The 144,179-nt window shown below is 36.4% G+C and overlaps 5 protein-coding genes across 13 annotated transcripts; 4 read left to right on the forward strand and 1 right to left on the reverse strand.

Annotated features, from left to right (window-relative positions):
* Positions 1-524: 524 nt before the first annotated feature.
* Positions 525-21,582, forward strand: gne (glucosamine (UDP-N-acetyl)-2-epimerase/N-acetylmannosamine kinase). 4 transcript variants are annotated; one of them, XM_051890651.1, is made up of 13 exons: positions 530-708; positions 7,320-7,343; positions 8,796-9,004; positions 11,883-12,337; positions 12,470-12,622; positions 13,785-13,997; positions 14,262-14,349; positions 15,354-15,564; positions 18,250-18,379; positions 18,468-18,689; positions 19,456-19,638; positions 20,370-20,486; positions 20,576-21,582. In XM_051890651.1, exons 3-13 carry the CDS (start codon positions 8,835-8,837, stop codon positions 20,809-20,811), a joined length of 2,178 nt encoding a protein of 725 aa, XP_051746611.1. In that variant the 5' UTR covers positions 530-708; positions 7,320-7,343; positions 8,796-8,834; the 3' UTR covers positions 20,812-21,582. The 4 variants fall into 4 exon arrangements, with proteins under 4 accessions (XP_051746610.1, XP_051746611.1, XP_051746604.1 ...); XM_051890644.1 differs by lacking the exon at positions 530-708 and adding an exon at positions 3,995-4,175; XM_051890650.1 differs by lacking the exon at positions 7,320-7,343 and having other exon boundaries at positions 525-708.
* A 450-nt stretch (positions 21,583-22,032) lies between these two features.
* On the forward strand, positions 22,033-27,441 carry nansa (N-acetylneuraminic acid synthase a). The gene is made up of 6 exons (XM_051907476.1): positions 22,033-22,296; positions 22,932-23,147; positions 23,852-23,951; positions 24,144-24,298; positions 24,847-25,113; positions 26,986-27,441. The coding sequence occupies exons 1-6, from the start codon at positions 22,165-22,167 to the stop codon at positions 27,193-27,195; spliced, it is 1,080 nt and encodes a 359-aa protein (XP_051763436.1). The 5' UTR covers positions 22,033-22,164; the 3' UTR covers positions 27,196-27,441.
* A 512-nt stretch (positions 27,442-27,953) lies between these two features.
* Positions 27,954-37,621, forward strand: clta (clathrin, light chain A). 3 transcript variants are annotated; one of them, XM_051887504.1, is made up of 7 exons: positions 27,954-28,249; positions 30,522-30,547; positions 31,489-31,606; positions 31,697-31,808; positions 33,736-33,789; positions 35,702-35,737; positions 36,889-37,621. In XM_051887504.1, exons 1-7 carry the CDS (start codon positions 28,063-28,065, stop codon positions 37,058-37,060), a joined length of 705 nt encoding a protein of 234 aa, XP_051743464.1. In that variant the 5' UTR covers positions 27,954-28,062; the 3' UTR covers positions 37,061-37,621. The 3 variants fall into 3 exon arrangements, with proteins under 3 accessions (XP_051743464.1, XP_051744243.1, XP_051745041.1); XM_051888283.1 differs by lacking the exon at positions 35,702-35,737; XM_051889081.1 differs by lacking the exons at positions 33,736-33,789; positions 35,702-35,737 and having other exon boundaries at positions 27,956-28,249.
* On the reverse strand, positions 37,328-54,600 carry sclt1 (sodium channel and clathrin linker 1). Of its 4 annotated transcripts, none has more exons than XM_051871596.1 (22): positions 54,490-54,600; positions 53,882-53,924; positions 53,712-53,779; positions 53,175-53,224; positions 52,143-52,215; positions 51,825-51,880; positions 50,870-50,999; positions 49,281-49,403; positions 48,795-48,860; positions 47,803-47,873; positions 47,412-47,502; positions 47,229-47,320; positions 44,616-44,793; positions 44,402-44,500; positions 43,094-43,165; positions 42,929-43,003; positions 42,382-42,527; positions 42,099-42,291; positions 41,037-41,233; positions 40,683-40,761; positions 40,499-40,594; positions 37,328-38,876 (listed from the first exon to the last, which is right to left on the reverse strand). In XM_051871596.1, exons 2-22 carry the CDS (start codon positions 53,913-53,915, stop codon positions 38,814-38,816), a joined length of 2,052 nt encoding a protein of 683 aa, XP_051727556.1. In that variant the 5' UTR covers positions 53,916-53,924; positions 54,490-54,600; the 3' UTR covers positions 37,328-38,813. The 4 variants fall into 4 exon arrangements, with proteins under 4 accessions (XP_051727556.1, XP_051735677.1, XP_051742341.1 ...); XM_051879717.1 differs by having other exon boundaries at positions 54,470-54,511; XM_051886381.1 differs by lacking the exon at positions 54,490-54,600 and adding an exon at positions 54,436-54,458.
* c1h4orf33 (chromosome 1 C4orf33 homolog) lies at positions 54,596-58,305 on the forward strand. The gene is made up of 6 exons (XM_051890146.1): positions 54,596-54,740; positions 55,537-55,748; positions 56,176-56,236; positions 56,315-56,366; positions 57,537-57,736; positions 57,828-58,305. The coding sequence occupies exons 2-6, from the start codon at positions 55,568-55,570 to the stop codon at positions 57,925-57,927; spliced, it is 594 nt and encodes a 197-aa protein (XP_051746106.1). The 5' UTR covers positions 54,596-54,740; positions 55,537-55,567; the 3' UTR covers positions 57,928-58,305.
* The last annotated feature ends 85,874 nt before the right edge of the window (positions 58,306-144,179 follow it).

A 144,179-nucleotide genomic window follows, 5' to 3' on the forward strand; every position in this document is an offset into this window, starting at 1 on the left:
TGTCATCATTTACTCACCCTCAAGTTATTCCAAACCTGTATGAATTTCTTTCTTCTGCTGAACACAAAAGAAGTTATTTGCAAGAAAGTTTGTAGTCAGGATGCTTTGGGGCACCATTGACTTCCATAGTAGGAAAAAATACTATGGAAGTCAATGGTGCCCCAGAACTATTCAGTTTCCCCTAATCTTCAAAATATCTTCCTTTATGTTCATCAGAAGAAAGAAATGTATACAGGTTTGAAACAACTCGAGGGTTAGTAAATAATGACAGAATTTTCATTTTTGGGTGAACTATCCCTTTAATATCAGCCTATCAGAAAGAAAACCAAGGTCACAATGCTTAAAAGATTTGTTATTGATCGCACTAATGGAAATTTCAGCGAAATATATTTAAACTTTAGAGTTTAAAGAATAAATAAATAAAGAGAAATTGTAAATATCAATATTACTTTATAATGTACAATATTTTGCTTTGATAAAATGAATCGACAGTTAACAAAGACACCTGCCAGTGGGGGGCAACAGTGAGCTGTGACTCGTCCGCTCGTGCAATAGAAACAGAGAAAGAATACTCACCAGTGCTATCGTCGGTTAGCTGTTTAATCTACACTATTGATAATTGATCAAGTATATCAGCATTTGGTATATTCGATTCTATAAACGCTTGTTATCACGAAAGGGAATGTACTACAGATAATCGTGTTAAACGTAAGTAATGTGCACTGCTAACATAGCTTGCTAGCATTCCTTGTGTCAGCAGACGAAACTTTTCGCCACGTTACCTTTACTTTGAGTCGTCATGTGTCGTAGGATAGAAATATACAGTTCTTATGAATAATTATTGTAGAGTATTTGCGGATATCATATGTGGACTCCTTTAATTGAGTTTAACTTGAAATAAGTACCCAATTCAGTAGACTTTGTCTTCCCAGTGTTTTTCCTTACACAATGTTTTATATGCTATATTGTGAATGTAATATTGATAATATCATGTGGAAATAACATGGTGTATGGTAAGGTACTTCTATACATATATAATGTACGTTTAAAATGTTCTTTAGATAGACAAAATATCTAATATTTATATTATATATATATATATATATATATATATATATATATATAATATATTAAAAATCCATCACACAAGACGCACATAAAACATGGGTTAGTGTTATAAAGAAGGTAATAGTATAATTGTAAGTTCATGTAGTAAAACAGGACTGTAGCCTAAGTCTCTTTAAGCTCTTCTGTCAAACTTGAATGAATTCAGGCGAAACCTGAGCTTTTTCTGCTAGAGTTTATTGTAATCCAACTTCTGATGGTTACATAGTCATTTGGACACATACCCTGTTTGGTTAGATTGTATATCCCATGCTGATTGGTTAAAAGCTATAGATGCTTTCTGGTAGGAAATCAGGATTGCACATTACATACATAATGTGCATAATCATATTGCACATTATCACTGGTTCATCTAGTATTGTATGTTGCAGAGGTGCCCAATCCTGTTCCTGGAGATCAGCCCTATCTGCAGAGTTCGGATCCTGATTCAGCACACCTGTCTGTTATTATCAAGTGCTCCTGAAGATCTTAATTAGCTGGCTCAGTTGTGTTTGTGGGAAAGCTGAACTTTGCAGGAAGGTAGCTCTTCAGAAACAGGACTGGGCATCCCTAGTCTATTGTGATCAGGTGGTCCTTTGCTTGTCTCTTATTCTTCCAGTAGATGGCACCATTTCCCTTTGTTTTAACGTGCCTAGTCTCTTCTGACAAAAATGTGCCTCAGTTTCAGATGCTTGTCTGTATTATTCATAGTTTTCAATCACGTGACTGCCACGGAGACCTGGAGGGCAAAACATGCATAAAACTGAATTACAGACCTGTCAGTTTTCCATCTTAAAAGAAGAAAATCAAAACCATGTGAACAAAATGCAAGTTTTCAATATACAGCACTTGCTGCAGCATTTAAACTACTACAAACAGTGGGACGTTCTAAAACACTTAACATGAAAAACACTTAAAGTCCCTTAATGTGCTAAAACAGTGATATTAAAAGATCAAATTCAGTATAAACCTTATTGAAGATGCATACAGGTGAGCAGATGAGCCCAGAATATGAACGCAACACACTAAATGGTTGTGTTTTCTTTATAATGGTTTTCTTTGGAAAAATGCTTAACGAGAACCTGCGCGTCATGTTCTTATTCTGGGTTCATCTGTTTGCGCGTACATAGTATGCATCATCAATAAGGTGTATACTGAATTTGGTCTTTTAATATCACTGTCTTACCACAAACCTGGTAAAAATGACTGGTGGGCAATGGAGGAAAGCCTTGTTTTGCCCTCCAGGTGAGAATAAGATGTATATGGGAAGGTTTGAGTAGTAATGCCTTAAGATCTTTCTTATAGCTGATCATTTCTTCACACCTAAGGTGTTACTTCTTATTTGTGACATAGTTACTTCTCGATGCAGATCATAGATCACATATCACTGTCAATGCAATGCTTAAATTCTGCTTTAGGATGTAAATGTTGAAATGCAAACAAACAGATCCTTGTCCACCGCGCCAAAGTTTAATGCTCAGCACACAACACACCCTGACAGATGGAAAGAGATAATGCAGACACAGTCAGTTGCATACAGAAGCACGCTGTTCCTGCTTCGTCACTTTTACCGTGGAGGTCACAGGTTATGAGGACGTGGCTCTTTTACAGAGCACAATGAAAGAGTCACATCAAATATAGCTTGAGCTAAAGACAATTTTTGTTTGGTTGATGTTGGATTGTTTCACTGCAAAGTAAGAAAAATGTATGATAAACATAAATAAAGTGGCTATAATTTAAAATATGCAAAAAGTTTTTTGTAAATAACCTTTTATGTCATTACATATCGTCATAGTTTTGACAGCGAGGATAATAAATCATACAAAACATACTATACAATACATGCATTATGTTAAAAAACTATACATTAACATGATTATTATACTTAATAAATATTATAAAAAGTAAATTATATTAATTAATGTTATGTCTTGGATCAAAACAGTACCATTGGAAAAAATACTAATAAATTCCTGCCATTTATTGTCATTTGATTGATGTTGAATTGTTTATAAAGTAATTCAGTGAAAAGAATCATTTATGATAAACACATAAATCACAGTGGCTATAATTTAAAAATATGCAAAAAGTGTTTTTGTAAATGATCTTTTATGTCATTACATATCATCAAAGTTTTGTCAACGAGGATAATAAATCATACAAAACATACAATACAATACAAGCATTATATTAGTAAACTATACATTTATTAACATGCTTATTATAATTAATAAATATTACTGTATTAAAAAATTAATTATATTAAATAATGTGTAATGTCTTGGGTCAAAAGTACGATGTTGAATTGTTTATTGTAAAGTAATTCAATGAAAAAAAAATGATGATGAACAAATAAAATGGCTATAATTTAAAAATATGCAAAAATGTTTGTTTTCAATGATCTTTTATGTCATTGCATATCAGCATAGTCGAATATTACCTATTTTATTAAGAAATTATTATAATGAATAAATATAATAAATAAATATTATTATATAAATATATTATTTTCAGACCTGTCTTAGACCAAAACCACAGAAAAATATGAACAGAATCTAATTGATCATAATCATGAAGGCTGTTATTATTGAAGGGGTGTTGTGGAGTTACAGTAATGTGATGGAATGCACAAACGATATACACATACTTACGATTCATCTGCAAAAAGGAAATAAGATGGAAATTAAAACAAAGAGGGAGGAGTCTGTACAAATGCTTGGCAACTGTTGAGTGTATGTGTGTTTCCTTCTCTCCTCCCCGGCTTTGAATACTTGAAACTCCTTTCTGGACTGGAGAGGATGCAGGGGCGGAGACTCCCGTCTTGCCTCTCTCCCAAGCAGCCAATTGGTGTGCAAGAGCTGTTCTGACTCCGCCTCCTGGGTTGTTCCTTCCCGTGCTGCTTTGTGTGAAGCATGCAGGGGGCCGCTGTCCTCCTCCCTTTTGCTTTAATGTCTGTCAGTGACACTGGATAGAGGGAAAGCAGCTAGAAAGGGGTTCCGTTTGATTCAGAAAGCAGCGGGAAAGAAAACACTGCACACACTATGATGCCGGGACATGCTAGAAACCCACATGTGAGTCAGATGCCATTTTGTTATTTGCTTTTCCTCATTCCTTCTCCCTCGTCCATCCCTCCCTCCCCCGTTTGTAATGCAGCTAGAGTCTTGTGATGCCTTTTAGCAGGGATGATGTGTGTGTAAGCTGGAAACATGGTGGATTTCTCAGTGTCTTGATGTGGACACTGAGTCAGAATGGTATTAGCAACATGACTTCTGGTTTTTATTTTTATGTAGAGAATACAACAGAAACACAGAGGTTGGTTGGAAAGATGAGCAGTGCCCTATGTAGGACAACTGTGATGAAGTGTGTTGAAGTGATGAAGAAGGCCCAGCACTGCTTTAAACTATGCCATAATGCCGTTGTAACTTAATTTATGGTAGATGTGTGGGAGTTGGCCCTGAAGATGTTTTGTAGACAGCTCTTGGTAGAGCGCAGAAACTGTACTGTCTGAGAATGTGTTCATGTCATACCACAGCGTCGATTAAAATTAATCAAATTTCGAAATCAAAAACTTGATTAAATCTCTGTGACATATCAAATGTCACAGATGAACAGTAAATACATTTCTCAGTTGCACATGATATTGAAATATGAACGTAATACACAATATAACTAATTTTTCTTATAAAATTATCGTTTTGAGAGCACATAATTCTGCAAGCCATTTTAAATTGGATTTTTATCAATGTATTACTTAGATGCTTTTTTGCCATTTGTCACCGTGTTTTAAAATATTGCTATAGTTTTTTTCAAAGTTTAAATTAATTAATTTTTTTTTATTATGAACTAAACCTTCCCATGCACATGCAGTACATACAGACTGGTTTTCGGATACACCTCTTCCTTGATACATAAAAATTATTACAATTTAATTCTTTTTTTGTGGGATTATAAGTTAAAAATGTCAAGCGAGTGTAACCACCTAAGCTTCAAAAGATTTCGTTTTTAATAAAGTTTTTAAGAAATAGTAAGGAGTTTGTCATAATCTTTTATTTTATATTAATAGTAGCATTTAATAGTAATGAAGCTGTTGCGTTTTATTACTAATATTTAAAAACTCAAATTGAAAAGGGTATAAATGTTTTTCAAAAACATACGAAGCCAACAGGAATACAAATATTGCATTTGTACAATTGTAAGAACATTAAAACATCTTAGACATCTTTATTTTTCATTGAATCAGTTCCATTCCATTAAAGGAATCACCTAAAAATGAAAATTCTGTCATCGATTACTCACACTCAAGTTGTTCTAAACCTGTATGAGTTTCTTTCTTCTGCTGAACACAAAAGAAGATATTTTGAAGAAAATGGGTAACCATAGGTGAACTATCCCTTTAAGCATCCAGTTCTCTGGTGGAACTGGTTTGTCATGGCATTTAGTTGACAATTTGACGTTCTAACAAGATTTTCCAGTCATCTTTGGCTTTGTGACAGAAGAAGACGACTTAAACCACAAAATTTAACAAATTTGCATTGGCCCCAAGGCACACCCGTGTGGCATTCCTCTGTGTTTGGGATAGTTTTCTTTTGAGTATGAATGGTTGAAAGCCTCTACATATCTCTCTTCTAACAATGCTGTATGAAATCATATTATGACAATATGCTCATCTTAAATCAAATCAGATAAACAACTATTTGCTCTGGCATTAAAATTATATTCTCACTGGATGACATAATGTTTTTGTCTTCACTAAAAATTAAATTCCTTCGGTGATTCTCAAGGGTGTACAATACAATCTATTACACGATTTAGCCTTTAACCCTACAAAGCCTACTTTTTCATATTTGATAAATTAATTTCTAAGGCCTCTAAATTATCAACATGATCAAAACTTTGTTGAAAACCTTGTTGTACACAATCTACTACATGACTGTAGAGGCCTTTTAGTATAACTGTAAAAATGTCCATCTTCAGGTTGTGGTACATGTGTCTTTGCTGTTAAATCTTTTTTTATAAAGTAAAATAATGTTTATACCAATATAAACATTACTAAAAATAATAAGATGAATATTTACTGGCTGAAGCAACTCAGGTTTACTTGATCATATATACAAAAAATCATATTAAAATGTAAGTATCAAATATTATACAACAGAGTTTTGAGGAATGTTTATTTGTATCTCTCAATTATAATTGTTTGCATTGCATATATGTTTTGCCCCCCACAATAAAAACTACAGAGCTTTGATCATAAAACTAAGCATTTAAATATCATCATATCTTACTAAGATAAATTACTGAGAGATAAAGAGTGACAAATGAATAGAGTGACAGGTGCTGAACGTTTATTTCACATTTGAAGAATGTTCAACTTTGGGGAAAACGCATTGCTTATCACTGTCTGCAGCCGTCCAATCACAAATACCACGTCGACCAACCGGCTCCTGCTGGGACGCCAGCAACAGATGACAACAACGGAACAAAATCATTCAAAACAAGAGCCAGACCAAATACTTTACATTGTATCGACTTCTTTTATATTCAGAAACAAACTATCCGGGTAATTAGATACTAGTATCACTTCCGCGGATATTTCATATATAGCACATAGGCCTATAGCATCTCAACTGAAAGAAAAAAATCCTCGAGGATGTTTCATTTTCTCCTAAAAGCCTGATGTATCAGATATGACACAAAAACAAACAAACAAACAAAAAAAAACACACATTGGCAAACTTTTTTTTTTAGATTTTCTATTTTGTATAAAGGATCAATAAGCGGTTCCATTTAAAAAAAAAAAAAAAAAAAGATTTTTCTTATTATTTCAAGTGTAACTCTTTTGAGGGTTAAATATAGTTTGTAGACTTTGCCTGGTTTGGTAATTTCCTCATAATGCAGTTGGACTTTGACACTCAATGATAGACCCTATATCGCATGTACTTTGCTTCCTCTACTTTCCAGTTGTGTTGTTTGCTTTTTGCCTATAAAACAGATTTGAAGTGTTTAAATGGTCAATGTCCAAATATAGAAACAACCATTTGAAGGTGTCTGCTGGCATAGAAAGGGCGTTAGCAATGTCTGCTGAGGGGCAGTAAAGGATTATAGTCATTAGTCAGACAGGTCGCTTTAGTAACATATGCATAGTTTTATATTCCTCTATGAAGTGACGTAGCAAAATACCTCTTTTCTTTCCTTATTCTGTTTTCATGCCTCAGAGTGTTCAGTTCAGGAATACTCATGTAAGTATGATCCTTTTTGATTTGGCAACCCGGCATGAAAGGCTTGCTCTGATTTACTACAGTTCTGTTTTGATTATGTTTTCTCTTATTTAAACACACTGTCATTCAAAAGTTTATGGGGATTAGTATGTTTTTTTTTAATGTTTTTGAAAAAGTCTCATATTCACCAAGGCTGCATTTATTTGATAAAAATACAGTAAAAACAGTAATATTGTAAAATATTATTACAAATTAAAATAACAGTTTCCTATTTAAATATTTTTAAAAATGCAATGTATTCCTGTGATGGCAAAGCTGAATTTTCATCAGCCATTACTCCAGTCTTCAGTGTGACATGATCCTTCAGAAATCATTCTAATAAAACATTTCTTATCATTATCAATGACTGCTGCTTAATAGGCCTATAATTTTGGAAACCGTGATTTGTTTCAGTATTTGATGAATAGAATAAGAAAGTTCTTTAAAGAATAGCATTTATTAGAAATCTATCTGAAATCTTTTGTAATATTATAAATTAGAGATGCACCGATATATCGGCCAATAAAAGCAAATTTTCACACTGTCGGCTATCGACCGATAGTCAGGGCCGATATATCCTGTCAATCAAAAGAGGGCTGGAAAATGCACTGAATTTGTGATTTGTGTAAAGAAAATGTTAAGAAACCAGTTCGATGTGCAATATTAATAGTAATTATATGAATTAATAACATTCAGGAAGTTAAGAAATATAAAATTAATTTTCAGAATTTAGTTAATGTGTGTTAATATTAATTTGAGTAATGTGTTTGTTTATAACTGATACCAGTTACTCTGAAACAAGTGGATGAAATGGAGAGAATAAAGTTTTTATATGCATTTCTTTCAAAATATAATAATTAAAATATAATGATTAATTATTATAATGAAATTATCATTCATTTAAAAGAAGGTATAAAAGGCTGAACTCCCAAACTATCAGTATCGGCAGATATCACTCTGAATAATCGGCTATCGGTGGAGAAATTTAGTATCGGTGCATCTCTGTCTTTACTGTCACTTTTGATCAATTTATTGCAGCCTTGCTAAGCATTAATTCCTTAAAAAAATGTTACTGACCCTAAACCTTTGAACGGTAGTGCATAAAACAGATCCAGTTCCAATCTGGCATGCAGATTGGTCAATACAGGGTTCAAGCTATGCTGAAATACATCTATTATATCTATATAACTTTAGTTTACATGTCAGGGACTATATCTTCTAGTGGAAGGATGGTGCTTAATGAATTTGCTAAATAAACCATTGTATTTTTTTTGGTTTTTTTTAATGATTTTCTTGTGTTGTAACCATTGTGTAAAGCTATAAAGTTCTCCGCTACACGTCATGCATTTAGCCGTAACTATAAATTTGCATATTCATTCTTCTTTATGCTTTATCAGAATACCATATATATTTGTAATCATGTTCCTCATTTAGGAGCTTTACTATCTGAAGACCCAGCGAGCACAGGAGAAGATGGAGCGATCGGAGAAGGAGTTGAAGCAACGACTACGCGTGTGCGTGGCCACCTGTAACAGAGCGGACTACTCTAAACTCGCCCCCATCATGTTCGGCATCAAATCTCAGCCTGAAATCTTTGACCTGGAGGTGGTGGTGCTGGGTTCACATCTCATTGATGATTACGGGTAAGACTGCTGAACGTAATTTATTTTTTTAAGCCACATTATCTAATCTAAATTAAATTGTTGAAGGGAAAGTAGATATCAGAGGGGTTGTCAAACATAACTAAATTTGTAGTTATAAAACTAAACTTATAAATTGTTTTTGTCATTCCAAGCCTGAAATGCTTTTCTTTTTGGAACACAAAAGAAGATATTTATCCATGCATTTAAAGTCATGGAGTCCAACTGTTCTCGTTGCTTAAAGGAACAGTTCACCCAAAAATGAAAATGGCCGTACATGCGTTCACGAGAGAGTTACTTGGTTTACGCGAGAGGCATCTATTCTCACCTAAACTTATGCTACGCCTACATCGTACGTCAGATCAGAGGTCACCCTTCCACCAGAACTTAACTCTCTCGTGAATGCATGTACGGCAGCCAGTGATTATAGCTTATAAAATTTTAAATATGAATATGGATCCATTCCGTGCCGATCCGGGCCAGCCAGTACAGATATTGTTTCATTTTGCACCATGGGGCTGATAACGAAGCTCTTTGGAATGTAATACAAAAGCATCAGTCATTGCCTTGGTAATGTAAGAGTTTACCGATGGTATGAGATGTAAATAGTGACAGCGTTATGGAGGATGATCAGGTATTTCTTTATTATTAACTTGTGTTTACGTTGTTCAAATAGCACGCTTGGCCAGCTACAGAGAACTGGTAGCCAGGCAAACAGATAAATCCTGAGTGGTGACGTCACTACACACTTTCTACCAGCACAGTTCAGCCAACCGTGCTGAGAATTACGTGCCAAGAGCGTTTTGTAACCGTTCCATGCCGAACCAAGCTCAAGTGGAAATATAACTGGAACCATCCTTAGCGTTCTTAGAACCGTTCAGCCTGACAGTGGGAAAGAGGCTATTCTTCAAAATATCTTTTTTTGTGTGTTCCATGGAAGAATGTAAGTCATACAGGTTTGGAACGATGACATGAAGGTGAGTAAATGATGAAAATGAATTTATGAAATAATAAAATTTCATTTGTCGAAATGTCTCACAGCAGTAATATAAAACAAACAAGCCAAGTCATAGCTCCAGTAACTCTATCTTCATCTGGGCATGAGAGCCTCAAAACATGAATCAGCACTATTTCTCACTGTTGCCATGGAAATGTTGGAATGTAGCTCTTGACGGTGGGAGTTTGGCTCTCACAGTGGGCTGCTGATGGTGGCTAGAAGCCCTTGTCTTTTATTAATGAAGCCAAACCAGCCTTTACTCCTCCTTGGGTCAAATAAATTTGACATTACCTTTATTATTCTGTTTCAAAACAAATGGAAAACATACCGTCTCTTACCATTCACACTACCATTCTTTACTTAAAGAAATATAAGATTACATGTTGAAAGTGGACTTGCATTGTTAAAATGTTCACCATTCGAACATACACGTGCAGCAATGATGTCTTGTAATATTTGTATACTGAATCCCAATTGATCTTCTTTCTTGCCTTTATTTGCATACTGAATTATGATTGATCTTTTCTTTCTAACAGCTTTTAAAAACTATCGCTCTTTGATACAGATTAGAACTGCAACAACTAATCTGTTTAAAAAAAAATCGATAATGAAAAAATCGACAGCAAATTTTATCAATTAATTGCGTCTGCCACTATGTGCAGAAAACCTCCACCAGTCACACCGATTTACAGCAGTGAATAATGCATTTCTATGGACAAAACGCGTCTGTTTCTATCGACAAAACGCAATTGTTGAGTGTTTTCAAAATTGTTTTCCTCAGCACATAACTTGATTATTCTGAGAATGTCCTGTGAGGATTTAAAATTTGACAGCAAGTCTTTGTTAAACTTCACAGACTACATTGGGCAGGATGTGGAATAACAATTTTGTACATAATGGATTAAAATGTATTTATATGTTAATTAAAATGATTATTTGTTAATAATATAAAATTTTTCATCCTTAGAGAAAAGTACATTTTATAAATAATCATTATTTGCAGCATTTGCAAGTCATATTTAATTAGGGCCCAAGCCACTAAGGCGCAGGGCCCTATTGTTTTTCTAAGGAGAATTCTTTTTTTTCAAACATCCGGGGCTTTTTGGGGGTCTTAACATGCTCAAAAACTCTTGAAAATTGGCACACACATTTTGAATCTGTGGCCATTAGGACACTGCAAAGGATGGGACCCGGGCGTGGCAGGGGGGCTCCCTTGAACGGAGTCCGAAAACTTGGTCCGTATATCAAACACGCTTGCATGTATTCATATGAAACTCGGTACACATATAGACCTCATCGGGCCTAACAACTTTCGTGCTCTAAGTTATATGCCAGCTCAACAGGAAGTCAGTTAGTATGGGTTGTTTATTTATTAATTTTATAATTTTATTTTTTCATCCTATACCAGACATATTGAAATTAAATGAAAGCATGCTTTTGATGCATAAGATTGGTGCACAAACGATAGCTCAGGGAGGTCAAAAAACACTAAGAGAAGTGTTACGATAATACAACATCAGCAATCACAGACATTTACATTAAAACTGGATTACATTTCTGGTGTAATTTGCTCTGGAATTTTTATAGAGGTCTGAGAAAAACACATGGCAGATTAGGATGATATTCTGCACTCATTTGAAATTGACCTATCACATGCTAAGACATGAAATTCATTTAAATGATCTCATGGATGTGGCTTTTGTGGTTTGTGATCATATGGCCACCAACTGGTGCACCTAAATGCGGTGTAATCAAATGACTTTGACATGCCTATTGCCCGCCGTGCACAGTTGTCCTGAAGCCACCAGGTTGGTGGTGCCACTGGGCTTGGGCCCGTCATCGCTGCTTGTAGTTATATTAATTTTTTTTCTCTCTCTTTCCCAGAAACACGTTCCGCATGATTGAGCAGGATGAGTTTGACATCGGCTCCAAATTGCACACCATTGTTCGTGGTGAAGATGAAGCTGCCATGGTGGAGTCCGTGGGTCTCGCGCTCGTGAAGCTTCCCGACGTGCTCCAGCGTCTCGCCCCTGACATTCTGCTCGTTCACGGCGACCGTTTTGACGCGCTGGCCTTGGCGACTGCGGCGTCTCTAATGAACATTCGCATATTGCACCTTGAAGGTGGAGAAGTAAGCGGAACCATTGATGATTCAATTCGTCATGCCATCTCCAAACTGGCACACTACCACGCTGTCTGCACACTCTCAGCCGAGAGACACCTCATCTCCATGTGCGAAGACCACTCTCGTATCTTATTGGCTGGCTGCCCGTCGTACGACAAGCTGCTCACTGCCCACCAACGAGACGATTATGCTGATATCATCAAATCTTGGATTGGTATGCACAGTAAATGAATGGGATAAGATAACAGTAGAGATAAACAATGACGCCTGTGCAATCCACATAGTTAAAGTTTTGTTAAAATGACTAATACTATCATTTATGCATATGTGGTTCTTTCTTAAACAGGGAGTGATGTGAAAGAGCAGGACTATATTGTGGCCCTGCAGCATCCTGTTACCACAGACATCAAGAACTCCATTAAAATCTACGAGTTAATGCTGGACGCTCTCATCTCCTTCAACAAGAAAACTCTCATTCTCTTCCCGAATATTGACGCAGGTCAGCTGTTTCTCTCGTTTTCTGTTTTTCTTTCTTTTTGTGCCTCTGAAGATTATAAACAAATTTGCTTCCTGAGTACAGTTGCGGTTTCTGTCAGATTGAAAGGTTTAATGTGACCCTCAGTGGCTTTGTCAGCAGTCTAAGATAACTTGCAAGGGCTCTAGAAACAGACAAAACAGCCATGGTTTGTTTTGAGTTTGGTGTTAATGAAAGGTAGACACAACTGGAGGCGGCAGTCAAGCAGAGGTGCTTTTTCTTCCATTGAGATATAACTCCAGTCTGTTCACAGTCTAAACATTAAAATGGACCTGACACTAAGGGAAGGTGGCATGACCATAAGTTTTATATCATAGTACGAGTAATTTTACAGTAATGGTCAAAATATAGTTGTTTTTGCTGTAACTTCAAAAACAAACAAACAAACAAACAAACCAACAAAAAACAGGTAAATAATATAATATAATATAATAGTGTGAATTGAACATAATAGGATAGTGACAGGTGTGCCATTAGTTATTTTTCCTTTAATTTCAATGAAGAAATTCAGCAAAAACTGCAGACACGATATAATATAATGTGTTATTTTAGTATTAATTATATAATATTATAGTATTAATTAATCTTAAATTAGCCTTTATTTTTGTATTTTTAATTTTAATTAAAGTTTTTGCAATTCTTTTATGTGCATTTGTCATTTTTATTATTTTTGTCATTTTTTTAAACTTTATTTCAGTTTTAATCATTTAAGTACTTGAACATAATTTTATTTCAAATGTTTCAAATTTAGATTTTAATCTGATATTTATATTATATTTTATTTCAGCTTTATTTAAATTAAGTAATTAAGTAATTATTATTTTAATTTTAATAGTTTTAGTTAACAATAACACTGAATATAATATATAATAATGGTAGTCTGAATTGATTGTGATGACAAAAAAATACACCTTTCTTTGGAATTGTGACTCTTATGAGGCAGTAATTTTAATGAATTTTTAATTGAAAAAACTCCCAAACTCTTAAGACTTTATCAGTTTGTATCTTCCCCTGCATGCTGGAGAGAAATGACAATAAAAACCACTTGACTTGACGTGAAACAGAATAAATGAATTCTGTAGTAGAATTTTGCCCCAGTAACACCATTCTGCTCTGTCTCATGCAGGCAGTAAGGAGATGGTTCGTGTGATGAGACGGAAGGGAATCGAGCAGCATCCGAAATTTCGTGCAGTAAAGCATGTTCCGTTCGATCAGTTCATCCAGCTGGTCGCACACGCCGGCTGCATGATTGGGAACAGCAGCTGTGGAGTTCGTGAGGCCGGAGCGTTTGGAACACCTGTCATTAACCTGGGTACTCGCCAGACAGGTCGAGAAACAGGTAAGATTAGATACGAATATGACTTATTGACCTTTAGAGAGAAGTTAAGGCATTATGGCAGGATATGATCACCATTTTACGGTTCTGTTTGTAGTGTTTATTTCAGGATGTAGAGTATTTCATTTGGATTCTTAAAACCAGCATGGCATGTTTATTCTTCTAAACAAGCCTGCTTGACTGCAAGACTGCTTTTTGTGTAATTGAGTGTCTTTAATATTATCCTTGATGGACCAGTTTTACTAATTCATGTTATTTTGACAATAGGGGAAAATGTTCTACATGTGCGAGATGCAGACACACATAATAAAATCTACCATGCCTTGGAGCTGCAGTTTGGAAAACGCTACCCCTGGTAATGAGCTCTTTTTGTTACATTTTAGGCGTCTTATATTTGCAAACATCAGATATCATGATTGTAATGCAGTTCTTAAAAAAATAATCAAAAATATTTTCTAATTAGGAAATTTTGTTTGTTTTAGAAATTAGAATTGTCTTATTTAGTGTTAGTGTTATATACTATTATAGTATTTTTTAATATTTTGAATTAGTTTTTTTATTTTAATATTTTCATTTTAGTAATTTTGCTGTCCACTTTTGTTATTTTTATCAGTTTTTTATTTCAGTTTTAGTCATTTTAGTACTTGAACTTAAACTAATTTTATATCAGTTTGTTGCTAAGGCAAGTCAATTTTTTCATCTAATATTTATTTTAATATATATTTATTTTATATAAGCTTATTTATTTATTTCATCAATATTTAATATTATTCATTAACAATAACACTGGTCTACTGTAACACCATTCATAAACAAGCTGATTAAAATCATACTTGAATGTAGTTATAGACTGATATATCAGACAAGCTGATTTATCAACCAGTGTTTAGCATATTCGATTTTATGGGCATCATTAAATCACATTTCATCATTGAGTATCAGACATCTTGCTTACATTTTTTTTCAAGTCTCAACCTGCATCCCAATTTACATAGTTATGCACTATTATTTGCCTTTTGTAGTATAACAAGTGTGAGTAGTGTGTTCACAATGAAAATTGTGTCCACAAACAGAAAGTGCACTTTAATTATACCCGGAGGGTGCACATAATTAATCGAAGTGTGGAATGTTGAATACTTAATGCACTCAACTGTCACAGCTGTAATTATGTACGGGATTTGTAATCAGATTTTTGAATGACAAAATAAACTTATAAAGTTAATACACTACAAGGTTACATACATTGTGCATAAATACATAGAATGAATACATACATATAAGTGAATAGTGTATAGTGCATCACTGGGACACAACTTCAGACTCTCAACATGTCCTGTGTGTTCTGGCTCTGTCCACTAGCTCCAAGATCTATGGTGATGGAAATGCAGTCCAGCGCATCTTGAAGTTCTTGCAGTCCATTGACCTATCTGAGCCACTACAGAAGAAGTTCTGTTTCCCTCCCGTGAAGGAGTGTATCTCTCAAGATATTGACCACATTCTGGAGACACAGAGTGCGCTTGCTGTTGACCTGGGGGGGACCAACCTGCGTGTCGGCATCGTCAGTATGAAGGTATGCAGAGAGACCCTCTGGAGTCAGATCCAGTTCACCTTTAGGACATGTTATTAATATCAGAAAGTAAACTACAAGGTGCAGGACATGCTGTACATTGTGATTGCTTATGACAGGATGTGTGTGTTTGCCCAATTGTGACGTGTACACGCTTTTTTATGGAGCAGGATATGCAGCACTTACGTCAATATTTCATTCATATGACACAGAACTCAGACTGTAAAACAAACAGCGGCAGATTTGAGCAGAAGGGTTGTGTAATCAGCCCTTTATGTGTGTGTGTGAATGGCGCAGAACAAGTTTTCTGAGAGACATTCCTTTAAATATGTAATTAGTTGCTTTTAATATTTGGCCACGGGGAAGCATTTCTGAATTTAAATGCTGCATGTATTAACCTTTGTTAATGTTAGATAATAAAACATGCATGTTCATGTTAGTTCACAGTGCATTAACTAATGTTAACAGATACAACTTTTGTTCTTAATAATGCTGTAGTAAATGTAGAAATTAACATGAACTAAGATTAATAAATGCTGTGTAAGTATTGTTCATTCTTAGTTCATCTTAACTAATATAGTTAACTAATGTAACAAATGAAACCTTTTTGTAAAGTGTTACCTTTATTTTACAGTATTACTCAAAGTTGACTAAAAATACAGTCAAACCAAAAATTATTCAGACATTTTTTGATATTTTTTTTTACTAGTGGGTGCAGGACACTATAGTTCATTTATGTAAGTGAGGATAGCAAAATAAAGTAAATTGTGACACATTATACCCAAAAATTCTTCATACAGTGGACTACCAGTAAAATTGATAAAAATTTGGAACCAAAAATTATTCAGACACTTTGACCTGACCATGTTTTGCTTAAGTGTTATCTGACATAATTAAGATTCATTTTTTCTCTGAGATCTTGTCATATGTTATTACCATTTTTTTAAACTATAGTGAATAAACTGAATTAATGAATGAAATGTTCAAGGTGTCTGAATAAATTTTGGTTTGACTGTATTTTAAAACAGAAAATATCCACTATCCATTTATAATGCTGTTGCTGATATTAAAGTCGGCATGAAACAAAAGTTGCAATAACCTTTTCTTCCCTATTGTGACGTATATCTGAGTGAAACGGCTCCTTGAACAAGAAAAAATGTCGGGCGGGACTTGATTTTATCTGTGAGGAATTGATTGTTTGCTATTGCTGTGATGTCATTTGAATGACCGGTTGTCCCGCCCTCATGCCAAGTAAAATCTTTATCAGAGAAGAGAAGAGATGTTGCTGCAAGAGGGAGGGGAAATTATTTTGATTAAAGATTATAAGGGCACATGGCATAAATTAAAAAAAATAATGGTATTATGCATAGATAAATATTTATAATAAATACTGTAATATTCCATAAAAAAATAAGATTTCATGGTGACTTTGAAACCAATGTGACATCTCAAAATGGCCAAATATCATCCGATTAGTTGTATTGCCTGATATACAGTATATTGATCTGTTATTTCTTAACATAAATATAATCCGGATGCTAATGCAGTCTATAAAGTAAGTTCCATTTATATTCCTTGAATGCTTCAGTTTGACCAGGTGTTTTATTGGTTTAGGTGTCTAATAATCACAGGGTCCATACTTCCAGTCAGAGTGATGATGGAGAGGTACCAACTCACAAATGATCAAATCAACAATATAAAAGCAAAAATATGTCAATCTGTGGTAGCAAGAAGAGATTATTGAAATGCTATTTTTAATTTGCATGTATAAATTTACTGTTCAAAAGTTTGGGGTCTTTAAAATGTTTTAATGTTTTTGAAAGAAGTCACTTTTTTTACCAAGGCTGCATTTATTTAAAAATAATACAGAAAAAATTCTGTATTAATACAATTTAAAATAACTGTTTTATTTTTAAATATATTTTAAAATGTCATTTATTCCTGCGTTGCAAAGCTGAATTTTCAGCAGGTCAAGAAACATTTATTTTTTTGAAATATTTCTTCTTATTATCATTATTATTATCAGTTGTGCTGCTTAATATTTATGTGGAAACCATGATACCTTTTTTGTCAGGATCCTTTGATACAGTCAAAGCAAACCACCTTGAACATTTCATTCATTAATACAGTTTATTCACAATAGTTTTAAAAAATGGTAATAAAATATGACAAGATCTCAGAGCTAAACTGTGTCAGAAAAAATAATCTTAATTATGTCAGATAACACTTAAGAAAAACACGGTCAGGTCAAAGTGTCTGAATAATTTTTGGTTCCAAATTTATATCAGTTTTCATATATCACTGTATGAAGCATTTTTGGGTATAATATGTCAGTTTACTTTATTTTGCTATCCTCACTTACATAAATGAACTGTAGTGTCCTGCACCCACTAGTAAAAATAAATAAAAAATGTCTGAATAATTTTTGGTTTAACTGTACATTTCAAAAGTTTTTTCAGAAAGTTCAAAAGACTGTCACTTTTGATCAATTTCATGCATCTTTGCTGAATAAAAGTGTTAATTCTTTCAAAAAAAAGTCTTACTAATCCCAATTTTTTTAACAGTAGTGTATCTTACGGAAATTTATTGGGTTAAGAAATTAATGGTTAAGTGGTAATTGTTAGTCTGTTATTAAATTAGGTGTAATATATATATATATAATCTTGTGAATGTGTGCTTGTGTTTCAGGGTAAAGTGGTTAATAAGTATGTCCAGTTGAATCCTAAGACATTTGAGGAGAGGATAGAGCTGATTCTGACCATGTGCAAACAGGCCATGGCTGACGCCGTTCACCTCAACTGCAGAATCCTGGGAGTCGGTATGTCTGCATTTGTCCCATGTCTCCTCCTATCTATCCATACATTCACTCAGTCATTCACTGTCCATTTGTTTGGTATTTCTTTCAGGTGTGAGCACAGGGGGGCGTGTGAACCCGCAAGATGGGGTCGTCCTCCACTCCACCAAGCTAATAAACGAGTGGAGTTCGGTGGACATCCGTACACCTCTCTCTAGTGCCCTTCATCTGCCTGTGTGGGTTGATAATGATGGCAACTGTGCAGCTCTCGCTGAGAAGAAGTTTGGCCATGGCAAAGGCGTGGAGAACTTTGTCACCATTATCACTGGAACCGGTTTGTTCCCTTGCTTATGTCCCTTACTGCTGCCAGTTTCTAGGATGGTGGGTTTTTCTTTGATTTGACAATGCAGACAATGAGACCTGACGGAAAGTGGATTTAAAACCGTCAGACTGGTGACACTGGTTAATCAGGTTACCACAATCAAACGGTCTTTAACTTTGTCAAGCAACCTCCTACCCCTTTTCATACAAGGGTCATTCTCACAAAACAGTGCCATTTATGCTTGAAATGTTTAAAAAAAAAAATTCCATTTGAAAAGGTTACTGCTGAACGCTATTTATTTTGTTAATTTTTAATGAAGTATTATACTGTATATAATGATACGTTATTATTATTAATAATAATAGTAATATATAAATGTTTATATATTTTCATATGCTCTTTTATATACTTTAAGTACACTTCCATTCATTTTTTTTTTTTTAAAGAAATGAACACTTTTATTTGTGCATATTAAGTTATTAAGTAAAGACATTTAAAATGTTACATTTAAAAAAAAAAATTCTTTTGAAATTTCTACACCGAAGACTGCAGTAATGCCTACTAAAAATACAGCTTTGCCATCACAGGAATACATTAAATTTTATAAAATATTGAATTATATTACTATTTTTACTGTATTTTTGATTAAATAAATGCAGCCTTGGTGAGCATAAGAAACTTCTTTTAAGTTCGATCACATGTATTTAATGCAGTGTACCTGCAAAGTCTGATGCTGGTATAATTGTTCCTTATGTTTGCCTTGTGTTTATATGTACAGGAATTGGAGGTGGTATAATCCAGCATAATGAACTGATCCATGGTAACACATTTTGCGCGGCTGAACTGGGACACATCGTGGTCTCACTGGAAGGACCAGAGTGCATGTGTGGCAGCCACGGCTGCATAGAGGCCTACTCATCAGGTCTCGCCCTGCAGAGAGAAGCCAAGAGACTCCATGACGGTGAGACGACCAGACACACACACATCAAGAGTTGCGCTAAAGTATGCTTATCAGCCTCGCCCACACTTGTCGCAAATTGTTTGAGTTTCGCAATTTTTCCTCTTCAGTTTTTCCTTTAGTAAAACGTCACAGGTAACAGTAGTATAAACCCTTAGTATTGTTTTCCACATTCCACATCATTTTCACCATACCAAAGCTCAAAATCCAAACTCAAAAATGTTACTGATGTATTTCTGTTGTCACTCTTCTCTGCCAGCATTTATCTATTCATTCTTTTAAAACAAAAACTGACCTAGCCCTAGTTTTGAGAGAAGAATCACAATGTGGAGTAAAAGTTGCGACGTTATTCATGTTTTTTTCACAGTGTGACAGTAGTCTCAACAAAATATGAAAACTGTTGTTGGATGTCACTTCATTTGAATTTATGTTAACAACATTTTATAATATGGTCCAATTAATGCATTAACTATCTAACAATGAGCAATACATTTGTTAGAGTATTTATTAATCTTTTTAATGGTCGCAAAGTAAATTCAAATGTTGTACCTACTCAATACGCGATTTTGGACGCAGCGGTGGACTTGATTTTTATGGTCTCTATTCAAATCAATAATAATAACAGAAAAACATCTTAGGGTTGGGTTTGTAATAGTAGAGTTGTGCCTAACGAATGTGTTTCCAAGTAAAACGTGACTGTTGCAATTACATGTTTCTTTTACATTTGATGACAGAGGACTTGCTGTTTGTGGAGGGAATGACTGTGAATAACAAAGAACAGGTGAATGCTATTCATCTAATCGACGCTGCTCGCCTCGGCAACCCCAAAGCTGAGAGCGTACTTCACACGGGTAAGACGCACATTCAAATACATACTTTATTCTCAAGCAGGTCTGAGGTGAAGAAAAGCACTGATAGTCTCTCTTTTTCTTCCTAACAGCGGGTACTGCGCTGGGTTTGGGCATTGTGAACATCCTGCACATGATCAACCCGTCTCTGGTGATCCTGTCTGGTGTCCTGTCGAAGCATTACGAGGATCCAGTTCGTCAGGTCATCAGCCAGCGCGCTCTGCTCTCAGCGCAGGGGACCAACATCAAGGTGTCTGAGCTGGAGGATCCTGCCCTGCTGGGTGCCGCCAGCATGGTACTGGACTATACCACACGCCGTACCTACTGACAGAGCTCGAAAACCAGGAACCAATCAGTTACAGACTTAACGACCGAGGGCCAATCATGTGCTACGTCCTTGTTAGGATCATAGTGGCTTTTTAAGCCTGATGAGAAAAAGCTTTTATTTGTTTTTACTAGTTTTTTCTGTAGTCACAAATAGGTGCTATATTATGTGGGATCAAACACCTGATGAAAGGTAATTTTGAAGAATAATTTAAGTATATGAAGTAAGATTTTTATTTAATATTTGCACGGTGGAACTAAGGGGTATTTGTTACAGAGAGGCTGCTATGGTTTGATCACAATGCTCTATGTCTTGCTTTCTATTATTTGTGTTTTCTTCATGTTCTTCTTTGCGCCTTGTACTGATCTGTTGCCAATCCTTTTTTTGTCTTCAGCACCATATGTTTAGTTTTATTCATTTACCCTACCTGTATGAATGAGTGAAAAATGTTTGTCTATTATGTTTACTCTAATATTTTATTTTTGAATCACAGAACCTGTAAAATGATTTTTTATGTACATTAAAATCAACGAACAAAATTTCCTTTTATTGCCGTTGAATTGATTTATTATATTGGAGACCCACAATACATGAACTGTAAGATATCTGCAGAATATTGATATATTTATTTAAAATACAAATACTATTCTGTTTTTTTTGCTGCTTTGTTGCAAGTTAGTATTTTGTCCCCTCTCCCTTTTTTTCTTTTGTACATTTCTCTTGTTTTGACCTCCTCAAATAATTCTTCTTAAATAAACATTTGCATACAATTAATCATCTGAACTGATTACGTTATTACACTTGTCACCTATTTGTGTAACCTTTTGGGTTTCCTATGCTTGGTTGGTAGTAGATATACTGAGATAAGCCACCTAGAGGCAAATGTTGTGCTGTAAGCGATTTCTGTACCTCTGCAAAAACAAGATTTTTTTTTTTTTTCATTATTTAGCTAAGCAGACACTTAAAATATACAACACAATAAACGACTATACAAGAAACCATAAACAACACAGAATACAAAATGTGGCAAAATATGTTTTTATGCGTCAGTGGACTAAAATACGTATACGTATATTAAAATAGTTTTCAGTAGGTTAAACTTACTTTATATGTTTAAACCACCTATTTAACAAAACAACCCAAATAAAGATTAATAATAAAAAGTTAAGAAGTCTTATTGAAGCGAAAAGATAAGGACTTTTATTTTGAAAAACATGGGCGTGTGCACAAATAAACCCGGAAGTTCTACGTTCTCTTTCATCTAGACATTTGACGCGTGTAACCAAAGCAGTGAGACAAACTCACCCCTGTCATTTCTATAGCTTATTTGTCCTTGTTTGTGCACTTTGATTTAAAATGCCTCTTAAATTTGAGTTATGCCCCGGTCGCATGATCGGAGGAAACAACCCGTGTTTCATTATTGCAGAAATCGGACAGAATCATCAGGGAGACATTGAAATCGCCAAGAAAATGATCAAGATGGCAAAGGTAAGAGTTTATTTTGTTTTTATCAACATCGATATAGTACATTTATTAATGGCTGTAAGCCTGCAAGTTAAATAAATTGTTTCTGGAATTGTTTAGTTAGTGTTTGCGATAGTTTTTTGGACGTTTTTTTGCAGCAGTCAGTGGTACAGTGCACGACAGCTGTCCAGACTGCTTAATCTGATGCTGGACATAAAATACTTGGAAATTATCATTCAGAATGCTTCATCTCAAATCACTTCCTCATACTTTGGAAGTTTGTCATAAGTCATAACTCTACTTATAAAGACGTTTAATAAGACTACATACAATCATAAACATATCTTTTACACATTATAAGTAGATGCAAGTGCTATGAACATGGTTTAAATTAGTTCTGATACTGATTTCAGTTTCTTTTCCGATACTCCTTGAGTAAATATTGTAAATCCCATTTATAATGGAATTGTTGAATAAAAAAAAAGAGAGATGTTTTAATAATACACCATATCAACTTATATAGTACTTTTGAACTGGTCTTTCTTATTTTTGTATAAAACCATTTACTCATTTTTCCCCCTATCATCATTACATTTAAGGTCTCGTTAATTTACGTTTCTGATATTATTTAGTGTATATAACTATTCCTCCTCTACTAGGACTGCGGGGCAGACTGTGCGAAGTTTCAGAAGAGTGAGCTGGAGTATAAGTTCAATAAGAAAGCGCTGGAGCGGCCGTACACCTCCAAACACTCCTGGGGAAAAACATACGGAGAGCACAAGCGCCATCTAGAGTTCAGCCATGAGCAGTACAGAGAGCTGCAGCAGTACGCGAAAGAAGTGGGCATCTTCTTCACTGCGTCTGGAATGGACGAGGTGAGCGGGTTACTTACAGCCCCAGAACGCATGCGCAAATAATGCTAATATATTTAATGTTTTGGCTTCAGGCTCACTGTTAACTAGGAAAGAAGACATGAGCCTGCCAAACTCATTAAATAGTAATGTAATGAAATTCCAAAATGTCTTGTGGATTATTGTTATTGTTTTATCTATTGTTACATCACATTTGTCATGTTATGTTCACAGCTGCACCTAGTGCCATGATACTTCGATATATTCCACGGCACTACATTAAAACGAAAATAGTTCAGAACAAAGCAAAACAGTTGCATCTCCATAGAATTTAAATTTTTATATCTATATTCAAAAATTTACATTTAAAACACTAATTTCATAACATTATTCCCAAAATTGTAATTGCAGTGTAAATGCATCTCAATAATAATAGTAATTTCTGTCAGTAATGCACAACATTGATTTTGCTCATTTACCAATTAGAGCGTAATGCCAACAAAGAACATATTTATTTAAATAAAGACATATGTATGAAAGTAATTTAATGGTGTTCTACAATATGTACTAACTTTTGTGTGTTTTTATAGTAATTAAATAATTATTAGATGGGTTCCTTTGTCTGTGCATGGCCCTGCTTACCAAGAATACGATGGTACATGTCCAAAAACAAAAAAAAAAACAATTGTAATATATTAATTGTAGTGTTTCTGTCTTGTGTCTTTAAGATGGCTGTAGAATTCCTGCATGAGCTCAATGTGCCTTTTTTCAAAGTTGGATCTGGAGACACCAACAACTTCCCCTACCTCAAGAAAACTGCCCAAAAAGGTCTCCATAGTTTTTTCTTCATTATAAACTGATATTATCACAAACAATCAATAAGATATTGTAAAATTATAAAATTGCTACTATTTTACTACCACACACACATACTTTATTTTTTTAATTTTTAATATATATTAAATATGCTTAATACTTATTATGAAACAAATTTAACTTCTGATGCTTGTGTGTGTTCAGGACGTCCTATGGTTGTATCCAGTGGGATGCAGTCCATGGAGACCATGCGGCGTGTTTACGAGACCGTGAAGGAACACAACCAAAACTTCTGCATCCTGCAGTGCACAAGTGCATATCCGCTGGAACCTGAGGACGTCAACCTACGGGTTATCACGGTACAGAAACCAGCTCCTTGAACACTCAAAAATCCACTATATTCAAGTACAGCGCATGTGTATCAACATCAGAATCATTATCGTCTGCATTTCTACTGTTTCTTTACCTACTTGATAGTTTAAAACCTTACATTATAATTATATCATTAGCTAAATTAAACATCATATAATTATGATTAAAGGGTTAGTTCACCCAAAAATGAAAATTCTGTCATTTATTACTCACTCTCATGTCGTTCCACACCTGTAAGAGTTTTGCTCATCTTCTGAACAAAAATTAAGATATTTTTGATGAAATCCATAGACAGCAATATAGTCAACACTTTCAAGATCCAGAAAGGTACTAAAGACGTTGTTAAAACAGTTGACATGACTGCAGTGGTTCAACCTTAATTTTATGAAGCGACGAGAATACTTTTTTGTGTGCAAAAACGAAAAAAAATAACGTAGAGTAATTAATGACAGAATTTTCAATTTTGGGTGACCTAACCCTTTAAATAAATGAATCTTGCATAACCATAAAATACATGCTTTTTTCCAACCTACAGGAATATCAAAAAGAATTTCCTGACATTCCCATTGGTTACTCAGGCCACGAAAGCGGGATCAGCATCACTGTGGGGGCAGTTGCACTGGGAGCAAAGGTCGTGGAGCGGCATGTGACCTTGGACAAGACCTGGAAGGGCAGCGATCATGCGGCATCTCTGGTGCCAGAAGAGCTGGCGGAGCTGGTGCGATCCATCCGCACTGTGGAGAGAGCTTTGGGCACTGGGCTGAAACGCATGCTACCCTGTGAGGTGCCATGCCATGATAAGGTACAATAAGAACCAGTTCGAATACATTCTTTTTCATTTTGTTATGTCTACGTGGCAGTTAGTGCCGTTAAAGGGATAGTTCACCCAAAAAATGAAAATTATCCCATGATTTACTCACCCTCAAGCCATCCTAGGTGTATATGACTGTCTTCTTTCAGACGAACACAATCTCTGAGATATATTTAAAAATATCCTTAGTCCTTTTTAATGGTTTATAATGGTTGTGAATGGCTGCCCAGATTTTGAAAATGCATCCATCCATAAAAAAATGAATCCATACGACTCCAGGGGGTTAATAAAGGCCTTCTGAAGCGAATCGATGCATTTGTGTAAGACAAGTATCCTAACTTAAAACTATAAAGTTTAATAATGATTTTCTGGTGCGACAGCCAAAGCTCGGTATTTTACTTTATTAAGTTTTAAATTAGGATACTTGTCTTACACAAATGCATCGATTCGCTTCAGAAGGCCTTTATTAACCCCCTGGAGTCGTATGGATTCATTTTTTTATGGATGGATGCATTTTTTTTCATTTATTTTTATTTCAAGGTACACTATGTAACTTTTTTTTTGTTCAGAATGAACAACATTGAAATAATGAGTCAATACGTCATCAATAATTCATCTAAAATGTGTTTTTGCCTTACCCTGATTAACTATGGTAAGCCTGTTATATTTTAAGTGTTTATATTTTAGACCTGACGGGATGGTTTTTGCAGGAAGTTGCGAACAAATGCCTTTCGCCCGTGCGTCTCGTTATTAGAAAAGTTGCTCTGGCTACTTTGATGTGTGTATGATGTGGGAGTGGCATAGGTTAGTCGTCACAACAAGTGAGAAAGGTTGACATGGAGCAGCTAAATCTCGAACCTCCGGGGAATCACACCCGTTTCAAACAAACAGCGAACAGAGGAGAATCTGCTGGCAATAAAGAACGTGACAGCTCGTAATAAAACAAGAATCAACATTGGCTTGGCTTTTCAGAGATGGCGAGAACTGAGTGATTTGAAATGTCGTAAAAGTGACGCAGAGTTGGTTTTTATTACTGAGTAAGGTGTTTTATTGAACAGATAAATTGCCGTATGTAGCTCTCTAACAGAGAACATCTTCAGCTAGTCAGCTTGAGATCCTTTCCATCTAAACTGGTTATATCTTTTAAGTCTAGTAGAGAATGTTCTCTTTTTTTTTTCTTTTTTTTTCTTTTTTTTTTATGAGAAAGAACCATATTCAGCCACACAGTCACACAGAGCTGAAGCACAACCAAAACAATGTTCTTCCACAAAATGCATGCAGTTTTGTTTTTAACCACTAGAGTTACCTAGTGTACCTTTCAGTTTTATTTTCATTTAAGTTTTTCATCTAATATTTATCTTTTATTTCATCTCAGATTTATTTCAATTAATGAAAATATTTTTAAGTTTTAAAGTTTTTTTTCTTAGTTTTATTTTTTAGATAACAGTAACAACACTGTGCTACAGATATGATACTTCAAATCATGTGACTTGAGGAAAGGTGTGCTATAACACTCTCAGTTTATGGCAATGTTATTTAACATTCATCTTTACCCCCCTACTACAACTCCATCAGTTTTTTTACAGCTCCATTCTCTTTCCTTCTTATGTTGCATTCCTGTTCTTGCCCCATTTCCTCCCAAAACATCCTGTCTTAACTTTTCTTCCGTTTCTTCCACCATCAAATCTATCCGTTCACTACCCATATGCCTCCGTTCTATTCCTCTAAAATGTTTTCTTTACTTTTATTTTTAACATCTGTGGGATGTTATGTTTTGAACAGCACAACCACATTGTCTTCAAGTAATCTGCTCTGTCAGAACATTCCTGTAATTCTTCTTCTCCATCCTCCACTCCTCTCTAGCTCGGGAAGTCTGTGGTTGCAAAGACAGCCATCCCGAAAGGTACAGAACTAACCCTTGACATGCTAACTGTGAAAGTAGCTGAACCCAAGGGAGTAGCTCCGGAAGACATCTTCCAGCTGGTGGGGAAGAAAGTGACGATAGATTTCGAGGAGGATGAGAGCATCACTGAGGATGCAGTCGACAACTATGGGAAAAAAGCCAAAGCCTGAGGAAAACTGGCTCTGCATGTGATTCTTGATCAGACTGCAAATAAATGTATGCTTAAGCCAAAATAAAATGAATTATTCAAGAACCACAGTTAAAATGGCACTGTTTTATCTGTCAGCCAAAGACAGATGCAACAATACAACAAATTCTGTATATATCATCAGACCCATTTTTTTTTCTGTTTTTGTGGGTTATTATTTGCCAAATACTGTTACTGAATAAATAAAATAAAAATAAAAAAGAAACAATGGAAATCTGTCTCATTTTGAAGCTGATTTAAAGGTAATGATTTAAAATACTGAAATCAAAAAGATGAAGGGTTTTATTTCTATGCATAAACAGTTATTGTCTGACCAATTTTGTTTGGACATTTGCCTTGGTACTTCTACCATGATTCTTGGTACTTTTTAAATACCATGGTAGATGAATATGGTATTAATTTAGCAGGATAATATCATGTAATGACACATCTTGCTCTCAATTGACCTTAAAGATCCAGCATGAGTCTGTATGTGAAGGACACTACACTGTCAGTTTTTCATGATGAAGCCTGTTTATATTAATTATAGACTGATACGTATGCGATCCCATATTGCTACAACGCCCTATCAGGGCACGCTGTTGGTCACGGGACTCGCACAGCCACGGTTTAGTCATTTCATTGGTCGACGACTGAACTCCTCGTCATTTGTATGGGCAGTAGAACTGCCTATCACAAACACACAACTCTGATTGGCTGAGCCTCGTTTCTTTCGGGTCCGTTCACTCTTAAGCACTTCCCCCTGCTGACATTGGAGTCGTCGACGAGGAAGACAGTAGGGTGATTTGTGTTTTTCAGTTGTTCTCACTCTGAACACATTTAGCGAGCCATGGACGATTTTGATATGCTCAGTGCCCCCCAAGGAAGCGCAGGAAACGGTGTGGGGGCAGACGAGGACCCGGCGGCAGCATTTCTGGCCCAACAAGAGAGTGAGATCGCGGGCATCGAGAATGACGAGGGCTTCAGCATCCTGGACAGCGGAGATGTGCCTTCATCCCTGAGCCAAGACCAGGACGGTGTGTTAACACGACATCGGCGATAAAAATAAAAAGCTCTTATAATCTTTTAACCGAAAAAACAAAACAAAAAAAACATCTAAGCAAAGAACTGTTTTACTCGCTTGTTAGCCAGCTAGCCTTCATTCAAAGCTCTCTCTCTCTCTCTCTCTCTCTCTCTCTCTCTCTCTCTCTCTCTCTCTCTCTATATCTATATCTATATATATATATATATATATATATATATATATATATATATATATATATATATATATATATATATATATGAAGTAATGCAGTGTGTGTATAAATAATACGTACTGCGCTGTTTATATAGATTACACTGCCAAAGATGCATCCAAATATCCGTTTAAATGTCCTAATGGTTTACATACTGGTAGTTAAAGTAAAGAAGCAGGAAAATGGCGTTATCTGTTGTTAACTCAGCTCTTTATGAGACTCCCTGTAGTAGACCTCGGAACGGTTTAATCGTAATTTTATTTGGTTTTAAAATGTATAATTTCATTTTTGAGACGCATTTACTGCTTTTTGTCTAGATTGATTACTCTAGTACTGATTATATCAGCGAAATTCCTGTTCCTTTAACGCTTATGGGGTTTTTATTATACAATGACCTTTGGACTGAAGGCTGTGTGTGTGTTCAGTTCCTTTAGTCTTCATACTCAAGTGTCAAGGCATCGTTTAGATATGGTTATGACAGGACCACTGCTGTGTCTTGAAACCTTGTGAGAAGCCTATTTAGTAAGCATTTTGGGCGCCTTCGAACGTTAATGAATGTTGCTTGAATGTTCGAACGCATCGTGATACATGAAAACGAGTGATTCCAGCGCTCATATGTGCAGAAATGTTCGATTCAGCGATTCAAACGCGGCTATAAATGGCCAGGAATTAATAATGAATGATTCGAACGCGCCTGTCATGTTCATAATGAGTAATTATTTCGAACACACCTGTACCGTTAGACAATGCAGGTTCGAATATGCCTATAATGTTCAGAAATTATTGATTCGAACTCTCTTATGATGCCCAAAAAGATTTGTTTTGAAGATTCAGAAGTGTCTGTGATGCCCTAGAATGAGCTGATTCGAACTCAGAAGTGAAGGATAAAAATGAATGATTCGAATGCACGTATACTGTTCAAACGCACCTGTGATGCCCAAAATTACAAAGGCATTTTGTAGATGCCTTTATCCAATACGACTTGCATCAAGGTATACATTATTAGTTCATTGTATACTCTCGAATTAGTTCAAAATGATGTTAGTAAGGCAGCTCGTTAGGCTCCAGGACAGTCAGATTTCCATCTCAAGCATCTTACAGCTGAATGAATCTCTGCAGGTACCTAAGCTATAATACCTTTTCTAATTAATTTGAAACCAGACAATGACTGAAATTAGTATATTTTGGAGGCCTTTGTTTCCTTTTTTATAGTTAAAAAAATCAGTATGCGTTCTAAAATTAAATATGCAGTTGTGGTCTTCATGTATTTTAATTACAATGAGGAGAATATTACCAGTCAGCAGAAGTGTCTGGTATGTTTTTACTGACCGTTGGCTTGAATGTTTTTGTGGTCGAAAGGTTTAAATAAATGATGATGGGGATGTTGTTTCACAGGCACAAAGGCACAGTCTGACTTGGGTCTAGGATGACTGAAGACAACAGTCTTGGAAGTACAGTGTGCAGAAAATCAGTCAGGCCTGCATATAGTCTGTTCATCATATGGGTTAAAAATTGATTTGCATGTGTTGAAAACATTTTGTCTCTTATTACTGCTTGTGTGCTAAGTATGTATTGCTTAATGAAAATGTTCAAGTGATCGAATCACTTCTAGTGAAGGAATGTTACATAATGTTTGTCACTGATTCAGGAAGAAAGGAAAAGAAGTCAGCAAAACCAGAGACTTAGGCAGGAGGAAAGACCGTATATCCTGTCAATGAATTCAACACTAAATTAAAGCTATGTTATGGACAACACTTTATTTCAAATTAACTACTGTTCCTTGAATACTTTAATACTTTTATTTGGCAGGTTCTTTTATCCAAAGTATCTTGCATTGCATTCATTCCTTGGGAATTGAACCATGGTGTTTGTTAGTGCTATGCTCTGCTGTTTGAGCTACAGGAAGGCTAAACAGCCTTGCAATGCATTTTTCACTCAACGACTACACTGAGGATGATTCATACGGATGAACTGTATGAGATGCATGAAAAATTGACTGCACAATGACTATTTTTAACACATCCCTGTTTTTCTCTTTCTTTTATCTTGGCAGGAGCATTGAATGGAGATCTGCATGGGGTAAGACCTTGAAGGCTTCTTGCCTGTATTCCATTAAACTCACAATCTGTTAATATTGTGGCATAGTAGTTGTATGCTTTTGATTTAGTGTTGTTTCTTGCATGTATATAGCTGCATTTTCACTGCAAAGACCGTGTTGGGTTGTCTTTTGTAAAACACAACAAAAGACTAAATCTAGACTTGCTTTGAACTTTTGATTCCTTTCAAGCACTGGTATATAACTGGTATGAAAGCTGTGTATATTTAGCCAATACTCAATGGATTTATTACCCCTATAAAGCATATTTTCATATTTGATGCATGAATTAAATATCAACAACCAAATTGCTCTGTTTTGGCCTCTGAATAAAATTTAAATGTGATCTCCATATTCTTCTATGTCATTATATAAGCCATAAAAGCCTGATGTGTCAAATATTATACAATACATAAAACACATGTGCAATTTAAATGGCAGAATTTAATTAGTCTGACTTATTTAATGTCAGGCTTTACTGGGTTAACTTTGCCTGTGAGCTGGATAGTGAAGGCCCATTTTACCAGTCACTCATATTTTAAAGAGTTAATTCACCCAAAATTGAAATTTGTCAAGTGCTCATGTCATTCCAAACCTGTAAGACTTTCGTTCATCTTTGGAACACAAATTAAGACATTTTTGATGAAATCAGAGAGCTCTTTGACTCCTCCATAGACAGCAACTTAATTACCACTATCAAGGCCCAGAAAGGTAGTAAAGTCATTTTTAAAATAGTCCATGTGACTACAGTGGTTCACGTAGAAGCGCCGCAATATGTCTTCAACGTAAACAGTGTAGCAGAAATAATTGACGAATCACTGATCCAAACTAAAGGAGTTGATGCACTAAAGAAGTGTATCAACTAAATGTTGTACTGCGATTTGTATGGTTTGGACTCCTAATCTTTGCTGTGTGTGTTCTGTAGGAGAGTAACGGTCCTTCAGATGTGTATGCGGCCATCTCCAGTGTCGATCGGTTGCAGGCTGAGCCGGAGAGCTTGAGGAAGTGGCGAGAGGAGCAGCGCGAGAGGCTGGAACAGCTTGGTAACTTGAGCAAAGATGTAGATGTTCTTTTAAGATGTATTGAAACATTTAATTTATGGCTGACTGATATTCTTCTCTACTGTTTTTCAGATGCTAACTCACGTAAGCAGGAGGTAGAGTGGAAGGAGAAGGCAAAGCTGGAGCTGGAAGAGTGGCACACCAGACAGAACGAGCAGCTGGAGAAGACCAAAGTGAACAACAGGTACACACTGTTTGAGCAGCTGAAATCTAGAAGTGAGGCCTTTCTGTCTTTTGCTGTCTGGTTACAAAAGCAGTAGAAAGTGCACGGCTCCTCCATCATGCTCGGCAAGGTATATGCTCGGTCACGGTATATTCCAAGGGCAAAAATGAAAATGTGCTTGTTCTTGCTTTCTTTTTTTATGTATAGAAAACAGCGCTTCAAACATTCAAAATATCTCAAATAGAGATTTGGAATAATGAGAGTGAATAAATGATTCATGATCATTTGTGAGTGAACTATTATTAACTAGCATAACTATTCATGACGCTAATGATATGAGAACAGTGTAGATGCAGATTTGAGAGTCTGACCTTGTTGAATGATCATGTGATCGTGCCCTCGGACACTTCTGCTGTGTTTTGGTCACATGATCATGTCTGGTCCAATCCAAAAAGTTGCTATATATATGATTGGCTCTAGGGGTGTGATGAGACAGTTAGCTCATGAGACGAGATTAGATTTTTGCACAGTATTTTTAAGAAATCTTCAATGATGAAATACATGACTAGAAAAAGTCTGCAAGTGCGTTTGAAATGTTTTAACTAATCACTTGTAATGAATGTCATTTCAGTTCTACTTTGAGTATGAATTATCATATGCAGTAAAAAACAATACTCGAGCACTGTAAAAGGTTTTGCCACAAACTCAACTGACTGGCTTCTCTCCTGTATGATTTCATATGAGTCTCTTCAGACCATAGAAGTTAGAATAATTATGAGCTTCTACAACTTTTAATCTCCTAACTGAACTCCTTTCCACAAATTGATCAAATAGACCAATTTTTTCTTCAAGCATGATACAGAGCTAAGAGGTATGGTTACAACTACACAGCCCAGCCTAAGATAGCTTTTATATTGGGGGATATTTGCATGCATCAGGGAGCCGCTTTCAAAATGTGGGGTATTGAAATATTGCTTTTTGAATGCACACTCGCGTTTTACTTTCACGATCGCACGTACTCTGTAAATAGGGATCGGCGGTGCTGAGCGCGCATTCTACAAGATATAAGACATTTGTCAGACACTTAGGCTCTGTTGTGGAACGAATCCCTCCACCATGGTCTTGTCAGTCATCTCGTCACTTACTCTCATCACGTGATCAGTGAACTCTGATTCCTGATGCACTACGTACAACTCTGCTGCTTGTGTTTGATGAGCTGGATGGGATTGAAGTGACTGTTATCCAACTGAATTAAATGTTTTTTATTTCTATAAAAAGCAAAACGACAGTGGAGGCATAATGTAAATGTAGTGGTGGCATATTCTATCCTAATTTCAACCTTACACTTAGTCATGGCAATATTGCAAGACAGCTTTTCACCTCGACAAGAAATCTCGTCACATTTTAATCTCGCAGGATCTCATCACACCCCTAATTAGCACCAGATGTTATATTCAGTTATTAGAATAGAAAAAGGAGTTCTGTGCAAAGCTCTTTCCGCTTCAGGGAAGCATCTGAATGAACTTTACAGTTACATGTGCTTAATAGGATTCAATCCGTTTTTGTATTTAAAAAAAAACACGAGTGATATTGGGTCAAAAGTAAAATTTTCTAGTGCATGTTTTGTGCTTTCGCATTGAGTCCCGGTGAAAGTTTCAAGTATGTTTTGTTACAAATAAAAATGACGTCTCCTTAAACCTCTTTCTGTATATCGGTCCTCATTCCTCTGAGTGTGAAATCGTTGTTTGAATTCCTTGTTTATTTGTCCTGTTTGTCTCTGTCTTTCTCTCTCGTGTGCGGTGTTGTCCACTTTTATGTAGTTGGCCTGGTGTTAACACTGGTATGGTAACACTGCAGTGTGTTTTGGCTCTGTATGAGTGTTATTTTTCTCCTTTTTACCACTCTCTCTGTTCTCTCCTGCTTCGCTGCTCTCCTCTGGGACTCCCAGGGTGCTGGATGAGGATTTCTACAAACAACCCTTCGCTGATCTGATTGGTTATGTGTATGTTGCTAAACTAACATCCTTTCTTTTCACATGCATTTCTCATTAACTCATTTTCCTGCATCTCATCTTTTTTCATAACCTGTTACTCTTAGACATTTCTAACCAAATACTTGGTTAACTTCATTTAAAACCAGGGTGATCGTTTTTGTTGAAGACTAATTGGACAAAAAAGTCTGCACACTATGCATGTTGTCCATTTCCCCCACTTATGTTTAAGTTACATAAGCAGATTTTATATCTGTCTTGCCCATTCTGTCATTTTTCATTTGTCTCATTTATTTTTTTTGTTGTTAATATTTTTTTCATGGTCATTTTTAAAGTTTATGAAAACCCTTTTTTTGTCATATGTGTGTTGTGCATTTGTCACAATGTCTGCATTTTGTTTACATTCAAGATATGATGTCTAAACATTTGTATAAATTGTGAGATTATTTAATGTTATTTATTGTCTAACATTATTATTATTATTATTGAGATTATTGATTATACTAGTGCAATTTAGTGCAGTAGTAGTGTATCTGTAATGCAGCGGTAGTGACTTTCTAAGCAACTACGTCTCTGGATCATATCAAAGCCAACCGAGTAAACCAGCCAGTAGTACTATTAAAAGTAGTATTAAAAAAGTGTACTTATCTATATAAAGACAAATTGCTGATTTTTTTTTTTTTTTTTTTTTTTTTTTTTGCCGTATTTTCTCAAAGATTTTAAATCAAAATCTTTTGGCAAGGCTTTCAACTGATTTACTTACTGACATTTGACCAATTCTGATAATCTTCCTTTTGTTGGCTAGTGTCAGTCTGAAAATGGCCAAATATTTAATAATTTGTATATTAGGGCTGTCAAGCGATTAAAATTAATGACACAATTTGCCGATTAATTAATCGCACATAAAATTTGGCTGAGAAATTAGTGTGTAAATTAGAATAAGTCATTATTGTGTTAAATGGCAAAAACATCAAATAGACATTTTCTCTAGAAAAATTGAGCAAAAAAAACCCCACCACAATATTGTTTCTAAAATATGACAATATTAACTAATTTTTTGAACTGTTGTATAAAATCAATATCACATTTGCATTTGTGCTATTCGGGACAAAAACAGCACTCGTGTGATATTGCGTTTTTGTGAAATTGCTTAACTATATCATGATATAAATATGAGATGACAACTCATACAGGGGCATTTTTGCCCTGATATCTTGAATTTTAGGAACATATAACTGAGTTCTATTGGCTCCATTACGCAGTGAGTTGCTGCCCTGCTTCATGTTCCTCGCCAGTCAGCTTTATGAAATGTAAGATGAACTACGTACGTAGGTCTGGGATGGGGCAGGTGTGTTAAATGCATTAAATTTGAATGCGTTATTTTTTTCCCGGTAACTAATTAAGTTAACATGTTAAATTGACAGCCCTAAAATATATATATATAATTATTTTTTTTAAACCAAGACTTGGTGCACCTCTATCCCATGGCTGGCACTTTGGCCGGACACCTAGTTGCTTGTGTTAGATGGAGTATTGTAGAGTACGGTGTGCCTAGGTTGAGCAAAGCTGTCCCAGGCTAGAACTGTAACTGTCCTCTTAGTTCTGCAGCCCTCATGTTCATCATGGACCTCTTACTGCTTCTGCCTATTCTGCAGAACTATTGTAAACATTAGCTGCTTTTCTTTTGCTTGGTAAATGTCTCTCAACTGAAGCGCCAGTTGAGATCGCCGAACGCCGCAAGCGGCGCATACGTCAATGACGGCTGCAAGCTAAGCGCACATAGAAGCACTCCTAAGATGACTTGGGTTTTGAACAGTGCATGCCTGCTTTGGTCATCTGCATAAATCTCATTTCTTTTGGTTTTCTATATATCTGACTTGTGATCTGTTTCTCCTTGTTTTTCTTTTCTCTATGCACCTTTAAGCACTCACATTAACCATCCTTGCTACCGCCTAGACCAGTTAAGTAAAAAAAAAAAAAAAAGAAAAAAAAAAAAAGAAAAATAAAGACAAGAAAACCAAATATGCTCAGGGAAAAACACCACTTATTACAAAGTTATACACCAATGAATTGCTGTCTTTATTATCAACATGTTTCTGCTAAAGTTAAGATTCTGGATGTCCTTTTGTGGTGATGTGTTGGTGCACTAGTCCTGTACGTTGATGTAGTTGATTGTGACCGTGATTTACCTCATTGGCTTTTCATACCCATTTTGCTGTGTATACTGTGTGATAGTGGAGAGGCTAATGCAACTCTACTGGACTGAGTCCACGGCAGCGGAAAGGGTTGGTAATGGGCCGGGAGGAAGCGGGAATAGTCGAATATGGTCTCAAAAAGCTCTCCGAATATTTTTATGTTAAGAGCTCTTTAGCGTTTGGCTTGCCAGAAACTTGGTTTAGTTCCCCCATGCTCAGCAGAAGGCCCCGCTTGTGGTCACTGCCAACGCATGGCACGTTCAGCCTTTGCACAAAGATTTAGTGGTTAAAATAAGCTAATTGGCCTGTCAATCGCTGCGTTGAAGGCTTATTAGCGTACACGATTCCTTGACATTCCTCTGACCGCCAAGAGATGAGGAATGTCCCACAATACAAGGACTTTCAAAGTACAACAAATTGTTTTAACCAACTAAATCGCTGCAAAATTTGACTGTGGCTGTTCTGGAACCTTTTCCTGCCTTCAAGATCAAGACTAGTTCTGGTAATGGTGGGTTGGGGGCATGATGCTCAAACTACCATCTGTTTTGGATGTGGTCACCTGAAGAATGTCTCTTTATGAATGTATTATTGTTGGATGGAAATAACCATTGTTTTTCACCCAGACACAGAGCTGCTTTGGTACACTTGCCTCTTACCTCCTAACAAAACACCTTGTGAAGCATTTCAACCATTTTTAGAAGCACCTTTTGGTGAACAAGCTTTCAAAAGCTTTGTTGAGTTTGCATAGTCATTTGTCAACTATATAATAAAATTTATATGATGTAAAAATTCTCAGCCAATAAGATATCACAATTCCCGAGGCATTATGGAGGTCAGCGGTTGTGTGCTCAAGCGGGACGTGTCTGAGAGTGTTTCCGGTTTCTGTCCGAAGCTGATTGTGGTTTCTCGTCGACAGGGCGGCTGAGGAAGCCATGGTGTCGGAGCTTGACGAGAACAGCCCTGGCACAGAATGGGAGCGTGTGGCGCGCCTTTGCGATTTCAATCCCAAATCCAGCAAGCAGGCCAAGGATGTCTCCCGCATGCGTTCAGTCCTCATCTCCCTTAAACAGGCCCCCCTCGTCCGCTAAGCTCCACCTCTGGAGTCTTCAAAACCACAAGTCCCAGCAGCCATTGGGTTTCACGACATTGATTCCTTTGTGGTCCCATCCCAATGGCTTTGAGCTCAATTTCCATATATAAATAATCTATATTATATTATTACATAATATGATATAGCTATATCTATATATGTTTATATATATATATATATTCCATCTATAAATATATACATATATAGCAATGTTCAGATTGTTTTTATTTTTGGTGTCTATTTTAAGGACCAAACTTCATGTTGATTTGATTTTTTTTTTTTTTTTTTTTCCCCCATGTAGAGACAGTGTGTGGCATTGTGACACTATCTATGCATTTCCTTCCTAAGCTGTTTGGGAATACAGTACTAAATGTCTTGTGTATGTTGTATACAGATGGTGGTTATAGCCTGTGTGTGTAACTATGTACATAAAGACTGGTCCTCTACACTTCATTGTAAGATTATGGCACAAGTTGTTGATGAACAGAGCTGTACCCCAGTAAATGTCACCTCATTTTGTCCATTCTGTTTCAGTATGATTAAACACATTTGAAATGTTGGGCGCTTGTGGTAATAATTCCCTCCCCCCAAATAACAATGCATTTATTTAGGTTACCCAAAGTTTGACAAGTGAACAAATTCTGGTTTATTTAGCTCAATTTACACAATTTTAGAGGATATGAACAATTCTAAATCAAATTTAGAATTAGAAATAATTACTGTTATTCTTGTACAAGTATACTAATATGACGGGTCGTGGAATTTTTGGAAATTAAATCAGGTTTGGAGTGAATTACACTTATACCATGGTTGCTTCACCAACACATTGGTCAGATGTTTTATTCAAGACATTTGTCAGGCTTTTGTCCTTAAAATGCTCTTGTGTGCAGACACTTAGCTGTTTTAACAAACCATAATTCTGATAAACTAATGACTTAGTTTCTTAGAAGAATTTTTATAACATCTCTTATGTAGTGTAACTGTTAAATCTTTATGAAAGTTTCATTATAGTAATAATTAGAATTTTATTACAGTAACTCAAAGTTTCTTAGGATTTACAGAGTCATATATTTTACTCAACTGTTGTGGAAACAGGCTTCCATATTTTTTTTTTTACTTTGACAAAACTAGAACTACATCGTATTTCAATGACTTTTCCAGATCTAGAAATCACTCTCAAAATGAGCATACATGATGCATATGCAGTATTTGTTTGAAGTCATTGGTAGTCTGTGCTGTGGTAGGCTGCAAAGTTCTGTGAAATAACTTGTAAATAATCTTGTCTTAGAATAAATAAGTGATATGGAACTATAATGTGGTAAAAACCTGCTTGCAACTAAAATGAAAACTAATTGTACACCTAAGAACGGCTGTGAACCAATGAAATCAAACATTCAAAAGCCCTGTGGTATAACCAGTACAAAATATGTTCAAGTAAGACCATAAAATCATCTGCAGTTTTTAAAACATCTGTTTTACTGGTAATTAAAAAAAAAAAAAACAATTGCTTGGTAGTAACTTTGACAGGCATCTTGTACATAGGCAACAAATGCATACAGTTTATTACATTCACCAGAAAAAAAAAAAATGCAGTAATTTCATCAACCTCTCATTAATAATAATTATCAAATGAACGAGGAATCCTGCCAGTTAAAGCTCTTGCCTCTAAATGATTAGCCCAGTGACAAACTGATCAGGGTGCTTCTTATTAGAAGATAATGATGATGTGACAAAAACCAGTTGCTGTTTATCTATGATAAAGTCTCAAGATCCATCATGGATGCAGCTTTTCTCCGTTGTGACATCACATTCAGCTGAAAGAAAAAAAGCAGTTTAGAGTGGGTTCGGTGCACCCTTTGTCCAGCAGCTACAGAGGGCAACAGTTGAGTTGTGAATGTAAAAATGTATTTTCTTCATAGGGGAATTGATTTTTTTTTTAAATAATGCTGTTCAACAGTGGAATTCCTGATGACAAACTACATTACCAATGATTCTACAAAAAACTTCCACCAATCAAAGAATTGTGACAAGCAAATCGCAACAAAAGAACACTTGAGTGGCCATTCGCTCCCATTAAGCACTGCCGTTTCTCTATGCTCTCAAACTACTTATTGCAAAATATGCATACAAATATATATAAAAAAGTGGCCAGTGAGTGTATATAGAAACATTTTATGTACGTACACCTTGCTAGTACTGGGTTGGAACCCTTTTTGCCCTCAGAACTGCCTTAATTCTTCATGGAAAAGATTCAGCAGGTGCTGGAAACATTCCTCAGACATTACTGTCCATATTGACATGACAATCACGCAGTTGCTGTAGATTTGTCGGCTGCACATCCATGATGCGAATCTCCTGTTCTCCCACATCCTTAGAATGCACTATTGGACTGAGATCACTTAAATGACCTTTCTTCCCCATTCTGATGCTCAGCTTGAACTTAAGCAGATCGTCTTCTTGACCATATCTACCTGTCTAAATGCACTGTTTTCAACATTGGTAATAATAATAAATGTTTCTTGAGCAGCAAATCAGCGTATAAAAATGATTTCATGTGACTGGAGTAATGATGCTGAAAGGCCATGTTATAATACATTACATAACACAAATGCAATAGTATGTCATAAAAGCAAGATTACAACATTACAAGTTATAACCGTAATTAAACTAAACTATACCTGTTCTATCTTCATGCAGCATATATTCTCTGGCTCTGTAGGATCTTACAACAGTTCCCACACGAGCGATTTATAGATTATCATGACAGAATATGCTAATCAATGACTTTAAGATAGTTAACTCCACATCAGCTACATAAATTCAGCTACTGTTCAGAAACGTCCTGTTGCATTCTACATGTTGTCACTTCTTCTTGAGTCTCTCCATCACTGTCGACTCTGGTTTGAACATGAAAGGCTGAACAGTTTCTGATATTTTCAGTGAGTCTGTGTGAGATAATCCGCGGTACTAACACTATGTGCTAACACAAGCTCTTGAAACTCTGCCCTCTTCTTGGGAGCAGCAGCTCATTTGCATTTAAAGGGACACAGAAACTGAGCGTTTTTGCTCACCCTCAAAAAGTCACAAATTTAACATGCTATAAAAAATGATCTGTGTGGTATTTTGAGCTAAAACTCGCATACACACTCTGGGGACATCAAAGACTTATTTTACATCTTGTAAAAGTGGCATTATATGACCCCTTTAAAGCCGTTAAGTACAGTCTTGTAACTTTTTTTCTTTTTGTCTGATTTCTACTTTTTTGCTTCGAATCAAAGTTTGTAATATTGTGAGCCACCTTGTAGCTGGTTGGTTTGGTTAATGGCTTAAAATGCCTATGGGAAAAATACTTTCAGAACAGGCTATGGAAACATGGGCAGGCACTGTTGCACTCAATAGGCAGGAAGTGTGTAAATATCCAGTATGGCATGTATACCTGTTGTGAAGCACTTGCTGCACGTTGCTCTGCCTGAGAAAGACGCCTCTGCAGACGCATGTTTTTCTCCTGGTGCTCTGAAACCTGCCTCTCATACTAGAGGCAGAAATCCCATAGAAATTCAATCACTTACAGTATACAACATCTTTCTAGGTAGAAACAAATGTGCATGTACTGTACACACCTCCAGCATCTTCTGATGATCAGCTTCCATCTGGATCTCCAGTTCCTGAACACGCTGTTTCTGTCTGTTCAGCTCTGACCTGCAATAACCACAATCATCTCATGTAACCTTGATGCTGCAATCTAGACTTGACCAGCTTTATTGAATAAAGTTCACATTACATTTAATCAATAAGCCTGTTCTATGGAAGCTAATGTCTTAAAATGATGGTAAAAATATATATATATATATTTTTTGTTTTAACATTAGTAGTGCATGAGCATTAAAAATTTGTTAGTTTTTTTTAGCAATTCTTGCCTTGGCAAACAACACTTCTGTGGGATCTGTGCGTGCCAAGTGTGTTTGAGCGTTCACCTGAGGCTGCTGAGTTTCTGCTGGAAAGCCTGTGTGAGGTTCTTGGCCTCGTCTTTGTAGCGGCTGATGGTTTTCTGTTGAGCGAGCAGCAGTCTGGTCAAACCGGCGCTGGAGTTTTTACTGCTCTCCTCCATCTCTCTCAGCCTAGACTCCAAACTTTGCTCCTTCACACACAGCTCCTGCTGCATCGAGGACACCTACACACACAAAGAATACCTGTTAAAGACGCCACATAAAGAGATAAATGCGATAAAAATATGGATGTCTCAATGTTCTTTTGTCTCAACAGTAACAAGACTGAGCTTATGCTCATTGGTTCATCCCACCAAATACATAAAGCTGGTTCTTTAACCCAAAATGTGGATGGCTCTGCTCTGGAGTTTCAAACAAAATCAAAAAATCTGGGGGTGATATTTAACGCAAATTTAACATTTGATCCTCATGTCCAGAATACAAAACAATTTTTTCATCTCAGAAACACTGCAAGACTGAGCCCTGGTTATCTTTCTCTGTGGCCGAAAAACTGATAAATATTTTTATTTTGCAGAATATTTTGCAGTTTTTAACGTTTTTTTTATATATATAATTCTTAAATTGCTTTGATGTATGTTTTCATTTTGTTCTTTCCTATTTTTATGTATTTTTACTTTATCTTTGTAAGGCACTTTGAGATGCAACTTTTAAAGGTGCTATAAAAAAAATAAAATTTGTTATTAATGTGCAAAAAAAAAAAAAAAATTCTCTATGACTCATCCCTTAAAAATTACTTAAAGGGATAGTTCACCCTTCTTCTGCGGAACAAAAAAACATTTTGAAGGATGTTTTTGTCCAAAAGTCGATGGGTTTTAAAATCAATGTGGACAAAAAAAATAAATAAATAAAATAAATAAAGAACAGACAAACGAGCAAAGTACTATTCCAAAAACATCATCTTTTGTGTTCCACAGAAGAAATCAAGTCAAACAGGTTTGAAATTACATGAAGGTGAGTAAATGATTTTATCCCTTTAATGGCAAACATCAGCTTTGTGTCACTGTGTATCAGAATGCAGTTGTTTGTAACCTGTTGTTTGGCACGTCTCTGAGCTTGTGCACACTCTTTGCGGAGTGCTTCCATGTCTCTGTGCAGCTGCTGGTTCTCTTGCTGCAGTGTGACTCTCTCCTCACTGATGGCTGTGCTCTCCTCTCTCGCACTCGTCAGCCCTGCCTGCAGCCTCCGCACCTCCTCCTGACAGCGCGACAGCTCCTCTGAATACCTACACAAGCACAGAGGAGGAAGGAAACAATTATGGACACACCCTTATATTTGCCCTCTTTCTAGTTCTTGAGCGTGTTTGTGTTCTCACTCCATCTCCATCTTCTTCATCTTGTTTTTCGTGCTGTTGAGTGTGAGTTGCGTTTCATCCTTCAGTCGTTCCGCATTTAAACATCTCTGATGGAGAGCCTCCATCTTCCTCATCTCAGGCTCTCCAACTCGGCCCTCTTTATAGATCTACAACACACACAATTTGATTAATGATTTTGAAAGAAGTCTCTTATGATCACCAAAAGCTGCATGTTTTTTTTATAGCAAAAATACAATAAAAACTGTAATAATGTGAAAAAGTATTACAATTAAAAATAACTCTGCTCTATTTGAATATATTTGAAAATGTAAATTATTCCTGTGATGGCAAAGCTGAAATTTAAGCATCCATTACAGTTTTCAGTGTCACATGATCCTTCAGAAATCATTCTAATATGCTTATCTATCTATCTATCTATCTATCATAATAATTCGTAATTGTGTCATATCATACCTTATAACACCCATTCACTGTGATAATATCACAGCGACATACAGCCTTACTACCATTTAATTATGTCCGTGTAAAAACGTGCATTTATTTTCACCTTTTCCAGCTCCTCTTCCACAGCTTTTCTCTCCCGATGGGCTCTTTCAATCTGTGTCTCTTTATCGGCACATTCCTACACACAACCATAGGAAATATGTTAATATACATTAGCAAGAGTTGTTGCTGTACACATCTGTACATATGCTGATGATGAATGTGTCACCAGCTGCAGGGCAGACAGCTCCTCAGCCATGCGATGAATCTGAGCGTTACACTGCTTACGAACACTCTCAACCTAAAAAAGGAGGAAAAGAAAATATTCATAACTATAAGACACACTCAAAGATGGAAATAACAATATATGCACACTGTGATCACAGATTAGCTGGATGTCAAAACACTAGAATTAGAAGCTAGAACGACGCTGACTTCACTGTGCCATAACCATGCTGTGCCAGTGCTAACAGTATTTCTGGCTAGGCTTAAAGACACTACACATCGACCTAAGATCTAAATAAATTCTAAAATAAAAACAATCAAAAGAAAACACTTTACTTAAAATATTAAGTATAATTAGTAAAAGTATATTTTTTGTTTACCTGCATGTCATGTGACCATTAACTAAATTCAGAGAAGCCCAAACATGCAAATGTGCTGTTGAATTATTGAAATGTTAACTTAAAATCTTAGGAGGTACTGAAAGTAAATATTTTACATCAAAGGGGTTCACCTGACCAAAATTTTTAAGAAACCTTGCATTAAACGAAACATACATTGATCCCTCAAGGCTTTGTTTTCAACTGTGTCAAATTTAACATGTTGTCTACTCTGACTAAGAACCATAGGGGCTTTCGCACCAGAGGAACGTTTTCATAGTTCCTATAACTTTTGACGGAAGTACCCACTTTTTGGCATGTTTGCACTGCACTGGGAACGATTTTAGTTATATAAAAACACCTTTTGGGGGGACTAAGCGTGACGTAAGTGTACAGTGAATGGCTGAATGCATGCCATGTGAAACACGGGTACCCGCCATATTTAAAAAGCCATGTAAAAACACAGTTTACATATACTTACTCCACGAACATGTAAACAACAATAGATAGCATTTACTGGTCACCTTTCTTTGCGGCGTTGGGTTCTTTTCTCAGCCTTGATGATATGTAGCACTGCAAGATTTCGTCTCTTAGCCCTTTCAATCGCATTACTTATACATCTACATTCCATCTCAGTCATCATGAAACCCACAACAACAAAACAGCTCCGATCACAGCATCTTCCATCCTCCAGTTTTTGATGTTGTTGAATGCTGCGTTTTAAATGACGTCACTTCAGAGTTCCTACTGGCCCTAGAGGTTCTTGGGGGATAGTTCCTATAACTACACAGTGCAAAAGCCCCTCATGTCTGTTCTTGTCTAGTTAGGCTCACTAGGGTTGGAGCAGAGCCTAATTTGTCTGAGAGTAGACCTGATGCCTCCAGCTTATTCTTTTGTCTCCCTTTGCTGAGTTTAAAAACACTGGCTGTGATCACCTCTTTCCTGGTGCGCAAGGCAGCATCCTGGATCAGCTGCTTCATAGCGTCTTTCATCTTCTCCAGCTCTTCTGCTCTCTGTTTCTCCCTCAGCTGAGCCTACAGTAACGTACACACACACAAAATTGTTTGTGAAGTTATTATTTATGAAGTTAGGTAAATAAAGAACAAAGTATGCACTGGGCCCGTGCGGTGTGGTTATTTGGAGTGTGACCTGTTCTCTCTGAAGCGAGGCTTCCTCAGCGAGCTGGATGGAGTTGCGGAGGCGACTGAGGGCTTCAAATTTCTCTTCTTCAAGAGAGGAGCAGCGACCCTGCAGTTCTCCCACTTGCCGCTCCCACTCCGTCTGCTTCCTGCGGACTGATTCAGAGTCCTGCGTCGCAGCTTTGAGTCTGGAAAACAAACAAATACACAAATAAAATAACATATCCATATTTCCATGATATTAAAAGGAAACAATATATACAAACTCCTTTTATTTGCAAAAATAAATGAGGTCATATAAAAGATTATTGTTTTTCTAAGCTATATTGTAAAATGTATTGTTTTTTTAGGCTGGGTCAGTTTTTATATATATATATATATATATATATATATATATATATATATATATATATATATAAAGTATATTTATTTTATTATATATATTACACTATATTGCCAAAAGTATTGGGCCACCCCTCCAAATCATTGAATTCAGGTGTTCCAATCACTTCCATGGCCACAGGTGTATAAAATCAAGCACCTAGGCATGCAGACTGCTTCTACAAACATTTGTGAAAGAATGGGTCGCTCTCAGGAGCTCAGTGAATTCAAGCGTGGTACCGTGATAGGTTGCCACCTGTGCAATAAGTCCATTCGTGAAATTTCCTCACTACTAAATATTCCACGGTCAACCGTTAGTGGTGTCATAACAAAGTGGAAGCCATTGGGAACAACAGCAACTCAGCCACGAAGTGGCAGGCCACGTAAAATCACAGAGCGGGGTCAGCGCATGCTGAGGCGCACAGTGCGCAGCAGTCACCAACTTTCTGCAGAGTCAATAGCTACAGACCTCCAAACTTCGTGTGGCCTTCAGATTAGCTCAAGAACAGTGCATAGAGTATGCTTCTATGTCCTAAACGGACAAACTGCTCTACAGAGCACGATTAATCACTACGTTGTTCCTCTTCTAAATCGTTTGTGTTTTTAGAGGCAGCTTGCATCGTCACTACGTTGAATATGCACGAAGTAGTAGTAGTAGTAGTCTGGTTTATTAGAAGCAGAGACCGTTCTTTGTTACAAGTAAGAAGAAACCTCTTGCTTGACTGCTAACGTACTCTCTGCTGTCTCAGATGACGACATCTTTGTCTTGTGTCGACCAGACGGCCACCGTAGCTTCTCTATGTGCTTCGAAAGGGAGGGGTGAGCTGCCGTTGGTTGCGGTTCACAACCTCACTACTAGATGCAGCTAAACTTTCCACACTGCACCTTTAAAACATCACGTTCACCACACCTCAAAAGTTTGAGGTCAGTAAGATTTTTTTAAATGTTTTAAATGTATCTTATGCTCACCAAGTCAGCCTTTGTTTGATCAAAAATGCAGTAAAACATTAATATTGTGAAATATTATTACATTTATAGTATATTTTAACAGCATTTATTTGAAATCGAAATCATTTGTAATGAATGGGTGGATTCTTCAATATCTATCCTTTCGGTTGGTTTGTATTCAAGTTATTAATCAATATTTATCCTTCTAAATATTAAACAATTTGAATGACTTCTTCAAGCTTATGAGATTTAAGTAGTTATATAATTACATGTCTTCTCACTGGAACATGCTCTCTCCTTGTTTTTGAGAGAAGCACCCAACACGTTAAAACATATATTTACTCTTCTAGCTGACTCTGACAGCCTAGGTCACTGGGGTCACAGGGCCTGTCTACTACATGACACAAAAGCACTTTATTTTCATCTTCAATCACTAGATAATAATAAAGAATATTGTCTGATCCTCTTACTGAGAGAAAAATAGATCTTATCAGTATGTTTTGGGAAAGTTTCCTTATCAGAGCTAGACCTCGACAAACTCCAACCTTGAAGAAGCTGTGTTTCTCTGTGTGTGTGTCAGTATCCTTTGTTACAGGTCCTGGCTTCCGTGAGGGGAACAACTGGTACCCAAGGGAGATGAAATGACCATCTTCAGACAAACTGAAGCCTTGAAACGCTGATACGTGACCTTAGTGGGTCACTTCGTTCCTAAACCAGGACCCCTATTGTCATACAGATAGTCAATGGAGATATGCTTCGAACTATCTGTCCATATGTGGAGATTTTCTATGTTTATTAATGTCATAACCAATCAAAATCATTCAACCTGAAGTAATGACTTAATTTAGTGACCCGTGTTAGAGTATAGTTGCTGTTGTATTAAAGGTGTACATAGAGCAGCCTACGAACTCCTTGCTGTGTTGAAGCCGACTTCTGCTGATGAAACTGCAAATTATTCTCTTCAGTAAAATTTTCTTCAGTTGACTACATCTTTGATTCCTGGTCTTCATTCATCATATCTGGTCCTCGGGTCTTAACTGTAAATTCCCCTACAGTAACATTATAAATGTCTTTTACCATCTCTTTTGATTGATTTAATGCACCCTTGATGAATAAAAGTACTAATTTTAAATAAATTAATGAATAAATGAATATAAAATTGGTCCCCAAGCTTTTGAACACCAGTACATACTACATACAACCATAATACAACATCTAACTACTAGCACAGTTTCTTCATCAACACACCTTTCACTCTAGCTGTCACACTGAAATCATAATTGATAGACTTCACCTGGCCTCTAGCTGGTTCAGTGCTGCTTGTAGTTGCTGTAGTCTCCGATCAGATGCTTCCTCTCTACCGTGAGCTTCTGCTGCGTCCTCTTCCTGCACCATCACACAGACATGGCATTATTAAAAAACACACAGTAGGGTGATACACCGCTTACATAAGGACAATTATAGCAACATCTCTCACCCTCCTCTGCATCTGATCCTGGACGTTCTGCAGGAGTCTGGTCATCTCCTCCACTTTAGTCGCAGCAGATCTCTGCTCAAGTTTTGCTTGCCTGCAACATCATACAGAAATAAACACATGAATAAATTTGCACTGCGATCTTTTTACTACTTTTTATTGATAGCATAGTACTGAGAAGACAAGGGGAAATGCACTACAATCTTTAGAAAGATTTAAACGCATTTCAAGAAGAACAGTAACAAAAAGTCAATCTTCTGGAGTAAATGTGACTGCACTACAGTTGAGTTCAACTCTTGAGAAACACACTGAGCTGACTGAATTATAGACACAAGAGCAAAACAGAACCTGAGTCAAGGTTAAGTCATAAAGAGTTGGCCATCTGGAACGCTACCTGAGTTGACTGCGTAACTCCTCCAGCTCACTGCTCTGTTCCGCCACCGTCTTAAGGAACTGCTGATTGGTCTGAGTGTGACAGGACAGACATGAACGCCGGCCGGGCATAACGCAAAAGAAATTTAAAAGGATGAAGGACTGAGGAGAGGACGTTGGCTGTTTAGAGGTCAAGGTGTGAAAAAGGTGGGTGTGTGAGAGTTACACTGCTAATTAAATATTTAGGAATAGAGTAGTGTTTCTCTACACAACCACTACACACATACACGCTGAACAATGAACAACACTCACTCAAACAGGTGGCGTTCTGAGTAGTGCGAGAATGTGTGTGTGTGTGTGTCTCTGACTAAGACAGTGCAAGGATTATGCCTTTAAAACCATTGCATAACAACTGAATGAACACAGAACCCTCGAACGGCACTAATATCACTAATAAAACCCCTTAATACAAATAAAATTATATTCCCATCACATTTTCTGGGTACAACAGAAATTTTAGTCAGAAATGATGTAAAAAGGGACTTGATTTTATCCATCTGGATCTGATTGGAACATGAAAAGTGGCTGGTGACATAATTTGAGAGATAATGTTTATATTACTCGACCATTATCACAAAATAAAGAGCGTTTAAAGGAGTTTATTTACCAAATAAATACAAAAATGGACAATGTATTGCAATGTATTTGCTTGTGTTCCTCATTTGTAAGTTGCTTTGGACTGAACATCTGCTAAATGGATAAATGTAAAATATAATGATATTATGGGAGAACAAAGAAACTGCAAAGCGATATGACAGACAAGAAAGTTTTAGAAAGTTATTTCAAAGGCGCAGAAAGTTTTACATAACATTGTGAACGACCATGAAAGATTATTTCATTAGGAAAAAACAATGAAACATGCACAATAAACCAGAGACATGAATTGGGAGAAGTAAATACAGTAGATTTAGATTTTAACCAGTACTATTTACATATTGAAAGAGGCAGTCTTACCGATTCCAGCTTCTGATTGGTCAGCTGGAGCTTCTGTGCGTGTTGTTGAATCTGTGCCAGCTGATTCTAAAACAGCACAGTGATCCTCAGTAAGAGCACAGACAAAGTATTTCAATAATTAAATAATGTGTATTATAATAAGCTTCAAGCCATAATTAAGCCAATATTTTACAGCCAACAGCTAATATTGAATTCATATATTCAAATAATCCGTCTCAGCATGCCTTCTGGTTTATGTATAATTGTATGAAAGTGCTGGGGGTCTGTTTGTTCTGTTAACTGTGCCTGCATGTGGTTAAACACTGCCCTCTAGTGTTCAATAATCATATTACATATTCTGAGAAAATTCAAGTGTTTAAGAGAGATTCAGATAAAGCTGTCTGTACACCAAATATGTGCTTAACCTGTCAATTTTGAAAACAAACCTGCATTTTAAATTCAAATGTGCTGAGTATGTAAACACGAATGTGAGTTTGCACTGGCTACCTGCATGTGCTGCCGTTCAACAGCCTGTATTTGCCCGTCACTCATGGAGCTCTGGTACTGGGTCTGAAGACGATCCAACTCCTGCGAAGCTGTCTGCCACATCTGAAGAGCCCGTTCTTTCTCCTAAAGACACATAAAGAACAAACTGAAGTTAAACATACTATGATTGTGGCCTTTCATGACTAAACTCCTCTCTAAATATCTTTGAGATCTGAGATGTGATATTAATGCACAGTACAGAAGCAATGTTAATTGAACTGAAATGATATATTTATCCTGTAGCTCAGTTTGTAAAGCATGGACTTATAAAGCATGAAGCTAACAATGCCAAAGTCATGGGATTTATTGGCAGGGCAAACACATTTTCCTTGCATTTTATTCATTTTGAAAAGTGTCTGCCAGAAGCATAAAGGTTGAAAAGTGTTTCTGTAACTTACAGAGCAAAAAAAAAAAAAAAAAAAAAAAAAAAAAAAACATAGCTCTCATAAACATGATTACATAAACATAAACATAATTATAGTAACTGTAGTAACTATGATATTTACTTGTGCTGAATGCAAGAGATTTGTTTATAACTATAGCAATTATAGTTTTTAAAAGTTTTGGCTATTACATTTTGACACAAATTGGATTATTTTTAAAAAAAGATTTTAAAATGTAAAATGTCTATGAACGCTCCTGAGTATTAATGCAAATGAATTGCTGGCTTCAAACTGATTCATTAAAATGGGCAGTTTGCAAAACTGATTTGCATGAATAATCATATTCCCAGATCTATCACCCTTTTTTGCTAATGAGATTTGAACCAGAGATGCTATTAAAATATTTTATTCTTCTTTTTGCAAGACAAGGAGTGGACAACTAGTACAGAGTCATGCAATTTTCACGATATTGCTTCACTTTGTATTCAATTGGCAAAATCAATGTGAAACTTTTAAACAATATTTTGTAAAATACATTTATAATATAATATAATATAATATAATATAGCTACTCCTCTTAACTGTGCTGTATCTGTATATTACCACCTCTGCGATGAGAAAGAGACAGAAAATGTCTCACTGGATGTTTAATTTATGGCTAATTATTTCATTCTCAGTTAATTAAGAAATTAGAACTGTGAATATAAATTGGAAAAAGTGGAAAGTCCACAAACTCAAAAATAAGTCACTTGAGGGTTGACTTGAACTGACACACTCTCTAGAGAAGTTTAGATGTGATTTGCAGCATGACATTCTGGTGAACTGCTCCCTAAAGGAGGGCAAAGATGTGCAATGTCTAACTGAAAGTGGGACGCTCGATGAGTGACGCACTAATATCTCATTACTCCGTAATGTCAAGTGTTGATATGTAATCCTCGGGAGCACCTGAAGCGTACTCCACGCTGATTAAAACCGATTCCCTCAGCACAACACGACCTGCGTCGCCGCATCACATATTAACTAAAGAACGAATAACCCCAGATCACCCCTCGCACATGTCAGAGGACAGCCGGAATACAGGGCCAGGAAAGTGCCTGTGGGTTTGTAGCTGCACAGACCGACTCATGGGAGTTTAGAGGTGGTTATGCAGCAGGTCTGGATACTTACCTCCACGGCACACTTGACCTGCTCCTCCAGATTGCTGATGGCGATTGCATCCGCTGCCGTGTCTCCTTCTGTTCCAGTGGACAGAGACTGCAGTTGCTTTTCGATGGATATTCTCTGCTCTGCATGAAGCCTGAGGATAATAATAATAATAAAAAAAAACAGTTAATGCAAAAGGTCAACCTTCATAAACCTTCAGGAATTATCTGCAGACTTGCTTTAATTTGTTCTAAAATAATATGACTTTGAAGTCCTAGTAACTGACTGGCAGTAGTATATATAATCCAATTAAACCAATCTATCTATCTATCTATCATGAAACAATATTCTATTGTAGATTTAACTGTCCTTTTTCATAGTAGTTTTTTTTTTTTTTTTTACATGCAAATATTGTTGCCGCTGTTATTTTTCATTGCTTAAATTGTGATTTTGTCCTTTATACTGACTATTAGGGGGTGTTTACACAACACCATTTTCAACTAAAAATATGATTATGGCTGTTCATTTACATGACAATTTACACGAAAGTGACATCGTCATCTACTTGCCTGGCATGTATAATACAGCGTTTTTAGTCGTTTTTCACAAATCTGTGTGAACATGGATCGTTTTGACAACGTTGTCATCTGTATGTGAAACTTTTAAAAAAAAAATGCAAAGGAAAAACTTTTCCATTTTTAGTACATCGTTGTTTTGTAAACGTACCCTCAGATTATGTTGGTAGGTGCAAAAGTTTTCCAGATTGAGATGTGAACAAAAATAGACAATCACTGAATTACAGCAAAACTCACAAACTTTCTCCCAACAATAAAGTGAATTTACGTAAAGGGTGTTCTGTTCTGTGATTACCAGAGGCACCTCATCTTGCACTGCAGAAGCTGTTAGCACTGACTGACTGCGATAATAAACCAGTGTCTAGGTGGAGAAATCAGCAGGAGATCCATTTGAAAGCTCTTACCGCTCATTTTCTTTAACCACCTGCTCCAGGCTTGCTTTGACGTCCGTCATCTGCCTCTGAGTGTTTGACAGGGAGAAACAAGTGTGTGAGTGAGTGAGTGGTGGGAGGAGGGTGATTGAGAGAGATAGAGTGTACTCTTGAATGGCAAACTTATTATAAGACAAATTCACTTGATTTGGGATTAAACTGCAATTTATAGCTGACAGCATGAAATCAGACCCATCAAGCCCTGACAGTTGTACAACCTCACTCTAATGCAAGCATTCATGTGGTGTGAGCGTTTGTGCAGAGTAGTATAGTGTAAGCCTTCATGAGTACCTGATAGAACTTGAGCTGCATCTCCATCTGTTGTATGTGTCTGTCATATTCTTCTATTAGAGGAGCCATTAGACTGAAAACAAACACTCAGGTCATAAACAATATCATTATGTTTAACAAGATTATAAGCTATTAACATTTAGAGTTCCATGGTACTGGATTACATGGATTACATTACGGATTACATAACAGTACAATTAAACTAACATTACTGTAATTACAGTATACTACTATATATAATAATTTAAAATCACAAAAAATATAAAGCTTGACTATAGGAACATATAGGAACATAGGTGTGTCTCTGTGTGTGTGTGTGTGTGTGTGTGTATATATATATATATATATATATATATATATATATATATATATACACACAGTGCTTAAATTTATTAGACCAAAAAAAAAAAGATAAATATTTTAGGATCCTGTCAAAAACTTGTTTAAAACTAAATCTTTTAGTGTCATTTATTAGGCAAATATCAAACTGACAACTAAATAGTCTTTATTCACACATAATAACCAAAAAAAACTTTTATGCGATCTATCTTTGAATCCATTTAAATCGCAACAATAATTATATTTTAGCATTAGAAACACTACTGTGACTCACAGAAAAATTATTTTGGTAATCACCAATACTGTTAGTTTAGGGCAGCTGTGGCACAAACCTTACATACATATGTTAAGCACTCTGTGTGTGTGTATGTATGTATTTATTTATATATATATATGTAAAAGAAGGTTTTATGCCTTAGCAAACCTCTTTTTAAATTCAGTAGAAATTTCAGCCAAACTTTTATTTTGAGTAGTATGGTTCATGAAAACTGATTTTTTTTTTTTCTTGTTAACAAATAGTGGTTGCATGGTTAAAATAGTAGATGACATGAGCCAGAGACTGTTACAGTCTAAAAATGACAATAACATTTTTAGTTTTAAAAAAGTTTTTGACAGATTCCTAAAATATTTGTGTTTTCTCTTTATTATGACATGTGGTCTAATTAAGGTTTGTAACTGGCCGTAGGGACTTACCCTCTGTCTGAGAGCCAGGGAGCTGCAGATTCCATGACCACGTCATCTGCCTAAAAAAAGTGAAAGAATATTTTTAAGTGTCTATCTATATACAACATCCCAAGTGCTTCAATCCTTTATTATTATTATTTGGAATTGTTGTTTTTTCCTCAGAGTTAGCTCTGTCAAAATGAAAGTTCTGTCATAATTTACTCTCATATTGTTCCAAACTGTTTGGAAGCCATTCACTTTCACTGTATGAAAGAGACAGCAACAACAGTGAATGGTGACTAAAGCTGTTAATCTTCACATACCAAACATCTCCTTTTTGTGTAATACAGAAGAAAGCAAGTCATACAGATTTGGAAAAACATGAAGTTGAAGATGACAACAGAATTTTTCATTTATTTATTTTAGCTGTGAACACTTCCTTTTCTACTTAAAACATTCACCTGTGCATCATAAGAGCATTATGTTATTAATTCTATAAATGATCTACAGATTCAACAAATAAAGCAATAAACAATCAAATTGCCATCTAATCATCATACAACTAACCTGTGACATTGAGGAGGGAGGAGGAAATTCATCCTGATATCGACCAAGAACGGAGTTTAAACGATTCACTGATAAGACACAAAACAAAGTTCAAATACTGATGAATATGTATGACTGTAAAAACCGAACGTGTATCTACACACTATTATTTCTGTGATCTAGCGTTTCACCTTGATCTCGAAGAAACTCGACTTCTGTTGTCATTTTTTGTTTCTGCAACAGCAATAAACTCTGTTAGGTCAAAGCATATGCCTTGTAAATATCATCAAGAACTATAATAACATATTATGTGGGTCGGTAGGTAGGCAGCATGCAACGGGGAACAATTTGCTGAAACAGTCAGTTGATACACAGCCAGCATAAATGATCCCTGGAGACCGTCTTTGTGTAGGAATATTGGTTTACCATTGAATTAACTGACTCTATAGAACCTTAGCATTTATCATTTTGGTTTAATTGAATCAACGTACAATATTAAACTAGATTATTACACGTTCTTCAACAGATTAAGCGAGTGGAAAAAAGCGAATCTGGAGTGTAATCCCAGCAACAGTATTGAGCATCATTGGTATCCAGGTGGAGATTTACACTGGCTAACTAGCAGGCTAACGGCTACACATATGTCAAAATTCATAATAAATGGGCTGCATACACTGTCATAAAACCTTAAGGGAAGTATAAATGTTTATTTTTTCATCGCGTAATATGAAAAATTATGAAATACCAGAAAATTGTAAATAAATATAAGATTAGAAGACCTCGAGATTATTATAGGTACCTCCAAATCCTTCCGCCTTGTAGTTTAAAGAGTCTACAAGCCAATCAGATTCATCTTCACGGACGCTCAGATTCACCCTCAGAGCCAATCAGATTCATCCTCAGGGACGCGGTGCAACTCTTTAAAATGTTCCGGGGAAACTCCAACTCGCTTAGGTTCCGTGTGATTTATGGAGTTCCTCTTTTTCCCCATGGTTCTTATCTTGAATTGAGGAAATAACAAAATGGGGCCCTTCGATGTGATCGAATAGGGTAATACTTTACTTCATCATTTTGTTTAATAAATTCTCTCTTTTATTTACTACCGACTATGTGCTGACTACTGAAACGTCTGTGGGATGCATTGTTGATCTATGCCAGAAATCAGGAAGTGTTTTTCCCATGACATCAAGTCAAGTCACCTTTATTTATATAGCGCTTTACACAATACAAATGGTTTCAAATCAGCGATAAACAGGACAATAATGATCAATGATTCAAACAGACTTCAATTCAACTGTAAAGCAGCTAAAAAAAAAAAAAAAAAACAGTTTCAGTGTCATTATTCAGCTCAAGTCTGTTTACTGTTTATTCACTTAAGTAGCTGTAACAATATCGACGTTGCAAAATTTGTCAATTCTGAAATGAAGGCGATTAAAAGCAACGTTGCAGAAGACAGTGGTGTTATCATACAGCTCAATTCAGTTCAAGATTTGTTCCCATCAATAGTGTCAGTGCAGTCAAATCAATAATATTACTGAATATTAAGTGGTCCACTCATAAACAATATTTTGACCTCTGGCCAAATGAATGAACATGTTGATCAGGTGACATCATGTGTCATATTTATGATATCAGATGCATTGCTTATCAATGACTGTTGAACCTTATTGCATATCAGACAGTCCTGTGTCCTGAGCTGCTTAAGCCGTAATACAGCACAGAACTGTGGATAAATCATATATTGATACTTACAAATTTATATATATTGAGAACTGAACAAGACAGTCATTTATTAATATTTCACGTCTAGCTATAGAAGAAAATAAGATTTTGCCATGCTTAACAGTGTCTGCAGCGGTTGTATCCTCCTGACTGCCATGGAGTTCTATATCAGACACACCTGGGACAGCTTACCTGTGGATCATAAGCCGGTAAAGATTCGCTTCTCACCTGGCGAGGAAGGTTTGTTAATGCAGGTGACTGCTCCTTTCTTTAATGACCCCCCTGCACCAGCCGGACCACCTGGAGAGCCGTTCCCTGGTCTCTGGGACTATGAGGGTATGTTCATATATGTTAAATCTGGTTTACAGATTCAGTTTCTTTCTTTCATATAATTATAAACCACTTTGGTGAGAACTTGAATTTGAATTAGATGAAAAGGTTTATGAAACACTAAGGCCCGGTTTCACAGACAGGGCTTAGCTTAAGCCAGGATTAGGCCTTAGTTCAGTTAGGATATTTAAGTAGCTTTTATAAATGTACACTAGAAAAAAACATTACGGGTGTGCATCTTGAGACAAAACAATGGCACTGACATATTTTAAGATGTGTCAGTAAATGTTGCTTTCAGTTAAAACAGCTCAAACATGCATTATATTCTGGGACCAGCTTAAGCCTTGTCTGTGAAACCGGGGGTATGATGTTTATCTTTAACTTTTTTCTTTTACGCAATATTTACAGTTTGTGCTACTGACTTATTTTTCAGTGGTAGAATCCTTCTTCTTGAACAGCAACACTGAGCAATATCTAGAGGTGGAAGTCTGCCCGTAAGTTAAGCCTACTGTGTATTTCAGGCAGTTTTTTCATTGCTAATGTGTAATTGAAATAATATTTTGATATTACAGACATGGACAACACCTTATTCTGCTGCTGAATGGAAAACATAATGCGTTTATGGTAAGCAAATATGCACTGTACATCAGTTGATTCATGTTTTGAGTTTTTAACAAACATTTACTCTCCTGTTTAAAAGTTTGGGGTCTGTAAGATTTTTAATGTTTTTTAAAGAAGTCTCTAATTCTCACCAAGGCTGTGTTTAATCAAAAATACAGTACAAAAAAAAAGTAATATTGTGAAATATTATGACAATTTAACAGTTGTGCTGCTTAATATTTTTTGTGGAAACCAATGATATATTTATAATTGTCTTTACTTTCACCTTTGATCAGTTTGGCACGTATTTAACATCACATTCACAAACATTCAAAGGTTTGGGGTCAGAAATTTTTTTTTAATTAAAGTTGTGAATACTTTTGTTTAGCAAGGACGTGTTAAACTGATAAACACACACACAGACACCCACACACAGACACAGCCTGGCCAAAAAAAATGTTGCTGTTTGGATTTTTATAGGCAAAAATGTAATAGTCTATGGATAGTTTATTATTACAGTGATTATTATGTTTCTAGTATGTTATTTGTTTGGTAACGGTTCTTTTAACCCTGAAAGATCGAGTGTGTAGCTTTTAATTTCTTAAACAACCATGGACCTTTGTGTTTGCCATGTAAATAGACATGATGCTAACATGGCGTATTAAACAAACAAACAAACTTAAATAACCATGTAGGAAGACACATCATGGCCAGATTCCAGGATGACAATGTCAATACTCATCAGGCTCACATTGTGAAAAAAATGTTTGGGAGAGAGCATGAAGTATCATTTTCACACATGAATTGGCACCTCTGAGTCCAGACCTTAATTTCATTGAAAGTCTTTGGGATGTGCTGGAGTAGACTTTACAGAGTGCTCACCTCTTGCATTGTCAATGCAAGATCACAGCAAATAACATCACAGCATTTATTTCCATCAAGAGGTGCATCAATTTTTTGTCAAGATCTTGTATTGACAAATGCACACCAAAAAAGGCTTATATATACATATACACAATTTTTTAAAAAATAATTTAAAAAGTTTATAACAGTAAATATCTTAATATTAAAACTTGCAGAAGTGCATAATATAATAAAAATGAAAAATATAGAGTATTAAGATCCTGATGTCTTTCCTAACCCTTTAGCTTATTTTGTAATTTATATATATTTTTTTGCTATAACATGTCGCAGCAACAACTCCCTCTATCATTCAAAGCCAGTATAGAGGACAACACATGGAAGGGAGAAGCACTTCTGCCTTGGAGGTATTTCCCTCAGGGCATTAATAAAATGAACTCCTATGCAATCCATGGCTCTGGTGCAGGAAGGACCTACGAGGCTCTGTATCCTGTTCCTAGAGAAGACCTGCAAGAAGGACAGGGACCAGACTTGTAAGTTTAGATATTTTAATACTATTTCAGTTTCATTTTATTGGATATTAACATCACCGTGATCTTAACATTTCTTCTTTCATCTGAACAGTCATCGACTTGAGTATTTTCAAGACTTCACTCTGCAAAGCATCATGGGAGTAGACTGGGTTCAGCCAGAATCTGACCTGTGGAATTTAGCAAGCAAATGACCAGCTGAAAATCACAAACGAAGTCAAGCCTGTCTCATAACCAGCTTTTTAATGCAGCAATTACTTGTAATTTGCTTCCATGGCTATGTTAGAGCACAAACTCCACTGCAGTCTAATCAAAGTTAATGATGTGGCTTGTTTTAATGTGGGTGTAATGGCAATATAATGGCTTTTATTATCACAATTTAATAAATCTTCTATTAGTAATGCGGCACTAATCTCAGCAGTTAAGTATTCCATCCAGCACCAAATATCTATGCAATATGTATAGCAAATGGGAATCATGTTCATTTTTATACCGAAATGAAATTAACTATTTATAAATGGAGATTGTAAATGTGGAAATAGAACATTAAATAAACAAATGATAACATTCAACTTTTTTTGTCCTGTTTTGGAGCTTGGAAACAACTTGGAAACTTGCATGGACTATCGCATATCTATATGAAATAATAGTTGTGTGAAGATTATTCAGAAATTCTCCTTATGTTTTGCATAGAAAAATGAGTAGGCTATAACCATCCCTTTAACATGTGCCTAAACCTACAATAAGATGATCCTTTTTGTGTTTTATTAGGTTTCTTGCAACCTCGAGTATCTGACAGTTGCTGGATTGCAAAGATAGTAGACCTATAAAACCTCTTCTAAAAACAGCCGAGATTTAACTCTCTCAACAAACCCATGCGTATAATCAATAGGCGCTGCGTAAACTACAAATTAGCAGCTAATAAGACGGAACACGGGTTTATAATTACAGCCGCTGTCTGTTAAATGAATATTAACAGTGACTAATTACCGAGCCTCTGCCGAACTCTTGACTGGAGCGCGCACTGCGGGCGTGAGCTGAATTCGCGCGCTGTACCTGGGGAGCGAAGGTCACGGCTAACTGCTAACGAAAGAAGGGCTCTATTAAAAAGATTTTGAAATGGGTTTTAATTTATTTTATACAAAAATGATTTCTAATATGATAACTTTAAAGTGTTCGTGTTACCCTATAATTACATAAACTCTTAAAGTCATGCAAATAAACATCATGTAGGCTAATCTGTGAATATGTAGGCTAATTCATTTCGGGAGCTTCTTGTAAATGGACGCTTTGTTAATTGAATTGTGGTGGCATGCATATTATATTAATGTATACATTATTTATAATTAATTAGGCTTATATAATGTACATTATATTAATGTGTAAATTAATAATAGTATTAATTATTTATATGTAATGTGTGTAAAATAAACATCTGTTGGGAATGCAGGGAGGCACTACAGGACACATTACCCACATATTTAGCCTAAATAAATAAATAAAAATAGAAACCAATAGAAAGAATCACATCCAGGGCAGCACTCAAATTACACACACAGACTCAGAGTAATCGCATTTGTTCTCTCCACATGCAATCTATTCACTGGGGGAAATAGCAGAGTACAAATTGCTTCTTGTTAGGAGCAGAGCTAAGTCAATCAGATGGCCTTCCACTCATGTTTTTTAAATCAGGGAGAATTTATGCGCTGACATTTTATAATTGATAGGAGGCCTGTTCAAAACTGAATGGGTAGATTGGGCACTGGCATGTTTTCAGTGGTATTTCTGCAAGTTGAACACCGTTAGCCGCACAGAAATGGGATTGATTTCATCGAATACACATTAGATACAACCCTGAATGCCGAAGGGAGGGAGAATATTGTCACTCCTTTTTTAAAAATAAGAATGAATCATGTTTGTTATTTGATTCCATTATATCCATAATGGACCTGTTTACCTGTCGCTTTTGCCCCTTCCATCCATTTGTCACAGGCAGGTAATATCTGCACTAAAATATTGATTCCCATCTATTCGAAAACACATTAACAAACAAATATTTTGAACACAGAGACCTGCGACAGTGTCTAGTGGGACTTTTTTTTTTATATCAGAGATAATTTTGATATATATTTTTGTTTTGTTCATCACTAAAATATATCAATCATTGCGCTCCGAGCTCTGAAAATGTGTTTCCATGGCAACAAAAGCTTTTCTAGATAAAAGGGGCTGTCAGGGAGAATATTTTCCTTTATAACTCTGTCATAATCATAAACATTAGTACAATACACTCTCTCTCACGCACGCACATCAGTGAAGCCCATTAAAGGCCACTATAAAAGAAGGAGGCTTAAAAGTAAAGGATGATAAAGAACCACGCTCGCAAAGTGGAGGTTATTTTTACAGATTTTAAGGGGAGGGGAAGATGATAAATCTGAGTTGGGAGGCAGTAATAAGAGAGGATGGCAGGCAACACAACATTATCAGGCTGTTTGTGCTGTGTGGAAGTGCTGGAGGGGGGAGGGCCGCTGAGGAGAGCCTTTACCCGCACGACACCCTCTGATTGATAGTGGAATAAAGGTCGTTCCGTGTGATGAATGAATATTTCGATATAACCCAATCACGGTGCACAGGAAAACGAATGACTGGATGAGAACAAGATGAGCCGGTCCACTGAGGCCACGGCACGCGGGGCCAGCAGAGACACTAAATCACAAAATAACAGAATTGAACTTTATGTGGCCAGAAATGGGAGAGCATTTGGAGAGACGGGGTTGAAAATGTTACCTGGATACTCTCAGCTTTTCTGTCAATACTAAATCCATGAAGAAAGAGAAAGAGGCGGGGGAGAGGCAAGAGATGGAGCCAAGAGTCTTTCCACAAGACATTTAGAGGTCATGCTCTACAGTGAACGTGGTAACTGTGGAGTTGTTCATAAAGTGGTTAACTCACAGCGAGATGTTTCGTTTGTGCACGAGGGTCAGTTTGATGGAATATCAGCTCCCATTTGTCTGAGAGCCACAGATGGCTGAGCTGAAGACAAATGCTGCAGTTAGACAGCCAAAACAACATTTTTGTCCTGATGTGCACGGAATTGTATTGATTAATATCACTGACAAAATGAACTAGCTAAACAACGGTTACGCTCTGATGAGAAATGAAAAGCCTGCAAGGATGAGATAAGTATCTGTGATTGTGCATTAGGTGACAAGTGAGTCATTGAATCATTCAATTCAAACGATTCTTTTTAAACTCTTAGGCTGTGTCCAAAATTGCCCCCCATCCACATGGAATTAAGATATTTTCTATGAGTGTGCGAGACTTCCGATTTATTAGCCACTCTAGGTAAATTACTAGAAGAATAATGGTAAAACCTTTTGCGCTACAATCCAGTGTGTTTATGAATACGATACTAAATTAAAATAATATGATAAGAAATACCAATTTGCAATATCAAGCACCATATCAAGCTGTTTTGTACAGCTCAATGGTTGTGGATGACACCAGAAACCTCACACATTCAATTTACAAATGGCAACGGCATTCTTATGTTAGAAATACATAGTGCACTATCGGGTTTTTCACACTGCGCTTAAACCCGAATTATCGTCTTTCTAAACACCGTAAAGGAACATTTCACACTTGTAATTTAGAAGCGCGGTTAGCACCGCTTTTTACCCGGGGTTATGAAACCCTGCTTTTGCGGTGCCAAGCCCACATTGCGGTGCCAAACTTGTACAGTGTGAAACAATGCGGTGTTAGAATGTTACAGCTAGACGCTTAGCAACAAACAACCAATTGCATACTCGTATTTGTCTGCTTTGGACAGTCACAGAAACACTGCACATTTTATATAAACAGTAAATTTAGTGTTCGAGAGAAAATATGTCAAATTCTGACAGAAAATGTGACAATTTGAGTGAAGAAGAGACCGTTTCATTCTTACCTTTATAGTCCGAAATGTGTATTCATTATAAACTTGATAGTACAGTCAGCAATACGAGGATGTGCAGTGCTAGAGCTTTTATGTAAACAGGTTGCGGGCTGCGCTCATCCAATCAATGACACTGGCACCGCAAATATGCAAATAAGAACGTTAACTCAGGGTTTAGGAATGTACAATGTGAAACTTCAACTTATGAATACCCAGGATTAATTGTTAACCCCGGGTTAACTATTTCAAGTGTGAAAAGCATTTATTTGAGGGGACAGCCATTTGTAGTGGTATCTGAAACCGCAGTGGACATTATCGAGTGCATTTATTCAATCCCATAATGCACCTAAATAAAGAGTGCACAACCGATGTACACTCAACAGCTAGAGAATAAATGCACTGTGAGTGAGTCGATGAATGATTTCCTGCATGTTGCAAGAAGATAGTGTCATGCACACTAATCCACTCACTTGTTTTTGTTCACTAATTCAGTGAACAATATTAGTGGAGTAATGAAGGAATAGTAAACGAGGGAATAGGGTTGATTTCGGATACAGCCCTACTTCATTCAGGAACAAAACAAGTGTAAGTGAGTCATTGAATTATTCACTCAACCGAATAGTTCAAAAACACTGGATTCATTCAGGAACACTGGAGACACACATGTCCTGATTCTGCTGTGGCTATTTTTGTTGGCAGAGCATAAAAAGACAAGGTAACTGGCAATGTAAGTTACTAAATCTTATTAATTATAATTGATGTATAAAAGTAATATCAGATGGTTTTCATATGTTACTGCAGGAATATCTCTGGTTCTGCAGATGACTATAGCCATTAAGAAGGATTTCAAATTAATTGTTGAATAAGGCTTAATGGATTGTGCTATGTGTTAATTACCCCACAAAACATTAAATAACCATTTTGAAAAACATCAACGTAGTCAATGGAAAATCATCAATTAGTTAAGTCTCTTTGCTTAATTAACAGAAAATGTTTGAGACATCTTGTCCTTTTCTCAATTAAAAAGTCCACACAAACACAAAATAAGAGGGCATTATTTGCTTGTCAAATACTATCATATTTCATAAGGCATCATAATGCGGGTGACTGTAGAGAGACAGAGAGAGAGAGAGAGAGAGAGGGAGAATTTTATTATTGCTTTTCCTTAGTCATTTGCTTCTTTATCTTCTGACTGTGATGATATCAGAATGCCACAGAGTAGATATAGAAGGCAAAAGATAAAACTGAAACGTCTCACTCCAGTTAACTCAGTTTCACTTTCTGCCGACAGAAATGTTCATCTGCATGTCCAATAGGATCATCTCTTGCACTCAGATTAAAGTCAGAAAAGCTCAGACATATCTGCTCACTTTTAGTCCTCTTTTCTTTTTGTGTCACTTTGCTTTCTGACACTGAACCATCTGTCTCACGGCATGAGTTTTTCAGCATTATCCAATTATCTAAGAGGTAAGGCATGTACCGCTCAGGTTGCTACCTTGACAAAATCAATAAGCATTCATAATGTCTGATACTACTGTCTTCGGAGCACACTATGATCTTAGGTGAAGAGAAGAAATAAAAAAGACAAATGACAATAAAGCAAAGCTGGACAAAGGAGTGCAATTCAGCTCTGTGTATCAGAACAAATAAGTTTTTTTTTTTATAGAGTATGCTGAAATTATTCAGTGTTATGAACACAACACCCAGAGTACAGGAAGTATGGACCATTACAGGAAAAAGAAATGTCCATTTACACAGTACAAATGATGGGAAAGGTCCATGCACTGCTGGCACTTTCCACAAATAGGGTATACCTTTTTTTTTTTTTTTTTTTTTAAGCATTAGAGCCACAAATCCCATGATTTTGGTTGTGGGAACTATTAGATTGCAAGATAAACTGTTAAAAAGTTAAATTAACTAGAATGAAAAGTAAATAGTTTTTAATCCATCAAAAGTCTATACCCCCCACCCCCTAAAAATGGCTTGTATCAAATAATGTTAAAAAGAGATGCTCCAACAAAAGAAGAGGTGCAACCAGAAATCAAAAATTCATGTAAATTGGAAAAAGGTGCAACACTCACTCTCTAAGTCATAATTTTGACCAAATCTATTGAAGTGCTATTCAATTTGTTAAAAAAATCTATTTTTTCATTTATAAATTTAATTGCTAATTATGAATATAAATTGTAGTGTTGACTGCATTTGTCATGCTCAACTGAGTGACAGCTTAATTTAGACTAAATTTTCAACCTGTTTTTTAATGATTTTTTTTTTTTTTTACAGTACATTAAATATTTATTGATAGAAAATACTTCTCACAAATCAACTTTTTTAAGCTAGCAAAAAAACAAACAAATGAACAAAACAACAACAAAAACCTGCTAGCAGTATATTAAAATAAAATAAAACCGCTCATAATATTTCGTTTGAACTCCTCAAGTTGATGATCAACAGCACTTTCACTGACCTTTTGTTGAAAAAAAAAAAAAAAAAAAATTGTCAGGCTCTGTTTTGTACACAAAGTACTAGCTCATAAAAAGCAAGAAACACAGCTCAAATGGGATGAGTGATGTCCTTTGATGACTCCACTGTTATCATATCCAGTGGAAAATCTTGTTTTCATATTTATCTGTCTGACTTCTCTTTTTTCTCTCTCTTACTCTCCAGCCCCGATTTTCTCTCTTCTCTCATCCTCCGCTTTATCTGCCTGAGGGAAATATTTCCTCCTACACCATAATTCTGACTGTTTCTCATTTATTTATTTATTTTATATTTATTTACTTGTTTATTTATAACACTCATCTAGCTTCTCAAGTTTCTTGACTTTAAATGCGAGTTGCCCAACTATGAAACAGCTGCATGTCCGTAACACTTTCTACTGCAGCTATAAACACTCATGCCCAAATACCATAGTATTGTTTCTATACTATAAAATTATAATTTAAAATGGGATTTCCTTCAAACAATGTAAGCTTTCAGAATATGTGTTAATTTATTTAAAGCCTACTATGTAACTTTTTTGTACCTTTAATGAACGTGGTAACAAATACAAAGTTAATGCAACTTGGTTGAGGCAACAAAAATAACTGGAGTAACTTTGGTACTTTGGCAGAACTTGGTTACCATAGTTATTCTTTGTAAGGGTAATTACAGGCAACCAGAGAGACATACGGAACCAATATGTGCAAATAATTGTGACACAAATCAAGCTACACAACACAAACTGCAATCTGACAGCACCACATGTCAGAACTCAAAAGTGACAATGGAAAATAATGTTTACAGTGCTAATGAATGACAGGTAATGTGCTAGAATGGGGCAACATCTAATACTGCCATGTTACTATAGTTATAAAAACAAGCAGTATTCAGTTATTTTAAAAGACTAAAACAAGAAAGAACATTAACAAAATGTCATGTCACTTTCTGAAAAATTCAACACATGGCTGTCATTGAGATCAGTTGCACCAGAAAATTCCCTCTAGAGTTAACACTTGCAATCATCAAATATGACATCCTGACAACAAAATACACATATTAGATTACATGCAGCCATTACAACTACATCAAATTCAAAATGAAATGTTTACCAATTTTGATAGGAATTAAAAATGCAGCCTTGATAAGCACAAATCTTTCAGCAAGACCATCAACTTATGATTGCTTTAGGGCATTTATTTGACATATCCCAGCTGCCATAAGACATCTGCATGCATCTGATGCCATTCTGAATTAATTACAATTAATTTTACTCAGTGCTGAGTGCAACCAGCTAATCAGGACTCCAAGTGCTCATACGTCTCAGAGAAATTGCACTAAAAATAAAGACAAGCGTGCCAAGATCAGAGGGACTTCACCATCAAGATTCATCTAATGTGTCATTTAGAATCAAGGGCCCTCCATTTGGTATCATCAGGACTTCAACTAGAATTTAAAATGCTTTTGAATCTCAACACGAATTGGAATTCATAGGCTAAGAAGTGTTGGAAAAGAGTCCCAGAGGGATGAATTCTAATACAAATGGTGTGACTAAAAGATTTTTATATATATATATATATATATATATATATATATATATACACACAGGTGCTGGTCATATAATTAGAATATCATCAAAAAGTTGATTTATTTCACTAATTCCATTCAAAAAGTGAAACTTGTATATTATATTCATTCATTACACACAGACTGATATATTTCAAATGTTTATTTCTTTTAATTTTGATGATTATAACTGACAACTAAGGAAAATCCCAAATTCAGTATCTCAGAAAATTAGAATATTGTGAAAAGGTTCAATATTGAAGACACCTGGTGCCACACTCTAATCAGCTAATTAACTCAAAACACCTGCAAAGGCCTTTAAATGGTCTCTCAGTCTAGTTCTGTAGGTTACACAATCATGGGGAAGACTGCTGACTTGACAGTTGTCCAAAAGACGACCATTGACACCTTGCACAAGGAGGGCAAGACACAAAAGGTCATTGCAAAAGAGGCTGGCTGTTCACAGAACTCTGTGTCCAAGCACATTAATAGAGAGGCGAAGGGAAGGAAAAGATGTGGTAGAAAAAAGTGTACAAGCAATAGGGATAACCGCACCCTGGAGAGGAAACCCATTCAAAAATGTGGGGGAGATTCACAAAGAGTGGACTGCAGCTGGAGTCAGTGCTTCAAGAACCACTACGCACAGACGTATGCAAGACATGGGTTTCAGCTGTCGCATTCCTTGTGTCAAGCCACTCTTGAACAACAGACAGCGTCAGAAGCGTCTCGCCTGGGCTAAAGACAAAAAGGACTGGACTGCTGCTGAGTGGTCCAAAGTTATGTTCTCTGATGAAAGTAAATTTTGCATTTCCTTTGGAAATCAGGGTCCCAGAGTCTGGAGGAAGAGAGGAGAGGCACACAATCCACGTTGCTTGAGGTCCAATGTAAAGTTTCCACAGTCAGTGATGGTTTGGGGTGCCATGTCATCTGCTGGTGTTGGTCCACTGTGTTTTCTGAGGTCCAAGGTCAACGCAGCCGTATACCAGGAAGTTTTAGAGCACTTCATGCTTCCTGCTGCTGACCAACTTTATGGAGATGCAGATTTCATTTTCCAACAGGACTTGGCACCTGCACACAGTGCCAAAGATACCAGTACCTGGTTTAAGGTCCATGGTATCCCTGTTCTTAATTAGCCAGCAAACTCGCCTGACCTTAACCCCATAGAAAATCTATGGGGTATTGTGAAGAGGAAGATGCGATATGCCAGACCCAACAATGCAGAAGAGCTGAAGGCCACTATCAGAGCAACCTGGGCTCTTATAACACCTGAGCAGTGCCACAGACTGATTGACTCCATGCCACGCCGCATTGCTGCAGTAATTCAGGCAAAAGGAGCCCCAACTAAGTATTGAGTGCTGTACATGCTCATACTTTTCATGTTCATACTTTTCAGTTGGCCAAGATTTCTAAAAATCCTTTCTTTGTATTGGTCTTAAGCAATATTCTAATTTTCTGAGATACTGAATTTGGGATTTTCCTTAGTTGTCAGTTATAATCATCAAAATTAAAAGAAATAAACATTTGAAAAATATAAGTCTGTGTGTAATGAATGAATATAATATACAAGTTTCACTTTTTGAATGGAATTCAAAGTCTAATAAAGAAAAAGCAGCAATATTGTGAAATATTATTACAATTTAAAATAACTACTTTCTATTTGAATATATTTCAAAATGTTATGTATTCCTGTCGTAGCAAAGCTGAATTTTCAGTAGTCATTACTCCAGTCTTCAGTGTCACATGATCCTTCAGAAATCATTTAATACTCAACTGACCCTTCACAGGGGTTTAATTGACAGGCGATCTAACCAATCATAATGCTGAATCCGCCGTTATGTCCGACAAAGCAGTCAGGGGAGTTAGTAGATTAACGTTGATGGAATTGAATTGAAAAATGGTGTGTATTGACGTCTTTCCGCAGTTGAAACAACATTCCTTCTGATGTTCATTCATTCATCCTTCATTTTCACTGCATGAGAACATTATGTGTGGCGTGAGAGCGGCTCGTCAGACATAGCAACAGTAACTAAAGGGGGTGGGTCTTTGCGAACGGTCAAATTGACAATTATCAATTATGATTGGTAGTAAATTATTAATAATGGTTCTTCTTATTACCAATGTTGAAACTGTTGACAGTTTTTGCTGCTCAATATTTTTGTGGAAACTGATGGCTAATTTTTTTCAGTATTCTTCATGAATTGAAAATTCACAAGAACAGCATTTATTTGAAATAGAAATCTTTTGTAACATTAAATGTCTTTACTGTCACTTTTGATAATGTGTCCTTGCTGAATAAACCTAATTTCTTTCTTTTTTTTTTTTTTACTTACCATAACTTTTGAATGGCAGTGTATCACAGTTTCCACAAACATATTAAAAGCAGCAAAAACTATTTTCAACAGTGATAATAATATGAAATATTACCTGAGCACCAAATCAGCAGCATGATTTCTGAAGGATCATGTGACACTGAAGACTGGAGTAATGATGCTGAAAATTAATTTGCCATCAAAGGAACAAATGACATTTTAAAATATATTTAAATAGAAAACATATTACCAAACTGTTGTTACTGCATTTTTGTTAAAATAAGTGCAGCCTTGGTGAGCATAAGAGACTTTTTTGAAAAACATTATAGGAACTGAAGACAGAATAGACTGACAAATCCACAGAGGTCGTCAGATATGTGTGATCCCTTGTGTGTGTGTGTGTGTGTGTGGATATGTCAGGGTGAAGGGCTCTCTCTGAGGTGCGGACTAGACTTCTGTCATCAGTAGATAAGAAGGGAAGAATGGAGTGAGCACTTGGGGTTTGAGTAAAAAAATTACATTAAAAACCCGACAGCAGTAAGGATGACCACACACTGAGCATTACTAGCCACCAAACGGACAGCAGCAGCACCTCTTAGCAACTGTTTCATCTCCACAGTGACAGAACCACTGCTACAGTGATAGCTCAGTGACTTTATATCAGGCTGACCATAGACGTGACCTTCATTCTCCCGTTTAAGGAAGTCACACATCAACTCTGCCTCCGTCTTTCTATTCTGTGCTTTGACTTTTACACACACACACACACACACACACACACACACACACACACAAGCAATAAAAACAAATACATAGCCATTTTTCACATCATACACTGATTACATAGGCTACATATGCGCAGAGCCTAAAAAACTAACTTTTTGCCACACCTGCCAACAAAAGAAGTATTTTAAAGAATTTTGGTAATCAAACAGTTCACGGCAACCTTTGACTTCCATAGTAAAAATACTATCGAAATCAATGGCTACCATCAACTGTCTGGTTACCAACATTCTTTAAAATATATTCTTTTGTGTTCAACAGAAGAAAGAAACTCATACAGGTTTGGAACAACATTAGGATGAGTAAATGATGACAAAATTTTCATTTTTGGGTGAACTATCCCTTTAAGAAAATGTACCGGCCATAAATATTTTTTACCAGCCATGAAACATAAGCCACTTTTCCACTGTCAGGCCGAACGGTTCTTAGAATGGTAAGGAACGGTTCCAGATCTGTTTCCACTTGAGCCTGGTGAGGCACGGCATGATTACAAACCATTCACGGCCCTGAATTCTTGGCACGGTTGTCTGAATTGTGCTTGAATGTGTGTAGTGACGTCGCCTCTCAGGATTGGTCACTTGTCTGTTTCCTGGCTACCACTTTCTCTGTAGCTGGCTGAAAGCGCTCTATTTGAGTGACGTAAACATAAACTAATAACAAAATTAAAATAAATATCTCATCATCCTCCATAACGCAGTCATTATTTACATCTCATATTATCAGTAAGCCGTTGCGTTACCAAGGCAAAGACTGACGGCCGTTATCAGCCCCACAGTGGAAAATGAAACCATAACCGTACCAGCTGACTCGGATCGGCACAGAATGGAATGGTTACGCAATGAGAACCGTTCAGTCCGATGGTGGAAAAGCGGCTATAGATTAATCCTTGTTAAAGTTACAAGAGCAATGAGTGATTGTTGTTTGTCTTTTGTTGTTTGATTAACAATAAAAACAGACAGCTGTAGGAATATTAGCGACTGGCACGATGGAGATACACGAGCCCACTGCGGACCGTGGACTTCAGGCTGCTGCGACTGACGAGCCCGGAGCCTGAAGAAAGGGCGGAAGGAGTCAGCACCCCGGAGCCTGAACCACAAGGTGTGTCAGACCAGGTGCGTGAGCCTGCAACATCATGTGCTGCCAAGGGAGCGTTATTGGAGTTCAAAGGGCTGGGAGGAAAGACCCGCCCACAACCCCCTGTGGTGGATGTGTTTGCAATGGTTGCTGGAACATTTTTTGGATTATTGAAGGAATTTGTGGACATAAATCCCCTGTTTTTTCCAATCCCCGCTAGTTCTGCCCAGCCCTGAACTGCCTGTCTCCCTGTTGGTTCTGCCCAGATCTGAATCTCCTGTATCCCCGCTGATTCCGTCCAGCCCTGAACATCCAGTGTCCCCACTGGTTCTGTCCAGCCCTGAATTTCCTGTGATCCCTCCCCGCCTCCCTCTCTCCTAACAGTCAGTTCCTCAGCCGTGCCTCCTCTGGTACCCTTCAGCCCTTCTTCATCTCCTGGACTGAACTGTGTGGATCTGCCTGTTTGCTTCAGGACACCAGCTCTGCCTAGCCCAGCCTCAGTACCCATTACTCCACCACGGCCTGTCGACCAGTCGGCTTCACCCTGGCTTCTCCCTCCCTCGGTTCTACCGGAAACCCTCAACCTTACGACTCCACCGGGCTTACTCTTCCCATAGGCTCCGACTTGATCAGACACCGTCCTGCCTGCATCTTTGGCTCTGTCTAGCTCCACCCATGCTCCACCTTGGATGATCGTCACTGCGGCTCCACCTGGTCTCCAGTGCCAGCGATGTCACATGGGCTCTTCGGCTTGTCAGCTCCACCTGGGTCTCCATCGGCCGTAAGGGTGGTGCCTGTTAAGTCTCCACCATGGCTCCTCCTGCCTTCGACTCCACCCTGGGGCCTTGTTCTGGCTGGTCTCTGGACCAACATCTGTCTCCTCCTGCTCTGGGCTCTCTGTTGTCTCCTCCCACACTACACTCCCCCTTGGACTTTTGTGTTAGACTGTTTTGTTTCACTCCTCTCCAGTTTCTCGTCCTCCTCAGAGCCCCTCCCCCCTCCTCTGATGTACGCTTTTGTTAGAGTTATGTTCTGTTTCTTTGTGTTTCCCTTGTGACCTAGTTTTCCTGTGTGTAATCATTAGTCATTTAGTTCACCTGATGTTCATCATCTCATTAGTTCCTTTTGTTAGCTCCATGTATTTATACTCCTTGTGTTCCTGCAGCCTTGGTCCATTCTTGTTGATGTTACATTTATGTTCTGTTGTGTGAAGTTTGTGTGAAATCTCCCTATTCTCCTGAGTTTTGTCATCAAAGGACTGTTATCTTGATTCTCCTTTGTCTTCGTGCTGTTTACGCAACGAACCTCTGACAGGTACTACCATGGTATTTTGGACATGTAGCATTGTAGTACCATCATTTTTTTTGGAAGTACCATGAAAATGCCATGATGGAACATAAATTTCTGTACCAAGGTATATTTTAAAATACCATAGTATTGCCATCTGATTCTATCACTTTACCATGATACCGCCACATTACATTTAGTAAGGGTAATATTGTAGTATTCTTTTAAGTTCAAATAATATGTAATTACCATAGAATATAAATATGGTAATCATTTAGTACCATGGTACAGTATATATGAAAGCACCATAGTATTTCCATTATTATACCATGGTATTACTGAAGTACTCTTTTGTTAGAGCCTTTTTCTAAGAGAGACTGTAAAGAGAGCAGAAAACCATTGTAAGCACACAGCCATTTACAAAGGAACAATCTACTGGAGTTCCTGTTTGGAATACATTGAGGAGCTCATCTCCATCTGTTAAACAGTCACTGCGCATACTTCAGACATCTGTTAGATTTCACCAATAACTCTGTCCTTTGAACATAGTAAAACAGTTCTTCAAACTTTCCTCTCAGGACTGAACATTTTTCTAAGCTTACTGTCTGTTCACACTCACCTGCTTGAATTGATCCTGCACTGGGTAAAACTTAAAGGGACAGTTCACCCAAAAATGAAAGTTCTGTCATCATTAACACATTTTTCAGAAAGTGAAAAAACAAAAACAAAAAAACAATAACTTATGCAATAAATTATGTGAAAAATAATTTATTTGTAGTGTACTTCAAATCTTTAAAGTATATTTTACAAAACTGTACTTGCGCATAATATAATATTATTGAAATAAAAGGTCACTTAAGCGTACTTAAAGAGTACACTTTCATGACAATATTTCTTAACATGCTTTTAAAAAGAGCACTTTGTAATGTCAAATTAAAAGTTTTACTTGAAATTACATTTTAAAGCGTTGTTTTATTAGTCCTTTGTTAAAGTAGTACTTATTTTGATGTGTTGACTTACTACAGCACATACAAAGTATTTGATTATATTTTTAACTGTAATGTTATTTTATATTACATTTAAATTTGATATACTCTTAGAAGGCGTTTCATATATAGAACATTTTAAGGGTTCTTATCATGGGATCATTTTATGTATTTCGTAAATGATTTCATTTTGTTTTAATTCATTTTTAATTTTAATAACATTTTATGAATTATACCCTAGGGTTTTATATAGAACCCAACTGAACCATTTTGAAAATGAAAGTTAAAATGCACTAAATTGCAACTTAATCATTGCAAATGTCTAACTACAAATATATTTAATTACATGACATAAAAGTTTCTACGGAGCCCCTAAAGGGACATGGTGATGGACAAAAAAGTTAGATGGGAGGAAAAATTGTCAATGCTTTTGCATTCTCTCGCGAATGTTTGTGTTCCCCAAAGAAACTTTGCGTTTGCTTGTAAAATGATTGCGTCCCCCTGAGAAACATTGCATTCACTCGCAAAATGTTCGCATTCCCCCGAGAAAATTTGCGTTTGCTTGCAAACCTTTTGAGTTCTTTGCGAGCGAACACAAATGTTTTTGCAAGGGAAAGCGAAGGTTTTGTGAGCAACGTAAAGTTTATTGGGGGTATAGCGTGAACATTTTGCCAATTTTCTCCTTTTGAGTTCCCCGTAAGAAAGAAACTCACATGGGTTTCGAACAACATTACGATGAGTAAATAATGTCAGAATTTTAATTTTCCAGTGATCTATTCCTTTAATAACTGCAGGATTCTGCAGTAATATAATTTCCATGCTTGGTTTGCCGTGGCGTGGCACTTCTTCAGTCTGATTGGACTTTTTTTTTTTTTTTTTTTGCGTGTGCTGCCATATGAAACCATTTGGAGAAGTGTTCTGCTGACCCCACACATTAAGCACATTAAGTCTTTAGGGGGGATTATTACACGCCATTAGCTGGTGTATTGTGTATGAGATGATGTAAGACCTTAAAGAGGACCCTCTGGCTGTGGTAAATGGTCATCCCTCTTTCTCTCTATCTCTGCCTATCTGTCTCTCTATCCATCTGTCTCTTGGGAGGGAGTGCAGCTATGAAAAGGGCTAAATGGATCCACTCATGGTTCTGATGGTCTCTTGCTAACCAAAATGGACATGGGGTCCTGACCTTGACTCTGCCATCTATGTTTGCCTTGGGAATATCCTAGTGCTTGAATGTGCATGTGTGTAAGTTTAAAGGTGGAAAAAACGGTCCAGTGAGGAAACTTGTCTGTTTTTGTACAGAATGATTTTGTGAGTTTTGGAGTCTTTTTAGTACTTGTCACATCCTGTTACGGAAGATGTGAATAAGAATGTTGAGTGTGTCTTTTAGCTGATCCCACCTGATCTTCCTTCCCCTATTGCTCTGAACTCCTGACAGCAGCTAGTACGGCTGTCTGTGTTTCCTTGAGAACATATTATTTTTATTTAAAATGGTGTCAATCCTCCCACACATACGGGTTATCATCATTATTGTGGATGTTCCAAAATCTGGTGAGCTGCCATCATTTTAACATCATTTTAAGGCAACCAAATATATTCTTTGAAAAGGATGCAATCACACAATGCATTGAGCTAATGGCAAGATGGCTAATATGATTACACATAAATTTATATTTCATTCAGCACTGAACAGCATGAATATACACCAATCAGGCATAACATTATGACCACCTTCCTAATATTATGTTGGTCCCCCTTTTGCTGCCTAAACAGCCCTGACCCATCGACTCTGAAGGTGTGCTGTGGTATCTCGCACCAAGAAGTTGTGAGGTCGGGCCTCCATGGATCAGACTTGTTTGTTCAGCACATCCCACAGATGCTCGATTGGATTAATATCTGGGAGGCCAAGTCAACACCTCAAACTCGTTGTTGTGCTCCTCAAACCATTCCTGAACCATTTTTGATTTGTGGCAGGGCGCATTATCCTGCTGAAAGAGGCCACAGCTACCAGGAAATACCGTTTACATGAAAGGGTGTACATGGTCTGCAACAATGCTTAGGTAGGTGGTACGTGTCAAAGTAACATCCACATGGATGGCAGGACCCAAGGTTTCCCAGCAGAACTTTGCCCAAAGCATCACACTGCCTTCGCCAGCTTGCCTTCTTCCCATAGTGCATCCTGGTGCCATGTGTTCCCCAGGTAAGCGACGCACACGCACCCGGCTATCCACGTGATGTAAAAGAAAACGTGATTCATCAGACCATGCCACCTTCTTCTATTGCTCCGTGGTCCAGTTCTGATGCTCACGTGCCCACTGTTGGTGCTTTCTGCGGTGGACAGGAGTCAGCATGGGCACCCTGATCTGCGACTATGCAGCCCCATACGCAACAAACTGTGATGCACTGTGTATTCTGACACCTTTCTATCAGAACCAGCATTAACTTCTTGAGCAATTTGAGCTACAGTAGCTCGTTTGTTGGATCAGACCATGCGGACCAGCCTTCGCTCCCCACATGCATCAATGAACCTGTCGCCGGTTCACCACTGTTCCTTGTTTGGACCATTTTTGATAGATACTGACCACTGCAGACTGGGAACACCCCACAAGAGCTGCAGTTTTGGAGATGCTCTGACCCAGTCGTCTAGCCATCACAATTTGGCCCTTGTCAAACTCGCTCAAATCCTTACACTTGCCCATTTTTCCTGCTTCTAACACATCAACTTTGAAGAAAAAATGTCCACTTGCTGCCTAATATATCCCACCCACTAACAGGTGCCGTGATTAAGGGATAATCAGTGTTATTTCCTTCACCTGTCAGTGGTCATAATGTTATGCCTGATTGGTGTAAATCAGTGTTGTTTTTGTTAACTAAAACTAATTTGTCAATTCAAATAAAGCTGAAATAAAATAAAATATACACTTTAGCTGAAAAACTTAAACTTCAAAAATAATAAGAGAAGTACTAAAATGACTGAATCTGAAATAATAAAAGTAATTAACACTACATAGAAATATGTAAAAACTAATAAAAAGGCACATATCAAAATTATTAAATTTAAAATGAAAACAGAAAACAAAAATAAAATCTAATTCAAAAATATGAATAAATACTATAATGGTAAAACTGATATAAATAGATTAGTTTAATAAAAATTGATTATTTTACCCAATATTTTGTGAGCTATTTATTTTTATGCATATTACAGTAGGATGGATGCTTACTTAGAAGGCATCTGGCTTTGTAGGCACTATACAGTGAGGCTGCTTAGCAGAATGATCTAATGTATGGTAAAAATGTAAACCTCTCAATGACAGTATTCAGGCCATATGTGTCAAATATCAGTTACTTAATATTAACATCTTGCTTTGCTCACAGTTGGTTGAAAACATTCTGAAGTAACATGCAGGTTCAAAGATTCCAGTGTAGACATATTGTAAGACCTAGAGAGGATGAGAAAGAAAGGTTTTAGACCACAAGTAAAAATGTATGTGTGAGTGTGTGTGTGTGTGTGTGTGTGTGTGTGTGTGTGTGTGTGTGTGTATATAAATATATATTCATTATATCTTGATGATTTTTCTTCAGTGTAATTAAGTACAGTTCATATATATATATATATATATATATATATATATATACACACACATATATATATACACACACATATATATATACACACACATATATATATATATATATATATATATATATATATGAGCAAGTGCAAACTTAAACATTTCTTCTTCATTTTATGTCATATAATTGCATATTTGACTTATATGAAGAGCCTGGTGCGCTCAAACAAACATTGACTTGCTCACTTTTTTTCCTGTTTTTCACTTCCATGCGCTTTCACTGTCTTTCCCCTCCCCACACATTCACAGCTTCACAATAACACAAACAAGCTCCCTTTGCAGTGTAGCACTGCCGTGTCTACCTGTTATTGATACGAGGGGCACATGATGGAGGAGGCTGTCTTTGCACCTACCAGAGAAAGAAAGAGAGAGAGAGAGAGAGAGAGTAAAGGCTGTGTGATCAATAGATGGCACTGTGACTCTTTCTTTCATATGTTTAAGTGTATGTATACGTATGTGTGAGTGTGTATGCGTGTGTGCCAAGGTCTGAGCTGTACTTAATTACACTGAAGCAAAATCATCAAGATATAATGAAGCACAGGGGTTTAAATATGAGCACCTTACTCGTATAGACACACACACACACACACACACACACACACACACACACACACACACACACACACACACACACACACACCCCTTGAAACTTGTGATACTCCTCATAAATCTTTAGTGTTTCATCTTGTCTAACTGACCATTTTCGATAAATCATAATAAAAACATTAAATCATAATTAAAACACAATGCTCAGTGATGTAGTATTAAAATTTAACATATCAAACCACGTCTCAAAAAAGCATACAGAAAAAAAAAAATCCACAAGTTAGTGTGATTCTTTAGGGTCTTCATGGAAAGTCTATAACATACTTTGATTAAATTTCCTTACTGTTCGCCCCACCCCTATCTTCCGTGGGTGGGCTGTTAACACTATTTGGCAGGTATTGCATTGAACTCACCATTCTTATTTATGCAGTTATAAATGCTCAAAAACGAATAAATCCATTTGAAAATTACTTGTTAGTCATTAACTAACACCTTTATAAACCCTCTACAAAGGTAACCTTTATCTTTACATAAAATGTGCACTGTTTTTAACAAGACAATCTCCTTAAAGCAATGTTCATTATAAACGTGCAGTTATGAATTACAGTGAGAAGGTTCTAAATAGAAATGACGACATATATGTTTGTTCGACTGTATTATTTTGATAATGAACAAGCTGCATGTCACGTTTGCAGTGCTTTTTTGTGTGTGCGTGAGGCGCCGGCGCGATCAAACAGCAGTCTTTGCAGGGGACTTGCTCATCGCCATGGCAATAATTCGTGTCCGGGGGCCAGTTGCATAAACATAGCCATCATATTCATATATAGTCAAGGGGCAGTCAATCTTACTTTTAAGTATCAAATTAATATAATCTATGTTTTTATGTAGCTGACTTAAAAAAGTTAAACAGTCTCAAAGAAAAAAAATTGATGACTAACTTGTAAGACTAGTCTTAGTGGTTTATGCAACCGGCCCCAACTTAGATTACTTCAGAGTTTGTTGTCGTTTGTTGGAAAATCATACCACACTGCTCAGACATTCCCAGACCCAACAAACGCTGATATTCGGTCGGGTGAAAACAAACTCCGACCAACGGCAACAGACGCCAACAGGGGTATCACACTGGCTGTGTCTCATTTCGGAGGCTGTGTCCTGATCCAACAAACTCCAACAGATGTGTTTGTTGGCGTTTATCTGTGCGGTGTGAACTGACCTTTAACTTTAGCCGCATTTGTCGTGGAACTTGCTAACTAGCACATTATTAGGAAAGGCGATTTGCAAAGATTCAATAAAAAAAAAAAAAAAAAAAAAAACTATACTCACGTCTTCTGGAGGTGAAGCTGGATCACAAATTTTGCGCAAACATAAACACATATAGGTAGATCTGGGGGCGCATTCCCTTCAAAAACAAAATTAATCCACTGCCTCTTCAGCGGCTCAGCTGTCTGGAGTAAATGATGACTGCTATGTTCATTCTTATATCCATTAACAAAACGCCTCAGTAGCTTAGGAGACATTCTTGTCTACACCTGCGCGGCGTCGAAACAATGGCGGACTGCTCACTCAGGGCGGGTCTTTGCTAAAACGGCAGTGTCCGTCAAGAGTCGTGGGAGGGGCCTGTGCAAAATGACCTCACTTTGCCATGAATCTGAGAATGGCTTGATCTGACGAAGTGCTTATGATTTGTGGGGATTAAAAAAAAAGCACTGGGTGGATTTTTATCATTATAGGGTGGATGTGTAGACACACTGCCAACACACATTTAAGTTCAAACACCATGTAAAAGTGAATTTTGCATCTGATGTCCCCTTTAATGTCTTTATTTCCAAAAAAAAAAAAAATAAAAAAAAATAAAAAAAAAAATATATATATAAACATCCTTAAAATTACCTGAACAAAGTAATAAGGACTTATTTTCAAAGAACATAACTGCATTTGTCTTGTTATATTAGCAGATGTATATAAATTAAATATAATAAATACATTAATATATATTAAATCATTAAATAAATACATTAAATATGCCACTAATATGCATGTATGTGTAACACATTACATACGATTATATAATACATACATATTTTGTTTGTTCTCTTTTTTGTTATCAGTAATGTTCATGTATATAGTGTTTTGTGTTACATTTTTGGTTATTTAGGTTTAAAATTATATGTACAGTGTACTTTTATGACCTTTTTGGAACTTCTGAACTGCTTTGACTTTGATTGTATGGTCAAAAAATCTGAAATATTCTTCGAAATATCTTCTTTTGTGTTTCGCAGAAGAGAGAAAATCATACGAGTTTGGAATGACATGAGGGTGAGTACTTATTGATAGAATTTTCATTTTTTAGGTTAACTATCCCTTTAACATGTTCATGAATATTTGTGTGATGGAAACACTGACTAGCTTGCCAGTCTTGAAGTTGGACAGAAACAGAATTTTGTGTCTTTTATTGTCAGTTCTAGATGAGTCCATCACTGTGAGAGAGCGAGACGGAGCGTTTATAGCGCCGTAACTGTCTAATGACCAAGCGACAGAGTGACAGAGCAACATGGGCCTGGGCTTTGTTCAGATTTATGGATTGACAGTGACACCCTGCGTGGATGAATTTTGTGTGTGTACGGCTCAGAGTGTAATGACACAGCCGACGACTGGCTTAGGGCTGACATACCAACACCTCCCACAGACACAACATGCTTATGGTTCATCTTGTCGCCATGGGAGACCACATCTAATGGGTAAACAAACGCAGCCATTACCAGGTCAGAGTCAGAGAGTAAATATATAAATGACTTTGGAGAAAAGGGTGGAAAAAACTCCAAACACAAGCAATTTCACATCAGACAGCAAAGGCCCGGTGTATATATCGCAAGTAATTAATTACAAAGAGAAAAGGTCGGTATGTGTGTGTTTGTGTGCGTAAAGAGCACGACAGTGCTGGGATCACTGAGTGACGGGGGAGATGGAGGGGGAACTTTGTGCAGAATTCAATTTGGGTTGCGGTGCTGGGGAGACAATTAAGAGTGACGCACAGAGGATGACAGAGGAAAGGAATAATTACATGAGAGCATGAGGGAGAGAGAAAGAAAGAAAGAAAGTAGTTGAAACATGGAAGGTGGGATGAACTCATGTGGAGAGACAGAGGGAGATGCGCTGATGTGTGACGGCCCCTCTGTCAGTATCTCTCTCACACACACACTACTCAGACACCCAGATTCTCTTGCACACACATTGGGAGAGTCATGCAAAGCCCATGAAATAGAAAACCTTACTGTTCATTCAGACTTTTAAAAACAAAAACATTGATGTAAAAGAGTTTGATGTGCTGTGTAATGTGATAGAAATATTTTATGTCAGCATGAAATGTACAGAAAATGCAGAAAAGGATGCTCAGGTCATAGACCAGTCATATGATTAGCTTAGATCATTACAAACCAATCACCAGAACAAATCACAGTGAAGTAGACATTGACTTTTACTCAGCTGTAAGACGTAAATGTGCATGTATCTTTCCATTCAGGGACACTCTGTTGTTGTGACGAGTGACCTCCCGGCCGTAAATAAAACTTCATTTCTGCAAAGAGCAACTTGGAAGTCGTGCCAGGTATATGCGGCGCAGCTAAGGAATAGAAGTACTAAAGATTCTACGCTCAAAAGACCACAGCAGAGACAGTGATAGTGTTGGAAGACTATAGAGTCGCCCTCGGGGTGAGGCTGTAATACTCTGAGTTAGTATTAACGATCCTGTGTCGGATCAGCGTACACCTGAGAAGGACGGTGAGAGTGTATAGATGCTAAAGACCTGTGTGCTTATGTGTGATTGAGGTAGTGATAGTAGCTTCTTGACGGGACGCCGTCACCTTACTTCGGGAGGGGAATTACCTCAAAGTACTGGAAATGTATTAGAAGTATTCGAGAAGGGAATTACCTTAAGATACTGTAGTATTATATTGTATTATATTCGGGACGGGAATTACCTCGAAGGTACTGTAGTACTGTATTGGTACTGTAGTATTATATTGACAACTGGAGGTTGTTTGAATTGTCAGTGGTGAAGTCAGATTAGTATTGGGAATTTCCACGACAGTAAACATACTCTAAAGTTGGCATGAAACGGAGGTTCCGATAGTCTTTTCTTCCCTATCAGAGAAGAGAAGAGTTTTTGCTGCAAGAAGGAGAGGACGCTATTTTGATCAAAGTCTACAAGGGCGCTTGAATTAAAAAAAAATAATGATGTGCATAGATACATCATTTACAATAAATACTGCAATATTCAATTAAAAAAAAAAAAAAGAATTGTCAATTTTGATTTCATGGTGATGCAAAACTGGCTCCACAATCCAGCCATACACACTGAAACACTACTTGAAAGCAAACATTCTGTGAGACAAAACACAATCAAAGCCAGTCAGAACTTATTTAAAAGGTTTAATATTCATGTGGAGTGGGAATCTGGACCAATGAGATGCAACTTTGGGTGGGGCTACTCAGCAAAATGCTGCATAAATAGAGATAGATCACTCCACTTTTGTTTATTACTGTGTATTTAGATGACCTGCTTCTTCAATGTTGAACCATAGGAAATTATGTGAAAGACACATAAATCAATAAAAATATTTATAGCAGGGCCTAAAGTATTGACACAATATAATGAGAAAAAGAATTGTGATACAGTGATAGTCGTCACATGTTTGGTTTATTTGTACATGTTTAGAGTTTGTTTTTTGATCTTCAACTTATTTCTCTGTTGTGTTCTTTGTTAATCATCTAGGTTTATAGGTCCCCTGCTTGTTTGTCTGCTTGGTTACAGATTTGTTTAGAGTCCTTAGTTCAGATGTATCTTGTTAATTAGTCTCGTTAGCTCTTCTGTTTGCTGTGAATATAAACCTTTAGTTTCAGTCTGTTCTTGGTTTTGCGTTGATGTTGTATCAAGGTAATGTGGTTGTGTGTTCTGTTTTCTCCAAGTTATCTATTATGTGTTTTCCTAGTTTGAGTCTTCGATTAAAAGACTGATTTGTGTATCTCCTGAGTCGTGTGCTTCACTATAGCCACCGATCCGTGACAGATATACACTACCGCTCAAATATTTGTCTCATGCTCACCAATACTGAATTTATTTGATCAAAATGTGAATCAACTGTTAAAATAACTGTTTTCTATTTTAATATTTTTTAAAATGTAAATTATTCCTGTGATCACATGATCCAACAGAAATGCTGATTTGGTGTTCAAGAAACATTTCTTCTTTTTATTAATGTTGGAAACAGCTGTGCTGCTTAATATTTTTGTGGAAACCGTGATAAAAAAAAAATCATGATTCATCGATGATAAATGTGACAAGTGACACATTTATTTCAAATTACTGTCACTTTTGATCAATTTAATACATCCTTTCAGAATAAAAAGTATTAACTTATAAAAAAAAAACAAAAAAAAAAACAAAACTTACTGAGCCCAAACTTTTGAATGGTATTGTATTATACAGTAGGTATTATGAAAGATGGGGCAGCATCAATTATATTGGGCCTGACAGCAAAGCCACGATTCTTAAGTGTTGTCAATTGTACATGAAAAGAGGTCAGGCAATCATAACAGAGGTAATATACATAAAGAAGTCTGAAAGCTACATTATTAAAACAGCCTGATTAAACATAAAGTTAGAAAATAGTCATGTAAATCTAATTACAATGTGCTGCAAGAAACCTTGACAAACATTATAAATGCTCTTATGGAAAAAAACCCTACTACTATTAAAGTGTTAGTTCACCCAAAAATGAAAATAATGTCATTTATTACTCACCCTCATGTTGTTCTACACCCATAAGACTTTCATTCATCTTCGGAACACAAATTAAGATATTTTGATTAAATCCGATGGCTCATGAGGAACTCCATACAGCAATGCCACTGAAAATCTCAAGATCCATAAAGCTACTAAAAACATATTTAAATCAGTTCATGTGAGTTCGGAGCTTTACAAATCGAATCAGTGATTCGGATCTCCTATCAAACAACTAAACTGCTGAAATCAGTTTGGCGCTCCGAATCACTGATTGGATTCGTAAAGCTCCGTAGCAACGTTTTGAAATCGGCCCATCACTATATTGTTGAAAAGTCCCTATTTTGTTTTTTTGGCACACAAAAAGTATTCTTGTCGCTTTATAATATTAAGGTAGAACCACTAAACTCACATGAACTGTTTTAAATATATTTTTAGTCCCTTTATGGATCTTGAGATTTTCAATGGCATTGCTGTCTATGGAGACTTTAATCAAAATATCTTAATTTGTGTTCTGAAGATGAACAAAGGTCTTAAAGGAGTGGAACTACATGAGGGTGAGTAATAAATGACATTATTTTCATTTTTGGGTGAACTAACCCTTTAACATGTAGGACATGGCCCCTTAAAACAGGTTGTATACCGCAGGGAAAAAAAGCACCTGTACAAAACATCTGCAAACCTCCCCAACATTTTTCTCTGACATTCGTGTAGATTTTTAAAGAGTCCCAGATGCCTAGGTGTAAACTCTTTGTAGCTCACATGGATCGAGAGAATAAGGTCTAAGTGGGGACATTTAATGGAAGGATTAAAAGAGAGATAGGAAATTTACAAGACGTGAACAGAAGTAGTGTATTTAATGCACACACACACACACACACACACACACACACACACACACACACACACACACACACACACCTCCTCCAGTCAGACGAGGTCGCAGACAGTCAGACAGCCAAACTTGGCAAAGTCTCTGGGGTTCCAAGGGCTGAAAGTCTGTGAATGTGTGTGCCATCCAGCTGTGATCTCTCTGCTCCTTGTCCAGTCAGCCATAGACAGCTGCCCTACTATGCTCAGAATTGTGACAGCCTGTCCAAATAGATAGCGATCCCACACTGTGTGTATTTCTGTGTGTGTGTGTGTGTGTGTGTGTCTGTGTGCGTGACCATCCTCTGAGCTGGCTGACCACCACTGGACTAACCGTCTGACTTATCTATGTCAGGCAATTATGGTTTCTTGGTATCTAGAGAGAAACGCTTTAAAAGATTGTTATACATCTTGAATTCAGTAGCCCATTTGCAAAGTGCAGTAATATGACAAAAATAATAAGGCAATAAAACAAAATAATAAAATATTTCTGTCATGACACCTTTTGGGGTGTTTGGCATGTTAATGAATATGACAATGTTGATATATTTGGTCTTGGCGGAATAGATCTGCTATGCTGCTGCAAGTATGGGACTTGTTACTGCCAATACATACACAACATGCTGCTGTGAGCAAGTAAGACATGCTGCTGCTGTACAATATAGCGTACATGAATTGCCCGTAGCAGATCTGGTGGAGCTGGGGAAGATGGAGGGTCTCTGAAAGTGCGCTGCAAACTGCTACAGCAAATGCTGACCAAGTATTTGAAGGTTAAAGTCGCCATGAAATCAAAATTGACAATCCTTATTTTTTCATGGAATATTGCAGTATTTATTATAAATAATTTACCCATGCACTTCATTATTTTTTTTAAAATTCATGTGCTCTCGTAATCTTTAATCAAAAACATTAACCTCCCCTCCCACTCAAAACGACTCATAGTCTCTTCCTGTCACATGCTATGGCACGAGGGCGGAGCTATCTGGAACTGCCAGAAGATCCAGTGACATAAGGGGGAAATGCTAAAGCTGATGTTTCACTTTATAGAGATCAATGCATTAACCACCGCTGATGCCAGTCATTGGGGTGTACAGTACCCTTAAACATTGAAAGGATATTACGAAAACACTACTCTTTGGACATGGCAAACAAATTTTTTTCATGAATGATTTAACCTGATGGACATGCTCAGTCAGTCAATCAGGCTGCGTGTCCACTGAAGCAAACGATCAGAACGTATTTAAATTCATTCCTATGGAAGTTGAGAGTCATGCTTAACTTACGAGTGAATGTGAGACTCAACTTCCATAGAAATGAACCGAAAACGCTCGCTCTTCTCCACTCACAGTCCACCGGCAGTCTCTCACTCACTGTTTAGTGCCATTGACCGTCGTCGTCATCCTCAAGTTCTTACAGTAACGTGAGGGTGCTGGCAGTGAGTCCGGTGGAGATAAATCCCCCACAGCTGACTGCAAACAGGCATTCAGGTCTGCCTCCATTTTGTTAGCAACGCCCAACTTCCAACAATCCAATCATTTCTCGAAGGGCGAAATCAAGTCCTGCTCTCTCATTTCAGATGCTGTTTCACTCGGATAGACGTCACAGTAGAGAAGAAAAGACAAATGCAACTTCCGCTTCATGCCGACTTTAAGCAGCGAGCTCACTGGCTACTGATACAGCAGAAACCAATCAGCTGTGCCCTGTTAGAGAATGATGTGATTGCAAGCAGATTGAGTTAAGGACCTATCAGCCTGCGCCATCTAGAATTTCATAACAGAACTTTGCATTTAATCTGCAGTTTGCGAAGCAAAAATATAACAAATCTTAGCAGTTTTCACATAAAACAAGAAAAAAGGTAATAAAACAAAATAATAAAATAAAATATTTTTTAAAAAAGTTTAAGTAAATTTATCTTGTTTCAAAGTCTCTTAAATATTTTTACTGCCAAAACAGACTGACTTTGATGGTGTTAGAAATACACAAACTTAATTTGTCTTATTGGTCCCAAAAAAAAAAAAAAAAAAAAAAAAAAAAAAATCTAGTGGTGTTTTCGTGGCCAGAAAGGGTGCTCTAATTGACAGCGAGAACTACTTGTGAATGTAGTCCACACTTTTGAAAACACTACAATTGTCTGGCCTGCATGATTTCCCCATGGTTCAATTTGACAAGAGAAACTGAGACGAAAATGAGAGAGAGAGAAAGAGAGGAGTTAAAATGAGGGCATGTGGCAGGGTCTTTTTAGCATATGTCACATAACAAAATTTTCTCTCATTCCCTTTTTACCTCTGACTGTCTTTCTTGTCAGATCCACAGTAAATCTGAGCTGGACTCCCACTAAACTACAACCTGTCAAGGTCAACAGTGGCTACATTCACCACGCTTTTCTCATGGTTGTTGCGTTTTTTTTTCCATGTGGGATTTCAGTAACTCACATGGAGATGTGAGCTGTGTGTATGAATGTTTTAGATTCTGTCTTCGTCTTTCCATCGGAGACGCTCTCATCAGTTTTGACCCAAATGCTGTGCTGCACACTCAAGTAATAAATCAAAAAGCATTCAAAGCCACTTTCGGTCAATTAAGGTTTGACAAATGAACTCATGTCGGTTAGACTCATTTATTAACTAACATTGACAAGACTTCTGTGTTATGGAAGTCACCTTTTGATATTTACTTTCATCACTGTCACTATGTTTTCAGGCATCATTCATGATTTGTATCGTACTGGATTAGTGCAACATGATCTTTCGGGATTTCTCAAAGGCCATGTGTGAAATGTGTTTATAGTGCTTTGGCTATTGCAGAGGTCTTGAAAAACAGTTCTGCAGCTGTTTATATCTCTCAGTGCCAGCCTAAAGGCTAATATTGTGTGTGTTCATCTAGAAATGGCAATTTAATGCACATTCACATCTCTTGTAGTTCACCAAGGAACTATTTCTCTCCTCTTTCATACAAAAATGTGTTTATATCGAAAATGTTGAGATCATCAAAGCAAATGTCATTCTGCAATGTTCCTTAGCTTGTGAAGGCTCATGGGGTTTGTTTTCAAAGGGTTGTAGAGAGTAAGTAAAGAGCAAGATGGACCACTACTGCTACTGCTGACTTGCGTGCTCTTTATTCTCAAACACATCCATATCAAATCCTTTCTTTGTTCATGCATCACACATGCAAAATTCAAAACAGTTCAAGTTTTTTTTTTCATATTTTTATTTGCCACCACAGGGTGTAAAAGTTGAAGTGAATAATTTCAGACTTGTGTCACCAGACGGAATTGTAAAAGTCATTACTGTTTTCAAACAGGTTTCCCCTTTTCAAACGTTCTGTTCATGCCAAAAGTGTTATTGGTTAAGCCAGTAATCTGGATGCAATGATGCAAAGTAATGTTTTGATATTTGCGCCACAGTGATTCCATTTTTCTGGGAAATCAACCTACATGGGTACTCATTTTTTTTAGGCCATTATTTTTGCATTTGGCACAGAAATGACTGAAGCTTCGAAAAACACAGTTTAATTTGACCTGTGACTTTTCATATACTTTCTTTCGTAATAAAAAATTTGATTCTCAAGACCCACTGAGCTGAAGGTGATTCTTGCTCACTGTGATCTGATATTGTAATTAAATAATTTGGGAATTCTCATGAATTTACATGTGGACTGAGATTCTGAAATGTCAGTATATATTAAAACCAAACCTGAGGGAATAAAGTGAATGTCCTCGAAATGCAACAAAGTATACTAATCATGGCCTTTGCTGGTCACATCTGCTATCAAAAATGTGTTTTTTTTTTTTGGTCTTCTATCTTCCCATTTCTCCCACAAAATCTACACACTCATTAGATTTTTATTACTGTTATCACATTTTTTGGACAGCCTGGAAGTGTTGTTTTTGTACTATTTATGTATATGTTTTAGTATTTATTAATATCTCGAATTAGATCTTATTTTTGTTTTATTTTTTTATACTTTAAGGTGTAATTTTGTTGTGAGTTTGTTTTGATAATTTACTCATCCCCATGTCAATATCCCCCTCAACATCCCCCTTGTCAAAATGTTTAAGTCTTTCTTTCTTCAGTCGAAAAGAAATTAAAGTTTTTGAGGAAAACGTTCCAGGATTCTTCTCCATATAGTGGACTTCACTGGGGTACAACGGGTTGAAAAAATAACAGTTTCAATGCAGCTTCAAAGGGCTCTACCCGATCTCAGCTGAGGAATAAGGGTCTTATCTAGTGAAACAATCGGTCATTTTCTAAAAATAAAATAAAAATGTATATACTTTTTAACCACAAATGCTCATCTTGCACTGGCTCTGCGAAGCGCCACGCATTACGTAATCACGTTGGAAAGGTCATGCGTGACGCAGTACTGCGGTAGGGTGAAAAACTCGTCAGACATCATTGTTTTACCTTTTTTTTTTTTTGTAAAGGGCGTTTGACTTAGTCTTTGCACGTTCACTTTGTAAACACTGAATCGGTACTTCTGCCTAGGTCACGTGTGACCTTTCCAACGTGATTACGTAATGCGCAGAGCAGTGCAAGACAAGCATTTGTGGTTAAAAATACATACATTTTATTTTTTAAAGAAAATTAGTGTTTGTTTCGCTAGACAAGACCCTTATTCCTCGGCTGGGATCGGGTAGAGCCCTTTAAAGCTGCACTGAAACTGCAATTTGGACCTTCAACCCGTTGTACCACAGTACACTATATGGAGAAAAATCCTGGAACGTTTTCCTCAAAAACTTCCATTTCTTTTTGACTGAAGAAATAAAGACTTAAACATTTTGGATGACATGGGGGTGAGTAAATTATCAGGATATTTTAATTCTGAAGCAAACTAATCCATTTAAAAATACTGGCCCCTAGTCGCCATTCACTTTAACATCCAGCACAACATCCTCCTTCCTTTATAGAGGTTCAAATCTTCAACAAACTCCAAAAGAATTGCCTTAGCAAATACCACTAATAAACAAACACATTTTTATGACTGAAATTTGAAATGTATTCTCTAGTGCTGAAATGTGAAACAGAAGTGAGGAGTATTGGGGGAGACAGATAAGACAAGGGAATATGAGAGAAAGAAAGAGGAGATCCAGAAAAAGGAGAGAGAGAAGCTCTTTTCTAAAACAGTCCATCCATCACATAGTGTATGGAGCGGTGAGGAGGAACAGATTTAACTCAACGAGAGGCGTGACGGTCATACACCCACATTCACACACGCAGAGATACCCAACTCACAAGCACAGTAAGGAGCAGGACTGTACACACACAAACAGATACACACCCTCAGCGGCCCCAGTGGGAGTGGAAGAAGGCCTTGCCAAAGACTGAGACAAGGACACACACCAGCGCCTGCCCTCCACGTGCTGGTCACGGGTGAATTGTGAGCGTGTGTGTACGTGTGTCTGGTAGACCTCTGGAGTGTGTTTGCATGGCCCTGAAGGTGTCGGAGCGTGCTGGGCTCATAGCATGTTGGTTTCCCACCGGGACCGTGGTGAGGGAGCGTCCCACTGGGGTTGTGGTGTTTAATAACTTGACTGGAACATGGGCCACACACATAAACACAGAACAACACAAACAAGCTACACCCACAACAGAGTTCGAGTAAAACTCTGTAAACCAAAACTAGGCCTAGTCTCCGACTCCGAGACTCACATTAACTACTATATTCATGTATTGTCATGGAATTCCAAGGTAATTAATACTAAGTCTACGTTCTAATACTACATTCTAAACCTGCTTTTGAGCTTCAAACGGACACAAACACACATTAAGAGTTTCATAAAAGTAGTCATATGACTTCTAAATCCATTGTAATCTACCACTCCAGTGACCTCCACTGCCAGCAGATCTTTGAGCCAGTGAGTTAAAAGAATCAGTCTGATTTGATTCATTCACACTGATTTTATAAACAGGAGCAAACAATTCACTGAAAAGATCTAAGATCAGATATAGTTGCTTCTCAAGCCTACATTGTTGACTATGGCTGCACGCGAAATCGCATACTTCTCTACTATTATAGTAGGTGAAAAACAGTATGTGACAAAAGAAGTATGTCTGAATTCACATTATTCATAAAAGAGTAGGCAAAAAGTACCCGGATGACCTACTTCTTCTGGAGAGATTTTGAAGCGTACATATGATGGGAACTTTGCTATCCCATGAGACCACAGGAGAGGATTTGTGAATGGCTTTGAAGCGACGCAACTGACGCTGGTAGGTCACATGATAAGGGCAACATGGCGAATGTATTATGTCTAGATTACATTCATACTATATAGAACATACTTTTTTAGCGGTCGTGAAGTAATTACTTAGCCTATTTAAAAATAAGTACCTACTCAAGAGAGTATGCGATTTCGGACAGAGCCTATACGGTGTTCAGAATTAAATGGGCGGAGCATGTTCATCTAATCCTGTCAATCACAATGAAAGAATACATACACCGTACACACACACACACATTTTTTGTTTCGTTTTAGATTGGACCGGTTTTGAAATTCCATGTCTGCGTACCGGTGCAGCCTTGAGTCGGATGTTTATTTGTTCTCATTTTAAGATCACACTATTTTATACTAAATAAATAAATAAAATATGTTATGTTTAAATTAAGTGACGCACATTTAAGACACAATGTTGTCAATATTGACTGTTTTTGCACTATTCAGTGTAGTCACAGCAAAACATTTCATATTTCTATATTCATTTTATATTAAAACACTAATCTTATAACATTATTTGTGCAATTGTAACTGCAGTGTAAAAGCTTTCATTGCATCTCTCTGCTGGAATAAACAGTCTGTATGAATACATCTAAATGCCTCTTCAGATGCAGCGTCTGTACCTTGATTTAATTTTGACTGGTAATAGCTCTGTAGTGTATCATAATTCTGACTGCATTTATTAAATACATTTAAGAATTTATATGAATGGGGATGCATACTTTCAAAAAAAAAAAAAACCCCCGGCTTCACTAAATCCTGAAAAGTGTCCTCCTTTTTGGTGTTATAGAAATGGCCACCCTACCCCTGTGACAATTCTTCCTCCATCCGACCACCACCCTAGTCTACTTCTATATCTAGTACTTCTATTATCTATTAACTTTGTAATCTTCATTAGCCCAAATTCCAAATTGGGAATTTTAGAGTTTGAGTTGAGTCTTTTGCTTGATTTCTCCAAAAAAGACATCAAAAATCATTCAATGTAACTTAGTACTTCACCAGAGGGTCTCAGTTGAGCTCATTAATAGCAGAAGTCACTACTTTACACTGCATGATTCACACAAAAATTCAAATGGAAACCAATTTTACAGACAGCAAACATGGCATGCAATGTAACAAAATATAGTCTTCCCCACCAGCTCAAACCTCGAAGGTTTGGCTAGTGCTACTTTGGTGCTAATTTGGCTGATGGACGAACTGAGCCATGCTGTTCACTAGCAACATGTAGCTGGTCAGCCTAGCTGACCTTGTCTTCTTACTGGTTAGGCTAGTTAAGCAGCCCCCCAGCATTTCACGATGGAGGCTATGGAATCAAAAACACTGTTTTTCAGCAGGGCTACACAAGATCCATTTTCGAATCATGTCAGCAGGCTGTGAGAAATGTTTTTTTATGGAGTGAATGAGAGTATTTATTTTCAGGAGGGATGATGCAGCCTATGCTGTGTTCTTGATTCTCCCATCGAAGCATTGTTCTGTGGAGAAAGCTTCACTAGCTATTGATCACAACCTTTTGACCCATCCACCCCATGTTAACGTTAAACTATATCTCAAAGCTGACACCAACTGCTATTGAACACAGAAACACACCATTCAAGATTCTGTGCTTTATAGTGGTCAATGTCTGACTATGTATCAAGAACACAAGGGAGAGAATGGAAAGAGACTTAGATACATCCTCATACACAGTTTTTTTTAACACACACACGCTTGTTTCACTTACAGAAACCTGTTCAAAACATTAGATTTAAATATAATACTTTTTTTTTTTACCAGCCATGAAACAAAAACAGGCAGTTATGACACCCAATATTTTAGATACTAGTGAAAATTCACAATCCAAAAACAGATATTTACTCGCATTTGGCACTTGGCCAAATATATACTAGAGCTGCACGATTAATTGAAAAAGATCGCAGTCTCGATTCAAACACCCACGCAATCTTATTTTGTTAATGATAACGATTCGCCCATGTCTGTTAAACCTTTGACAAAAGGTTTGTGTGTTCGTGCTGCCGTGCTGAACCAGCGAGAGCAGTTTTGAACCACATTAGTTATTTCTATGTTACAAATATTCAAATTATCACAGAAGTACTGAGATAAAAGTTTAAAGTTAGGATATAAACACTGATGTCTAGCGAAATAGGGCAAACCACCTTTTGAAACTAACTTGGCGCTTCCAATAACGGTTGGTGGCGACAAGTGACTGTTAAAAAATGTATTTGTCATTGAATCATTAATTCAAAAGATTCGTTCAAAAACACTGATTCCAGTAATGAAACAAGTATTTATTAATGTGTCATTTAATTCATTCAAAACCGTTTTAAAAAAAAAAAATAATTCATTACAATTAATTAAACATTTTTCAAGCAATTAGAGAACAGCAATTACTATTTTGTCAGAACCTCTTGTAAATTACATTTTGTTTAGTTGTATATTCAGAATCGTGGGAGAATCTCTATTTGAAAAAAAAAAAAATAATAATAATAATCGTGATTCTTATTTTATCCAGAATCGTTCAGCTCTAATATATACCTGTATATACACACACAGGATAATGGAATAAATCAAGATAAAAAAAAAAAAAATTCAAGATCAAATCAAGACTCCTACACACAAATATACAGAACATTTTAGATGTAGAGCCAAGGTACTTAACTTGAACACTAGATTATTAAATTCTTCAAAGAATTTACTTCAGCCAAGTCATTCTTTCTTCCATTTGTCTGATTGTATGAAACTTTGTCTCTTCTGCGTCATCCAAGTGCCTCTGTTGTGCTGCTCTTTCTGTTGGCCTTGGAACAACCAGTTTTTGGCTGGGTTTCAGTGACACATACAAGCCTGGTTCGCCCACAGTTCCAGTCCGAAGCCACATTTAACCTGGACTCAGACTACCCGATGACACCCTCTGTCAATTTGACCAAGCCTGAGGAGGAACATTAGTACAATTCCATTTAGTAGCTTTTGTTTCATGGTACAATATACCCTGCAGTGTTGTAGAATATTACATTTTCAAACTGCATAAATATCTGTGTCTGTACTGTGTATTTGCTTGCAATATTGATGGTCAGAGCATCCTCTACTCCTAATAAAGCTAAGAATAGATGCAAGACATTTGGTCTCCATCTCTTTCCTATAACAATACATGCTGCTATGTGTTCAACGACATCTTTCACAACATGCAAGGCTGAAACTGTTTTAATAGAACAGCTACATTTCACTAAGGATTGTTCAAACATTTTGATGCCAAGGACCCCTAAATATGATGACTTTTTTTTCTTTTCAAAATATAAAATCAGCTAAATATTTTCATTTATAAAGACTAATTATATTGTGTGAGAAAAATACGAAGTGTGCCATTAAAGACAACAAATTAAATAATTGTCTTTTATAATGTCATTGCATTAAAGACAATTGTGAAAAAAATAAAAAAAATATATTTTTTAAATTTTCTTTCCACAAAATTATTTGATTTGTATATAGCATGCTTGTGCGTGTATAACTGTAAGAAAATAGTGTTTTCAATAAATGTCAATAGTTAATTATCATCTTTTAGGTATTAATATCTTAATAGCCCAATATTATTTTTTGCGGACCCACTGCACCTGAAAAGTGAGGATACTATAGTAAAGGACACAAAGGTATTTTTTAATTGGAATAATTAAATTACTTTTTTGGTGATGATGCTAACAAAAAGTTTCATGGTGTTATCAAGGTTTTCTTTAAAACATCTTATCCATTAATTCTGTGCCACAGTATATCAAAGTGCCATGGTATTACCACAAAGGTGGTGATCCCATGACTGTAGGTCTACTATGTTACCACCTACAATGTTGTTGTTTTGATAAGGAAAATTCAAACAATAAGCATTTTAAAGACTTGCAGGCCACAGTTCAGGGCTTGACATGGCACGACTCGACTTCAACTTCAACCTCAGACTTGGCTGAAGTCAGATACACTCACACATGCTCTTTCACACACAAAGAGGAAGGTTATATAAAAGACATCACTTTAAAGCACCCTGCCCAAAAAAAAACCCCCACATGCACAGTACTCTCGAACAGAAACAATGTGAACTGTAATTAGTGCTGTCTCTACTTCACTGCACCTCATCACACGTTCATGCTTTCTCTCTCTCACACACACATACATACACAGTAGGATGTGCAATTAGAGGTGTCCTGCTAAGCTCTGTAGCCACACTCTATTGCTGCCATGTAACATCACCTCAAACAGAGCAATGTTGCTGTTTTCCCTTTCTTCTCCTTTACTCTATTGCACCTTTCTTCTTTCTCTAATTTGTCTAATTCTTCCTGAAACTTCACATTTGTTTGCATGCTTTCTTATGAGAATCTGTTCATATTTGTGTGAATCACAAATAAGTATCGTAGAAGTGTGTGTGTGTTTGCCTCTCACCTTGTATAATATCACACACTGCTAGGTAGTGTCCCGTGCTCTTTGTGATGGGATGTTCTTTATTTAAAAAAAGATTCAATGGCTCTTTTTTGTCATCACATAGTCATTGTCCTTTATATAACCAGGAATTAAAACTCACTGAGATTAAAAATCTTTTATAGAAGTGACCTGGCCAAGGAAAACAGCTAAAGATGTTCTCCAAATGTTACTTTACATCAACACAGATATAGATACATGCTTAAAACATTTGCGAAATTTTTCCAGTTCACAGATAAAATATATAAAATTACTCATTGACACTAGGCTTTGTATTTGTAAACTTCAAGTTATTTTGTAAGATATTACTAGGTGCAGTACATTGAAAAGCTTGTCTCCCTAATTTGGTTTTTACAGATGAAACTGAAAGGGTATACAATTTTTGTGAAAAAAATTATGCCCCAATAATTTTGTAAAATTAGTGAAAAAGAATTGAGCAATCTCCTTGGCTGCAGGATCGACAGAGGCCATTCCATGCAATGCCTTAAAAACATATGCCAAGACTTTGTATTGGATCCCGTAATGGTAACATGATCAGTCGTCTTAGCCTTTGTAAGCATTCTAGCAGCGGCATTTTGTACTGGCTGGAGATGTGCAACATGAGTCTGGCAGGTCCCGGAATTAATAACATTAGAATAATCTAAACGATAAAAGATTAAAGCATGGATGACTATTTCTAAGTCACTTGTTGACAGAAATGATTTTAATTTGGCTATTGCCCTTAGATAAATGAAACAATTCCAAACTACAGTTTTTTTTTTCCAAATTTCAGAGAGGAATTGAAAATGACTCCCAAGTTCCTTACTCTGTCCTGTAGGTAGCAAGTCCAAGGGCCTAAGATGTCACTTTCAGCCTTATTAAAAACTGAACGACCAAAAACCATAGGTTGTCTTTTACGTTCATTCAACTTAACAAGATTATCAGCCATCCAATCTTTCACTTCATCCAGACACCTACGGAGTGTTGCACAGGAAACATTACAATTAGGTCTTAAAGGCAGAGTTATCCGCATATAAATGGTAATAAATACCATATTTTTTTTTAAAAATCGTTCCCAAGGGGAGCGTATATTAAAAACAAAAAACAAAAAACAAGACAGGACCCAAAATGGACCCTTGAGGGACACCACTGGTGAAATGTGCTGGATAAGAAAAACAATTACCAACCTTCACTGTAAAAGATTATTTGCTCTAGATAAGATGCAAACCATGTAAGAACCATTCCTTGGATTCCGACAGCCCAACCCGATCTCACAGCAATTTGTACGTATTTTACGTAATTCGTACGAGTTGTAAGTTTTTTGCTAAATCATACTTATTATACGAGTTGCCAAATTCGTCTGAATTCGTACGAATGACCTACCCCTAACCCTACCCCTACGAGTGAGGTCATACGAATTAGCCACCTCATAAAATACTTACGAATTGGTCGTGAGATAGCGTTGGACAGCCTGCTTCAAAAGAATCAAATGATCAATGGTATCAAACACTGCCAAGAGATCCAAAAGAATTAGGGCTTTGTTTGTAACATTTCTGATCTTCTTTAATCAAAGTAATTGACAATATACACTTTTCAAACTTCAGCCCCATGATGAAGCCGTAACAAACGAGGCTTTGTTTGTAACATTTGTGTACAGTGGGTTCACTCATTGAAAAGAAGATATATTAGGCACATTACCTTTTGAAAAAGACTTTGTGTTGCACACACCCTAAAATTCATCTAGTGCAGGCAGTTTTTTAGGTTTTGGAAAAGAGATTCGGTGTCATTCTCTCAGCCATTCCGGGAAAATAGGTTTTCTAAGAGGAAATACGAAGACAGTAACAGGGTAGGGACTGACGCAGTGCCAGCGGAGGTGCCTCGATCTGTTTTTCACCAAATCTCTCTTTTTTTCCTGTCTGTATTGGGCACAGTTGTTGTGCGTATTAGTGTATTCAGGCTCTATGCTCCTAATTGGCTGTTAGCACTAAACTGCAGGCAGGTCCCTGGGAAGCCAATCTGCCTCAGAAAAGAGTAAACACAAACACATAAACACAAATAAACACATAAAGAAAAGGTCTGCCAAGCACAGAGGCACAGTGGGACTTCACTTTCCCAAACGCCACGTAACACTGAGCCATACATCATTACTTTGACAGATGTTTAAACATATCTGAATGAGGGATCAGCAATGGCAAAGGGAGAGCAACAGGCTATGTTAGTAATGGAATACTAGCGGATACTGCGTAGTGGGCAGTACATAATGTGTACTGCCTCCTTAAAAAAAATTCCAATGGGAAATTATGTACTATATATATATAATGATAAATGCTTTAAATAGTATTATGCTAAAGTACTGCCACTATGTTGCATGTGCAGTTTAGTGAGTGGCATCCAGTTAACATCTCAGAAACAAATATGTTTATTTTGTATTTTTAACCCTGTAAACACTGGCAAATAAAAGTCAGAAAAATGAATTTGCTATAAATTGAACAGAACAGTATCGTATTTGATACGTCAGGATTTTTTGGCTCGTATACTATGATATAGGAGAACATGGAGGTCATACTCGAGGAGGAAAAATATAAATTTTATTCAGATACCCAAACTGAGCAAAACCATGCATTTGGTGCAGTTGCTGTAATGATACAGTCGGTTGTAATGTAAATCAATAAGTTATTTATACAGTTATAGCAAACTACTTGGTAACACTTTACAATAAGGTTCATTTGTTAACATTAGTTAACGTATTAACTAACAAACTAATCATGAGCAATACATTTGTTACCGTATTTATTAATCTTTGTTAATAAAAATACAGCTTCATGTAAGTTCACAGTGCATTAACTAATGTTAACAAAATACAACACTTTGATTTTAATAATGTATTAGTAAATGTTGAAATTAACATTAACAAAGATTAATAAATGCTGTAAAAGTGCAGTTCATTATTAGTTCATGTTAACTAATATTAACTAATGAATCTTACTGTAAAGTGTTACCGACTACTTTTATAAAACACACATTAAATGCAATATCAGTTGTCGATCTATATATCTCAATAATATGCCTTACTAAGATGATATTAATTTGCTTAGTTTTATTATCAAAGTTCTGTAGTTTTTATTGTGGGGGGCAAAACATATAATGCAATGCAATTAAAGATGTACAAACAAACATTTCTCAAAAGCCTGATGTATTATATTGGATACTTAAAGGGTTGGTTCACTCAAAAATGAAAAGTGTCCCATGATTTACGCACCCTCAAGCCATCCTCGGTGTATATGACTATCTTCTTTCAGACGAACACAGTATATTAAAAATATCCTTGCTCTTCCAAGGTTTATAATGGTTGTGAATGGGGGGCCACATTTTGAAGCCAAAAAAAAATAAATAAAAAAATGCATCCATCCATAAAAAAACTAATCCATTCTTTTAATATGGATGGATGCATTTTTTATTTTGGCTTCAAAATGTGGCTCCCCATTCACAACCATTATAAACATTGGAGGAGCAAGGGTATTTTTAAATATATCTCCGATTGTGTTCGTCTGAAAGAAGATAGTCATATACACCTACAGTAGGATGGCTTAAGGGTGAGTAAATCATGGGATAATTTTCATTTTTGAGTGAATGAACTCATTTTGAACTATTCCTTTAAAATGATTTTTTCTAAAAAAAAAAAAAAAAAAAGATATGGATAATAAAGTAAACCCAAGTTGCTTCAGTTCAGTATGTGTTCATCTTTAAAATTTACTAACAGTGTAACATTTATTCTTACATTTACTTTATAAAAATCAGGAAAGATTGGACAGCAAAAAGACGCGCAATGCGACCTGAAGGGGGATGTTTTTACAATTATACTAAAAGGACTTTTACTTGCTAAGAAATATAAACTATCAATCACATGGGATGGCAGAAGGCTACATGCATAGATTGTGTACAAAAGGTTTTTTCAGCAAAGTTTTGATCAGGTTGATAATTTAGAAGGCTTAGAAATTTGGGTATCAAACATAATACAGTAGGTTTCATAGGGTTAATTTAATTTAGCCCTAACATGATATTCCGAGCAAAGTCTAAAACAAGTCTGTTTTGCCATTGCACAGAGTCTGGTCTCTGTCCACTACCTGTATTCTCAAGGAGAACAGAGTCTGTGCAAGAAAATGTGCCCTACGTATGGATCGGATGTCCTCTCCTCTCAGTACTCATTACGCTGCTGTCAGTGTCTCAAGGCTTCCAACCGAGCCTGAGTCCTGAAACATGCCTCATATCCATCAATTTTTTTTTCCCCACAAGACCCCGACCATGAATACTTTTTCTTTTATGTTTTATCTAAATATCCTCTGTTAGGAAGAAGCCTTATCTAAACAACCCGAATACATTTCAACACATCACGCAGACAAAAACAGGGACAAGTAAATGACGACGGCGTTACACACCCGGATTTGCGCCCACACACACATACACACACATCAGATTTCTGTCTGCCTACACTGGGGACTTAATTATTGGCTCAGACTTGACTGGAGACAGACTTTTTATATTATTAACATCACTTCATTTCCATATTAATACTGAAGAACGTTTCTTATTAAAGAGAAAAGAGCTCATCTTCAAACACAGAAGAAAAAAGCACCTGCTGAAAAATACATCACTTTCTTCAATGCGCTCAAGTCAAACTAGGTGCAGCAACAAAAAGCTGAAGGTCTCATTTTTGTAGAAAAAGGAGATTATTCTAAAAAGAACATGATGACTTTTATATTCCAATAAATCCATTTGTACTTCTCTCTCCATCATACCATATCCCCTGGGTCCTTTACATCCATTTTTTTTTTTTTGGTTCTTTTGTTCGTCTTTTTTCTTCATCTGACGTGCTTAATTCCTGCAGTATAACAGGGATTTTGCAACAGAGTAGTTAAATCAGTTGTCTATGTCTACTCTTTGCTGTGTGAAGACTTGCAGTGGTGGTTTGGCTAGTTTGTCTGCGAGTGAGCTTTGTTGTTTACAAAGTTTTCCGTGCTGTTTACAGAGCCTTTCACAGCTTTGAGTCAAAGGTTGTTAAGTCTACTTAAGGCATTGCAAAAAACTGTCAGGCCAGTTACAAGACTCCTCATGTTGTTTTCAGAGACAACGCAATGATGAAATGCAGGTGGGGAGAAAAAAAAAGATATATATACAGTGTTGGGGGTAATGCATTACAAGTAACTTGAGTTACGTAATCAGATTTACGTAATCAAATACTTTTTTCAAGCAACTAGTAAAGTAACGCATTACTTTTTCAATTTACAACAAAATATCTAAGTTACTTTTTCAAAAAAGTAATGCAAGTTACTTTTTCACATTTATTGACTGACAGCTCTCCTGTCCCCATGTTAAGAGAGATAAAGTGCAGAGGTATTGTGTGCGCTGTGTGAACATGATGGTTATTGTAGTTCTAGACTAAATGTGACCTTCAATGATCTAATTCAACCATACTAATAAGCAAAAATTACTTTAAATTAGATTTAGAAATAAGACTGTTGAACTTCTCTTCCTTCTCTTTATTCACGGCAGCACAGCTGAAAGGTTTGTTTGAGCTGTGCCCTACACCTAATGTACAGGTGTAAATATGCATTTCCTACGCCGGAGCCTCTGCGCCATAGGCTATGCGTCTGTTTTCATTTATACTTCTGCGTCGTTGTCCACGTCGACGTGCATGCAGACCACTAGGTGGCAGTGTCCGCGGTCATGTTGAGGATCAAGGCAAAAGCCGAAGAAGCAGCTTGTCATGTATGTTGTCAGAGAAGCTTACAAATAGAAGCGGCAGAGAAGCACCAAATGGGTAACGACTTTTGTTGCAGTTTGACTGAATCTGTCCCCTGAAACAGAGTGTTTTTTCATTCCTATGGAAGTTGAAAACGCTCGCTCTTCTCTGATTGCTCCACGCCAGTTTTTTGACCTGAGGGAGGGTTTCTAGCAGACCAATCACAGTGCTTGCGGTCCGCGTAGAATTGACGTGTTGTTACATTTTTGAAGAGGTGCCCGTCAGGCTACATTGTAGGCTACGCGTGCTACACACAGCCTACGCCGCAGCTACGGCGTATACTCGACGCAGAAGTATAAATTAGCCTTGAGGCTTATTCATTTCACTTTTAATGTGAAAGGGTCAAAAATAGAACTTCTTTTTGTTATTAAAAAAACAAACAAGCAAGCCAGGCGAGAAAAAGTAATGCAAAAGTAACGCAATTACTTTTTTAGGGAGTAAAGCAATATTGTAATACATTAACTTAAAATAACTGTTTTCTATTTTGATATATTTAAAATGTAATTTAGTGAAGGTAAATTTTCAGCATCATTACTCCAGTCTTCAGTGTCACACGATCCTTCAGAAATCAATCTAATATGCTGATTTGGTGTTCAAGAAACATTTCTTATTATTATCAATGTTGAAATGTTGTTGTGCTGCTTAATATTTTTGTAAAAACAGTAATGATTTTTTTTTCAGGATTCTTTGATGAATAGTAAGTTCAACAGCACTTATTTGAAATAAAGATATTTTGTAACACTGTAAAAGTCTTTACTGTAACTTTTGATCAGTTTACTGCATCCTTGCTGAATAAAGTCCCCGATATGCTCACGGCACAGTTCTTTTTCGTTGTTAACTTTGGGGTAAAAAGAATTCGAAAGCTGACAGCGGTATTTAAATTAATATGTGTTAATGTGAATGTTAATATGTGCTGCGCACTTTCCTCTCAATAAAAAAATAAACAACAAAAACAACAGCGACGAGAAAGCAGTAGTTATGAAAGCATCTGATCATAGTGATGTGGATGTTTGCATGAGCTCTACAGTCAAGTCACGACACGTTTATTTATATAGCACTTTATACAATAGATTGTTTAAAAGCAAGCAGTATTAAACATGAAAAAACAGTGTCAGTGTCTCTTTGAATTAGAATTACAACAACATTTTCTACTATAAAGCAGCTCGTGTTCATGTTTTTACTTGCGGACATCCGACCTCGAGGGACTAAACAGAAGAAATTAACCCGAGAAGATTTCCATGTCAAAGACGGCAGAGCCTCAGAACACACCTACATATTACGGAATCACCACGGACCAATGGTAGTTTGAAGGTGTTTTACGGAAAGTTTGCTTTGGCAAGCTGTTTCGAACTCCTGAAACAAACACAAAACAAACTTCATTTTGGCCTGATTTTGTTCGAAATTGTCACACCACTTCATTCTTTGATTTAACTTGAAGTATGTTGGGAGCCTTAAAAAAATTAATTTCTTTTAATATCAAAAATATTCTTCTGACCCCAAAAGTTTGAATGGTATTATATACCTACATATGTATCTCAGCCTTTAGATTATTAATAAGTTTTATTTATATAGCGCCTTTCCAGGGCTCAAGGACGCTTTACAATTATCAAGGAAGAGATAATACAAGTAGACAATGATGAAAACAATAATGGACAGGGAAGCATACAGAAGAATAGAGTCAAATACAGAAATACAAAACAGGACTTAAGAGACATAACATAACATTCAGAGAAATATTAGTAATAATGCAGAGCAGTCAAATCGATTATATAATATTTATAATATTTGCTTTACAATGGATTTTAATTAGAGTAATCATTTCAACCAAACAGTCATTGTTGCCAATATAACTTCATGCAATTATTTTAAAAAATAGCGTAAAATAATCTAAGCATGTTTTCCTTGCTTTTTTCATTAATTGAATACAAGGAAGAATAATATTTAACCATTTTCTACTCTCTCACACCACTTCACATTGGGGACCTGATAACAGGCTGAATGTATATTATCCCTCACCTATCTATGGTTTTACAAAAATATTTTAATACATAAAAAATGCCACTCTGAGACTTTCATGAGAATTTTGTGAGTGCCTTTGAATGAGACTTTTAAATCAATTCATTGAAACAACATTTTGAAATGATTCTTTGAAATCAAATTTTCCACCTCCAACATATAGCCATACTGCCAGCAAATCGTTTATCTTGACACTTCGATATATCTCCTAGTCCTACTTAATGCCAGTGCAGTTTACTTCATACAAATGCTGAAAATGCCTCATGTAATGCAGATAGAGCTGAAAAACTAAAATGCGTGTAAATGTTTGATTTAATGGTTAATTCAACGTTTCCAGAAAATAAGACTTGTGCAGAGTGTTTCCTAAAGCTGCCACAATGAGTAATAGAATGATGAAAAATTCTATCACGAGACTATAAACATGTTGGATTATAATCATATTCTTGTCTTGTCACTGTAAAGCATAAATAATAATAATATGAGATCATTCTGTCACATCTCTGATGAGTTATCCCACAGATTTGTCTCATTTACGACACTTTCCATTCAGAGAAACATTTGGTATTTGTTCGCCAAGGGCAATTATGCCTCATCACAAAAACATAAGACATGTCACATTCACGCAGAGACATATGTAGAGCATTAGAAAACTCTTAAGGATTCAATGATCTCCGTGAGCATATGTATAAGTGATCATGTACACACAAACCTAAAGGGGATTCGCCCTGATGACAACTCCACATGTTATGGGGGTACGCACTGCAGGCGGCTGTCAAAAAGCCGGGTATACACAAACAAACACACTCTTACCCATAATCCCTCACTGATGGGAGACTGACATGAAACACAATGTCGAGACATAATTAATGAGCCTGTTTCACTGTCTGTCTCCTCACTAATATATTCACAGGCTTCATCTGCTCGGTGTGACAGCCTGTTGGTTTAGATTGCGAGAACCGATCGTACCAGATCTTTTAACACTTCATCAGCCTGTTAAAAGACTTACCAGCAAAAAGCTGTAAAAGGTAGAGCTCATCCAAAAATGCATTATTTACTCGCCCTCATGTCGTTCCAGACCCTGTTATTTTATAATACATAATGTATTATGTAATAAAGTGCTTCAATCAGACTAATTGTGTTCAGTTTTATGTGGTACTGCTGGCCTGAATTGTGCAGTTTCACTATGTCTAATGTAGTTTGAAGCTCAGAGAAGTCAAAAATTCAAAGCTTCTGGTGTAACTTGATGAGGAGATCCTCTCTATAGTCCAATTACAATCAACCAGATCTTCTCATTTCATTTGGTTCCATTGATGTTCCTAAGTGACATTTCAACATGAGCACAGCACCATTATCATCAGTTATATCATCCTCCCTGGACAGTTTTTGGACTTTCAAAGCATCTAAATTTGCATGTAAATAGATTAGCTTCTTATGAACCCCTAAACGGATCATATTACCACGCTGCAAGTACGGCTGTAAGAAAATATGAAATAAAACTAGATTTTTTTTTACCTAAATCTAAAAGTTTATGTTTCAAATATAAGAATTAAAATATTCATATATATATATCTCTCAAACAGAAGAGTATACAATATATATATATATAAAATCTGGTGTCTGTGGAGACCATTTGAGTATAGTGAACTCATGTTCAAGAAACCAGTTTGAGATGATTTGAGCTTTGTGACATGTCGCATTATTCTGCTGGAGGTAGCCATCTACTCTAATTTGCGTCAACGAATAAAAACGAGACGAAAATGAAAGAGAGGGACGATTTGGGAAGATATCCAGTCAGGAATGCTGTCCTGTGTGGAAGATGCGCACATCCGAAGTGTAACTGATCTAACCGCGGGAAACGTGGCGCTGTTGCACGCTCTACAGGCTCGCCCAGCAGCACTTTAGACTGCTTCGCAATTAATGAATAGCGCACATTTATGCCAAGTGATTGCTTATAAGCTAATGTTGATGAATTATGACAATGTTTACTACATGATATTTCTTTGGTAGTATGTTTTAGATGGTTGTAAGAATGCATATTTTATCTCCCTCATGAGCAGCCTGCTACAGTGCAGACTGCAGACATTTCAGAATAAGAGTCACAGTGTATTTCGGGATGGTTTATAATTATTATTTTTCCTGGTCATTATTGTTATTTTGTTTACACAATAAACTGTATTTAATTTAATTTCTATTTAATTCATAGTAAAATACCATATCTAAGAACATTATTTGACACATTATTCAATATATTTTACAAGTATAAGGGTTATTATAGTTAACTAAACCTAAAACCAAAGAAATCTTCATTACTTTAAATAAACGTTAACTGAAATAAAAAATATATATAAAAAAGGTAAACTTATTTTATTTCATCTAGTTTCTAAGCTTTAGCTTAACCTGAGGTATTACAATAACAAACAGAAATAAAAACTTATAGACATTTAAAAGCAAAAACTAAAAGACATCAACACAAAAAATTACTAAAACTTTTAACTAAAATTACAATGAAAGCAGAAAAACTAAAAATCAAATCTAATAAAAATTTTAAACGAAAACTATAATAGTAGGCTACCTCAATGATAAGTGTGTCAATCACTGAAAAGTACTGAATTTTACTCTTTCATGTCTTTTTGCACTTGAACGGTCAAAAACCGTCTGCTTTGGCGAGCAAAGTACAGTTGGGTGAACATAAACAGTTTGGGGAATATCAGATGCACCTATATTAGTGTATAGGATCTGTGTATTGTTAGAAAAATGCTTAATGCATTACAATTTAACTAAATTAGATTTTAGTCGACTAAATCTACTGTAGATTTAGTCGACTAAAAATAGACCAAAACTAAAACAATTTCCAATGACTAAAATATGACAAAAACTAAATGCCATTTTAGTCAAAAGACTATGACTAAAACTAAATCAAAATTTGCTGTCAAAAGTAACACTGCTTTTTATGTTGTTTAAGTCAAATTCTGAATGTCACAGTAGAAATCGAGACTCATCAGATCAGACAACCTTTTTCCGATCTAAACCAGTGCGAACTGTAGCCTAAATTTCCTGTTCTTAGCTGATGCATTACATTGATCAAAAGTGACAGTAAAGACATAGTTGCAATAAATAAATATATTATTGATAATAATAAGAAATGATTTTATATTAGAATGATTTCTGAAAGGATCATGTGACACTGAAGACTGGAGTAGTGGCTACTGAAAATACAGCTTTGCATCACAGGACTAAATTAATAATATCTTTTAAATGTAAAAAAACTATAAAAAAAACCAAAACAGTTATTTTAAATTGTAATAATATTTCACAATATTACTGTTTTTTTCTGTATTTTTTATAAAATAAATGCAGTCTGACATAAATGTATGATATTTAAGACAGTCTCTTATTATATACAATATATAAAATATATATTGAATGGAAAAGACATACTGATAAAAATGTGTAATTCTGTGGAATATTCTGCAGGATTAACATGGGAAATTCTGTTCTATTAGCCTACAGCCTCTGAGACAGAAGTTTTGAGACAGATGGTTCTGATGCCCTAATTACAGACAACACAAGCAAAGCGTGACATTTTATCAGCTGTGCTCTCGAATCAATAAATGATTATGATGGGGAAACACAAGGGTGACGTGCTTCCAACTTCCTTACTTTCAAAGCGTTTTGAACATGCTCCACAATCCACTGAAAACAAGGGAATGTTGGAGCTAAACATCTCTTTCTTTACAAAGACACGTCTACATGGGCATATATTGTCCTCCTGGCACATCTTAGATCGTGCCCTCACTATACGACTAACAAATTGCAGCTTCAAAGGTCTCTACCCGATCCCAGCCTATAGGAATAAGGGTCTTATTTAGCGAAACAATCGGTCATAAAACAATCAGTACCACGGTAGGGCGAAAAACCATCTAATTTTCTCCTACCACTTCAAAATCATCGGACATCGTTGTTTTACATTTTTTTGTTTGGCGTTTGACTTAGTCTTTGCACGTTTGCTTTGTAAACACTGTGTCGGTACTTCCTCCTACATCACGCATGACCTTTCCAACATGATTACGTAATGCGTTAAGTCGTAGACGCGCATCACAGAGTTAGTGCAAGACGAGTATTTGTAGTGATTTTTTGATATTTTTTAGAAAATGACTGATCGTTTCCCTAGACAAGTCCCTTTTTCCTCGGCTGGGATCGTGTAGAGCCCTTTGAAGCTGCATTAGGGGCCGTTCACATATCGCGTCTTTTCCGCACGCAAGTCAGTTATTTTAAATGTAGCCGCGTGGCAGGCACACTCATAATGGAAGCGATGCTGTCATGACACACATGCGTGCGTTTTCCAGGCTCATCGAGATGAAAAACTCTCAACTTTTCAGAATGCTGCAAGCGCACCGCAGGTCATGTGACAAAAACCAACCGATCAGCTTCGGCCTTTCTGTAACAAAACATTGAAATCTCAGCTGAACAGCTGATTATAGCTGTACAGGGTGGTTTTTATATCTCATCTCCATAAATATATCTAGTAGTAAAGCTAATGCAAGGGCTAGAAATCAATTTATCCTTTGCTGAAACCTCCTACTCCTTGTGGAGAACGCAGTTAATGGTTGCATAGCAACGACAGACGCCACGGGAGCGCAAACGCTTTGGAAAGAATGAGAAAGCAATGCAGCTGCACTTTCCACACGTTTTTAGACGCGATATGTGAATGGCCCCTTAAAACTACAGTTTGAACCTTCAAACCATGGTAACCGTTGAAGGCCACTATATGGAGAAAAATCTTGGAATGTTTTCCTCAAAAACTTTAATTTCTTTTTGACCAAAGAAAGAAAGAAAGACATGAACATCTTTGATGATATGGGGGTGAGTAAATTATCAGGAAATTTTAATTCTGAAGTGAACTAATCCTTTAAGCAGCAAGTGTTTTCAACATTGAAAAGAATCAGCAAATTAGAATGATTTCTGAAGGATCATGTGATACACTGAAGACTGGAGTAATGGCTGCTTAACATTCAGCATTGCCATCACAGGAGTAAATTACATTTTAAAATATATTAAAATAGAAAACAGTTATTTTAAATTGTAATAATATTTCACAATGTTTTTACTGTATTTTTAATTAAAAAAATGCAGTCTTGATGAGCATATGAGACTTCTTTCAAAAACACTAAAAAAAATCTTACTGACCCCAAACTTTTGAACAGAATTGTACAATTGAATTGTAGAAATTGTTATTTTTTGTATTTTTAATTAAATATCACTCTATTTTGGCTCCGAAGACTTTATGGAATATCCGTAAATATGAGATAAACAGAATATTTTGTTTTGCCTCCCCTAATTTTTCAATTTATTTAAATTCAAGTTAAAATTCTTTTTGCAGGTCAAGATTTTTATGCAGGAAATAAAATGAGAAAAAGGGGATATTGTTCATGCTTCCTCCTTTCAAACATCACTTTTGTGTGCCGGTGACTGGAGAGAGCTCAGATTTGGCAACAATCCGGGGGTTTGGTTACAGACCTCGAACATTAATCTGCAACAGCAAATTCAGAGCAAAAATCATGTAGTGAGGGCACGGCCTTAATGATATTTATTGTCTACACTACTGAAGTGTTGAAAAGCATGTGATGGTTTAACATTAACTCTACAGCACCCACACTGTGCCTGCTACTCAAGCGATCTGCTCTAATCTGTTTTACCCAGCAGGCCGTGGGGTAATCCACTTATAACACATATGTGCCATCATGTGATTTCTTCCATGCTCTGCCATTGGCTGCAGGGCATCGGTTCAATATGCCAGAATGGCTGCCAGTCAAAGACCTCCAGGGGCTCAGAAGCATCATTTTAAAGGTTAACATTTAATACAGTGAATTAGGTGCTGCTCTCTAATATTGATTCAGAACGTGTGCTGTCTGTGTGTGCATGTATGCTGCTGTGGGGGAGAATATGAATTCCCTCACTGCAACCTTTTCTTTTCTACTTTCCCTTCAAATACCACATGCATGCCAAATCCTTAATTGTTTTACTGTGATTAATACTTAGTATCACAAATGATGGTCTCTGAGAGAAGAGAGGCCAAAAGTTAAAAATTAATAACACAATTCTCAAAAAAATGCTTCCAGGAATACATTATCTGATTATCTGTATATCAACAATGGTCTAAAATTGACAAAAAGTCCCAAGTATGTTTTTATATTTCCGTATTAGCCATATTATAGAGAGCAGAATATCATAGCCTTCCTTTAGAAAAAAAGGTGCACTTGTAGTGTACTTCAAATCTTAAATGATTATTTAATGATTATGAATTATATATATATAAAAAATGTATTTTTTAAAAAGTCACACAGCGGGAATGCAACCGTAAATTTCTGGCGCTATCTGAGGCTTCACTGCAAAGGCAAGTTATAGAACATGTCATACTCAGCAATCAAAGACTGCTGATTTTGACTTACAACCATAGAAATCTTGCCAAAATGTGGTAATAATGGCAAAATCAAACTGTTCATGCCAGATTTTAACAAAAGTCTCCATTTGCATTTGACCTCTCTGCAGTCTAGAAGAAACAACTAAGAAGCTGAACCACACTGTGACCCTCATATACACAAAACCTAATCATGTGTGCATTATGAAACTATGAAACTTCAAAGCCTAATATCAGTTCACTAAATGAAGCTACTGTTTCTGCTTTATTTGTTTTAACCTTAACTATTAATTTGATGGAGATCTATGTGTTGCAGTACTTTCATATCATAAATTTGGATTATTAGCATCAGTCTACGGTGACCTTATGACATTTCAAAAAATGAATTCATATATGACACATGCTTACCTGTGTTTGTACTGCCCGGAGCTAGTACTGACGGCAATATCGCGTGACTGCTGCTGAAAATTTCATATGCCGATAATCTTTCCTCGGGACATCACTAAGCCATCAGAGAGAATGCTGGGTAATTAATCAGCTGTCCTTGACTCTGTCACAGCATACTAATCACAATTCACATGGCTGGGACTCAGCCCTGACATTGAAATTTTATCTGAGATAGCCAAAGACTGATAAAATTGTACAGTTTAACATGCGAACACAGACTGCATACAAAGTAACCTTCCATAGCTTTTTATGTTTTTAAATATAGATATTTATAATTATTACACTCTAAACCTAACCTTACGGTAACATTTTCCCCCACCTTTTTAGATTTCAATTAAAGCTAAAATGTTTCACTATTGTTACACACACACACACACACACACACACACACACACACACACACACACACACACACAAAACATCACTTAGTATGATTTATAAGCTGTTTTCCTCAAAAACATGTCCCCACAAGGGCAAGGATTTCAGAAATTGCCATCTTTGTGGGGACATTATGTCCCCATAACATAGGGTATACCTGAACACACACACACACACACACACACACACACACGTCAGAAACAATGCTGTTAGGTTAGTGCTGCTGCCCTGATTGGGACCTTGCCAAATCTTTGATGTGTAGTCATTCAGTGCATATCTGCCAAAACCATTTCATATTTTCTTTTTCCCTCATCTTTTTTCTGTTCAGGGAGCATCAGACTGAGGCGAGTGCCATGGTGACAAACACACACACACACGCACACGCACACACACACACACACACACACACACACACACACACACACACAGCATATGCCAGACAGGAGTCTGACAGCATGAAAGGTAATGGAGAGAAGGGCACAGCCAGAGAGCCTTTTGATCAGGATATAATAATTGTTTTATTTAATCAGTCAATTTTCCAAGCTCTAATATTTCAACGCTTGTTCAAGAACAAACAACAGCCCAGCAAATGAGAACAAATGTGATAGAGAGAGAGAGAGATCCAGAACGTAGTTGCTTTCCTTGAGGATGAACTAGAATAGTTGAGGCAAGGACTCATGAGTGTCAGACTGACAACTGGTCCACCCAGTCAGAGCTGTTGGAATATACCAATAATATACCAAAATACATGCACTGCCGCTATATACATCGTTTAGGCGTAACACTATGACCACCTTCCTAATATTGTGTTGGTCCTCCTTTTTGCCAAAACAGCCCTGACCCATCGAGGCATGGACTCCTGAAGGTGTGCTGTGGTATCTGACACCAAGATGTTAGCAGCAGATCCTTTAAGTCCTGTAAGTTGCGAGGTGGTTGCTCCATGGATCGGACTTGTTTGTTCAGCACATCCCACAGATGCTTGATTGGATTGAGATCTGGGGAATTTGGAGGCCAAGTCAACACCTCAAACTCGTTGTTGTGCTCCTCAAACCATTCCTGAACCATTTTTGATTTGTGGCAGGGCACATTATCCTGCTGAAAGAGGCCACAACCTCCAGGGAATACCGTTTCCATGAAAGGGTGTACATGGTCTGCAACAATGCTTAGGTAGGTGGTACGTGTCAAAGTAACATCCACATGGATGGCAGGACCCAAGCATCACACTGCCTCCACCGGCTTGCCTTCTTCCCATAGTGCATCCTGGTGCCATGTGTTCCCCAGGTAAGCGATGCACACGCACCCGGCCATCCACGTGATGTAAAAGAAAACGTGATTCATCAGACCAGGTCACCTTCTTCCATTGCTCCGTGGTCCAGTTCTGATGCTCACGTGCCCACTGTTGGTGCTTTCGGCGGTGGACAGGGGTCAGCATGGGCACCCTGACTGGTCTGCGGCTATGCAGCCCCATACGCAACAAACTGTGATGCACTGTGTATTCTGACACCTTTCTATCAGAACCAGCATTAACTTCTTGAGCAATCTGTGCTACAGTAGCTCGTCTGTTGGATCGGACCACACAGGCCAGCCTTCGCTCCCCACGTGCATCAATGAGCCTTGGCCCGCCCATGACCCTGTCACCAGTTCACCACTGTTCCTTCCTTGGGCCACTTTTGATAGATACTGACCACTGCAGACCGGGAACACCCCACAAGAGCTGCAGTTTTGGAGATGCTCTGACCCAGTAGTCTAACCATCACAATTTGGCCCTTGTCAAACTTGCTCAAATCCTTACGCTTGCCCATTTTTCCTGCTTCTAACACAACTTTGAGGATAAAATGTTCACTTGCTGCCTAATATATTGAAAAGATTAAGAGACAATCAGTGTTATTCACTTCACCTGTCATAATGTTATGCCTGATCGGTGTATTTTCATAATATTGATTGTGAAATTGGAGCAGAATATAGGTTCGTCACAAGTTGAAAAGTACATTGATTGCTGCAATAATCTATCATGAAGCTCTTAAAGAGCAATTTTGTGTAAGGTTTACGTCAGCATATTGATTTTCCTATTTGAAGCCTCTTTGAAGGATCTAAGACATAAAACGTTTTAGATGCTGATTGCGTATGGCCTTTACATTGTAATTGCACAGACATTCTCCACTGAGAGTTTTACGTACCCCAAGACAATAATGCAACGATCTAAAATTGACATTCAGTAAATGTTATTGCAACAGTTTTGTCAAGCATACAGATGCAACCCAAAATGCACCTTGGTCATTCTTTATATGCATGCACTCCCAAACACCCTAATGATGTATAATAATAATAATAATAATAATAATAATAATTACATCTCGCTAAATGTTTCAAATATAACAAGTTTTCTTGGAAATATTTCTTAAATACTTCTTCATGTTTCAAGTATCAGTTTAACTATGCCTATTCCCTAATGACATCTTCCTCCACAAAGTGATAGATTTTCTATTGTGGACTGTCTATAAAAATTGCCTGTAATTATCTGTTAACTGTCGAGACCAGATCATTCAGTCGGTGAGCTGAACTTGAGAACCGGATCAGTCCGATTTCTGAATTAATCAGTCTCTTTTTTGAACTGAATCAATTGATTCATTAAAAAGTCTCAACAGAATGAATCATTCCTGAATTAGGCATTACTACTTCTAACATGAATTCCTATGGTTGTGGCAATCAAGTTTTACTATGCATTACGAGGCAAGACGAGAAGGATTCTGTTTATTACCTTTATTTACAACTAATCAAATAAATAAACACAAATCCCAAAACACCACCTTTTTCACAGGTGAAATAAAGGACATACTGAATAATTCTCTGTTATTTTCCTCTCTGTTTGAGTTCTTGTAGCACAAAGCCAAGGAGAATTAAAAGGTGAGTGGGTGAGTTTGTGGTTGTATGTGTGTGTATTTGTGTATACGTGTGATTTCCAAGGTCCCACTGCAGGATTAATGTGTTAGCATGTCTGTGCCGCACATGGTTGAGGCCCCATTGCACTAAAGTGTGTATTTGTGATATGTTTGGTTTCAAATTGATTCCTCTGTTGGGCTAAATGAAAGCTTATGTTGCCGCTCGAGGGCTGTATTTTCTATCATATTTAAACACAGGCGAGATTAGCATGGCTTTATTTTTATTTGCAACTAAAAAGCCTCTGGGTATCGAGTCTAAAACGCTCCTTTTGTTTCCTTCCTCTCCTTGCATCGCTCCTTCATCTGTCGTTCTCAGCATTCTCTCTCTCTTGCCTTCTGCCTTAGTTTGATTCCTGTGTTCTTGTGGGTCTCATAGTACCTACCAAAGTTCTGCAAGAAGTTCTGAACAAATTCTGCTTACTATCCAACAAAGTTTATCAAATACACACACTCATAGACATATTTTTAAGTCCTGGAACCTTGGCAACAAGCATATACTTATACTTGCACTAAACCTTGTGAAAAAGAAGTAGATTAAATTGTATTGAATGTGCACAAAAAACAAAACAAAAAAAAAACTCTTTAAAGAAGTACACTTTTTTTGAGGTGTTGACAGTACTTGATTATAATTTTAACTGTAGTGTATCTAATATTACATATATAGTTAACATTGCAATTTAAGACCTTTAAAATATATTATCATTACAAATGTGTAATTAAAAATGTAACTATAAATTGAATACATGACATACAAGTTTCATTAGAAATAACATTCAAGTATATTTTGATTAACTATAAATTCTTGTCAGTACATTCGGCAGTACAGTTTAACCGTATTTCAATAAAAGTAATTATAAAATTATATAAAGATGTACTTTATTCTTACTTAGGTGGGTCAAAAAAGCACTCTTAATTTTAAGTAATTGCATTTCATATAAATTTAAACTATAATACATTTTTATTAATAAACAACATACAGTTAAGTGTCCGAAACATTACCATTAAGTTTGCACTTAAGTCTATTACTTCCATAATAAATACTCCTTTTAAAAGTATGCTAAAGTGTTAATCTTTAAAATAGTGTTGTCCACTGAATTACAATAATAAGATTGCAAGATATGGTTTGGGGAAAAGAAATAATACTTACGTTTAATACAAGCAAAGAAATCTTAAATGTATGACTTTCAAAGAAATCAAACACAATTGGTTCTTGCATATCCATGACGCATAAGCATAAATGAGATTTCAGTGAATGGCTTAAATTGTTGTTTGTCTCACTGCGCTTTCGTATATATATATATATATTTTTTTATTTATTTATTTTTTTTGAGCTTGACAAAACTGCTTTTGCTTTATGGAAAAGAATAAATATCCTACAAAATAAACAGTTTTTGAATGACATTAAATTAAATTGTTAAAAAAATAGACTAAATTATGATTTCCTTTTCACAGATTGATGAACTGTAAGTTTAGTATTTTATTTAATATTACAAATATTGATTAAGAATGCGATTTGTAGTGAACACACACACACACACACACACACACACACACAAAACAAAATAAAAATATGGAGGGTTTCATAGGCTGCGGCAGAAAGAAATACAGACAGACAGACAGAAATTCATTTCCATCAGACATGTCTGAGCCTAGGGCCTAATTAAACATCAAACCCCTATCACTCCAATGGGCGTAAGTTGCTCTCCATCAACCTGATGCAAAAAGTGTGCAACCCCTACAAATACACACACTAGCACACACACACAAATGCAATAACCATCCCCTCACTCGAACCTGACACCCAGTCACACATGCATCCCTTCAAAACCCAGCTTCAAAGCATATCAGTGATACCTCCTTTCACTTCTCACAAATAAATATGCAGGGAGGCCTCCTGCAAGCCATCACATCAATAGCAGCAGGACAGGGAGAGCGGAGTGAGTGGAAAAAAAGAGAAGCATGTGATGAGGGAGTTTAAACCAAGATCATTGTGCACAAGAGCTGACAGGGATGCGATAGCACTGACGCCCTCTGCATCTGAAGGACAGGCTTTGTGTGCAAGTTTGAAATTCACTCTGTATCAAGGCAGAAATAAAATATCATTTTTAATTAAAGTCCAGTACATGGCTGATTGTTACACAAAGTTACAAAGACAAGAGAAAAGCACCATTTTGGACCTTCATGTTGTCTGCTACAACAAAAATATATGTAATATAAACCTTACTGATCCAGGCTAATTGTATAGTCTTGGCTTTAAAAATGGCTATTTTCCACCATTATTGCCCCCGAAAAAAAAAGGATACAGTACAGTTGTGGAATATATATGCTTTTTTTTTTAGCTAAACTTAAAAAAACAATTCATGAAACATGTAAAAGATAACATATAGAAATATCAAACTATTTTTTTTTTTTACCAACAAACATTTTGCCACACTGACGTTGCAGCAAGGATGAAATAAAGGCTGGATCTAATTGCAACAGCTGAGTTTAATAAACACTAAATCAATATAACAGACTCTCAGGATTGCAGATTAGAAAAAAACATAGCAAACAAAACATCACAAAACACAGACAGAGATCGGACCAAGAGCACTTCAAACTCAGGGCTACATATACAAAGGATAATCAAAGGGAGGAAACAAGAAACAGGTGTGGCAAATTAATCAAACAATAAATCACTATAGAAACTAATGCAAACATGAAAACCAAGGAAAAGGGACAAATCTGGACATGGTAACCAACCGATTACATTGATTACATTGTTTTCAACTAAAAACTGAAAATTGTTTATGCATTTTTGCTGTTCATTTACACAACAACAACGTTTTGGGTGCCTGAAAACACAATCTTTTCAAAAATGGGTTTCAAAGGGCAAGTTTTTAAAACCAATTCCGTTATTTTCTCTGTGTAAACTACAAAAACGCAAATTTGTGAAAACAGCATGGCATTCATAATAAAGCGTTTATATCCGTGTGAGCGGGGATCGTTTTATGCACGCCGGTCTGATATTGTAGGGACATCGACGTTACATTTTCACTCCCGTAAACATGACGTGTAACAAAATGGACTGTGATTGGTTGCGTTACATGTCAGTCAAATGTCCTCTTGGGCGGTCCTTGGCCAATGAAAGCTGCGATAGAGTCCAGACCTTCTGCCGTCAGTCTGAAGGTCTGGCTATGCGAGACTAGCGTCGTGTAAAACAGGGGCGTCGCTAGAGCTGATAGTGCTCTTAATGATTTTAGTCTATCCCTGCATGTGTTTTTAAACATGTTTCTTAAACTGCTCAGGACTTTAGTGGAAATGTGATAGGAATTATGTAAATGTTAGTTGTTTAAACTTAGTAGGGCACTATTTACAGTATGGGATACTGACTGCTAAAATCTCTCTCCTCATACACACACACATACCACGTGACTGATTCAGCCTATCCCCAAATATCTCCAGCGCTGCGTCCAAAGTCGAATACTTCCCTACTATACAGTATTTGAAAAACAGTACACCAAAAGAGCAGTATGCCTGAATACATAGTATTTGAAAAACAGTACTATTCCATGAGGCCACGGGAGGGGATTTATGAATGGAAATGAAGCGATGCAACTGCTGCTGGTAGGTTACGTGACAGTAACAACATGGCGGATGTAGTTTGTCCGAACTGCATTCATACTATCCATATTCATACTATATAGAGTGTACTTTTTTAACAGTCGCATTCATTGAACACATTGTGCATGTCTGAAGGGAGTGCTCTTTGCTCGCTTTCTGTATATAATCCATTTACAATTTTTGTTTGTCATGCTTCTAAGAGTAGCAACGTCAATGTATACTGCAATGTTTTCAGGAGTGACAAATACAGTTTATTACGGGAGTGAATCAGCTAAATTTTTCCGTGAGTTATTGCTATGATTGACAGCGTAGCTATGATTGACAGCGTAGGACTGAATCAGGAAAGGAGAATTGAGAAAGGCAAATTAAGAGGTATATATTGCCTCCTCAACCCACCATATTAAATTTTCAGTATACTTTGTCTCAATACTATACCACCGTCCTTGTATATCAAATTTACTTTCTTATCTTGTCCTTGAGAGTAAATGAATGTGGCTTATAAATATGAATATGAAATAGTCCTTGAGAGTAAATGAATATGGCTTATAAATATGAATATGAACAGGTTATGTTCAGAGAATAAGTTTCTATGGCTGCTTACATGCCCTGAAAGTTACCTCCATTTTTAGAAATGAAAGTTAAGGTTATCAAGTCACTCTGAGTAAACTTACCCGGGTATTTCACATAACCTGCTTACTGGAATACCCCCTGGTGTAAACCTACCCTAAGAGTCCATGAAAAACTAAACTCAAACGCAGACATAAGGTGACACACTATATTATAAAACCAATAAATATTATAACATAACAAAAATAATGTATACATTTTATACATTTAGAACAATTAAAACATGTAACTACTTGCCCCAATAAAAATGTGACAACTTTCCTTGACCTGATGTTTACTGAAAAATCTTTCGAGTAAAATCTACTTTTATTATTGACTCTGGCCTAATTGTACCCTAGTGCAGTTCAATTGTATTCATTTTATATAACACAAAATCACCAAAAAATGACAAAAATATTACTTCAGAGGAGAGAATTAAAAAAAAAAATATCCTAATTAAGAAGTGTGAGGAACCAAGTGTCTGAAATGAACATCAGCATTACTGTGCATTGCACTGTGTAATTGGACTAATTGCACTGTGTGACAACTTGCCCCGGTCTCTCCCCTAGAAATATACACCCATAAACAAGCAGATTATAGACGACAAATTCTTTCTTTGGGCACTGGAAAGGACATAATGTAGAGATCAGAGATGGCGAGAAAGAGTAAATGAAGAGCTGAAGCTGAACAGAGAGCCGGAGAGAGTGGGATGCTCTTGACATCTGAGCCAGGTGAGCAGGATGATGCAATGAGTGTGTGAGTGACAGAGGGGAGTTCAGATAATGGCCATCCAGTGGACCAAACACAGCAACACTGACAGAAAAATACACAGAGGTGTTGAGTTAAAGGGCTCATATCATGGATAACAGGATTTTCTTTGCCCTTTTCAAAATACAAGAGTTTGATGTACATTGTGTAGACAATCACAATGCAGTGCTTCTCAACTGATTTTGCTTCAAGACCCAGAATTTACACTGGACATCCATTGGCAACACAACACAGGACCAAAACATTTTATCGTACAATGTCAAACCAAAAAGTCCTTAAAATAAAACACCAAAATGCAGTAAAATCTGATTCTTCTGCCTACTTCAGTAGTAAGTACACTGCCTAGTGCACTGAAACTCACTAGAGAAAAAAAAAAAAAAAAAATCAATATCCACCCATCCATTGATTTTGTTAATAAAAATCAATGTTTAAATGCACAATCTTTCAATAGTTATCCTTTGTTAGGTCTAGGTGGTGCACAACAACCTTAAACTACAATTTTAAGTGTTCTTAATGGAATAGCATACTTAAAAATGAAAATTCTATCATAATTAACTCACCCTCATGTCATTCCTAATCTGTAATACTTTTTCTGTGGGAGATATTAAAAGACTTTCATTGTGAGAGTAAAAAAAAAACAAAAAAAACTGAGACCTTTTTCAAAAAATCCTTTTTTTATTCCACAGATGACCTGTCATAGTTGTCTGGAACGACATGAGGGTGATTAAATGATGACAGAAATTCTGGGTGAACAATTCTTTTAATTGTTAATGTTAGGGACCGTTTCTTTGGCAGGAATGTTGTTCCACAGCCAACAAAATATGTTGCGCAAAATATGTTTAAAACATTGTAGCTGGCAAAACTACAGTCTCTTTGTAAAAAGAGGTCATTTACAAATCATCATGGTATTGACAACCAGGGGCACATTTACATATGATTTACATATAAATGCATATTCAGTATTGAGCAACTTGGCCTGCAATGATGAACTACAGTGTCAACTATGCAAGTGTTTGGAGGCTAGCCAATCATAACAGAGGTCATTTACATACAGTAAATCTTAAAAATATAAAAGTAAAAAACAGCGTAATACACAGTGTATAACAGAGGTAGGATATGACACCACAGTATCAATTCAGCCATCTTCTTGAACATATGAGGGATGTTTTTGTGTGTGACAATATGATTTACGCATGTTTATGTTTTATATTAACCACCATTCTGACTTCTGTCACTGATTCTGGAGAACCATACTGGAAAGATAAAAGTGTCATATTTATGGACCAGAAAATCATAATAATCTTAGTTTGCCAGAGACTGCCAAACCCATTTAATTATGCAATGCTTCTTTCTCTTTTATTCGTTCTGTCACCACGCTCCCGCACTTTCTTCACCTCCGCACCGCCATGCTGATTATAGACCCCCTCCCCCCACAACCACCTCATTCCTCAGAGAACGCATTCATTCACTCAGCTTTGAACATGAAAGGCAAAAGAGAGACACACACCAAAAAACACAACAGAAATTAGAGAAAATGTGGGAGTGTGTGTTTGCTTGGGGTTGCTGTTTGGGTGTCTATAGAAAAGAAAAGGAAAGAAAAGAAAGAAAAGAAAAGTAAGGTTTCCATTTCAAGAATAACAAACAAACAATGTACAGTACAAGCACACAAAATATATTCCTAGGCTTTGTTCCAATTTGCATACTATTCTAAATAGTATGCAAAATTGGATTTAGCGTTCCCTCAAAACATAGTACAGTTCATAGTACTGAAGATCCCTGAGGTTGTACTATTTTCGGTGGATTTTTGGTGGATGTTTGAAGTGTTAAAGCGATCAGTTCATGCTTTTTTCCGTTACCCACAACCCCTTACGCTAATGAAAAGGAGGAGTTTGTGATGTATATATGCCCCTCCCTCGTTAACTTCCCTCCATCTCATGGACTCAGATGTTCATCCTTGCTTAAGTTGTGCGAGTGGCCACTACCGGTTGAACCAGTGCAATCAAGGCCAGATCTAGACATCTGTCTTGCCCACCCAATCAGACTTTATGCAAAGATAGCGTCAACAAACAATAACAAGCACAAATATTTGCATGCTAATTATGTGCGATTTACAGGGAGTTTAAAATGTATCTTCATAAAATAAAATATATATCTATCCACAAACAGAGCTGCAGACATAGCACCAAAGTTTAAAATCTAGGTGAAATCAGGTAAATTGGAACAGTTTTTGCCATTGAGATGACTGGGAAAAATTTCCCAGTTATCCTCAATTAATCCTACACGATTCTGGATAAATTGAGAACCACAATTTCTTGTTTAAAAAAAGAGATCACAATTGTCGCCACCTACTGGCGTAACAATGTAATTGATACAATCAAAAGTTCCAATCAAAAGGTGATTTACTCTGTTTTGATCACTACTGCAGACATCAGTGTTTATATCTGAACTGTAAACTTTTATCCCAGCACTTCTGTGATAATCTGAATGAATGTAACAGAAATAATGATACTGTGTGATTGAAAAGACTATTTGTGAAGCTGCTTCATACCTATACATGACAACTGCTCTCTCTGGGTGAGCGGCAGTGCCAACGCATGCTCGCTGTGATCATACTTGTCAAAGGTTTAATAGACAGAGAAGAATCGCTTTCTAGGAATGAGATCGTGTGGGTGTTTGAATCGAGATTGCGATCTTTTAATGATTAATGATTTAATGATTTTCCCCAAGATGTTGGAGAAAATATAAAAAACAATACACAAACAAAAATGATAGCAATACAATAAATGACTGTGTGAAAAAACTGCCAGCTTAAGGTAGCTAAAGTGAGGTGGGGATAAGTTAAGCATGATCTGCTGTGACTTCACAATTCAATTGCATTTTGGGAGCAGGAGCTGCTTGAAGTGTACATATGAGTATGAGTAGACTAACTCCTTTGAGTGAAAATCGAGGGGTCGAGGGTCTACCACATGAAATTCCCATGCCCACTTAACGAAATGGAATGCACTTCCAAAATGGCCTTGGGAATTCTCCTGAGGAGAAATGCTTAGGGAAGTTTACAAGTGTAAAGCAAAGTGGAATGCAGCCATAGACTTGTCAACATAGAAAAATGTGCCTTTACCTACATTGTTTTTTGTGCAAAACTCCAAAAACATACATATACATGCAATTCACTACAGTTTCCAGCTGATGATTACAGGGACAGATTATTGATTTATTTTGACATGGTTCCTTGCACAATACTATGTTGTGACCTCAAAACCACTTTTACCATAAAGCATGATTTGTAAAATAATACATTTTGACATTTGACATTTGAAAAATGAGTCACAATAAAAGTGCTCAATCACAATCAAGTTGAAAATGGCATGGTTGCTTCAGCATATTTATATATATACAGGTGCTGGTCATATAATTAGAATATCATCAAAAAGTTCATTTTTTTATTATAAATTATTTTTAAAAATGAAACTTTCATATATTCTAGATTCCCTACATGTAAAGTAAAACATTTCAAAAGTTTTTTTTTTTTAAATTTTGATGATTAGAGCGTATAGCTCATGAAAGTCCAAAATCCATTATTTTAAAATATTAGAATATTTCCTAAGATCAATCAAAAAATGGATTTGCAAAACAGAAAAGTTCAAGTATTTTAAAGTATGTTCTTTTGTGCACTCAATACTTGATCGGCAGGACATATTACAGCAAATTACTTGCTCCTAGCACAAATTACTGCATCAGTGAAGTGTGGCATGGAAGTGATCAGCCTGTGGCACTGCTGAGGCACTATTGAGCCTTCAGATCATCTGTATATTGTTGGATTGACTGTTTCTCATCTTTCTCTTGAAAATATCCCATAGATTCAGGTCAGGCATATTGGCTGGCCAATAAAGCACAGTAATATCATGGTCAGCAAACCACTTGGAAGTGGTTTTTGCACTGTGGGCAGGTGCTAAAGTCCTGCTGGAAAAGGAAATCAGCATCTCCATAAAGCTTGTCAGCAGATGGAAGCATAAAGTGCTCCAAAATCTCCTGGAAGATGGCTGCATTGACTTTGCACTTGATAAAACACAATGGACCAACACCAGCAGACGTCACGGCCCCCCAAATCATTATTGACTTCAGAAACTTCACACTAGACTTCAAGCAGCTTGGATTCTGTGCCTCTCCAGTCTTCCTTCAGACTCTGGGACCATGATTTCAACATGAAATGCAAAATTTACTTTTATCTGAAAAGAGGACTTTCGACCACTGTTCACTGTCCAGTTCTTTTTCTCCTTAGCCCAGGTAAGATGCTTCTGACGTTGTTTCTGTTTCAGAAGTGGCTTGGTAGTCCTTTTCCTGAAGATGTCTGAGTGTGGTGACTCTTGATGCGCTGACTCCGGCTTCATTCTACTCATTGTGAAGCTCTCCCAAGTGTTTGAATCGGCTTTACTTGACAGTATTCTCAAGCTTGCAGTCATCCCTGTTGCTTGTGCACCTTTGCCTACCCAATTTCTTCCTTCCAGTCAACTTTGCATTTAATATGCTTTGATACATCACTCTGTAAACAGCCACCCCATTCAGTAATGACCTTCTGTGACTTACTCTCTTTGTGGAGGGTGTCAATGATTGTCTCCTGGACCATTGCCAATTCAGCAGTCTTCCCCATTAGTGTGGTTTCAAAGAACAAAAGATAACCGGAATTTATACTGTAGGGATGGTCATTTAATGAAACTCAAATGTAAATATTCTAATATTTTGAGATACTGGATTTTGGACTTTCATTAGCTGTACGCTCTAATCAACAAATTTTTTTAAAAAACCTTTTGAAATGTTTTACTTTACATGTAGGGAATCTAGAATATATGAAAGTTTCATTTTTTAAAATAATTTACAATAAAAAAAATGAACTTTTTTACGATATTCTAATTATATGACCAGCACCTGTATATAACGCGTTGAAACTCGTGGTTATGGTAAGGAGACATTTCTGAAACATTCTGAAACTTTGAAATATTCTGAAACATTGTGGTTGACCAATCACAACACACTGGTCCAGCCGAACAAACAGAGCACATTGGAACTTTTTGGAAGGAGAGGCTTCACAGAAACAGGAACTAAACAGATCGTTACCAACAGATTGGGAAGTGAGGTGCTGCAACAATGCAAAATATGTGAAAAAATTTGCTTTTTGAACATTCAAGCATGAAAACCTATTCTAAAATTAAGACTTTATAAAAGGGCATAAAATGGCCTCTTTAACCTTATACAGGCATTTACTGGACATTTCATGTCCGAAACGCTTTAAATTCAATAACCAATGTAATAAAATGTTGCCAGAGTCACGTTCATCTGTTCTGGGTAAAGCTGAATGTGCTGGACTTCTCATATTTCGAAAAGTGCAAGAAGCAACATAATATCGCTTTGCAGAAATGTAACCACAGGCACGTTTTTCCAATGAGCCTGGGTTGATACTTTTTCAGATGAAGAAAGGTGATGAGGAACACAAGGTCGGTTTAAGTACACTGTAAAATGTTTTGTCAGGTAACCTAAATGTGTCCTTCATTTGCTAACATCTTAATTAATTGGTTTTATTCAAACTAAAAATATTATTTAATATGGCTGAATGTACCTAAATACATTAGATTACACTAACAAAAGCAACTTTTCAAGGGTCAGGTCAGATAAAAATAGCTTCTAAAGGTAACAACTATACATTATATTATAATACCTGGCTATCCGTTACCATTCTCATTCATTAATACACAACCTGCATCCTGCCATGCTAATGGATACTTAGTTCTGAAAACAATAGCTGCATCCGAAATTGCATACTGTCTGAGTAGGTACTACATTTAATGAGGAACAAACTTAGCAACTATTAAAAAAGTATGCTCTATATAGTCTGAATAGTCATGTAGCGACGCAACTGATGCTGGTAGGTCAAATGACAATGTAGTATGAATGTAGTAAGTCGGATTATATTCATACTATACACATTCATACTAGAATGTACATTATTGGTCGCGAAGTAAGTACTTATTCAAAATAAGTAACTACTCAGATAATGCGATTTTGGATGCAGTTGGAGACTTACACCGCTGCAAATTTACTACGGCGGCCTCAGAGGGACACTACTTTGACCATCAATCTCAGCTCTGTCAGAAAGCTTTCAAAGAGAACTAAACCTGAATGAACGCAAAAACATCCATCAATCAAACACAGAGAGTACAACCGTTATAAATCTAAGCATTCAAATGCAGACAGGTTATCAGACAGAGGCACAACAGCTACATAAACTCATCAGATATGATTAGTTCCACACATTATTCTCAGCAATTTACTTTGCGCCTGATTATTCAGGCTGAATGATGACTATATTAACTCTTGCAAGGGAAATCCTATTTGTGTATATCATGGTTTATCTAATCTACTGACCAAAACTGATTTCGTTAAAATGATTTAGCAGTATGATGGCGGTGATATGCCCAAATGAGAGCCTGACAAAACTAAATAAGATCTATATTATAAAATTACTCTATAATTTAACTTGTGCTTGACTGACATAACATTTTACCCCCAATAATCCACTTCATTTCCCGTTCACCTCTGTCAGAGCACTGACAGAGACATAAGACACAGAAATAATGTGAATAACATTCATTATGGTGTAACCGAGGCCAGAGGAGACCATCAGAGAACTTTTGTCTTTGCGTCTGTCCCTCACTCTCTCAATAATTACAGCTAACGCTCATGCAGTGGAGGACGCCTTCCAGTGTGTGCACATCGCTAATGAGGCTGCTATCCATATGAATAGCAATTAGCACAAATTACCTTATCTCTGCTTTTAGAGGGGAACTTGTATTAAACACACACAGATGCATGTGCTAGAAGAGCAGAGAAAGGTACATTAATCCATTCTGTGTTTAACAAATCACCTGTTGTGAGTGTGCGAAGCCTGTGTGTAAATGATGATAAGTGTTGTGGAAGCACTCTGAAACTTTAGTTTGCCAAGCTACAAGCTATTCACAATTAAAAGTAGATAAACTACCATCGAGAAAAATAATTTAATTACTACAAGAATAAGCCACTTTTAAAGTTTAAATTTAACTTTAATTTAATTTAATAATTAGAATATTTTTTATGAGTACTTTAGTGCTACAAAATATTTTGCAACAAAAAACATAAAATTCTGTTTCAAAAACCTGCTATCATGTGTTTTGCAAGCTGAAATATATTAATTCAAAATTTATCTTATTAAATATATCAAATATTATTTTCACATTCTGGTGTATTTTAAATATTTTACAGGAGAATTTGCAGCGCTTTTCATGTCTCTATAACTTTTTAAAGTATTTCTTATGTAAAAAACGGTAAAACTGTAAAACTAAAAAATGATGACATTCAAAAATACTTTTGTCCATGACTTATAGTAGATAACCCTAACCCATTAAATTAAGGAAGAGGAAGTGACATCATCTGAGTGATTAAAGATTAAAAGGAATTAAGGGAATAACAAAAAAGAAATAAGAATGGTAAAAGTTCAAGGTCTATTGTAGTTATTAAGTAATCAATTTAAACTAGGATATTTGCAAATAATATTTTTTAAAAAATTTATACAGTATTCACTCTTATTTGTATGTCTAATATGTCAAAAACAAAACGTTTCTTGTCTCGTCACATTCAGTTATGAATTACATGGATCATATATTAATCAAAAAAATCAAACACAAAAATGTTGAGTAGTTTGCATCACTGGATATTATTGTCGGTCGTTGAATATTTCAATCATAAAACAGTCGTCAAACATTAAATGTTGAGCTACTTACTCTCAACGTACTCTTTCACTGCTAAAATGAAAGCGTCGCATTGGAATTCACACTCTGTGATCAGTAAGCCCCGCCTTCTTTGATTTGATTGGCCAGCTCACTCATTCTGACAGTAAACTACGTTTACATGGACACTTTTTGCTTCAATCTGAGTGAATTCATTGCGACTGATGAATCCAAACGTAGTGTCTATATGAACGCTAAATAAAGTGATCGGGATGATGTGTGCGTTTATATGTCACAAGCTTCTGATTGGATTTAATCTTTTGACATGCGCACACTGCACAAATATACAGGGTTTCCTGCTGTTGTTGCATACTAACCATCCTCCTTTTCCTTGTTTTAAAAAGCAGACTTAATATTTATCTATTTCGGGTCCTAATTAGGCGACGACGAGCATGTGAACCGTTGAGTCGTGCTGCAGTAAAAGCGTCCCTTCTTGCGTCGTCTGTGGATGAGAGACTGCAACAAGGACTGGTGGGATGTTGTCCTGCTTCACTTCACAGACAATGAGTGGAAAGAGAATTTCAGAATGAAAGACACTCATTTATGACACTTTATTCAATGGGAAGAACAGCTTGTTCCGCACATCATAACGTTATTTGTACGACATTGCTCCAGTTTCGGTTTTCAATCCGATCAAGTGTTTACATGTCCTCTCGATCGGATTACAAAAGGAATAAACCACCCCTTACATTCAATCGAAATTTTAATCAGATTTGGCCAATTCTTTCCGACTGATGATTATAAACAAGTTATTCATCTCTGTTTAGGTTGAAATGGCATAATGCAATTTATTAGCAGTTAAAGATATTTTCTTATTTCTTATTGAAATACCTGAAAAAATCACCTGTTTTAAACGGAATTTAAAGAATGACTCTCAAATGCATCTTGTGAATCTTATTGTTCGAACCGGTTCATTTAGTCACTAAATGCTATGAGAGAGAGGACAGTTTAGGAGAGAGTGTCTGATTATTTTCTTTGTTCTGGCTGTAGAGCTGCATGAGCAGTATGTTGTGACATAAAAACCAGCGATGTTGTGTTTTGTCATGCTGCTACTTGTTTGAAAAGGTTGCTTGTTACTGGAAAAGTCACACTGTTCTAAAGCAGTTCAACTACTGTCACACTATTGAAAAAAGTTAAGTTAGTAGAGCCACAGCTTTTAGTGAGTTACTCCGCAACTGATGATAATGCATGACAAATGCACTCTGTCCATGCTAAAGGAGACAGACAACAGTAAGTTCTCCCTTTCTCTTTTTCCTTTTCTCTCCCTCTACCACTCTTTTTTCTTTCAGCCACATAAAGGCAGGGAAAGCAAGTATTCCTCTCGACATCCCCACTTTCTTGAATAAAAAGACATTCTTGTTAGCCAATATCTCCAGCAGTGGATTTACATGAATCAATTGTACTGTGTTATTCTATTCCTTTCATTCACATTTTACACCTGCATATAATTCCTTCACCAGCTCCTTCATTAGAGCGAGAGGGAATGAGAGAGAGAGGCAGAGTTGTCATTTTAGACAGTGATGTGTGTGTCTCGAGTATGTGTGTGTGTGTGTGTGTAAAGTGGAGTTAATGCTCAGAGACAGGGCCAACAACTGCCTCTTTCATGTGCCAAGTCAATCCTATTAACACAAGCCTGCATCTCTCTGCCTCTCTCTCTTTTTTCTATTCTTCTTTCTGCTTTCATTCTGAGTGAACGAGGTTAAACACATCCCTGATATTGTTATGCTACACACATCCATTAGTGAACATTTACACAACAAATGTACTGTTTTATTTTCATTCCTCTCCAAGCAAAATTTCATGGTCCACGCCCTGGAGAATGAACACACACAAACACAAACACAATCACATTAGGAGGGACTGTCTGGTGTTGCAGAAACCCCATTTTACCATTGTATTATTTGAATTATTGTATTATTTTGCCATGGCATATAAATATGGTAATCACTCAGTATCATGGTCAAGTATTATCATACAATATTGACTACCAATGAATGAAAATAGTATTAACAACGTAGGTACACAAACACACAGCAGTGTTGAGTGTGTGTGGCATTCAGAATTTGATTGAGAATGCCTTTTACATTCTAATTCAAATGCAGAATTTGAATTCAAGGAAGTAGAATTAAATGGAATCAGAATCCATACTTCTTTAAAAAGCTCAAGCATTTAAAGTGGCAGACGACAAAACTGCAGCGTGTGCTTGTAATAAACTGAATGATATCGTGGACGCTAATATTGTTATCATCTTCGTTTTCTTTATAGTTAATGTTCTTAGTGTGAACAGGCCTTAAGTGTAGTTTTTAAATAATAATGATTTGATAATAATAATTTTTTCCTAAATTACGTAACATACATACTTTTTGGACCCATGGATCAGCGGTACGTCTGGTGCAAAAAAAGGCAAAGCTTATGAGCAGAAGAACACCATCTCCATGGTCAAACAGAGACTGAAGCTTGATGATCAATGGACTTTCCTGCAGGACAGCCATCCTAAAGTATATATCCAAATCTACTAAAGCTTGCTTCAGGGATCAGTTGTAGAATGTTCTTGAGTGGCCTGTACAGTCTTCAGATTGATATCTCATTGAAAATATTTGGTGGAATTTGTAGAAAGCAGTGGTAACATGGAAACCAAAGACTATCAGAGATCTGGAAGCTTTTTCAAGTGAGGAATGGGCCAAGATTACAGTAGAGAGGTAACAGAAGCTTCTAAGCACTTACAGGCAGTGTTTATTTAAGGTTATAAAATGGTTAGTTCCTGTCCTTGATTCTGATTGGTCAATAGCTGTGTTTTATTCATGATAAAACACGGCTATGACCGCTTCACCCAACGGTTCTGTGTATCCCTACACAACACTCTTAGCAACATAAACTGTATGTTCTCAATTGATATTGTTCATTGATGCTTACTATGTAGAAGAGTATTGTGAGAAAAAGTTTGAGTGAGCGAGTTTATTACCTGCAATCAGATTTAACATTTTCCTTTAGGTCAGTCATATGTTCATAATAAAACATCTGTTTAAATGTCCGATGTATTATCTTGTCCTTTTAACAGTTAAGGGGTTTTCCCGTGACTGACAGCACTAGTCAAAGCATTTGTCAGTTGCGTCTTGTTCCATGTTCACAACAAATCAGTCTTTTCAATGTAAAAGTCTTCGCTACTGACCGACACACTCATAAAGACAAAGTCTTTGCCACCATCTAATGGCATAATAATGTATTTTCTGTTGCTGGTCACAGTCAGGGACTATTTTTTCAGGCGGAAGGAAGGCTTTTGGTGAAAAAATGCTGCGCGTTCCAAGGCACTTCAGTTTATATAAACATGTCTAATTTGTTGAGTAAAATGTGCTCTATGTATCAGGGCAAAATATGTAAAAAAATTCATGATGTAATCATTAATGTTTCAATGCCCCCCTACACACGCACGTGCACACACAGAGCTCTCTCTGGATTTATCTTCCACTGGCCTTTCTTTCCTCTGCTGCACATGGTCACCTGTTCTGCTCTAAAACCCTCACAGCTCAGAAAGTCTTTCAGAAAGACACCAACAACCCTTCAAACCTCTCTCAGGTTCTCATACACCTGCTTTCTTTACATTATTAATTACCTGTACATTAATAATTATGGCAAAGTGTGTGTTATGTCAAAGTTATTCACTCTTTTGTGTGTTATAGGGTATACTGTACTCTGTCACAGACTCCACCACAGCACTTCAGTGCCAAAAGCAGAGCACATGGATTGATGTCATAGTGATTCTAGGGAAAAAAGAGATGGCAATAGAAAAAGAGAGGACCTGACCTCAAACAGTTCTTTTGCTTTGAAAAAATATACTGCTTTTGTTAAATTGATGTGCATCTCTCAGTCTCCCTCTCTCTATTAAGTGTGGTCAACTAGGTTGTGCTACTTTAATGTAGGAATATGCCAATACAGCACTACAGCACAATCTACTCTCTCAGAGAAATCACTCATCCACACTTAACCTCCGCATCAGCCCTGGCAACAGCGCATAGAGTTGAGTGCGCATGCACAAACACAGCACTGCTGCTTCTACCTCGACAGAGTTAATCCAGAGATGGATGTCAGTTTCATCTCTGTTCAAATGTAATGCTGTGCATCTGACAAATGGATGCTGGAATATAATCTGTGCATGTGCAGAAATATATGCAAAAGTGATTATTTGGATACGAATAAGAACCATTCAATTTGCAATCTGACTAACACTGCTATGTAATGTATGCCAATAGTGATGGGATGGTATATTGGCTGAAATTTGACCATCTATCCATCCATCCATCCATCTATCTATCTATCTACACTATTAAGTTAAACCACAGATTCTTTTTTACAAAGTTACCTGGTTGCCTTAAAATTTTGAGTTATTTAAATTAAAAATTTGAGTTAATACAATGAAGGCGGTTGGTTTAATCAACAGAAACTCAAAATATTATGTTATCTAAACCAATTATCTATCTATCTATCTATCTATCTATCTATCTATCTATCTATCTATCTATCTATCTATCTATCTATCTATCAGCATTTAGCAGATTGCATGCAAGATATACATTTTGTCAGTTCAATAATATAATATGTAAGGTAACACTTTAAAATAACGCAACATATATTAATCTAGGTTAATGTTACCAAATTGAACATTATTGTAAAGTATTCTTCCTCTCTATATATAACATACATGACATACATAATACAATATATATGCCATATATCTGCTTTTTATAAATTAGAAACTCTGATTGAAAAACCCATATCAGTTGACCCATAGTGCCAACCAACACAACTAATTACATATAATTTTTCCTAGTACTGAGGAAATACTGTAGCTGCTCTGTTCAGTAAGACCTTACAAAGTACTCGAGCGGGTGACAGAGATTGTCAAATGAGACGATTACATACTTTTTTTCGTGTTAATTAAGCTATTAATTCAAATCTCAGTAAGACCCATATTATCATTTCTGAGCTTTGAAATACATTTAACCTCTTTTTTTTGGCTCTCTGAATATCATTTGCTTCTTTTGACCTTGTGTTTTCCTGCTTTGTGAATGGTCCATTATTAAAGCGGATGTCCCACTGTAATTTGTGTTCTTTTAAATATCATATAATTAGTTGCAAATTATCATTAATAACATTATGAAAAAAAATCATTCCCAAGGTCAGCCTTACGGGTATGTGGGCTGATGGAAAGCATTAAAAAGCTCTTTACAGACACACACTCAAATGATGTGAACAGTTAGTGCTGTGAACAGAGTAATTATGCCCAGTAAATTGGTGTCCAGAGAGAGGGTTTGATCTCAAATAGTCCCTGATGGACAATTGTGAGCCGAGTGATGCTGTTACAGTGTTACATCACACCAGACCTAGTGCATAAACAATGTTTTGATGTTTAAAAATAAAAACCTCTCTTAGTGTTTTGACACACAGCTATTCCTGCCTTTAGAAGCAATTTCATTAAATGCTTTCTGAACAAAAAGAAGAAGAAGAAAAAAGAAACATTTGGTAGACACTGCAAAAATATTTTTGGAAAATCTTGAGCTTGTCTGAGTTTTGGTCATTTGAATATTTTATGTCTCTTTGGAACATTCTGCAGCACTTTAAAGTTTCAAAATTACCAGCAGAAGATTAAATTAGCAAAATTGCAATGCCTACTGAAACTATTGTTACAATCCTGTAAAAAGACTTCTTAAAAGAATGCTCCACATTCAAAACAAGTTAAGCTCTATCTATACCATCTGTGGCATGCTGTCGATTACCATGCACAATACATTCCATAAATGCGCATTCATTTATGAAAGTCTATGGGGAAAAGATGATTTAAAAGCAGACATGTGCAGCTTGTTTTTGGTAAAGCACTTACAAACCCGATTCCAAAAAAGTTGGGACACTGTACAAATTGTGAATAAAAAAGGAATGCAATGATGTGGAAGTTTCAAATTTCAATATTTTATTCAGAATACAACATAGATGACGTATCAAATGTTTAAAATGAGAAAATGTATCATTTTAAGGGAAAAATAAGTTTTGATGGCATCAACACATCTCAAAAAAGTTGGGACAAGGCCATGTTTACCACTGTGTGGCATCCCCTCTTCTTTTTATAACAGTCTGCAAACGTCTGGGGACTGAGACAAGTTGCTCAAGTTTAGGAATAGGAATGTTGTCCCATTCTTGTCTAATACAGGCTTCTAGTTGCTCAACTGTCTTAGGTCTTCTTTGTTGCATCTTCCTCTTTATGATGCGCCAAATGTTTTCTATGGGTGAAAGATCTGGACTGCAGGCTGGCCATTTTAGTACCCGGATCCTTCTTCTACGCAGCCATGATGTTGTAATTGATGCAGTATGTGGTCTGGCATTGTCATGTTGGAAAATGCAAGGTCTTCCCTGAAAGAGACGACGTCTGGATGGGAGCATATGTTGTTCTAGAAGGGCCCGAAGATCACGGGCATCCAGTATGGTTTTCCGGCCTTGACCCTTATGTACAGAGATTGTTCCAGATTCTCTGAATCTTTGGATGATATTATGCACTGTAGATGATGATAACTTCAAACTCTTTGCAATTTTTCTCTGAGAAACTCCTTTCTGATATTGCTCCACTATTTTTCGCCACAGCATTGGGGGAATTGGTGATCCTCTGCCCATTTTGACTTGAGAGACTGAGAGACACTGCCACTCTGAGAGGCTCTTTTTATACCCAATCATGTTGCCAGTTGACCTAATAAGTTGCAAATTGGTCCTCCAGCTGTTCCTTATATGTACATTTAACTTTTCCGGCCTCTTATTGCTACCTGTCCCAACTTTTTTGGAATGTGTAGCTCTCATGAAATCCAAAATGAGCCAATATTTGGGATGACATTTCAAAATGTCTCACTTTCAACATTTGATATGTTATCTATTCTATTGTGAATAAAATATAAGTTTATGAGATTTGTAAATTATTGCATTCCTTTTTTATTCACAATTTGTACAGGGTCCCAACTTTTTTGGAATCGGGTTTGTACATTTATTCTTCTGTACAAAAATGTGCAAGCTGCAAAGTTGTCTAAATCATACTTTAAGTGCTCTAATAACCCCCCTTTCTGATATCCTTATGCATATCATGCTAAAGTAACAGGGTTTACTGGATTTACATGACGGGCATGAAAAAACTGAGTTTGCGCCGGCAAGGTTATCACACTTGCTGCATGTTCACACATTTACTATTTAAGGCTTATGGCTGTACTTTGATACTCAGTATTTTATCATTTATCCTGCTGCATTGCCTATGCCCCATAGACACCTATTGTAAATGCATTACCGTATACTCAAATATTTGTTATATTAAATTTATTGGTTACACTTTACAATAAGGTTAATTAGTTAGTTCAACAATGAACTAATAATGAACTGCAGTTCTACAGCATTTATTAATCTTTGTTAATGTCAATTTCAACATTTACTATTCCTTATTAAAATCAAGAGTTGTATTTGTTAACATTAGTTAATGCACTATGAAGTAACAAACAATGAACTACAGTATTTTTATTAACCAACGTTAACAAAGATGAACAAATACAGTAACAAATGTATTGCTCATGGTTAGTTCATGTTAGTTAATACATTATCTAATGTTAACAAATCTACCTTATTGTAAAGTGTTACCAATTTATTTAACACAGAACATTCCTTTGAATAGGGTAAAACATAGCACTTTAATGCCATTGTATGTAAAGCTTGATTCTCATACTCAGAAATATCCACAGGAGTGTGGAGAAATTGGAAGACATGCCTCAGTTAGAACCCCAGGAAAAATCTTTCTACCATAAAGTGATTCATAGTCTTTCTCAAGGGATTTTTTAAAAATATTTTTTAATTGAAAGTCATGGACTTGTGTTAAAAATGGCTTACTATTACTAATCTAACATTAAAGATTAAGAATTGCCATTTAAAACCCAGAAATGCATGGGTTAAACCAAGAAGCAAGACAAAAACTTTAATAATCCTAAGTGTATTTGTGGAGGATATTTTTACTGTATACATCTGTCTGTTATATATAGTTATAATGAGAAGCTATGAAGTCCAGCATGGCAGTTAAGGCCCAAGTGACAGAACACTTCATAAATCTCTCATCACCTCATTCCTCTACCATCTGTACAGCAGAAACACAATGCACTATTATGCTTACACTAGGCTACGTGCGTACACATACATAAACAGTCTGTCTCGTTCTCTAGATCTTTGTCTTCATCTCTTTCCCTCTCTTTAAATTCTCTTCAGACTTGATTAAGACCCATTCTTCCAAAGCCTGTAAACTTGACTAGGATTCCTGTGCTTTGCATACGTTAAGCCCGGCTCTGCTAGCGTTGATATGACTTAGTGCATTAGCTTTGAAGCTGCTCTTATTGCTGCAGTAATACCCCATCCAAGGCTTGTTAATTCTGTTCGCTTGCCCCAGTAGACTGACTGACAGATGCACTGATTAGCGTAGCTTGATAGAAGGGAGTTTGGAAGGATATGCATGCTGGGCGTGAGAGGGCAATATGGGATGCAACGCTTCCAATGTTCTTATAAGATTTACACAGTTAATCACTTCCCTGATAACTCAAAGTTACATGAATTTGCGTGATGGCAAACTGCAGAATGGTTCGGGTTGAGAAACACTGCAACCCTCAAAGACAGTACGGACTAACCCTTGTGAAAAAGAAGTACACTTATTACAAAAACAACAGACTTTAAAAGAATATACTTAAGTGCAAATGTAATGTTTACAGACAATTAACTGTATGTTATTTAAAATTACATTAAAATGATTTGTTTAAATATATTAAATGCAATTATTTACAATATAAATTGGAACTTTTCACCCACTTAAGTAGGACTTAGTACATCTTTATATGCAATTTCATAATTACTTCTATTGTCTTTGAAATATGGTTAATATATTTAAAAATATTTGTTAGTATTACATTGCAATTTAGTACATTTAAAATAAAAAAACTTTTAATGTAATATTAAATAACACTACTGTTAAAATTATAATCAAGTACTGTCAACACTTCAAAATAAGTGTACTTCTTTAAAGCACAACAAAATATTTTTAAAACAATGATTTAAAATGTCCCTTAAAGTAAAACTTTTTATTTGGTGATATTATAAAGTGCACTATTAAAAGTGTACTTAAGTGTGTTAAGAAAAATTGTCATGAAAGTGTACTCTCACACTTAAGTGGCCTTTTATTTCAATAATATTATAGGCCTATTATCTGCACATTTTAAGATTTGAAGTATACACTACAAGTGCACGTTCGGTACAATTAAGCACACTTCTTTTTCACAAGGGAAAGTAACAACCTTGAATCTGATAAAGAAAGTTTGCGCTAAAGCACAAGTATGACTGTGAAGGCTGCAACTTTTAACTGTATGTGAACAGACGAGCTTGTTCAGGAAACTTTTGAGGCAAAAAAAAAAAAAACGGAAAAGGGAATTGCTGAGGATTGGCGGAGACCCTAATTAGTCTAAAACAGTTCTGTGAGACACCGGGGAATTAATGTGGGCTTGAGGAAGGCATATTTTGAGCACAAGCACAAGGTCCTGTCACAAAAGTAGATGACTCCACCTCTAAAAGGAACTAATGGAGGTGTGGGAGGTGAGAAGAACTGACTGGCAGCAAACATTGTGAGATGTGTATACATAGAATGGGGTGGCTGGCCTCTGTGTAACCTCAAATCACCTCAGATGTACCCCTTTACAGGTGATTTAGTTTTAGCATTGCATGCTAAAGCTAAAAGGAACAAGTATTTAGTCTGAATTACCATACCGAGTCATGTAATCTTTGCTATAAATACATCTATTATTTCTAAGACAAGAAGTTAACGAGTAAAGTAGCAAGACACCATCTCTTCATTATGTCCTCTTCATACACAAACAGCTCACAGACACATTCGGCAATCAAAAGCTAGATTCCGTTTTGACATGCTGCCTAATTGCCTCCAAACTTGGCACACATGCCGCGCTCCACAGTTAGCTGCTCTGTTAGCGTCTGGCTAACAGTGTCTGGCCGTCAGAGCTTCCCTGCAGGGCTCACTGCTCCCACCCTTCAGCGACCGCTAGTCTCTCACAGATGCTACATTAATAGTGAATTGACAGGCAGTCTTTGGGTGTGCGTGGACCACTAATGAAGCAGCCCGCAGCCATTGTAAGATTTCGCACTAATGTGCCACATGCACAGGCCCGAATCAGCGTGATCCATCACAGCTGCTTCGACAGGGAGGGAAAAGGTGTAAATTTGGCCTGCCGTTCATTTGCGTGAATGTGATCCCTTTGTTTCCTCTGGGACTCGACACATGGTGGAAAGCCCCTCTTCTCCTCTTTAGCCCGCACTCAAAGCCCAGGGCACCTAGCATCTTCATATCACTACAGGAAATAACCCCTTCTGCTGTTTGGCATTTCAGTGCGAGTTCCCATCGGGCGAAGTCGGCAGAACAGACTGGAGGCTAAAGAGACAGAAAGCGAGAGAGAGACAAGAAAGGGGGCTGCGGGAGCGAGGGAGAGGGTTCCTGGCGATGAAAGAGTAGAGTGAAGGAATGGGGAGAAGATCAAAGCAGACTCCTCCACTGTGCTTCTCTGCATAAAGCAATCTCTTTATGAGCAGCCAAGAGAGGGGACACGATGGCCAATAAACACACACACATACAGTACAAACACGTCACATTCACAATACGGTGGAACATAAAAGCCGTACATGCAATGAAACGAAACATTTTTGCAATACCATAAATGATCTAGTTACCCCAAAAGAATTGTTATGCATTGATAATTCTTCATGAACTTTATGACCTTTTTTTGTATTTAGAAGCTTGTATATTTCTAAGTTACAGGTGTACACAAGCCTTGAACTTGATGCAAGCAGCAAAAAATAACTATACTAAAATATATTATAAATAAATAAATAATATATAATAAATCAAATTAAACAAAAATAAATAAATTAATAAATATTAATTTTCAAAAATAATTTCCGCTAAATGAAATCAAATAAAATTTAAATATTAGAAGTAATAATGATAACACTTTACAACAGTCTCATTTATTAACATTAGTTAATGCATTAACTAACATGAAGTAACAATGAGCAATACATTTGTTACAGTATTTATAAATCTTTGTTAATGCAGCTGTTCAATGATTGTTAGTTCACAGTGCATTAACTAATGTTAACAAATAGTATTGTTAATTCTTAGTTCATGTTAACTAAAGTAGTTAACTAATGTTAACGAATGAATCCTTATTGTAAATTGTTACCAAAATAATAATAGAAACTATGCCTTGGCAACTGAAATAAAATAAGTTTAAGTTAAAACACAAAAAGCTAACTACACTATAAAACTGAACAGTGAAATTAATTAAATTAAATTAGTTTGTTTCACCCAAATAATAATGAAAGTTCATTGTACTTAATAGAAAAAAGTTGAGTGAACTCAAAATTTCATTGTAGTAAGCTAAACTTAATATGGTTGAGTTGAGTTGCAGCAGATGTCTAATTCCCAGCATGCTTTGCATCAGATTGTATGAATAAATGTTGAAATTAAGTGTTATTTTGTGTGTTTTTGCACAATATTAACATAGGGAGACATAAGTTAGTGTTTAATGTTGTGTTATGTTGGGATTTACAGGGGGTTCTGTTATGTTTTGTAGGGTTACCATTGTGGTGAAGAGTAGAGCCTGTTGTTAGGTTGAGGATGGGCTGCAAAACTTTTAAGACCATATATTGTATGTTGTTTAATTATATACATGCAGGTATATAATGGCAGTCTCTTGGTTATAACAGCATGTGTTATTTGCTATGTAACATTTAACCAAGATCTGAAGGTGATGTTTATGTAAATTAACTGTATGTAATTAACATTATGATGAGTTGGGGCGAGGCTGAGAACTGTGGGAGGGAAGGGATGCTGGTGACCTGATTATTAATGAGAGACACCTGTGCACCACACTGGCCTTGCTCCGTTTCCAGTGCTCTCGGCCCCACCCCACTCATCACAAATTCACAAGTTCTACTAACTTAAAAAATGAGTTAGTTTACTGTACTTAATTGTTGAGGTAATAAGTTTCCTCAAATGTTTTGACTATTCTGAACGTTCTTTACAGTGTATGTTTAAAAAAAAAAAAAACTAATAAAAATGACCAAAGCACATAACACAATTACTAAAACTAAAATAAAAAAATATCCTAATTTAAAATATTAATCAATACTATAATAGCATATAAATAATACTAAAATAACACTGTACAAAATCTCATTTGTAAACTGCTTTGGATGAATGCATCTGCTAAATTATTAAATGTGAATGTAATCCATTACATACTAAAGAAGCGCATGCATCATCTTCAATCTCCTTCACGACCTCTCAGAAGATTTAAAATGGAGAAACTAACAAAGACAAATATTTCAGTGCCTTGTGATCATCACAATCAATCAAGTGAGAGCTTTTCAGGCCTTCTAAAGCTCTCACATAAGATGTTCTTTTAGTTGTCAAGTGGAGACACCTGCCTCACCAAAATACAAGATATTCAGTCATTAAAGCTAGTCTTTAATGTTGGTTACCCTTGAAATGTATGACAGGTTAACCTGTATGCTGTAGAATTCAGAGGCATGTCAAAAAAGTTTGAATGTCTCAGGATGGTGCATCGCTTCGGTGCGTTCGCTGAACATTTCTCTGCACAAATTATACATTTTTGACATCAGTCTTGTTTACATAATCAGAATGAAACAACGGGAAAGTAGCATTTTCTGTCAAACATTTTTCCCCCTTTGTTGACTGATGAACACATGCAGCTTTTGTCTTTGGTGCATAATCACAGAACTGTGTGTGTGTGTGTGTGTTTGTGTGTGTGTGTGTGTGTGTGTGTGTAATTTCCAGACAACTCCCGCTAAGTTAAACAAAAGAAAACCAATAAGCCTCTTCACGCTTTAGAGAAAACTAAGATGTCTAGCACTTCTACAGGGAGGAGCATGCAACATTTGGTAACAAATGAACTGTTCATATCATCAGCAAAACCATAGTAAAGAGACAGTTTAGCGAGAAACACCGGTCTCACCGAAAACGCTTTTGCGAAGCGCTTCTGAATGTACCAATATAATTTGAGTTAAAGATGTAATTACCGCTGGAGCACTGCTGATCTTTGCTGTGAGGAACTAGCGATGTGAGCAATTAGTGTGAGATTTAAGTCACTATCTTCACAGTGCCAAATATAGCATCTCCACACACACACAAACACACACACACACACACACACACACACACACACACACACACACACACACACACACACACACACACTTAATTCTGGGAGCTTGTACAGTTTCTCATTGTCTTCTTTTCTGATAAATTTATTCTCTCATGAGTAACATTTTCTCACAAAAAGGTACTGTGGTGGTACCATGGTACACTGGTGGCATTTGACCAAAACTGCCTCTGAAAGAGACAAAAATGCTTCAGATATTTAAAATGTGGCAACAAATTTGGTTTATCTATTATAATATTTCATAATGTAGTAAATAATGGTATTTTGCACTTTTGTACATAAATATATTTTAATATAAATAAATATATGTATGACTTATTATATTTTACATTTTATTTTATCCAATATATAGGCCTATTTTATACTTTTGATGCTTAAAGGGGTGGTTCATTGCGATTTCACTTTTTTAACTTTAGTTAGTGTGTAATGTTGCTGCTTGAGCATAAACAGTATCTGCAAAGTTATAGCGCTGAAAGTTCAATGCAAACGGAGATATTGTCTTTTAAAGTTATGGCAGTTGAATGCCTACAAAAACGACCGGTTTGGACTACAACGAGCTTCTTCCCGGGTTGGAGACATCATAAACCCTGCAATTAACATAAACCCTGCCCCCAGGAACACGCAACAAAGTGGGCGAGGCCATGTCGTGCGGCATTATGGAAGCAGAAGAGTTGTCTACACCAGACACGTGCGGCGCAACGCGTCAAAAGATAAAAGTTATAATCAGTGATATTGTCTACACTGGATGCGGCGCTGAAGACAGCTTCCAGAATCTACATGAATTCAATGCTGGATTTGCACCAAGGCTATTACTGAAAGATGAAGCAGTTCCCACTTTAAAAGCAGAAGCTGCTGTTTATGGCCCCCTAACTGTAAGTACATTTTATTGTTTGTACATGTCTTTTAAATGTATTATGTTGCTATTTTTTGGTTGCATCAAGGACGTAAACAAAGACAAACGCGTTTTTGCTTCGCTAACCAGTTAGCTAAATTCTGTTGCATATTTCTCCAACAAACAGCAACAAACACCAACAAACTTCTATGTTCATAGACAAACAGTTGTTCATCGTAAAGACCCCAAAATACCAGAAACCGTTATGTTACATACTCATTGGCAAAAAAATACATGGTACTTCTCTGTCTGTTTGATAGCTGTCCCCTCTCTCTGAACACAGTAAAGAGAATGGTATAGCGCCAAATGTACGTCCCGAAGTCCAATGTCAAAAAGCTTAGGTGCATAAATCCAGCACAAAATCGAATTAAAAGAATGGATCCGTGCACACAGATTTGGGACAAAAGTTCTCCAAAAATATCTACTTTCAAAAAGGCCACAAAAAGGTACAATAAAAAAACTCTCTCGAAAAATGCATATCTGCCCTTTCTGTCACTCACCAAGTGACAAATATCCCAATTCCACCCTGTTGTGTTGATGTTCTCTCTCTGTATGTGCAGATGGTTGGCATGGTGCCAGTGGCATGTCAGTGTTGTCAGTCTGATGCCCTCTTGGAGGAGGGTAAGTGGCAGCACACACTCTCACCCTGGGCACTTGGGCTGATGGCATTTCAGTACGGCCCATGGGGAGCACACATACTGTATACACACACACTGGCACGGGCCTTAAACGCTGGTCTGTGTGCTTGTGATAACTGTCGCTGCCACCGCTCTTTGGCCCACAGTGCCAGCCATTTTCCATCTCACACTATGACAAAGCTAACACACATACACACTCAGACATGCAAACACATTCCCAGACTCACACAAACACCAACATGCACAAGTCTGCAGGATCTTCACATCTCTGAATGGACCACTGGACATGTGATTGAGACTTGCTCTCAAAGATTACAAAGCTAAAATCTTCAGTATAAAGTAAGTGCAAAACTAAAAGTTTACAAAGTCTTTCTCTCTTAAGAAGATAACAGTTGGTAAGATAAAAGTCTTAATTGATCAAAAATACAATTAAAAAACAGTAATATTGTGAAATAATGTTACAATTTAAAACAACTGTTTTCTATTTGAATATATTTAAAAATCTTTTTTGTATGTAAATTTGTAAAAAAATGTAAATTATTTATACTTGTGGAAATGGTGATACATTTTTTTTTTTAGGATTCTTTAATGAATAGAAAGTTCAAGTTTTTTTTGTTTTTTTCTTGTAACTATGTCTAAGTCTTTACTGTCACTTTTGTGACAGTAATAAAAGTATTAATTTCTTAAAAAAAAAAATAAATAAATTATATATATATATATATATATATATATATATATATATATATATATATATATATATATATATATATTACTGACCCAAAACATTTAAAGGGATTGTTCACCCAAAAAATGAAAATTATCCCATGATTTACTCACCCTTAAGCCATCCTAGGTGTATATGACTATCAAAGATATATTTAAAAATATCCTTAGTCCTCTAAGGTTTATAATGGTTGTGAATGGGGTCCTGTGTTTTGAAGCCAAAAATATTGCATCCATCCATAAAAAAAATTAATCCATACGGCTTCAGGGGATTAATAAAGGCCTTCTGAAGCAAAGGGTTTTTGTAAGAAAAATATCCATATTAAAAACTTTATAAATTCAAATAACTAGCTTCCGGCGGAGGAAGTCGACTTGCGGCGACTGACGCGATGTATGGCGCAGGATGTAGGAGTATTGTAAGCTTACGCCTCTCGTGGTTCAAACAAATAGGGCTGTGCAACAAATTTAAGCTCCTCTTCTCTTATATCGAAATCCTCTGACATTTCTTTTTAAAAATTATAGTTTTAGACTTATAATTCATTTTTGAATTTATAAAGTTTTAAATATGGATATTTTTTCTTGCAAAAACGCATCGCTTCGCTTCAGAAGACCTTTATTAACCCCCTGGAGTCGTATGGATTACTTTTTTTATGGATGGATGCATTATTTTTGGCTTCAAAATGCAGGCCCCCCATTCACTACCATTATAAACCTTGGAGGACTTAAATATATCTCTGATTGTGTTCGTCTGAAAGAAGATAGTCCTATACACCTAGAATGGCTTGAGGGTGAGTAAATCATGGGATAATTTTTAGGTAAATAATCCTTTTAAACAGTAGTGTACATTAGTAATATTTTGCTAAAGTCAAAAATCTGAGAATAAAGTTGTAGCATTATGTAATTATAGTAGTAATATTTTGAGAATAAAATCAAAATTACAAGAGTAAAACTATAGAATGATATTGCAAGGAAAGTGGAATTGACCCCTGGTTGCCATTTCAGATTGCACAAAAAAAGGCAATTTCCTGAATGTCTGTTTGGTTCTTTCTAATGAATAAATTTAATTTCCTACAACAACCGCAAGGTCCGGTTACTCAAGATAACTGGGTGCTGATGTGCCAAAAGGTGAAGCATTTCTTTGTTGGTAAATCCTGTCATAAAGTATAATTTAACTAAATCCTATTCCTATATTTTGATAATACTGTTTTATGTGCACCCACATGTTATTCCCACAATACTACATCTTTAAGCTTTTCCATTCTCATAATATTATGACTTTAATCTTGTAATATTATGACTTTATTCTCATTTTTTTTTTTTTTTACTTTAACAATAGACATTGTAATGCAACCAAAGGTTACTGGTTATTAAAAAAAAAAAAAAAGCAAGCAAGCCATTCAATATATCTTACCACAACTTTCAATAGGAAAACTTCAAAATAATAAAATAATGCATTTGTCAAACTATTTAATTGAGGTCTGTAAGATTTTCTATAGCCATTGAAATGTTATGCAGTGCAACATGTCCATAAATTGAGTTGTCAAATCACTGTTATTCTACAAAACTATCTGTCACCATTTTTTTTTTTTTTTTTTTTTTTTTTCCTGGAAATATGTGAAACTATTAGAGCAATCAGAAATTACTATTGAACGCATCTGACAGCGAAAGTACTCATCACAGTAGCTAGCCACATGGGGTCAGGTCAACATAACTCCCTGAATTGTCATTTAACATTGCTGCGCACATACACACCCGTGCATGCAGACACACCTCTTTTATGCGATAGATTCCCCTGATGCTAAAATGTCTATAAATACAGCATGCAGATCCCTGGTGGTTTGAAGCCATTTCAGCAGGAAATAGGAAAACAGCAGAGATGCTCAAGCTGAACTTTATTAAAATTCATAAACTGTGAATAACAGCTGCCTCACCCATCAGGGAGCATTGCCTGAGCTTTTTGGGCCCTTTGGGATGCCTTACCTGCCCTGTCTCATCACACTCAGTTAAAGAGTGAAATGAGAAACATAAGAAAAGAACAAACACAAAAAGAATAGCGCAATTGTAATGGAGACCGTGTGCATACACAAGCGCTTCTCAGTCATGTCAATCTCTCTGAATGTATTCTGAAAGTGATGAGTTGTGGCGTTCAGTCAGCTCCTGCAGAGAGCGGGCCGGACAATCTGATTGGTTGAGATCTGCATGTGGTCTACCATCTGTATTCCTTCCCAGTCATCGCTAATGATGAGCTGTGCTTGTGCGTAAATTTAAAGTCGCTTCAGCAGGACATAAAACAGTAGAATCAGAAAGAATGTGCAACACCAGAAGTGTGTTTAGATCAAATACACTCTCTGACCAACACTTAGGGCGTTTTTAGACCTGTAGACTGTTTGCAAGGAATAAAATTGTTACAATGTTGCAATATCTTCTTGGTTCGCTTTCACAAGGCAACATTTCTAAATGGATCAATATTCATTAATACAAGTCATGTGCAAGTAAATGGTCCTCTCATTGGTCAGAGTGCACCTGACAAACTTATCTTTTCATCTCTCAGTCTTGCGAAGAGAATCCAAAACAAAGACTCCAAGCAAGTTTGTATACATGGCTTTTTTGGGTTCTTTTTTTTTTTTTTTTTTTTTTTTTTTGAAAATGGAAAAATAAAATAATATAACAAAATATGAGACAGTATAAGTGTAGAAATCAGTCATTTTAACTAAAGCAGATCTAGAAAATTATTCATGATGTGGTAGGAGGAATATGAGGGTTTTCTAACACCAAAGAAAGCATCCATGCATAGCTCTTGTGGATTTATGGCCTGACATATGCATTCATGCCCATGAATATGCGAAATAGTTGGAGTTTCTCTGAGGATCCACAAAGTAATCATCTTAATGTTTTAAAATAATTAAAAATAAATAAAAAAATACCAATATCCATGGCACCAAACACTGTCTGTTAATTACATCAATAGATTCTAAATGTGTCTGAGCTTGTAGGAGTATGTCTATTATTTCTACCTAAAGCGAAGTTATTTTTTGTATTTAAATGATAAATCGCAAAAAGTTTTATTACAACCAAAAACAATCTATTAACATCACTAAAAGATTTTGGAGTTGGGCAATAATTTATACCTTGTGAGAACAAGTTATTATTAATATGATTAAGGTTATATTAATCTACTTACTTGGATGAAATATAAATCACAAGTCTTAAAGTTTGAGCAACAATCTATTAAAGTCACCAACAAATTACAAATGTCCATGAATTTGCTAACATTAGAAAGAAATGACAAAATATCAGTGTCCAGAGACAAAATTCATTTTCCAGACTATGCTTAGAAAAACAAACTATGGGCTTTAGTTATTATCTGTGATTTACAATTTACAGTATATTTACAAATGATTTGTTCACTAATGATCTGAAAAGTGACTTAAAATTTGAGCAACAGTTAGTAAGAAATTTAACAAAATATGCTTTTTATTGTAATAGCTATTTTCAAGCAGTTTAAAAACACAAATATTTTAGTGATGGTTATTTGTCACATATGCAAAGTAAATGATGTTTCATAAGCCTTTAACCCTCCCCCCCCAAAAAAAACAAAAAAACAAAACAAACAAAACTCAGGTTCAGGAGACTCTGTTTCAAAGAGTCCACCACATGCAGCTGTGCCTGATGAACCTCTATGGTATCCAGCTCCAAATAAACATCCATCCAAACCCTTTCAACTGCAGGGGTAAGTGATCATGCCAATTCTTTTCACTTAAATAGGTAATTAGTGGAGCCACTCAAACACAAAATTTAGCAATATGATTTGGCTGTCCATCCACAAACCTTTAGCAGCACATTTCATCTCTGCCCCACGTTTAAATAAATCAGTAACCCCGCCTGACCCTTGTGTGGCCCCCAGGCGTAAAATTGCAGCACATCATCAGTAAAATTGTCTAGCAGCAGTGCTGTAAAACCTATAATGATTCTGCTATTATACAGAGGTATGTTGAATAATAAAACGCTTTAAATTGACATCACCAGAGCTTCCTGCAATGCATAACGATCACAGCAGGAAAAACCACCACAGTGTTTGAAATCACTGGGTTGTCTGGCAAGGAAAGTACAAGAGAATGAGACTCCCCAAGGAGAAATATAGAATTTGTTTAAAATAATTAGTGACTAATAAACAGGAGAATTGATTTAGCGCTCTTTCAATTAAATATTTCTATGAAAAAGAT

This window comes from Ctenopharyngodon idella, chromosome 1, assembly GCF_019924925.1.
Source record: "Ctenopharyngodon idella isolate HZGC_01 chromosome 1, HZGC01, whole genome shotgun sequence".
NCBI lineage: Eukaryota > Metazoa > Chordata > Actinopteri > Cypriniformes > Xenocyprididae > Ctenopharyngodon > Ctenopharyngodon idella.

Bases quoted from the DNA above. Each gene is read 5' to 3' on its own strand.
- gne (XM_051890644.1), top strand. From the start codon at position 4,146: ATGATGCCGGGACATGCTAGAAACCCACAT. The intron at 14,350-15,353 runs GTAATGAGCTCT...TCTGTCCACTAG, and splicing joins TTTGGAAAACGCTACCCCTG to CTCCAAGATCTATGGTGATG. The intron at 18,690-19,455 runs GTTTGTTCCCTT...TTATATGTACAG, and splicing joins CACCATTATCACTGGAACCG to GAATTGGAGGTGGTATAATC.
- nansa (XM_051907476.1), top strand. From the start codon at position 22,165: ATGCCTCTTAAATTTGAGTTATGCCCCGGTCGCATGATCGGAGGAAAC. The intron at 22,297-22,931 runs GTAAGAGTTTAT...CTCCTCTACTAG, and splicing joins AAATGATCAAGATGGCAAAG to GACTGCGGGGCAGACTGTGC. The intron at 23,952-24,143 runs GTCTCCATAGTT...GTGTGTGTTCAG, and splicing joins CAAGAAAACTGCCCAAAAAG to GACGTCCTATGGTTGTATCC.
- clta (XM_051887504.1), top strand. From the start codon at position 28,063: ATGGACGATTTTGATATGCTCAGTGCCCCCCAAGGAAGCGCAGGAAAC. The intron at 28,250-30,521 runs GTGTGTTAACAC...TTATCTTGGCAG, and splicing joins CCTGAGCCAAGACCAGGACG to GAGCATTGAATGGAGATCTG. The intron at 33,790-35,701 runs GTATGTTGCTAA...TGCACCTTTAAG, and splicing joins GCTGATCTGATTGGTTATGT to CACTCACATTAACCATCCTT.
- sclt1 (XM_051871596.1), bottom strand. From the start codon at position 53,915: ATGACAACAGAAGTCGAGTTTCTTCGAGATCAAG. The intron at 47,874-48,794 runs GTAAGACTGCCT...TGTCACACTCAG, and splicing joins CCAATCAGAAGCTGGAATCG to ACCAATCAGCAGTTCCTTAA. The intron at 38,877-40,498 runs GTATACATGCCA...TTTTTCTTTCAG, and splicing joins CAGCAAGTGCTTCACAACAG to CTGAATGTGATGTCACAACG.
- c1h4orf33 (XM_051890146.1), top strand. From the start codon at position 55,568: ATGGAGTTCTATATCAGACACACCTGGGACAGCTTACCTGTGGATCAT. The intron at 56,237-56,314 runs GTAAGTTAAGCC...TTGATATTACAG, and splicing joins CTAGAGGTGGAAGTCTGCCC to ACATGGACAACACCTTATTC. The intron at 56,367-57,536 runs GTAAGCAAATAT...AACATGTCGCAG, and splicing joins GAAAACATAATGCGTTTATG to CAACAACTCCCTCTATCATT.